Source organism: Acomys minous (genome assembly GCF_964271855.1).
Source record: "Acomys minous genome assembly, chromosome: 7".
In the NCBI taxonomy this organism is placed as follows: domain Eukaryota; kingdom Metazoa; phylum Chordata; class Mammalia; order Rodentia; family Muridae; genus Acomys; species Acomys minous.
In genome coordinates, this window is record NC_140488.1 from 1,584,765 (window position 1) to 1,714,473 (window position 129,709).

Genomic DNA, 129,709 nt, shown 5'->3' on the forward strand with positions numbered 1-129,709 from the left:
TTTCCAGGGAGACACCCCCTGGGATGTCAAGACAAAGAGACCGGGTTTCCTTGAGCCAATTCTTCCCATGTGGCCCACAACTCCCGTGGCAGTGCAGAGTGGTCCTTCTCTGAGTTCCCCTGGGTCCCTGTAAAGAGCACAGGGTAGCCCTTAAGCCCTCACCACAGGGCCAAAGGCGCTGTGCCCCTGAAATGCCAGCCTTGGCCTCAGTAGCCTTGTCCTGGCTCAAGTGCCAGTCCCAGCTGTCAATGTCTGCCTTTGTCCAGGCTAAAGCAGAGGAGGCGCTGACAAAGACAGCCCATGGAGAAGACCTTCTCCCCCGCATCCTGGCCTGAGAGAAGATTGTCCCCACCCAGGCCTACCCCCAAGACTCACAAAGCCGTGCCAGGTGCAGAGTGGTAGTGGGAAACCCAGCAGAGGATGATGCATGGGAGGGGCTGAGGCAGAGGGACCACAGGGGACAGTGCCAGAACTGAGCTTCAGACATAGGCTAGGAAGGTCTTCCCAGGATGGGCCCGGACCCTTATACCATAGAAAGTTAAGTGGCCTCCCATTCCTCCCTCCCTCCCATTTTCCCCTTACTCCCCTCCCCTATGACTGTGAATGAGGGGGACCTCTTCCCCTGAATAGGAGGATACAAGGGACGGGATAACAATTGAGATGTAATATGAATAAATTAATAAAATATATTTTAAAAAAAGAAAGTGAAGTGGCAGTAGCGGCTGGTTCTCTGCTGCTCTTGTAGGGCACCTCGGGCCAGCTAGCCTCAAGGCCACAATACTCAGTTTAGAGTCTTTGCTACTTCTTTTTTGTTTGTTTGTTGTTGTTGTTGTTTTGTTTTGTTTTTTGAGACAGGGTTTCTCTGTGTACCCTTGGCTGTCTTGGACTCACTGTGTAGACCAGGCTGGCCTCGAACTCACAGAGACCTGCCTGCCTCTGCCTCCCAAGTGCTGGGATTAAAGGCGTGCGCCACCACACCTGGCTGAGTCTTTGCTGCTTCCATAGTTCACAGTAGTAGCAAGCGCCAGGGTGAAGTTCCAGGTGGCCTTTGCCAAGCTGATTGGGTGGCTGTGGGGGCGGGGATTCAAACAGGCAACCTCTTTACATTAGACCCCGGTCCAGGCTGGCACCAGTTCTCTTATTTTAGGTCATAAGTCTTGATTCTTGCTCTCCTAGCTCCACTGCCAACCCCCTTAGGGGACACCATGCCTGTAGGTAACACACAGGTGTCACTGTGGTGTCAGAGCCCTATAGACTTTGGCTTCTCCCTGTCCTTAGCAGTCTTGAGGCAGTGTCCTTAGACACAGTGGTGCCTGCACATGGTGCCCAAATTAGCCTCAGCGCCTACCTACCTGGTAGACCACCAGTGATCTGAAGAGCAGCTTCTGTGCCAGGAACAGTCCAAGTGGAGCTCCAGTCTCCCACCCCACAATACAATTGTGCCCAGCTCAGCACATCCCAGCTGGCCCAGGTTGGGGGCCCGACCCATCCTGGCCTGCCCCTTTGCTGCCCCTTTGCCCAACAGCACAAGGTAGGCTCTTGATCTCCTTTGCTTGCTTCAGCAGGTGTGTGAGAGGTAACTGACTGGAGATGCTAAAAACAGGCCACTAGGCGGGCAGTTTCTAGCTTTACACAAAGTGCACACTGACCATCTGGAGAAAAAGAAAAGGCTCCTATCTAATGATATTAACACATTTTTTTTTGTCCTTCCAGTGACTCCAGAAGCAGCTTTGGTCATTTCCTCAAGGCAACAGATGGGGAAACCAAGGCCAGGGAAGTTTCACAGCTAGTAATCGTCCATCTGGCCATGTGATCTTGAACCATGAACCTTGGTAGGCATAGGGCAGGGTGGAAGTAGATGGCATTCCCCTGTTCTGTTGAGGAAACAGTAGTATAAGCATAAGATCGGTGGCAGGTGGGCAGCAAGGGCTGGGCTGTAAGGGTGCAAAGGTCAGAAAATCATGTTCACAGGTACTGAGCTCAAGAGCTTGAGCTTGTTTTCCCAGGGTTTCTCAAGAGCTTTGCATTTTGTCAAGTGCAAGTAGAGGGTCCTGGGATGGAGAATGCAGGGGATGGGGGTGGGGGTGGGGGGTGGAGGGGATGGGGGTGGGGGTGGGGGTGGAGGGTGCAGGGGTGCGGGGGGTGGGGCCTGGACCAGAGATGCTATAGCCATGGAAAGAAACAAATGCATTGCAGATGTGTTTGGTGGTGTGGACATAGGATCTTGAAAGCCCAGTACTGAATAGGTGTGGGGAGAATATGGGTGTTCTACCCTGGGGTGTCCTTTCTCTACAGGCTGGTCAGCAGTGAGAAACTGCGTGGAGATGAGGACGCAAGATGAAGGAGTGTATGAGCAGGGGAAAGTGGCTAATGAGGCTTGCCTTGGGGTGACTTGGGTGCTGGGTGTTGATGGTAGTTTAGAAAGTTTCAAGCCAGCCAGAGCTACATAGTGAAAGCCTATCCAAAAAAGAACAAAAAGGGCCGGGCGTGGCGGCACACAACTTTAATCCCAGCACATTGCTGTGAGTTCAAGGTCAGCCTGGTCTACAGAGAGAGTCCAGGACAGCCAAGGCTACACAGAGAGACCTTGTCTCGAAAAAAAACAAAAAAAAAAGAAAGAAAGAAAAAGAGAGAGAGAGAGAGAGAGAGAGAGAGAGAGAGAGAGAGAGAGAGAGGAAAGAAAGGGGGGAGGAAGAGAGGGAAGAGGAAGAGAGAGGAGAAAGAAGAAAACACAAACATCTTCAGTTCTGATTTAGGAATATCTTTCCTACCTCTTCACAGATGAAAACACATCTATGGACAAGCAGCCTCGTTGTCTGTAACTTCACATGTGAATGTCCTGGGCAGGCTTCTTCCATGCCTCCCTGCTCTCCAGCACACAAGAACAGATGTAGCTGGCAGCATCAGTGACATATACTGACTTCAGGAGCAAACATCTTACACAAAGGGAGCTATGCTGCTGCAATGCTGTGCATGGCTGGTGCCTCTTACTAGCACCCTTTCCAGATGTGTCACCCTGCCCTATACGATCAGCTGTATGCAACTCCTATTTATAGATAGGGAGGCAGCCTTTACTGGTCTGGTGTCATCTCCTGGCTGTGTGCCTGGGTTTCCAGATGCTGACTACGAACTCACTGGTCAAAAGAGATATGGACTTCCTGCCTCTCCCAGCCCCCACTGCCACTGTAGAGATGTGGTGTATTCAATACCACCAGTGCACTTGGCACTTTTTAAAATTGGGGCTGGAGAGATGGCTCAGAGAGGTTAAGAGCACTTCTGAGTTCAATTTCTAGCAACCACATGGTGGCTCATAACCATCTATAATGAGATGTGGTGCCCTCTTGTGGCTTGCAGGCAGAATACTGACACATAATAAATCGTTTTTTATTCTTAAAAAATATTTTATCACACACAGAGAAACCCTGCCTCAAAAAACAACAAGAAAATGATGTAACGGTTGTTTTTGCCTGCTCCACCTTTGTGCCTGGTGCTTGGAGAGGCCAGATGCCCTGGAAGTAGTTACAAACAGTTGTGAGCGGCCATGTAGGTCCTGGGAACAGAACCTAGGTCCTCTGCAAGAGCAGCCAGTGCTCTTAACTACTGAGTCATCTCTTTAGCCTCAATATTTAACACTCTCTTTCTGGAAACAGGGTCTCACTGCATAGCCCTGGTTGGTCTGGGACTCACTCTGTAGCCCAGGCTGTCCTCTAGCTCACAGAATTTCTCCTCTTTCTACTTCCTAAGTGCTGGGACTAAAGGTGTGTGCTACCATACCTGGCATGGTTGTAGTTATTAAATGATTTTAAATATGAATCTTAAAAGCTTGAGTTAACAGACAGGCAGTGGTGGTGCACACCTTTAATCCCAGCACTCGGGAGGCAGAGGTAGGTGGATCTCTGTGAGTCTGAGGCCAGCCTGGACTACAGAGTGACTCCAGGACAGCCAAGGCTAACACAAGGAAATCCTGCCTCGAAAGAAAAAACTTGAGTTAACAGAAAGATAAAGAAAATAATCCACAGGCGGATTGCTGTGAGTTCGAGGCCAGCCTGGTCTACAAAGCGAGTCCAGGACAGCCAAGGCTACATAGAAAAACCCTGTCTCGAAAAACCAAAAAAAAAAAAAAAAAAAAAAAAAAAAAAAAAAGAAAGAAAAAGAAAAAAAAGAAAGAAAGAAAGAAAGAAAGAAAAGAATCCACATCATAGAATCTAAAATACTATCTTATTGAGATTTATATTGCCTTTCTTGGACTACGAGTTTGTTTATTTGTTTGTTTGTTTGTTTGTTTGTTTCCACTTGCTTCTGCCTCCCAAGTGCCTGGCTGAACTTCTGATCCTAGTGCTTTCACTCCAAGTGCTGAGGTGACTGCTGTGTGCCACATCCTGTTTTTATGGTGTATGAGGACCAAACTAAGGTCTCTAGGCATGTTGGCAAGCATTCAATCACGTGAGTTGCATTCCCAGCCCACTGTTTTTGTGTTTTTCTTGAGACAGGATCCAAGTGTGTACCTCAGGCCAGTCTCAAAATTCATGACCCTTGATCCTTCTGCCTACCTCTTGAATACCAGGGTTACAAGTGAGTGCCACCAGGCATGGCTTCATCGCTGGCTTCCAGTTTTTTCTTTTAATTTCAGGCAGCACATGGGATGTATTACTGAACATGATTTGGTAGTGTATAGGACAGCATCACAGTGGAAACCCTCAGGAGTACAGGGCCCACCACTTGTCCAGGGTACCACTTTGACTGATTATATACTGGACACCATAGTCATCAGGGAGGAGCCACATCTCAGTGACCACTGTCTTCATATTGATCTGCCTTCAACTCAGGGATGCCCCAAATCTGTGAGATAGGGATCTGGGGGCTGGGCAGAGAACTCAGTGACGAGGACCAGGGCAGGTACTTGGGAGGGAGGAGCTTACTAACACTACTTACCTTCTTCTGGCAGCCAGACAGCTTGAAGGTGGCTTGCTTTGTACCTAGGTCCTCAACCCTGTGTTCCTTATTCTGAAGCAGGAGTCAGGTGGATCCAGGTGATGACTGGACCAGTGTGGACCCTGGCTTGTGTGACCTGGGACTTTCCTAAGGCACCGAGCATACCTGTGTGGACTCTAGTTTGGAGATAGCATTGAAATCAGAGACTTGAAGGACTGCCAGAACACTGTGTCCAAGCTCCCTCGGGACAACCCATACAGGCAGCAGGGAGTATTCACCCTTAGGAGCCTGCTGTTTTCAACTATTGCACACCAGGCCCCCGTGAGGAAAGGGACCTACCTGGACAGCTTAATTGTTCTTGCTCTCATGCATTGTGTGTGTGTGTTGTTGTTGTTGTTTTTGGGATCAAGACAGGTGTAACAGTTCTGGCTGACCTGGAACTCACTTTGTAGACCAGGCTGGCCACAAACTCAGAGTTCCACCTGCTTCTGCCTCACGAGTGCTGGAATTAAAAGTGTGTGCTGCCAGTGCCTGGCTTTTTTTTTTTTTTTTTTTTTGAGACAAAGTCTCTGTGTTAGCCTTGACTGTCCTAGACTCACTTTGTAGACCAGGCTGGCCTTGAACTCACAGCAATCCACCTGCCTCTGCCTCCCAAGTGCTGGCATTAAAGGCGTGTGCCACCATAGCCCAGCCTTAATTTCATTCTTTAGAAAAAAAAATATTTATTTCTAATGATGTGTATGTGGAGGAAAGTGCAGGTACCTGAGGAGGCCAGAAGGTGGCATCAGGTCCCTTGAAATTGGTGTTACAGGGCTGGGTGTGGTGGCCCACGCACGCCTGTAATCCCAGCACTCAGGGAGGCAGAGGCAGGTGGATCTCTGTGAGTTCAAGGCCAGCCTGGTCTACAGAGTGTGTCTAGGACAGCTAAGGCTACACAGAGAGACCCTGTCTCAAACAAACAAACAAACAAAGAAAAACCAAAGAGGGAAAAAGATGGGTTAAGAGCACAGACTGCTCTTCCAGAGGACCTGGGTTCAAATCTCAGCACCCACATGGCAGCTCACAACTGTCTACAAGTTCCAGGGTATGTGACACCCTCACACAGACATACTTGCAGACTAAACACATAAAATAAAATAAAAAGAAATTAGAGTTACAGGTAATTGTGAGCTGAATCTTTTTCTGCTTTTAACTGATTAGTCATCTCTCCAGCACCAAAGGTCATTCTTTTGCCCATTAACTGGTTTCCTTGAAACTATTTGTTAAAAGAACTGTCCTTTTCTAGTTTGTAGCCTACCACATATTGGGGAGGGTTTTTGTTTTTTGACTCCTTATTGTGTTCCAGCAGTTTTTCTGTTCATCTAATATTTCACTGTATTTGCAGGCGTGTATGTGTGTGTGTGTGTGTGTGTGTGTGTGTGTGTGTGTGTGTGTGTGTGTGTGTTTGGTTTTTCTTATTTTGGTTTGGTTTGGTTTTGTTTTGTTTTGAGACAGGGTTTCTCTGTGTAGCCTTGGCTGTCCTGGAACTCACTTTGTACACGAGGCTGGACTCAAACTGTAGGCTCAATTTTTTTTTACACAAATATATTTTATTACAAAACTTATTAACTGAGCATACGTCACTCATAACCCAACTAACCTAAACTATAGGAGAAAAGGATTAAAGAACACAATAACAAAACTGTAAGGACATCAGTTCTGTGGAACAATTCTCCTGGCGTTTTTTTCTGCTGGAACCTGGAGCAAAGAGAACCCGGAATCTCAGCAGGAGCCCAGAGCCCCAAAGCCTTCCCTCAAGTGGTTCTGTCTAGGAGCATCTTGAAGTGGAGCGATGAACAGCCAAAACTATCCCAAGTCTCCAAAGGCCCCTCTCTTGTTTCTGCCTCACTTATATATGTCCTCCCAGAGTCTGTTCACGGATCTTTTCAGCTGGCAACAATGAAGTTCCTGCATAAGGTGGTTTGCCTTCTAGTGGATTAACCTCACCTGTTCTCTCACAAGACCGTTCCAATCCCACACTTGGGATCATAACAAAAACAGGTTTATCTCTCCTTCATCGAACTCATGGTGATCCACCTGTCTCTGCCTCCTGAGTGCTGGGATTGAAGGTGTGAGGCACTGTGCTCAGCTACTTTGCAGTGTTTTGAAACTGTGAAATGTGAGTTTTCTGACTCTGTACTATTTTTCAGAATTCTTTTAGGTATTTGGAGGTGTCTCTTCAAATTCCATATGAAGTTAGTATTGATTGTTTAAAAACAGCTTGGTAACTGCACAGGCTGGTTTTGGTTTTTTGTTTTGTTTTTTGTTTTAAAAGATTTATTTATTTATTTATTATGTATACAGTGCTCTGCCTACATGCCAGAAGAGGGCACCAGATCTCATTATAGATGTTTGTGAGCCACCATGTAGGTGCAGGGAATTGAACTTAGGACCTCTGGAACAGCAGCCAGTGCTCCTAACCTCTGAGCCATCTCTCCAGCCCCACAGGCTGTTCTTTGTTTTTTTGTTTGTTTGTTTTTGTTTGTTTTTTTGAGACAGGGTCTCTCTCTGTGTTAGCCCTGGCTGTCCTGGATTCACGGTGTAGACCAGGCTGGCCTCAAAGTCACAGCAATCCACCTGCCTCTGTCTCCCAAGTGCAGAGATTAAAGGCCTGTGCCACCACCGCCCGGCTTATTTTTGTTTTTAAGGCAGGGTTTCTCTGTGTAGCTTTGGTAGGCTGGCCTCAAACTCAGAGATCAGCTGCCTGCTTCTGAATCCCTAGTCCTGGGATTAAAGGTGCCACTACCTCCCCACTTATCTTCCATTATTTTTTGTTGTTGTTGCTGTCGTTGTAGAAGGATATGACTTAAATAGCAAATTTAAACAATTAAAAAAATTAAAGTGTGGTACATGCCTTTTAATCTTGGGAGACAGAGGCAGGAGGATCTTTGTGAGTTCAAGTTCAGCCTGGTCTATCTACATACTAAGTTCCAGCACAGCCAGGGCTACATAGTGAGATCATGTCAATAATAATAATAATAATAATAATAATAATAATAATAATAATAATAATAATAATAATAATTTGTCACATTAATTAAATAAAAAAAAAAACTAAGCCAGAGTCCAGTGTGGTGGTGTGTCCCTGTACTTGGGAGGTGGAAGCAGGCACATCAGGAACTGGAGGTCAGCATGAGCTACACAGTGAGTTCAAGGCCAGTGTGGGTACCTCGGGAAGAAGATGTCATAAATGAAAACAGTGGTGAGAAGGAAAGACAGACACAGAAAGGAGCAATTCAGCTACAGTCCAGACTTTACTCAGGAAAAGACCTGAGGACGGTGGATTGCTACTGTAAGACCCAGAGAGCCTGCGCTCCTCTCTTTTTTTGTTGTTCTTGTTTTTGTTTTTTTGTTTTTGGAGACAGGGTTTCTCTGTGTAGCCTGGCTGTCCTGGACTCGGTTTGTAGACCAGGCTGGCCTCGAACTCACAGAGATCCGCCTGCCTCTGCCTCCCAAGTGCTGGGATTAGAGGTGTGCACCGCCATGGATGGCGCCTGCATTCCTTTTATGGGCTAGGTAGTTGTAGGGTAGAAAAGGAAAACGGAAAAGACTGAAAAGTTCCCTGTTTTTGCGTCATGGCCTGCTGTTGCTAGGAATAGCTAGGGGGCTGAGGTGAGGGCTGAGTTAAAGAATGTCAGGTGACTGATAACCATCTCTCATGGCTTTGACTGGGGGTGGTCCTTGGAACAGGGAGGACAAGGATCTAGAAAAACAAGTTACTTTAGTTTTGGGAATCAAATTACTTAGTTTGTGAAATTGTCATTGTTTAACCAAAATGGAGGCGCTTTAAAAATTATGTGGCGGCGCACGCCTTTAATCCCAGCACTCGGGAGGCAGAGGCAGGCGGATCACTGTTGAGTTCAAGGTCAGCCTGGTCTACAGAGTGAGTCCAGGACAGCCAGGGCTACACAGAGAGACCCTGTCTCTAAAAACCAAAACAAACAAACAAACAAACCAAACCCAAAATTATGTAGCCTTGGTTAGCACCTACCATGCAACCATGCAAGAGGCCAGCCTGCTGTACAAAGCCAGTCCAGGGCAGCCAAGGCTGTTATACAGAGAAACCCTGTCTTGAAAAAAAAATGCAGTAGCGTACAGAGGTGGAACACTGGGCCTCACACCTGTCAGTCAAGCATTCCAGCATCGAGCCACACCAGCCCTGACCAACTATTTGTAACAGTAAAAGTGGTCCTTTCATCTGGTTGAAGTCAATACACATAAGAGAACACAAACCCTTTCTAGAGGTCTTTTGGGGAGTGACCCTGGAGCCACCATGTGACTTTTCCTCACACCATAGAGCCAAAGCTCTGCCTTTCTTTGCTTTTGTGTGTTATTTGGCCTAATACGAATACAGAACTAAGAGATGGGCTATATTTAATGTGACGACAGAAGTTTTTTGTTGTTGTTTTGTTTCTTGAGACAGGGTCTCTCTGTGTAGCCCTGGCTGTCCTGGACTCGCTTTGTAGACCAGGCTGGCCTCAGACTCACATCAATCTGCCTGCTTCTGCCTCCTGAGTGCTGGGATTAAAGGCGTGCGCCACCATGCCCTCTCCTTAAAATAAATAAATAAATAAATAAATAAATAAATAAATAATATATATGATTTTTTGAGATTGGGTTTTTCTGTCCAGCCTTGGCTATTCTGGACTCACTCTGTAGAGCAGCTGGACTCAAACCCTCCCAAGTGCTAGTATCAAAGATGTGCACTGCCACACCTGGATATTTTTATTATTATTTTTAAGCATTATTTTAAGCATGCGGGTATGTGAATGGGAGTTCAGGTGCCCCAGGAGGCCAAAAGCAATGGACCTGGAGTTTGAACTGAGCCATTTGATGTGCTGATGGGGATCTATCTCAGATTTTTGGGAAGAATACCAAGTTTTCTAAACCATCTAGCCATCTCTCTAGCCCGTGGTTTGTTCTTTGAAATTATCAAATTACAATCACAAAGCAATGCATCTGAAGAACTTGATCATATTATAACTTTTTTTCTTGGCTTTTTGAGACAGGGTTTCTCTGTGTAGCCTTGGCTGTCCTGGACTCACTCTGTAGACCAGGCTGGCCTCGAACTCACAGCGACCCTCCTGCCTCTGCCTCCCGAGTGCTGGGGTTACAGGTGTGCGCCACTGCGCCCGGCCTATATTATAACTGATTTTACCCTTCCCATTCTGCCACCACAAGCCCCTGTCACCCAACACGCCACTCTCGCTTTTGGCCTTCTCCGCTTTCCTATTTGCTGGGAATGGAAGCCATGCTCTCAGTGAGCTACACTCCTAGTCTGCTTTTTTTAGCCTAGGATGTCCTTGAATTCCTGATCCTCTTGCCTCAACCTCTCAAGTTCAGGAATTACATGTATGAACTACCACACCCAAGAAGTTCAATCTTTTTTACATTCCACATTTTTGAGGACACAGAGCACTAGGGACCCAGGAATGTTAAGCATACAGGGGCCTATCCTCAATGGAGGAGATAAAATACCTGCCAGAAAGGTGGAAGTGGATATTATTAATGATCCTTTTGCTATCTGTGGAGGTAGACCTCACCCACCTTTTGCTGTAGAGGCAGACCTCACCCAAATTTCTCAGAATGTTTATCCCAGCCCCTCCTTCCCTATCTCCATCTTTATTGGGGGCTGGGGTGGGGGGGAATGTCACATGTTCCTTTTTTCCTCTTTCTCTCTCTCTTTTTTTTTAAAGACAGGGTTTCTCTGTGCAGCCATTGCTGTCCTGGAACTCACTTTGTAGACCTGGCTGGCCTCGAACTCACAGAGCTCCGCCTGCCTCTGCCTCCTGAGTGCTGGGATTACAGGTGTGCGCCATCAGCACTTGCTGTTTACACGTTCATTACAGCCTGCTGACTTCTACGCCATTTCAGCTGGAGACCACAGTAGAGTATAGGCCCTTTAGCTATAGAACCCACCCTCATGGTCACAAGGCATCCTAAGCAGTCACACCTTCAGCTTTATTGTGCATGTGGAATTAGATCGGTTTGTTTGTTTTTGTTTTGGGGTTTGTTTGTTTGTTTTGTTTTGGTGTTTCAAGACAGGGTTTCTCTGTGTAACCTTGACTGTCCTGGACTTACTTTGTAGTCCAGGCTACCCTCGAACTCACAGAGATCCACCTGCCTCTGCCTGCCGAGTGCTGGGATTAAAGGCATGCACCACCACCGCCTGGCTTTTTTGGTTTTTTAAACCTGGAAATGTCTGTTGCCTGGAAACTTTTCCCCAAAGTGTACTGTGTTTTAATTATGCTGACAATGAGCCGCCTGGCATCTATCAGATTCCCCAAAGCCTGCTCCAGGTTGATGAAGGTTATTTGACTTGAGGTTGTTGGTTTGTTTTGGAGAAATAACAGCAAGACTGAGGCCGTCACAAGTTTATTGCAAGCAATCAGACCTTTTAATACCCTTATAGGATCAGAATACAATCATGCTTGCTGGGGTCAATACAGTGATAGCTGCTAGAATCCGGGGATTAATGTTTAACACTAATTGTCCAACAAGGGTTCTACAAGCTTTGATGGCTTCTAGGGAACACAGAGAAGTGTGGGCAGCCTGATGCTCCACTACATGAGAGAGAGAGAGCGCCTTGGTTTCTCAGGAACAGAAAGGCACACAGGAGCCAGGAACTCTAACCTGAAAAATCTGACAAATGCCTCTCAAGTCAGCTAGGCAAGGCTTCCATGATTCCCCATATGGCATCCAAAAATTTCTAACAGGCTTCTTGTCCATAATGCCCTAAGATTTAAAAATAAGCCAGGCGTGGTGGCCCATGCCTTTAATCCCAGCACTCAGGAGGTAGAGGCAGGTGGATCACTGTGAGTTTGAGATCAGCCTGGTCTTCAGAGTGAGTCTAGGACAACCAAAATAACACAGAGAGACCCTGCCTCAGAAAAAGAAAAAAGAAAAAAGAGAATATCTGTATGAATTTTTTGAAAACCAATAATGTTATAAATGTTAACAAAATAACATGATTCTAAAGAATAAAAGATGGATGGATAATAAAAATGTAGCACACATACACACAAGCAACATGAAATCATTCAGCAGATTACATTTATCTATTTGGGGTGGATGTGTCTGAAAGAATTATTTTCAAAAGATTTATTTTGAGAGGCAATAGTACAGCATGGGGTAGTTTGCAGAATGGAAGCATTGGAGGAGGCCAAGGCAGGAAAGGGATGGGGGAAGTTATGTAATTTATATTTTAAGTCAAACCATCTCTAACTCCAGAGCTAGAGAGATTGTGCAGTGGCTACAGTGGCTTTTATTCTTAGAACCCACATCAAGTAGTCACCACTGCCTGTTACTCCGGCTCCAGGAAGCCTTTAATTTCAGCACTTGGGAAACAGAGGGAGGTGGATTGCTGTGAGTTTGAGGGCAGCCTGGTCTACAGAGGGAGTTCCAGGATGGCCAGAGCTATATAGAGAAACCCTGTCTCAAAAGGACAAAAAACAGAAAAAGAAAAAAAGAAAAGAAAAAAGAAAAGAAAAGAAAAGAGAACAACATAAGATTTGGATGAGAATCTCAGGAGAAAATATGTGAAAACTGAGCCAGAAGTGGTGGTGCACACCTTTAATCCCAGCACTCGGGAGGTAGAGGCAGGTAGAGTCCAGGACAGCCCAAGGCTACAAAGGGAAACCCTATATTGGGAAAAAAAAGAACATGAAAACTATTGTATTATTTTACATTAAAATCCCTATACACTAAGCAGAGAAATTTTGTAGAGAACATCGCCAATACAGAAAATCAAGCAAAACTCCAGGGCTGGAAATCAAGGTGAGTACATTATCTCATTTAGACACTAATAAATAAAAAATAATGACCATATCTTTCATTGTATTGTATATTTAATAAAGTGCTTTATAGCAAAATTATGGGGTGACGTAAACCTGCTGGAGATTTGGTCTTGTGCTTGTCTTGGTTCAGATTTGAACACTGTCTCTCTCTGTGATCAGAAGTGCTAAGGAGACTGTGGTCCAGAAAGCATAGCTGAGCTTTTCCCACCCCTTCTACCTCAATGGAGCTGGGAAATGTAAGCTTCTTTCATCACCTAATTTCCTTAAGGCCCCTCATCCTTAGCTTCCAGGTTCTCTCATGGTTTTCCTTCATCCTGGTCATTTATATCAAACTTCTTCTTTAGAGAGGAGACACAGTGCCACTTTGATCTTTGCCTTGCACTCTGCTTCATGGATCTTTTCATTGATTCTTAAAGTTGGCCGTACCAGCCGGGTGTGGTGGCGTGCACCTTTAATCCCAGCACTCGGGAGGCAGAGGCAGGTGGGTCATTGTGAGTTCAAGGCCAGCCTGGTCTACAGAGCGAGTCCAGGATAGCCAAGGCTTACACAGAGAAACCCTGTCTTTAAAAATAAAAAGTCAGTTATGTTGGAAATACATTTTTTTGTTTCACAATCCTAGGTGTGGGATGTGGGGCTGCTTCAGATTAACCTCAGCAGTGACCAGGATTTGTCTCATGCTCTAGCAGGGGCGTGATTTTGCCAGCTGAAGGTAGTTTCCATTTGGAATTCTGGGGAGTCTTCAGAGGGTATATAATGCTAGAGCTGGTTCCTGCTGCTGTTCTTGTTGGGTTCTGGTTGCAGGATTGTTGGTTGCTGGTGGAAATATTCTGACAATGAAGGTTGGACTTGCCCCAAGGAACTTGAAGTCCCTAATTAGCAGGAAGTAGTCTAAAGAGATCTATGGCGGGTGTGGTGGTCAGCACTCGGGAGGCAGAGGCAGGTGGATCATTGTGACTTCAAGACCAGCCTGGTCTACAAAGTGAGTCCAGGACAGCAAAGACTACACAGAGAAACCCTGTCTCAAGACAACAAAAACAGCAGCGTGGTGGCGCACACCTGTAATTCCAGCACTTGGGAGGCAGAGGCAGGAGGACCACTGTGAGTTTGAGGCCAGCCTGGTCTACAAAGTGAGTCCAGGACAGTCAAGGCTACACAGAGAAACACTGTTTCAAAACAAAACCATCAAAACAACAAAAGCAAAAACAAATAAAGAGCTCTATGTGCCATTCCCCTCTGTCCTTCTTTCTCTGCCTAGAGTAGGGGTGGTGTAGCAAGGTAGGAAAAAGAACCCAACAAAATAGACAAAAGTATGGTTACATTTCTTTTTTATTTATCATTAAAATTTATTTTATTGAATAAAATATTTTTGTCATTGCTAAACATTATTTTTATAAAATTAAAACACAATTAAATATACCTTTTCCCTCATTCCCTTTCCTTCTTCCCACATATCCTGTTGCTCTCTCTTAAATTCATAACCTCAAGGACTGGGGAGACAGCTTAGCAGTTTAGAGGACAGGATTCAATTGCCAGCAACCACGTGGCAGCTCACAGTGGTCTGTGACTCCAGTTCCAGGGGCTGGTACCCTCACACAGACGAATGTGTAGGCAAAACCAGTGCACAGGCTAGGTTCATACTCACAGCAGTCCTCAGGTTTCCGCGTGCCAAGATTACAGGCCTGGTTTAAGAAGGTGTAGTCCAGGGGCTGGAGAGATGGCTCAGAGGTTAAGAGCACTGCCTGCTCATCCAGAGGTCCTGAGTTCAATTCCCAGCAACCACATGGTGGCTCACAGCCATCTATAACGAGATCTAATGCCCTCTTCTGGTGTGCAGATGTACATGCAGGCAGAACACTGTATAATAAATAAATACATAAATCTAAAAATATAAAATTTAAAATAAGAATAAATGGATACATAAATCTAAAAAAGTAAAAAAAGAATGTGTAGTCTGGAGCCAGGCGTGGTGGCACACACCTGTAATCCCAGCACTTGGGAGGCAGAGGCAGGTGGATCGCTGTGAGTTCAAGGCCAGCCTGGTCTACAGACTGAATCCAGGGCAGCCAAGATAACAGAAAAAAACCTGTCTCAAAAAAACAAAACAAAAAGTATATATATATATTCTGCGAAAAGAATGAGGCAGCCTGGTGGCAGTGGTGCTTGCTTTACTCTCAGCACTGGGTAGACAGAAGCAGTCTAGTGTACAGTGCCTCTCAAGTGCTGGGATTAAAGGTGTGCACCACCACGCCAGGTGCTCTTTTTTTTTTTTTTTACCTTTTTAAAACAGTTTTTAAAAATTTTTATTTAAGGTCAGGTGGTGGTGGCACATGCCTTTAATCCCAGCACTTGAGAGGCAGAGGCAGGCAGATCTCTGTGAGTTCAAGGCTAGCGTGGTCTACAGAGCGAGTTCCAGGACAGCTAGAGCTGTTACACAGAGAAACCCTGTTTTTCCAAAGCCAAAAAAAATGTATTTAAATAATTTATTCAGATTACATCACAATTGTTATCCCATCACTTGTATCCTCCCATTCCTCCCTCCCTCCCACTTTCACCCTACTCCCCTCCCCTATGTCTGTGACTGAGGGGGACCTCCTCCCCCTGTATGTGCTCAGAGGGTATCAGGTCTCTTCTTGGTAGCCTGCTATCCTTCCTCTGAGTGCCACCAGGCCTCCCCATCAAGGGGATGTGGTCAGATATGGGGCACCAGAGTTCGTGTGAAAGTCAGTCCCCGCTCTCCACTCAGCTATTAAAAACAAAGAATTCCCAAACTTTGTGGACAAATGGAGTGAACTAGAAATGATCATAATGAGTGAGTTAACCAAGAAGCAGAAAGAGTCAAATGGTATATACTCACTTATATCTGGACACTAGCCCAAGCGTCATGTCCCATGAAAGTCTTCACTTACCAGGAAAGTGGGACAGAGGGGAGGACATCCTATTGGGACTCTAGGTGAGAGAAGCATGGGAGAATGGGGAAATAGAAGGATCCAGAGGGTCCTAGAAACACATTATTTTTTTTTAAGATATATTTATTTATTTTGTATACAGTGCCCTGCCTGCATGTACACCCGCAGGCCAGAAGAAGGCACCAGATCTCATTACAGATGGTTGTGAGCCACCATGTGGTTGCTGGGAATTGAACTCAGGCCCTTTGGATGAGCAGGCAGTGCTCTTAACCTCTGAGCCATCTCTCCAGCCCCATGGGGCATTATTGTTGCCATTATTTTGTAATGTTCAGGACACGTGCTTGCTACTGAGCCATCCATACTCTTGGTCCTTCACTCAGGGATTTTAAAGTTTTATATAAAAGGATACATATATCTTTCTTCTGAAACTTACTGTTTTCACTCCATGTTACATCTGTGACATCCAAGCTAATGTGTACAAATTCAGCTTGTTCATTTGTGTTGCTGTGTGGTATTTCAGTATGTGACTCTTACTGATATGTTTTTCTGTTCTGCTAATGGGTATTGATTTAGATAGCTCCTGGCTTTTGCTTGCCAGAAACAGAGTGACCTTAACCAGTGTATGTCAGTGTCACTAAATTCTCCAGCGGGAGCCTGGGAGTAGGCTCTTCACTTGTGAGTCTTGCTTCTTACAACAGAAAATATCTATTGTTTTCCAAAGGGCTTGCCCGAGTGTGCATGCTCCAGCTAGGGGTGTTCCTATGCTCCACATTAGTGTAAACAACTGCCACTGTTGGACTTTCAAATTCCTGCCAGTCACTGCTCACGCAAATCACTGTCACTTTAATTTGCATTTCCACAGACCCTCTTCTCTGCCCATGGTCAGAGGCACCAGGTGAGGCAGATACATGCGCATTTTCTTCCTTCCTTCCTTTCTTTCTTTCTTTTTTGGTTTTTCAAGACAGGGTTTCTCTGTATATCCTTGGCTGTCCTGGACTAACTTTGTAGACCAGGCTGGCCTCGAACTCACAGAGATCTGCCTGTCTCCTGAGTGCTGGGATTAAAGGCGTGCGCCACGACATGCGGCTCCATGTGCATCTTTCAGTGTGTGTATGTGTGTGCCTGTCCTGTAGACATGTGTTGGGGAATGCTGAGACAGGTGCTTGCTTTGCAGCCCTGACTGCCCCTCTCCCTCTTACATGCAGGAATTATACACATGCACTACCACACCCAGCTGCTGGCAGTGTCTTTCACCCTGCCTTCCTCCTTCCTCCCTTTCATCCTTTCCTCTTCCTTTGTTTCTCCCCTCCTCCTTCCACCTCCCCAACTCCCACAGCAGTTAGTCTTAGGCGTGAAGTCTGATATACAGCACAGGTTGACTTTGAACACATCCTCCTAATTCTTAAAAAGTTCTGGGATTACAGGTATATGTTACCATGCCTGGCTTCCAGCAGCTTCTTTTTTTTACATTTTTTAAAAATTTTACTTCAGTTTTATTTTTCCTAGCAGCTTTAAAAAATTATGTATAAAGTGTTCTGCCTGCATGTACACCTTCAGGCCAGAAGAGGGCGCTGGACCTTATTATACATGGTTGGGAACCACTATGTGATTGCTGGGAATTGAATTCAGGGCCTTTGGAAGAGCAGACAGGGCTCCTAACCTCTGAGCCATCTCTCCAGCCCTGTTTTTTTTTTGTTTTTGTTTTTGTTTAAAGAAACCAAAATTACAGAATTCCTCACTATAGAACACAGCAGTAGTACATATTACAACCAGGCATAGTGGCACCTTTAATCCTAGTACTTTGGAGGCAGAGGCAGGTGGATCTTTGTGAGTTTGAGGCCAGCAAAGCAAGTCTAGGACAGCCAGGGCTACATAGAGAAACCCTGTCCCAAAACAAACCAACAAACAAAACAAAAAACAAACAGAGGAGGTTGAACTGGGATACAAAGGCATAATTTTGTTTTGTTTTGTTTTGCTTTTTGAGACAGGATTTCTCTATGTAACAACTCTGACTGTCCTGGACTTGCTTTGTAGACCGGGCTGGCCTCGAACCCACAGAGATCTACCTGTCTTTGCCTCCCAAGTGCTGGGATTAAAAGCATGCACCACCACCACCTGGCAGAAAGGCATACTTTTAAATATGGGGGCTGGAGAGTCACTTAGGGAAAGCATAAGGCATACTGAAAGAGTTTCTCAAGAAAGAGTAGAAACTAGGGCAGGAGAGATGGCTTAGCAGTTAGGAACACTGGCTGCTCTTCCAAAGTTCTTAAGTTCAATTCCCAGCAACCACATGGTGGCTCACAATCATTTATAATGAGATCTGATGCCCTCTTCTGGCAGGCAGGGCACTGTATACATAACAATCAATAGATAAATCTTTTTAGAAAGGGATAGAGTAGAAACTTAAGTGTCTTAACACTAACCATATATACTATTTTGGTAACTGTTTGTTTGAGACAGGGTTTCTCTGTGTAGCCTTGGCTGTCCTGGACTCACTCTGTAGACCAGCCTGGCCTTGAAATCACAGTGATCTGCCTGCAAGCACATCTCTCTTTTTAAAATGTTGTTTTTGAGTGTTTTCCATGCATGCTTGTCTGTACACCATGTATGTGCCTAGTACTGTGGGAGGTCAGAAGAGGGCATCAGATAAGGATAGCTATGAAACACATTTAGAAAATTGCAGGCTTGGGCTGGAGAGATGGCTCAGTGTTTGGGAGCACTGACTGTTCTTCTGGAGGACCGGGGTTCAATTCCAAGCACCCACATGGTAACTCACAAGTGTTTGTAACTCCAAAATCAGACACCCATAGATGTACATGCAGGCAAAGCACCAATGTACATAAAAGAAAACTATAGGTTTTCAGATGGGAAATATTAATCATGCTGAAATTCGTTATCTTCTGGAGAGAGGCCCCACAAGAATTCCAAATGAGAGGTTCTTTCCTTTCCTGTGTCCCCATAATTTCCTTGCCTCCCCCTGCCACCCCCCCCCCCCAGTGTTTCTCTGTGTCACCCTAGCTGTCCTGGACTCACTTTGCTTTTTTGTTTTTGTTTGTTTTGTTTTGTGTTTTTTGTTTGTTTTTGTTTTTCAAGACAGGGTCTCTCTGTGTAGCCTTGGCTGTCCTAGAGCTCACTCTGTAGACCAGGCTGGCCTTGAACTCACAGCAATCCTCTTGCCGCTGCCTCCTGAGTGCTGGGATTACAGGCCTGTGGCACTGTGCCTGGCCTATTTTTCTATCTTAATATCAATCTATTATCTGTCTATCCATCTATACACATCCATTAATCACTTGTTTTGTGGTGGAATTCACACAAGTCTTTGAAGTATTCAGGTCAGCTATGTTTTATAAATAATGCACAACCATTACTTCTGTTGTTCCAGAACATTTTAATCACCTTCCTCCAAAAGAAACCTTGTATTCATTAAACAACCTCTCCCCATATCCATTTTCCCAAAGCCTCAGTCGTGACAACTGTTCATTTGTGTTTTTATGGATTTGTCTCTTCTGGATAGTTCATTTAAATGCAAAAAAATGGATTTTTGTGCCTGGCTTCTTTTTTTGAGACAGGGTCTCTCTGTGTAGCCTTGGAACTCACTTTGTAGACCAGGCTGGCCTTGAACTCACAGCGATCCGCCTGCCTCTGCCTCCTGAGTACTGGGATTACAGGTGTGCGCCACCACACACAGCTTGTGCCTGGCTTCTTTATGTCCATGCACGTTGTAGCTGCTTCACTGTCTTTTATGGTCAAATAATATTTTACTGTATGCATTTGTCCATCTGTTGCTGGGCACTCGGGCTGCTGTGGATATTGTACAGAATCTACAAATATACATGTATACCTGGGTTTCTGACTTGAGGGTAGGATGGCAGGCAGCATGGGAACTCAGGCTAGCTTTATGATAGCTGCCCACAGTATTTCTTCCCCATTCTTTACACAGAATCCAAGGCCATTCCCATCCTGCATATCACCTCAGTGTGTGTGTGTGTGTGTGTGTGTGTGTGTGTGTGTGTGTGTGTGTGTATCAACAGTTGTCCTGACTCCCTCTGTAGACCAGGCTGGCCTTGAACTCACAGAGGTCTGCCTGCCTCTGCCTCTGCCTCTGCTGGGATTACAGCCACTGCGCCTGGTTCCCTCAGTGGTGGCCTTTCCTTCCCTCTGCACGGGAACTAAATTCTTTCTCTGCACTGGACTCTTCACCCCTGGGCTGTTGCAGAAGCTGTTTCCTCTTCCTAGAAGGTCCAACTCAATAGAGAAATCAGTTCTTCCTTGTGGCTCTCAGTGCTCAGCTTACCTCCCTGGCAGCTCACGGGCTTTCTATAGCAGGGACTAGGCTGGGGTCTCTTCTCTTCAGAAAAGGAATCAAAGTCATTTGGCCTAAGAAGCAATGATCGGGAGCTCTACCTCGCTAAGGTTCAGTTGGTATAACCAGAGAACACTGACTTTGAGTGCCATGGGATTAACAGCTGACCAGTTTCTCACTTGAACCCATGTTTGGGGTCGGGTATCCTTTTTTTCCCCTTTGAGACAGGGTTTCTCTGTGTAGCCCTGGCTGTCCTGGACTCACTTTGTAGACCAGGCTGGCCTTGAACTCACAGTGATCCACCTGCTTCTGCCTCCCGAGTGCTGGGATTAAAGGCATGCGCCACCACCACCCGGCTTCTTTCTCTTTTTATTTTTATTTTTTGAGACAGACAGGATTTCTCTGTGTAGCCTTGGCTGTCCTGGACTCACTATGTAGTCCAGGCTGGCCTGGAACTCAGAGATCCACCTGCCTCTGCCTCCACAGTGCTGAGATTACAGGCGTGCCCCACCATGCCCGGCTAGGTCTCCTCTCTTTTTTTTTTTTCTCCCAACGAACATTGTGACCTCTTCCAAGAACTTTTTTTTTCTTTTTTTCTTTTTCTTTCTTTCTTTTTTTTTTCCAAGACAGGGTTTTTCTGTGTAGTCTTGGCTATTCTGGACTCACTTTGTAGACCAGGCTGGCCTCGAACTCACAGTGATCCGCCTGCCTGTGTGCCATCGCCCAGTGACAGGGCTTCTCTTGTAGTCCTGGCTGTCTTTGATTCACCTTGTAGACAAGTCTGGCCTTAAACTCACAAGAGGTTTGCCTGCCTCTGTCTCCCAAGTGCTGGGATTGCAGGTGTGTGTCACCACGCCCAGCCAAAACTTTTCTTTTTATGTCGGTCTCACTTTATAGCCCTGGCTGTCGTAGAACTCACTCTGTAGACCAGGCTGGCCTTGAGCCCATTAGAGGTCTGCCTGCCTCTGCCTCTTGAGTACGGGATTAAAAAATGTATGCCACCATGCCTGGCTTACTTCCCAGAACTTCTACCAGACAACACGTCCAGGAGGCAGGAACATGCTTTCCGGAGGTTTTTACTGAAAGGAGTGGGGGGGGGGGGCATCCCAGCCAGAGGCTGAGGGCCCAGGAAAGGCACACAGTGGCGGCGTGGGGGGGTCTCCCTCTCAGTGAGGGCTGGCTTAGCAGACACAGCACCTCCCATGACCCCTCTTTGGCACTGAGCTGGGAACATGGTGCCCTCACTCCTGCCTAGCTGGCAGAGGGCACCCCCAGTGGCAACTGGCAGTGTAGGCTGGTGAGGGGCCAGGTTTGGCACCAGAGGCTGGGTAGAGTGAAGAGACCACCCAGTCACCTCTTGTGCTGGCAGGGGGCTCATGTTGGCAATTCAGACAGCTATAAACTGGGAGTCAAATAAATTAGGTTGTAGAAGGTGGAGGAGTCGGAGGGCCAGGGCTACATTCTTCTCATGGCTCAGGAGAAACCTGCCGTTCTGGGGGTTAACATGGGGAAGGGCACACTTTGGGCCCTCTCTGATGCTGGGCCCCATTCGGCTGTTTCCATGGCAGGGAGGTGTCCTGTGGGACAGAGGGATTGGCTGGCCACTCACGGGAATGGCAACAAAGGGCTGAATCAAAAGAATGATGACGATTTGGGTTTCAGGAGGGATAGAACCCACAACCACCAGGCTTGCCACATTCTGGCTGCTTGCTTCCTACGGCTCGGCCATACTGGTGTCGGGTCAGGACTGGGGCCTTCCAAACCCCCCACCCCTCTCCAGAGAGAAGTAAAGGACACATTGCCCAGAACGGGGCAGAGTTCATGGAGCAGATCCCAGAGTGAAGGTTGGGGTGGGGGTGGGAAGCAGAGTGTCCTCATTCGTATCTACTTGCCCAAGAGTGGGGTCTTTAGGGAAGTCAGGCAATTGGCTAGGAGGCTTGGGAGGAGAAGGCATGCAGGGCAGTGAGGGGGGTGTCCTTCATGTGATCCGAGAGCCTAGAGAAGGGTGGGGGATGGGGACAAGGTGCCCAGTCAAATGGGGAATATTTGGGACTGAAGAGCTAAACTGGGGCTGCAGCCTCGCCAAGGATCTGGCGGAGTTCCTCAAGGCGCCCTTGCATCTTGGGGATGCCTGCCAACTGCTGCTCCAGGCGTTGCTTCTCCTCAGTCAGGCTCAGGCGCGTTGCAGAGTCCAGCTTCTCAAACTTCCAGCCTCCCTCCCCATCAAACTGCAGCAAGTGTGTGTGGTACTTCCTGAACAGGAGAGGGATGGGAGACTGTCACAGCTGCTTTTCCACTTCACGTGGCAGCCTCACCCACAATTCCAAGAACACCTACCACAGGGAGGGCCGGTGGGTGATGGACAGCAGTGCGATACCAGCATCTTTGGCTGCTTGGAAGATCTTGCCTTCCACATCAATGCTCACGGCACTAGTGCACTCATCAAGGAGGGCGTACTTGGGCCTTAGAGTGGGAGTGGGTAAAGAGGAAAGTTGTGAATTCTCTACCACTGTACAACTTCCAGCCCCTGGCCAACCACTTGTGACCCATGGGCCTGCTGCACTGGGAGAAGGGGTGAGGTTCCTCCACACAGCTGTCTTCCTCCTACAGGAATCACCCATTTTCCCTCTTATTGGGTCCAGATTACTGAAGGTTCTTGAAAGTCACTACAATGCTTACCTGTGGTAGAACATGCGTGCCATGCCAATCCTCTGCTTCTCCCCTCCAGAGAGGACATCCTTCCAGTCACACACAGCCTCCCAACCTGGCAGGAGTCAGGGGCTCAACTCAATTAAACAGGAACCCAGCGGGATGTGGGGTAGGGCCAGGGTTAAATGGGGCTGATGGAAAGCCAGGACATATTTGTTTTTTATTTTGGTTTTTGTTTGTTTGCTTGTTTGTTTGTTTTTTCGAGACAGGGTTTCTCCCTGTGTAGCCCTGGCTGTCCTGGACTAGCTCTGTAGACCAGGCTGGCCTCGAACTCACAGTGATCCGCCTGCCTCAGCCTCCACGTGTGCTAGCATGCCTGGCATCCATGACATATTTGACCTTAGCAGAACTTGTCTCCTTGCAGACTTCTGCTTGGTGTCTTCATCAGCCTGTAATACTAATAACTGAAAGACTTGGAATAAAAATTTTCTCCAAGCTGAGTGTGGGGGTGCACGCCTATAATCCCAGCACTTGGGAGGCAGAGGCAGGTGGATTGCTGTGAGTTTGAGGCCAGCCTGGTCTACAGAGTGAGTCCAGGACAGCCAGGGCTACACAGAGAAACCCTGTCTCAGAAAAACCAAAAAATAAAAAATAAAATTAAAAAAAAAGTTGAGGTGGGAAAGAATTTTGCCCTCGACAAAACATATGCTGCGGTTTGCCCCCAGAAGGCTTTGGAGAGACGGTTGTAGCCAAGAGGGTGAACCCTAATCCAGTGTGACTGGTACTTTTATAGAAAATAGAAATTGAAACAGAGACATGTACAGAGGTAAGATGACGTGAAGACACACAGTGAGAAGTTGGCTTGCTACCAGCTGAGCACAGCCCCTCTCACAGTTTCTGAAAGAGCTAGCCTTGCCACACCTAAATCTGTCTCCAGAATGCCAAAACCAAAGTTCTCTACTGAAGCCCATGAGTCCATGGTACTTAATCCTGGCAGTCCCAGGACACCTAATGTTGCCAATGAAGAACCCATCAACTCTGCCCTCAGCAGGCAGCAGGTGATGAGGACAAAGAGCCCCACTGATGGTTAGAGTGTTCTCCCCAGGACTGAGTAAGCATGTAAGGAAGGCGATTTGTCAGGAGTGTGTGACAGAAGTCATCTCCTATCAACCATCCTGTGTTTTTACATGACTAGAAGTTCCCTTAGGGCATGTAAAACACTTTAGTCTACCCTGTGAAGGGTAACCATGGTGCTAACTCTAGCCACTATCATACATGTAGTACCCATGGAAACTTCTGGGAAGACAGAAAGCAAGTATCCTTGGTCTCTGCCCTAACCACTTCCTCCATCCTACAGTCTGGGGATTAGATGTGTTAGCTACAGCAGTCGTATTGGCTCATAAGCTGACTTTAGGAATGGAAGCCATGCAAAGCATTGTAACTTTGTAAAAGAGCTTGTATCCTCAGAGCCTACAGTGAACATTTCTGCCTCCCAACTTTGGTCCCACCTTTTGGGATTTAAAGCACAGTAGGAAAAGTCTATAAGTGATTTGAACCACTATGGGGACTAGTATGCTACTGTTTCTCAGAGTAGAATTCAATCCTAAAAGGTGGCAATGGTTGGCCACAGGTACCAGCCATTCAGGGCAACCACAGGACACGAGAGGAGATGCCCCTCAATAACCTTTCTCTTTTCAAAACACTTTCTTTTGCTACCTGCCCCTCCTTCTCAAGGGCTGTTCTCAGAGTCGTCCATGACTCTGCTGTCCACTCACATTCCAAGCCTCTTTGCAAACTGAAACATGTACTTGGGGCTGGAGAGACGGCTTAGCAATTAAGAGCACTGGCTGCTCTTCCAGAGGTCCTGAGTTCAATTCCCAGAAGCCACATGGTGGCTCACAACTGTCTATAACTCCAAGGTCTGACACCCTTACAAAAACATGCACATGCAGGCAAAACACCAATGCACATAAAAAATAAAAAAAAAAAATAAGGGGGCTGGAGAGATGGCTCAGAGGTTTGGAGCACTGACTGCTCTTCCAGAGGTCCTGAGTTCAATTCCCAGCAACCACATGATAGCTCACAACTATCTACTTTGTGATCTGATGCCTTCTTCTGGCCTGCAGGTGTACATACAAGCAGAGCATTGTATACATAATAAATAAATCTTTAAAAAACAAAACAACAAAGAAACAAACAAAAAACCCCTAAATTGCTAGACATGGTGGCACATGCCTTTAAGGGAGGCAGAGGCACTTGGATCTCTGTGAATTCGAGGCCAGCCTGGTCTACAGACTGAGTCCAGGACAGCCAGAACTACACAGAGAGACCCTGTCTCGAAAAACCAAGGGGAAAAGAAAGAAAGAAAGAAAGAAAGAAAGAAAGAAAGAAAGAAAGAAAGAAAGAAAGAAAGAAAGAAAAGTGTTTGGCCATCTTACCCTACCCAGAAATGGCTCAGTTTGCTTAAATGCACAATTGATCTGTCAGAGAAGGGTCATTTTTAATTTATTTTTATTTTTTGGTTTTTTTGAGACAGGGTTTCTCTGTGTATCCTGGACTCACTTTGTAGACCAGGCTGGCCTCGAACTCACAGCGGATCTACCTGCCTCTGTCTCCCAAGTGCTGGGATTAAAGGCGTGAGCCACCACCGCCCAGCTCAAGAAAAGGGTCAGTTTGCTCAAATGTACAACTGATCTGTCAGTTAGTTACCTAAAGCCTCAGAGCTTTCAGTGTCTCACAAGGGCAGCCAATATCTCTCTATGCCATGCCCCAGTTGCAATCTGTCCCAGGTTCCATTTTTGACAATCTCTCTCTCTCTCTCTCTCTCTCTCTCTCTCTCTCTCTCTCTCTCTCTCTCTCTCTCTCTCTCTCTCCAGGTTTCTCTGTGTACCCTTGTCTGTCCTGGACTCATTTCGTAGAGCAGGCTGGCTTCGAATTCACAGTGATCTACCTGCCTCTGCTTCCTGAGCGCTGGGATTAAAGGTGTGAGCCACCACACCCAATGACAAAGGGTCTCTTAATGCTCCAAATGAAGAAAGTGTTCTGCTACAAGTCTCCTTTCCTGGCACCACAGAACCCTGTCTACACTTCCTTCCTGACAGGCACTTTAAATTCCTGGATGCTGAGGTAACTCCTGTCCCCTGGGATTGTGGGTGGAGGCCAGAGGTAGGGTAGCAACAGGTTCCCCATCAGAGTCTTGGGACAAAGGATGAGCGGTGTGTAACCCGTGCCCTGCCCCTACCTCCTTCCCGTTGCAGGATGTGGCGGAGATGCACGATGCCCAGGATGGCTTCCAGCTGCTGCTCTGAGCAGCCCTTCCTCCGCATGTCCTCTGCAGAGTCGGGGTAGATCACTTGGTCACGCAAGGAGCCCACGGACATGTAGGGCCTGTAGGAAAGCTGCATGTCCACTGGGGGCAAGGAAGCCCTGTCCCAACAATGCTCTGTGCCTTAGTAGGCCCCAGAGTGCTTTCCAACAGCTGACATACCACATGCAGGTGGTCTCCCAGCTAGAATGTCCATATACTCACGTATGTGCAAGGCCATAAGGAATATACCACACCATCTGTGGATCTAAGTGTAAGACCCCCATCCCCACCCACAAATCTGAAATGAAGAGGACTAGTTTGTGCTCCTGGCTATTGGGATCTGGGGTAACATCTTAGTTTCCTCTCCTGATATTCTTCCAATACACAGATGGGAAGAGGTGAGGAAGGCATAGTGAACGGGTTTACTCACCTCTGAGGGATGTAGAACATGCGGTGGGGTGGGGGTTTATAGAGTACACCACTGTACGTGGGCCAGAGTCCACCCAGGATTCGGAACAGTGAGCTCTTGCCGCAGCCATTAGGGCCTGTGATGAGCAGGTGCATACCTTCCTCCACCTGTGGAAGCATCGGGGCATAGCATCCAGAGCTTAAGGTTTTTTCCCCAGCCACTAGATTAATGTGGCCCCATTCTCAGTCTCATAAAGTCTTCTCCTGGGCTACATGAGATCCTGTCTCAAAGGAAAAAAAAAGAAAGAAAGAAAGAAAGAAAGAAAAGGAGGAAAGGAGGAAAGGAGGGAGGGAGGGAAGAAACGGGAAGGAAGGAATAAAGAAAAGCAAGGAATGCCAGGTCAAGGATATAAGGGAATGGACAAGAGTTGGTTCTGTCACCTAAGGCCTGGATAGCAGGAGCCCAACACAGGGACAAGAACTTTTTTGCTATGGTCAAACGAATGAGTGCATTCTAGGATAGTCCAAAGGAGTTCGATCCCTCCGAACTCTACTTTAGTGGGATCCAAGTGCAGTATCAAGAGGTTTTCTAGAACTGTGTAGGGAAGCAGGAGGAAATGGCACATGGATTTAATCTCAACATTTGGGAAGGCTAACAAGTTCTAGCAAGTTCCAGAACAGCCAGAGCTATACAATGAAACCTTGTTTATTTTATTCCCTTACACACACACACACACACACACACACACACACACACACACACACACACACACACACACACCCAAAGGAACTGTTGGTTAAAAAAAAAAGCCAGGTGTGGTGGTACACACCTGTAATCCCAGCATTCAGGAGTAGAGGCAGGCGGATCTCTGTGAGTTTAAGGCCAGCCTGCTCTACAAAGAGTTCCAAGACAGCCATAGGTGGGGCCATTACACAGAGAAAAATGAAAACAAAAGTTTTAGATAGCAAGGCTAACCCCTTCCCCCATGGTCTACTGTGCCCTCAGGTACCAGGGGTCACAGAAGATGGCCCCTCGGCTCAGCACAAAGGGCCTCCGGTGGCCTTTAGGCTGCAGAGTAGCTGAGCACTGGAGTTCTGGCAGCAATGGCAGGAAGGAGGGTTTAGTTCATTTAGTGCCACTGCTCACTAGGCAGAGACTGGGTCACAGAGGAGGCACAGCACCCTGCAACAGAGACAGCTTGCCCATCTCCAGCACCAAAATCCTTGGTTCCTTCCTTCTTTCCATGACGGTGTTTGCTTATCTGCAAGCGATAAGGGTTATTATTGCATAGGGCTCCCAGGAGGATCCAGGTTCTGGCTTTTGATTTACCTTAAGCAATGTGACAGGTTGACCTGTGCCCCCTGATTTTATCTGAAGTCCTATGTGTCAGAGTGGGACCTGTCATTGTACATGGAGTTAGCTAAATGAAGCCTCAGGCATACTGGAGGGGAGTGGGCCAAATCCTAAGAGGGAAGATTCGAATAGGTACACACGGATGTGTATGTGCATGAAGATAGAAGCAGCCAGACTGTGGTGGCACACACCTCTAATCCCAGCACTCAGGAGGCAGAGGCAGGGGGATCACTGTGAGTCCAAGGCCAGCCTGGTCTATAAAGCAAGTTCCAGGACAGCCAGGGCTACACAGAGAAACCCTGTCTAGAAAAACCAAACCAAACCAAACCAAACCAAACCAACCAACCAACCAACCAAACAAACAAACAAAAAAAAAAAAAGAAAAGAAAAGAAAAGAAAAAAACCCAAACCAAACCAAACAACAAAAAAGGAACCCTTCCTGCCCCTTGAAGCTGGCCTCCTAGCCTCCAGAATATGGAAGGACTCCATTTCCGGTGATAATGCTGCCCAGTCCAGGGAGGCTTGTCTAGAGCAGCATGAGACAATTGGCTCTGGAGAACAGGAGTGACAAGAAGTTTGAGGTTCCCTCAGGGCCTAGCCCTCTTCTAGCTGACTCCTTGGCAGTCTCACTCTCTACCTAGCTACAGTCTGTTCACCCAGGCCACCGAGTCTTTGCTTCCTATTGTTTCTTCCCAGGGACAGCCAGGAAGCTACCTACCAGGCCCATCAGAGATCACCCTATGATGCTGTGCTGTTTTAGGGAGGGGCAAGTTCAGGCTCAGCCAAGTCCTCAGCGGAGTCAGGAGCCTCATATTCCACCTCCTCTTGGCTCTTTCCAGCCTCCTCCCTTACTGGGACATGGCAGGCCAGGGCCTCTTTGTGTCCATCTATCTACATCCTATGCTTTGAGGGAAAGGTTTATAGGGCCTCCGCTCAGCCAATGAGGACCAACTTTTTGGTGGCCTTTATTGTACTCTAGATCACAGTCTAATTAGGGACTTTTTAATTTGTTTATTTATTTTCTTTTTTTCGAGACAGGTTTCCTCCCATTTTTGTTTGTTTGCTTGTTTTTCTTTTTCTTTCTTTCTTTTTTTTTTTATTTATTTTCGAGACAGGTTCTCTCTGTGTAGTCTTGGCTGTCCTGGAACACTCTTTGTAGACCAGGCCAGCCTCAAACTCACAGTGATCCACCTGCCTCTGCCTCCAATCACTGGGATTAAAGGCATGCACCACTACACCTGGCTGTTTGCTTGTTTTTCAAGACAGGGTTTTTCTGTGTAGAGCCTTGGCTGTCCTGGAGTCATTCTGTAGACCAGGCTGGCCTCGAACTCACAAAGATCCACCTGCCTCTGCCTCCCGGAGTGCTGGGATTAAAGGGTGCACCACCACCAAGCAATGGGTACTTAAGGGCAGGCCATTCTCTGATTTCTCTTTGGTTTCTAATATGCAGCCCAGAGTTCACAGAAGCCTGGTGGGATGAACAAATGATCAGACTAGGAGCACTTGGGTAACCCTTGAACAACCCTGGTAATTGATAGTCTCCCTTATCAGCACTTACACTATTGCTTTAGAACTCATGGTCAGAGATACACTGGTCTCTCAGCTTGACCTTGGCCTACGTGCCACGCAGACCTGGGAACAATGTCACTGCTAACACAGCTAAATGAGATGCCAAGGGCTAGGGTTCACCGATGTAGGTGGCCAGATAACCTGGGAAGTGTACCTGTCCCCAGCTACTTGGCCCAGACTGGTCAGCAGTTCAGGTTGGGCATGCTCTTCCACTTGACCTACCCTGATGTTGAGGCTGGCCACCACCACCTCTCCTGTGGGTGTGATGATGGGGATGTTCTCACAGATGATCCCCTGCTCCACATCCACCACCTGGCCTGCAGAGAGAAGGCATAGAAGAACAGGACCACAACAGTTTGCTGCTTTCCTGTGCCTTGGTGTTTACCCCTTGTTCCTTTGGCACAGGTTTAACCTATCTCAACAGCAGGCCCCTGGGTCCCCAAACAATATGGTGTGGTTCAGGGCTACATGGGAAAACAGAGGTCTTCCAACAAGCCGATAATCTCAGAGTCAAGCAGCATGCCCTAAACTGCCACCTTTTGGTCCTCTGGAAGCCAAGGCACTTAGTGTGTCCACTTGTCCTATGACAGCAACATTGTAAGATCAGCTTCAGTGCCTGGACTCCTCTGCTGAAGCATTCTGACTCCTTTGAACTGGAAGCTGGCTGGACTTTCTTTTGTGCTTGCACTTTGTTTTGACTTCTTTCTTTTGCGTCTTCTTGAAACAGGGCCTAATACCATAGCCATCACTCGTCGTAAATATGCAGCAAGCTTGCCTCAGCTTCCCAAAGGCTGGGATTACAGGTATTAGATACTTATGAATTTAAATATTTACTTATTTTAAAACATCTTATTTATTTACTTAAAGACAGAGTGCTGATCTTCAAACTACCATGCCTACTTTATGTGGTAGTAGGGATTGAACCAAGGGCCTTATGTAAGCTGGGCAAACACTAAGTAAGATATATCCCTAGCCATGTAAATCTTTTGTTCTTTTTTAAATTTTATTTTATGCGCATTGATGTTTTGCCTGCATGTATGTCTGTATGAAGGTGTTAGATATTGATGTTACAGACAGCTGTGAGCTGCCATGTGGTTGCTAGAAATTGAACCTGGGTCCTCTGGAAGAACAGTCAGTGCTCTTAACTGCTGAGCCATCTCCCTAGCCCCAGATCTTTTGTTTTTATTGCAGTGCTGGTTTATATGGGTGTGAAATATCAAGCATTGACATCCAGAACCCTCTCTCCCTTTCCTGGTAACCAAGAGCAACATATTTGGGAGGGTGTGTCAGCAGCTCAACTGGTAGTCAGTGTTTGGAGAACGCAGGCTGTTGGGTCAGTCCCCTCCTGAATGATCTAGCCTTTTTATTTTTATTTTCAAGACAATGTTTTTCTGTTTAGCCTTAGGGTCCAGGACTCACTCTGTAGACCAGGTTGGTCTTGAACTCAGAGGTCCACCCGCCTCTGCCTCCCTGAAGAGTGACCTAGTAGTAAATGACCTTTGGGGCAATGAGTCCTGGGGGCAATGAGTCCTGAGTGGATGCGACAGGGTACACAGGGGCGGCTTCTTCTTCTTCTTCTTCTTCTTCTTCTTCTTCTTCTTCTTCTTCTTCTTCTTCTTCTTCTTCTTCTTCTTCTTCTTCTTCTTCTTCTTTTTGAGACAGGGTTTCTCTGTGTAGCCTTGGCTGTTCTAGACTCACTTTGTAGACCAGGCTGACCTCGAACTCACAGAGATCCACCTGCCTCTGCCTCTCGAGTGCTGGGATTAAAGGCGTGCGCCACCACCGCCCAGCTCCACAGGGGCTTCTGTGTGTTGGGGTAGCATGGGAGGAGACAAATCAGTGGGTACGGAGGCAGAGGAAGCACTGTGAACAGAGACTACCTTACCTTGGATCTTCAGGGGACCCTCTATATGGACGCCAGACTGTATCATGGCCCCAGGCCCAGCCTGAGCTTCCTCTAGATCTCCTGTCCTCTTAAAACGACAGTGTTGGACATCTTCAAATACCTGGAACATCTCGTACACCCTGGCTGTGTAGCCAGCCAGCTCTGTCACCTATGAGGAGGGTGAGATGAGCTCAAGCACAGCCAGTTTGGGAGCGGGAGAGCAGGCAGGCTAGGAGATGCACTGGGGTTACCTCCTTGTAGGATGACATGATCCTCTCGGTGGCATCAGCAGCTGCTGTGAGGAGGTTTCGGGCTATGGTGAAGGCTTCTGTACGCTCACTAACCAGCTCCTCCTCCTTCATTTCCAAGGCTGCTTTCTTCATGGCTTCTGAGTCTGCAGGCCAAAGGTGAGGGTAAGAGAGACAGTGGAAAGTCACAGAGCCACTATGGAAAAGATGAGAATTGTATATACCAGCCAGACATGGTGGCGCACACCTGTAATCCCAGCACTCAGGAGGCAGAGGCAGGCGGATGGTTGTGAGTTCAAGGCCAGCCTGGTCTACAAAGTGAGTCCAGGACAGCCAGGGCCACACAGAGAAACCCTGTCTCCAAAAAAAGGATCGTGCATACAATGTTATAACAAACAGATGAGACATAGAGAGCATATAGAGTTCTCTACCTCACAGGAGGAAATAGGTAAAACTTGTCATTGCATTTGATTTCTTAGTTATAACACCAGAAAAACAAGCAACCAAAGAGACAGATCAACCTGAACTTCCAAATTAAATACTTCTGAGCACTGAGGGACATCATCAGTAAACAGCAACAGTAATGTAAAGACTGAGAAAGGCTGGGCGGTGGTGGCGCACACTCAGTACTCAGGAGGCAGAAGCAGAGGCAGAGGCAGGTGGATCATGGTATGTTCATGGCCAGCCTGGTCTACAAAGTGAGTCCAGGACAGCCAAGGCTGCACAGAGAAACCTTTTCTTGAAAAATCCAATCAAGAAACAAAACGTCTTTTCTTTATGAAATCTATCACTACATATAATGAATATATAGTTACAAAAGCAATTATAATAGGCCAGATGTGATGACACATGCATGTTTCAAACGAACATACAATGAAATATTAGTCAGCCATAAGAGGGAACGAAGGACTTGTTCATCTGCCAACATAGACGAACCTTGAAACAATTATTGTCAGTGAAAGAAGCCAGACAGCAAAGGTCACATACCATAAGATTCCATTTCTATGTGAATTCTGTAATAAACAAATCCATAGAGATAGAAGGGAGATTAGAGGGTGCCAGGGGTGGAGCGAAGAAGGATTAGGAGTGACTGATTAATTGAGCTGGAGTTTCCTTTAGAGGTAGTAAAAATGTCCTGGACTTGGATAGTGGTGATGGTTGCACAACTGTGAACACATTAAAAAAAAACGCCTGAGGTATATGTTTAAAATGACTGGACTGCCTGGTCTGTTAATCACATCTCTTTCAATACCATCTATTCAGAAAAGGATCTAGAGAGATAGCTCAGTGGTTAAAAGCACTTATTACCGTTGCAGAGGATCTGAAATTGATTCCCCAAACCCATGTCAAATGGATTCCAACTGCCTGTCACTCCCACTCCAGGGGGTTCAGTGCTTCTGACATCTTGAGGCATCTGCACTCACACAGACATACTTGAGCCCCACATACACATAATTAAAAGATCATGAGGCACCAGGCATCCAGTTTCATTTCTTGGCATAAGTAGCTCCTATCAAGCACAATGCCTCTACCTTCTTCTGTTGGGCACCATAGCATTCACTTCTGCTGAACAGCTGGATCTCTTCATCCAATATCCAGTGAGCTTTGTTTGAAAGCCCTGACCTTGGTGCCTTACTCAGAGAGACCCTGTCTTGGGAAACCAAAAAAAGAGTCACTCCTGTGTAAACTTGCTTTTCTAGTCACAGTTTACATCCCATGGTCATGCCCTTAAATCTTCTTAGTTTACAGTTTTAAGTTTTTTGACTTTGTGATTCACAGAAGAGCAAGGCTATTATTATTATCATTATACATATATATGTAGTAGTATACATACATATACACACATATGTATGTATTATATATATGTGTGTATATGTATGTATGTATTATACCATAGCATACATGTGGAGGTTAAATGATAACTTTGTGGAATTGCTTCTCTATTTCCACTGTTTTTGTTTTTGTTTATTGTTTTTTGGTTTTTTGGTTTTTCGAGACAGGGTTTCTCGGTGTTAGACTTGGCTGTCTTGGACTTGCTTTGTAGACCAGGCTGGCCTAAAACTCACAGTGATCCTCCTGCCTCTGCCTTCCGAGTGCTGCGATTAAAGGGGTGCACCACTACGCCCAGCCCTCTCTTTCCACTTATGTGGTCTCCAGAAATTAAACTCAGGCTGGGAAGTGGTGGGGCCTGGAAATGATGGTAGGGAACAGGAAGGAAGCCAGCTCTAAGGGCCCTTGGGTGCAGATGGGTAAAATAATGAGTGCCCACTGGGGAGTCATCAAAGGGCCAGGGCTGCTGGGCAGTGCTGTCACACAGCTTTAATCCCAGCACTCTGGAGGCAGAGGCAGGTGGATCTCTGTGAGTTTGAGGCCAGCCTGGCCTACAGAGTGAGTCCAGGACAGCCAAGGCTACACAGAGAAACCCTGTCTAGAAAACAAAAACAAACAAACAAACAAACAAAATGGCAGGGCAGGGCTCTGGGACAGAAGCTGAGGGAAGAGGTATCCAGGATATATGTGACCTTCAGGTGGATTAATGGCAGGGGTTGGTTGGGGAGGAAAAGGTACAAAGAATCAGCTCAGAAATTAGTAGGATAGGGAACAGGATGGATGGATATGCCTTTGGGGCCTGGCCCAGGAAATGGGGGAGGAGAAAGGAATGCACTAAAGGTGTGATAACCTGTCTAAATATCCCCCTTTCAAAGGCAGCTCCAGTAGGCAGCACGGACACTAGCCTTCTTTCCTACCATCCCTACAGCTTTTCCTTCGACAGGTTTTTGTGGCTAAGACATTCTGATAGCAGCTAGCACTTTCCAAAGGCAGAACCTCCTCTTAACCTTTGGAGTTAAGGCTAGGGAGGAGGAGCAATTCTACCTCTTTCCAGTCCTGAGGCTGCCATTACAGGCCAGCAAACAAAGCTTATCTGAAATCATCCCCAGTGGTTAAGTGGCTTCCTCTCTGGCTCTCCTTGAAGCACTAGGAATATCACTTGCCACATCTACATACACCCTTATCCACTTCACCATAAAAGGAAAGGAAGACAAATCACACAAAGAAGTGACATACTTGTGGAGGCAGTACTTGGGGGAGCAGTAAGGCCAAGCACATAAAGGCTTGGTGGTCAAGGTAGGCAGAAATAGTTAAATGCTTTAAAAAAAAATCAAGTTAGACACAACTGAAGGAAAAACAACAAGTAACCTGGAGAATTATTGAACAAAAAGAAAGACTGAGAAGCTGAAAAGCTTAAATATGGCTAAATGGTTAAGAGCAGTTGCTGGAGCCAGGCAGTGGTGGCACACACCTTTAATCCCAGCACTCGGGAGGCAGGGGCAGGCAGATCACTGTGAGTTTGAGGCCAGCCTGGTCTACAGAGTGAGTTCCAGCATAGCAAAGGCTATACTGAGAAACCTTGTCTTGAAAAACTAAAACAAACCAACCAACAAACAAAAAAAAACCAAAACCAAAACCAAACCAAACCAAAACCAACCAACCAAACAAACAAAAAAACAAAAGAAGGGGAGGAGGAAGAGGAGGAGGAGGAAGAAAGTATGGCCTTGTTGGAGGAGGTGTGGTAAGGGGGCTGGGGTGGGCTTTGAGGTTTTAAAACCCCACAACAGGCCAGTGTCTCTGGCTCTCTGCTTCCAACTTGTGGGTAAGATGTGAGTTCTGAGCTCCTGCTCCAGTGCCATAACTGCTTCCCTACTGCCATGTTCTCTTCCATGATGGTCATGGAATTTCATCCTCTGAAACTACAAGCAAGCCCCCAATTAAATGCTTTTTGTTTTATTTTGTTTTGTTTGTTTTTGAGACAAGATTAATCTGTGTAGCCCTGGCTGTCCTGGAACTCATTCTGTAGAGCAGGCTATCCTGGAACTCACAGAGACCCACAAGTGCTGGCATTAAAGGTGTGTGCCAGCATGCCTGACTAAATGGGTTTTAAAATAGGTTGCCTTGGTTATGGTGATTCTTCAAACCAATAGAAAAATAACTAAGATATTGTTCTTCCAGAGGACCTAGGTTCAGAGGTTACCATTGTAACCTCCAGTTCCAGGGATCCAATGTCCTCTTCTGGCTTTTGCAGGTAGCAGACATACACTTGGTACACAAACATACAGGGAGGCTAAACACCCATACACAGAAAAGAAAAAAGAAAAGCATGCATATTTGGAAAAAAAAGTCTGATGCAGGAGAAGCAAAACCCACAGCTAAACACATATTTCACTAAAGCTGAAGAATATCAAAGCAAAAGAAAATGATAAAGGTATTTAGAGAGAAAAATGTATAATACTAATAACCTGGTTTAAAAATGTTAACAGCTACGCAAGAAGTGAGAAGACAATCGAATCTTCTTAAATGACTGGAAGAAATTGCCTTTGTGGTAAATGTTTTTGTTTTTTGTTTTTTTGGTTTTTCGAGACAGGGTTTCTCTGTGTAGCCTTGGCTGTCATGGACTCGCTTTGTAGACCAGGCTGGCCTGGAACTCACAGTGATCCACCTGCCTCCACATCCGGCCTTGTGCTAAATTTTTATGCTTAACCTAAGTAGCTCAGGAATAAATGGGAAAGATATCTTCAGACAACAATTGAAAAAGACCCATGATACATTAGCTGAAAGAGTGTTTTAGCCAGGCACAGTGTAATCCCAGCACTGGGGATGCTGAGGCAGGAGAAAGGCAAGTTTAAGACTAGTCTGGGCTACAAAAAGAGACCACATTTCAAAGCAAAGCAAAGCAAAAGAAGAAAAAATAAACTTCGGAAATAAGTCTATTAGGAAGGATGGTTGAGGTATAGGAAGGGAGTAAGGAGCAGAGAAGTCAATATGCACACCGGTGAGCTTACACATCACATAAAGCCATAACTGAGAGTGGAAAGCACATGACAGTCAGCTGTGCTGGCACACACCAGTAATCCCTAGCACTTGGGAAATGGGCAGGAGGATCAATAATTCATAATCATCCTCAGTTACATACTGAGTTCAAGGTCAGCCTGAGCCATAAGAGACATTGTCTTAAACGTCAAAGCACACAAAACAAACAGAAAAAAAAAAACACCCCAAGAAAACTAAGGAAACTTAACTTCAGGCTGGGAAGTAATGACAGGTGTCATGAGGGTTGCTTCTCTAGGTAAACTATTCTAAGGCTTGGGAGGAGGGGAGCTATTGGTCAACCTAAGGAGGCTTTCAAGCACAATCATAAAAGTTGAATGAATAAACTGCAAACTAATAGAGGAACAAACAAAAATAGACAGCCGGACTATCGCCAAAGTTATTAGGTAGAGTAGCCCTGCCCCCCAAAGGCCTCTATCCTGTCGATTTGTTATTGTTTTTGTTTGGTTTTGTTTTTTTGAGTCAGGGTCTCTCTGTGTAGCCCTGGCTGTCCTAGACTCACTCTGTAGACCAGGCTGGCCTCGAACTCACAGAGACCCTCCTGCCTCTCTGCGTCCTGAGTGCTAGGGTTACAGGTGTGTGCCACTACCCCTGGCTATCCTGGCATTTTTGTTGTTGTTGTTGTTGTTGTTGTTGTTGTTGTTGTTGTTGTTATTTTCTCTTTTCTTTTGATATCCTGGAAATTTGTAAGAAGCATTGTTTGGAAGAAACCAAGGCTGGGGTCATGAAGAGGCTCACCCAAGCCACTTTTTATGCTTATCTCCAATTAAAGCTGGGCTGAAGACATGTGGGTAAAGGGTGCACACTTGTGGAGCAGTGTTATGTGGTATTCCTAGGTTGTGGTCCTGTGCTAGGCTTCTTGGCACCAAGGACTTTGAGATGCACATGTGGCAGCAAAGAGCTCTGAGGAATGCCAGACTTGGGATCATCACAAGGCCTCAGTGGACCCAGGCAGAAGGGGGAAGCAGGCTGGTTGACCCTGGACCCTAGCCCCTGCAGCCTTGGCTCTTACCTGACTCTGCATAGCCAGTGGCTGTGATGATGGGGACAGCTACCATGAGCAGGCCGGATGCACTCCACACATATTTCATGAGGAACTGTTCCAGCATGACATACCATAGGCGTTCCAGCAGGATGAGGTTGATCTGTGAAGCCAGGTCTTGATATGAGTGCTGTAGTAGTGCCAGCTCCACCTGCAAGACATTTGTGATGACTCCTGGGGGGTGACAGTGAGAATCCCCAAGTAGGGCCCATATACACGCTGTCTGTCTGATGGCCACAACAAGGCCAAGGGCTTGGGGACTGTATTTGTGGTGGGGCCAAGTTTCAAATAGGGGTGATAGTAAGGGACTGTCTGATGTTATAGGGCACCTCTTATCCTCTCTTTCAATTACTGCTGTGCTTGGGACACTCCCCACTCCCCTCTCCGTACTCTGCCTGGGCAGTTTCTGGATCCAGGCCCCTGAGGGCAGTTGCCTTTCATCTTCTGCTGACCCCATTTCTTTGGGCTCCCTCCTAGTGCCTTCCCACCCCCGACATCATGAGCAATAGCTCTTCTACCTTGACCTAAGCAAAGAGCAGCACAAGACAGCAAATGATAAAGTTCTTGGATTTACAAAACTCAGCCAACAATCTCAGTCTACTTAGGCCCCATTTCCTGCTACTTTCCCAGGCTCTTTTCTTTGAGAAACTTACACCTAATTTTCCCACGAAAACCAGGAGAATATGCTCTGAAGCTGGGTGGAAGCTGCAGTCAGACAGGCCTCAGAGGAGTCAAGAAGAGTCGGGAAGGACTCATGGCCAGGTGACCGGGACATTTTGGATTGCCCTGCCCCCCACCCCCTCGCCCAAACAGCATGACTCTGTTGAGTGCTTTCACTTTTTCCTCCCATTTTACTGCCACATACCTCACTGTGCATATTCTCATGTCTATTGGAGGACACAGAAGCAAAGAGAAACAAAGTGACCTGTCCAAGCTCATATTGCCTGGAGGGAGCAAGCAGTGTAGAAATGTGGACGGCATGGGCTGGGCTGTTGAGAGAAGCAGCTTTTTCTTCAGTTTGAGGCATTGTGGATAGAACCTAAGGCCTTGAGCAATGCTAGGTGAGCACTCTACCACTGAACTATATTCCCAGCCCTAGAGAGCCAGACTTCTGTTTTTTATTTTTTGAGACAGGGTCTCATTATATAGCCCTGGCTGGTTTGGAATTCTTTATGTAGACCAGGGCCAACCTCAGATTTGTGGCAAGTTTCCTGTTTCTGCTTCTCAAGTGCTGGGATTAAAGGTGTGCACCACCATGCTTGGCTTTTTTGTTGTTTTGAGACAGCCTCACTCTGTAGCCTAGGCTGGCTTGAACCCAGTGACCCTCCTGCCTCAGCCTGATAGCCAGATTCTTACAAATGAACATGATTTAGGACTTTGCTCTTTCAAGCCGGAGGTTGTGTACATGTGTGTATGTATACATGCATGTGCACTTTCTGAAATTCAAGTAAGAATATTATACCCTGCTGTTTGCCTGCCAGGCACCCAGTTAGTCCCTTTTGTCATAAAGTATTAACTTGAATCTAAGCCCATGTCCACAGTACAACAGCCAGTGGGACTGGTGGGACATGTGCCTATACAAGGGCAATCCATGTACCTGTGGTGGCCCACCACCCCATAAAGCTTTATAGACAAGGCTTAGACAAGCAGGCCGAGGGGGTACACAAGGTCCGTGGGCCCCAGCAAGTGAACTCTAGTGTTGAATGTGTTATTTCCTGAAGCTATCCCAGAGGACATGTTTTTAAACACAGGTGTTCCCTCTTTTGTACCCTCTGCCTAGGTCTGCTCATATAGCCCAGCTCTCCTCAAACTGAGCCTCTCATTCCTGAAGTGAGTGCACCACCTTGCAGCACTCTGGTAATCTAGGCTCGTGCCTCCAGCCGGTAGTAGTGCCAGCTAAAGCTGATGGTGTAGCTATGGGTATTGTGCCAAGTGCCTCACCCAAGGCCCCCAGCTGCTTGCCAAGGCCCTGCAGCCCAGCATTCAGGAGAAGAGAATGGGAGAGGGGTTACAGTGAGGGCAAGGCACTTTTCTTCCTAATCTGAAACCTGACCCGGACTAGCAATACCTCTTTTTGCAGAATATAGAGACAAATCCTTTCTAAACGTCAAAGACAAGCCAGACACAGACACAGACACAGACACAGACACAGAGACACACAGACACACAGACACACACACACACACACACATGCCTTCGTGCCTCGGTGAAATGGGTGCTTTTGTGGCCCTCCCCCGCTCCAAACACTGAGGAACCGAAACCAGTCGCCAGAACAAGGCCTGAGGCAGCTGCAACCACAGGGACAAGGAAGGGGAGGGGCTGCCACAGAATAAAGCTGGCATTGGACTAAAGTAGCCTTTCCTGGTGTCTGCTAGGCTTCCCTGGCCCCAGCCCACCTCATAGAGTGGCTGGGATCTGGGCGGAAGGGCCGGCTAAGGGCAGCCACACTGGGAGTGGGAGGGGTAAGGAGGAGGGTGGGAGAGGAAGCTTGTCAGGCCTCCATGACAGAGGCTGAGGCCAGGCATCCCTATCCCTGGGAGGGAGGGAGCTAGGCATGTTGCTTGCCAAGCCTGTCAGTCACTAGTCAGGCATGCCTGAGGCTCTGACAGCCTTGACCCTGAGCACTAACACCACAGCAGCCGCTGTGCTGAGCTCTGCTTGTTAACCTCTGCTTGGGCTGAGTCATGCCCATAATACCGGACAGCCCAGCCAGCCAGCTCTGCTGGACGCTGGCCTTCAAAGGGCCCAGAGATGCAAGAAAGGTTAGGTAGCAGGCTGTGTCCTACCATCCCCGCTCCCAGATGGTCGGGGAATCTAATTCCTCCCAGTTGGCTGCAGGAATGGTGGACTGCAAGTTTAGAGTGAACTAAACTAGTAGCATCTCAAATTGCTATAATTCAAAGCTCCAAGTCCAAGACAATTTTACCAAGGAAGCAGAAGTGGCCTGGAGGTTGCAGGCAGCCAGCACAGGGAAGTTCCCACCCAGTGGTGCTATTTCTCCATTTTTGCATCTTAAGACTCTGCATCTTAAGATGTAAGGCCTACCCCAAGCCTCATCCCAGTGCCTTTTCAGAACTTTAACATCAGCCTGGGTACACTTTGGGATCTCCCTACTGCTTATAGCTGGCTGCCACGCATCTCCGGGCCACCTCCTCTCCTGTATAAGAAGCATCTCACCCTGCCCCACCTCATGGCCCCCGTAGAAGGCAATTTCTTCTGAGTTGGCCACCACTCGAGAGTGCATATAGCGCAGTTCCCCCTTCCTCCGTGCCTCCTCAGCCACCAGCTCCCCAAACTTGGGAGAGAATGCTCGCAGCACATTGGCTGTGAGGAACACCACCAGGCCAGCGATGGCTGAGGGCCAGGCTGTGCCAGCTCCTCGGGATCGAGCAGCTCGAAGTAGAGTGTAGGAGGTCACAGCTACATCCAGAAGTGGCTTGGTCAGGTTGGAATAGAGGTGGGCTACAGAGGCAGCAAAGGCTACCACGTCCTCTGTCAGAGACTGATCAGGGTTTCGAAGCCGTCCATCCATGTTGCTTACTCGGTAGTAAGTCTGCCGGGAGAAGTAGAGGCTGTAGGCATGAGCTACTAGACGGCTTCGGAAAGACAGAGCCAGCTGGCCCTCTAGGTAGCGGATGGCACTGTTGATGAAAGTGGCAGGAAGAGCGATGAGGAGCCACTGTAGCAGTTGCCAGCTAAAGGCTCTCGGGTCCTTACGTACAATGCATCGGGCCAGTCTGCCGTCCAGGCGGGCAACATACACAGACAGGAAAGTTCGGCTTACCAGGGCAGCAGAATGCAGGGCCAGCAGCCCTGTTTCCCGGCACAAAATTCGGGGGAACAGCAGCCTCAGGAGCACCAGGAGCCGCTGCAGAAATACCCGGTTCATGCCAGCTTTGGCTGTGGTGGCCCCAGAGGCCTCTTGTGTGGGCTCCCCAGCTGGCACCTGAGGGCCTCTGGCAGGAGTCAGACATTGCCGTACTAGAGGGTAGATTTTGTGGACTCCATAGGCTGTGAGGGCCAGGACCACAGCTGTGCGCTTCAGCGTGGTCACCCGCGAGGGCCGTGGAGCGGAGAGCACCGGCATGTCACCTGGACTGGTGGGCAGGCTGAGGGCTGGAACTGCTGCCTGAGGCTGCAGTTGCAGGCAGAAGCTGGAAGGGCTGTTGCTCTGACCAAGGGCTCGCTGTTTAGACAACTGGAAACCTTGAAGTGGTCCCTGAGACTGTTGCTTTAGGCCCCCGGGGTGGTGCTGGGGCCCTTGGATCAGTTGGTTTAGAATTCTCCAGGGTCGTGGCCTCTTCAGGCAGCCTAGGAAACTGGCTTCCCTCTACTGATAGTCCCTTAGCCCCTGAGGTCAGTACCTCGAGAGTCTTAAGCAGAGAGGCAGTCTCTTCCCTTCCACCTCCCTCCTCTTACTGCTCCTCCCCCCCCCCCCCCGGTGACGCCCCTCCCCGGGGCACCAGGCGTGTTTGTCTGCTCCGCAGCCCGGCTGTAGCGACCGTGTATTCCCTCCCACCTACCCCTCCCCAGGGGGTGACGAGGAAGGAGGCGGAGTCCGGGCTAAGGGCGCCCCACCCCAGTCTCGCCCCACGGCTGGGCCCCGCCCCCTTTCCGACCACAGAGACGAGGAGGGATGACTGCGAAGGCTAGAGAAGCGGCCCTAGCCTTCCCGCCAGGGTTCCTCCAAGCTCCACCCCTGCGTGCCCGAAGTGTCAGAGGCGCGGCAGTCGGCGTCAGCCGCCAGCCTCCACTTCCTCTCGAGACCTTTGGCAACCAGCCCGAGGCCTGGAGGCGGGGCGGGAACCGGCAGTGGGCGGAGCTGTTGGGCGCTCCCGTGGGCTTGTAGGCGGGGCCCGATGCACGTTTCCGGTTTCCGGCCGCGAGCCAGGAGGCGGGTCTGAACGTTGGTGAGAGTTCGGTAGTTGCGGTGGGTCGTGCTGAAACTCGGTAAGCTGGGTCCGCGAGCATGGCTGGCTCTCAGATCACCGTAGTTCTCCCAGCCCCGTCATGTGGGACGAGGGCGAGCACCCCAGAAAGACTTGGGATTATGGGAAATGTCGGGATCCGGGCTGACTTGGGAGTTTAGGGTAGGGTCAGGCAGAGGGATGTTGGGATGGCCTGTGGAGCACAGCTCTAGGGGCGCGAGGGCGGGAACTTGTAGTGAAGTCCCACCCGGAAGAGCTGCCCAGGTAGGCCCAGCTCCTCGAAGGCGAGGTGGACTTGGGACGATGTGGCGAACTAGGGCTGCAGGGAGGTCTCCTATGCCTTCGGGCGAGACTTTCTGGTTCTGGAACTTTCTCTGGGTAAGGCCTTGAGGTGCTCTGTGGAGACCTGCATTGGCTTTTGGCCTGCATTCCTGCCCTCTAGGGGTCGCTCTTGTGGGCCTTTTGAGAGTACATTGAGGCCTTACACCCCCATGCATCAGCAGTGGGAAGGCCTGTTTAATTTTGAAAAAGCCGTCCTAGAAGCAGGCTGGAGACTTTTAGGTTTCTCCATCCCACCCGAGCGTTAAAGGGAGGAATGGGCCGCCTCCTTTGTGCAGAGGCTGAGGCAGTGCTGTTTGCAGAAGGTACAAGTCTGAATATTGCAGCGACTGAAAGACATGAAGCTCCTGCCGCAGAGGCTTCTGTTCTGGGAAGGGAGGCTCATGGGTGCTGAGAAGGCCCTCCTGTTCCCATACTGTTCTTATGAGGAATATGGTCTTAGTTAAGCAGGTCTAAGGAGTCTCCTGTACTTCCCTGGGGAAAGGAATCAGCCACAAAGGCACCTACCTGGAGCTGGTGACACACATGTTGGAGGGCCACAAGTATCCCTGTGGGGTTAAGCCCTGCTTTAGCCAGGCTTTCAAAAGCTCCGAAACACGAGTCTTGGGCTCTGTTGTGTAGAGTAGCAGCCCCAGCCTCTCCAGGGTCCCTGAATAGATGTCAGTGCCTAGCTCTCACGGTTCTTCTGCTCCCTTTGTGTACTGCCAGGAAACAAGCTCCCATCGCTGCTGGAACCCTCTAAGTCCCAGGATGAGTCTGCAGTGGACTGCAGTTGCCACCTTCCTCTACGCAGAGGTCTTTGCTGTGCTGCTCCTCTGCATTCCCTTCATCTCTCCCAAAAGGTATGGCTAGTGCAGCAACAGGGCAAGCATACGGGGAGGGGGCCTATTGAAGCCTGAATCTTATAGTTTCTGGGTACAGAATTGGACCCTGAAATTGGGGCTAGATGGAAACAAGTAAAATATGTCTGGAGTGAAGGTGGCAGGACCATAATTTTTTTTTTTTATCACCAGTCCTGAACACTATTTTGCTTTGTCACCACCTCAGTTGCTTTCCTTTGCACATTGCCTTCTGGTCTTTGCAAAAGAAGCTCTCCCTTCAGTTTTATAAAGACGATTCCTTGACCTATCCATGGGCCTTAGGGCAGTGGGGAGAGTTGTGTGGAAACTGGAATGCTTGCTCCACTGGTTCACATGGTTGCTTATTTGCTGACTTTTGTCCTCCTAACTAGCTCCTACCGACATTGCTTAGTAGTAGGCTCGTGAGCATTACTCAACCTGTGAAGGATGAAGCCATATTCCCTTTTAGCAAACAGGGTTTGCTAAAAGTTAATTAGATACTAGCTTTTAAATTATTTGTAGTACATCAACAATACTATTCTTACTTAAATTAGGATGTTATACAGTCACCATAGATAATAATACCTAAAGGATATTCTTGCCAGAACCCACATTGGCATTCAATTCACAGGAAAAACACAGACCAAAATCCTGGTGGAGCTGGGCTTGGTGGCTCACACCTTTTATCCCAGCACTTGGGAGGCAGAGGCAGGTGGATCTCTGTGAATTTGAGGCCAGTCTGGTCTACAGAGTGAGTTCCAGGACTGCTAGAGCTATACAGAGAAACTCTGTCTCAAAAACAAAAAACAAAACCCTGGTGGAACTGTAGTAGTCTTAGATGCTTTCTAGGACAAATAACATTTTTCCACTACTCAGGAGGTGAAGGCAAGATCAGGAGTTCAAGTCCTGACTTGGCTACATAGCAGATTTGAGGCTAGCCTGAGCTACATGAGATCCTGGCTGAGAAGAATGAGGGCTAGGGAGATGACTGTAAAAGTGTGACTATCTGAGTTTCATCTCTATCACACACGTAAAAGCTGAACATGATGACACACTTCTACAGTATTAGAGACAAAGATCAGGAGCTCCAGGTTCGGTGAGACCATTGGCGGGATAAAGTGGGGAGTGATTGGGGAGATGCCCACTTAAGGCACCCACACTCACGCACGTGCACCAACACAAGCGTGTATACACGTAACAGACAAAAACAGACAAAATTGAAAATAAGGGGAATGAAGTAGGGACTGATTAAGACCTATTTAAAGCACTAAATGCAAATTCAGAATCATGTCGGGTCATGTTTCTAATGAATCAACTATTGATTTTTAACTCTGCATCTCATGATGCAGATGATAAGGTCTCACTATGTAGGTTTGGGGTTTACAGAGATCCACCTGCCTCTGTCTCTCAAGTGATGAGATTAAAGGGTGTACACTACCATGATCAGCCTAGCTTGCTGATTTTTAACAGGATAGAGCTCCTTCTGAAGGCTTTTTTTTTCTCCCCTTGAGATAAGGTTTCTCTGTATAGCCCTTGCTATCCTGGAACTTGTTCTGTAGACCAGGCTGGCCTCAAACTCAGAGATCCACCTACCTCTACCTCCCAAGTGCTGGGATTAAAGGTATGCGCCACACCACTGCCCAGCTCTTTTTTTTAAAAAGGTTTACTTGTTTATGTATTTATGTATATGAGTGTTCTATTTCCAGGTATGTCTGCATGATAAAAGAGGGCGTCAGATCACATTATAGATGGTTGTGAGCCACCATGTGGTTCTTCAGAAATTTAACCACTGAGCCACCTCACTAGCCCCCTCTGAAGGCTCTTGAGAGACTCATCTTAAATATTTGTTCATAGAAATGATAGAGAATCTGGGTTCTTTTTTATAATCTGCGGTGATAGTAGTCTAGACATAGTAGAAAGACAAAGAGAAGCCAGGCATAGTTGTTGACTCAATTTTCTTAACCAAAATATTTTATTAACAACTTATTGACTGAGACTACGTCAATTATAACCTGATTAACCAAAACAGTAGGAAGTGAGGATTAATTGACACAACAACAAAACCTTAAGGATATCAGTCCCGAGGAATGATCCTCCGGTCGGGAGCTGCAGGATTTCTTCCACTGGAACCGGGGGTAATAAGACCTCAGAGCCTCAGCAGGAGCCAGAGCTCTAAAGCCTTCCCTCAAGCGGTTTTCTCTAGGAGCGTCTTGAAGGGCAGTGATGAACAGCCAAATCTATCCCAAGTCTCCAATCCCCCCACCACCAGTTCTGGGCTCATTTATATATCTCCTCCCAGAGTCTGTTCACGGGATCTTTTTCATCTGGTAGCAATTAAGCTCCTGCACGAGGTGGTTGCTCTTCTAGTGAATTAACATCACCTGTTCTCTCACGAGACCGTTCTGATCCCACACTTGGGCTCCTAAAGAACAGGCTTCTCTCCTTCACATAGTGGCACACTTTTTGTTGTTGTTGTTGTTATTTTTTGTTTTGTTTTTGTTTTTCGAGACAGGGTTTCTCTGTGTAGCCTTGGTTGTCCTAGACTTGCTTTGTGTGCCAGGCTGGCCTCGAACTCACAGAGATCCTCCTGCCTCTGCCTCCCTAGTGCTGGGATTACAGGCATGTGCCACTGTGCCTGGCTAGTGGCATACTTCTTTAATCCCAGCACTGGGAGGCAGAGGCAGAGGCAGGTAGGTCTCTGTGAGCTCAAGAATAGTGTGATCTACATAGTGAGTTCCAGGAAAGTCAGAGCTACATAGTAAGACCCTGTCTCAAAAATAAATAAAGAGTGGCTGGAGAGATGGCTCTGCAGTTAAGAGCACTGCTCTTCCAGTGGACCTGAATTCAATTCCCAGCAACCATATGGTGCCTTACAACCATCTATACCCTCTAATGCCCTCTTCTGGTGTGCAGGTGTAAATAGAGCACTAATAAACATTTTTTAAAAAGATAAAAAGAAAAGAATAACTATGTTTGCAGCAGGTGCTTCACCTACTACAAAGGGAAGTACAACGAAAAGTAAGTAACCCTTACTGGAAACTGCCAGTTTTAAGACTGATTTTCCAAACGTTCAAACGTTTTTGTTGCTGTTTTTCTCTTTTTTAATTTATGGCCGGGCTGTGGTGGCGCACGCCTTTAATTCCAGCACTCGGGAGGCAGAGGAAGGCGGATCGCTGTGAGTTCGAGGCCAGCCTGGTCTACAAAGCGAGTCCAGGACAGCCAAGGCTACACAGAGAAACCCTGTCTCGAAAAAAATCAAACCAAACCAAAGCAAAAATTTACTCAATATTCTGCCTGCAGGCCAGAAGAGGGCACCAGATCTCATTATAGATGGCTGTGAGCCACCATGTGGTTCCTGAGAATTGAACTCAGGACTTTTCAGAGAATAGCCAGTGCTCTTAATCTCTGAGCCATCTCTCCAGTCCCCAAACTTTTTTTTACTAAATCCTCTTGAACTTAATAAATAGGAGAAATATAAGCAATACCTGAGACTGATGTTGTACAGGCTCCTTGGCCACTACAGAAGAGCACCAAGCTGTCTTTCTGTTTTGCTCAGGGTTTGGATTACAGATGTGTTTTCTTCAGTGTCTGTCTTCATCTCCTTTACAGATGGCAGAAGATTTTCAAATCTCGACTGGTGGAGTTGGTAGTGACCTATGGCAACACCTTCTTCGTGGTTCTAATCGTCATACTTGTGCTGTTGGTCATTGGTGAGTGAGCTGCAGCAAGGGGTTGCTGCCTGACCAGACCTGTTCATGGCTTCTAAAGTCCTGTGCTGCACTGGATGAATAGAAAACAGACTTTCTCAGAGACAAACTGATTACATGTTCTTTTGTTCATCTGTTAAGGAAGTGCTATTAGTAGGGCCTTCATTTCAAGAGGTTCCTATAGCAGTCTATGTAGACTTACACTCAATAGCCTTTATATGCTCTTTGACCACCTGCATTTCCAGGGTACCCTAGTTATTTTAGAGCTGATGCTAAGAGAAGCTAATTGTGCACTGGGTGTGGTGGCACACACCTTTAATCCCAGCACTAGGGAGGCAGAGGCAGGTGGATCTCTGTGAGTTCGAGGCCAGCCTGGTCTACAAAGTGAGTCCGGGACAGCTAGGGCTGTTACACAAGAACCCGTGTCTTGGAAAAAAGGAGAAGGGGAGGGGCTCATTGGTCTGTGACCTTGGTCGAAATAGTGCTGCTCATCAGTCATGTAGGTAACAGTGAGGTCTTCTCCTTTGAAAGGGCGGCGACTTATTTTTTAAAAAAATTATTTTGTCTTTATCATTGTTATTGGTTTTTGAGACAGAGTCTCTCTCTGTGGTCCTGGATATCCTATAAGTTGCTCTGTAAACCAGGCTGGCCTTGAGTTTCCAGAGATCCATCTGCCTCTGCCTTCTAAGTGCTGAGATTGAAAGGGTGTGTTTGCCTGGCTTCTTTTTTGTTTTGTTTTAATTTTTTCTCATCTTAAAAGGACATGAGATGCCGTAGCGCACACCTTTAATCCCGGCACTCGGGAGGCAGAGGCAGGCGGATCTCTATGAGTTCAAGGCCAGCCTAGTCTACAAAGTAAGTCCAGGACAGCCAGGGCTGTTACAGAGAAACCCTGTCTCGAAAAACAAAAACAAAGGACATGAACATTTTTTTCCCTTTTATTTTGAGACAGTGTCTCACCCTGTAGTCTAGGCTGGCATTAAAGGTTTTTTATTTTTTTATTTTTTTGAGACAGGGTTTCTCTACACAGCGATGGCTGCCCTAAAACTCATTCTGTAGACTAGGCTGGCCTAGAACTCAGAGATCTACCTGCCTCTGCCTCCGGAAGTGCTGGGATTAAGGTGTGGGCCACCGCCGCCCTGCTCATTGTTAAACTCTTGATCCTCCTGGCTCAGTCACTTGACTACTAGGGTTATATATATGTGCAGAACGGCTGCTGATACAGGACTTCCAAGTTCAGAACTGAACAACCAAGTAAACAGCCTAGCTGGAAAGGGAGTTCTGTCTTCTCCTATAGTGTAAGGTAGAAAAGTAGGTGTTCGACAGTATGTCTTAGAGACAGAGCTGAGACCTCTCTGCATATGCATAGATGTAAGATCTTTGCAGGTCTTTGATCTGTATAGTTTTGTAACTCCAACATTAATATGCATATCCACAAGACCTTGGAAGAGAAATGAGTGGATCAGAGGGCAGGCTCAGGTCTTTGGCTTTCTTAAGTGGTATCACGATGGAGGGAGACAAGCACCAGGGCGGTATATGCATGTGAATCTTTGTGAGTTGGATGGCTTTGTTTGCTTTGTTTTTGTTGTTGTTGTTATTTTAGAGCTGATGCTAAGAGAAGCTAATTGTGCACTGGGTTTCTCTACATATCCCTGGCTGTCCTGGAACTCACTCTGTAGACCAGGCTGGCGTCAAACTCAGAGACCTGCCTGCCTCTGCCTCCCGAGTGCTGGGATTAAAGGTGTGTGCCACCACTGCCTGCTTGGATCTTTGTGTGTTTGAGTCCAGCCTGGTCTACATAGAAAGTTCCAGGATATCCAGGGCTATATAGAAAGACCCTGTCTCGGGTGGACCTGGGCCCAGGAGGGTCTGCTCAAACTATTGCACTAACCAAGGACAATACAAATAGTAAACATCAAACCCCTACTCAGATCTAGCCACGGGACAGGACATTCTCCACAGTTGTGTGGAGAGTGGGGACTGACTATGACATGAACTCTGGTGCCCCATATTTGACCACTTTCCCTTGGTGGGGAGGCCTGGTGGCACTCAGAGGATGGGTAAACAGGCTACCAAGATGAGACTTGATAGCCTATGACCATATAGTGGGGGAGGAGGTCACTCTCCGTCATAGACCTAGGGGAGGGGAATAGGGTGAAAGCGGGAGGGAGGGAGGAATGGGAGGATACAAGTGATGGGATAACGATTGAGATGTAATCTGATTAAATTAATAAAAAATTAAAAAGAAAGACCCTGTCTCAAAAGGGGGGTGGGCCGGGCCGGGCGTGGTGGCGCACGACTATAATCCCAGCACTCGGGAGACAGAGGCAGGTGGATCGCTGTGAGTTCGAGGCCAGCCTCGTCTACAAAGCGGGTCCAGGACAGCCAAGGCTACACAGAGAAACTCGGTCTCAAAAAACAAAAAACAAAACAAAACAAAAAAATCAAAAGGGGGGTGGGGTGGGGTGTTTTACATTGAGGTGGTAGTGAGCTCAGAGAGAGACAGGGAACCAATAAAGCTCTTGTCTGGGCTGTTGGGTGTTTGTTGTTTTGCTATAGTAAGCAAAAAAGAATGTTCTCCCACTTAGACTGTATTCTCTTGACTCTACTGTGAAACATCATATCCTGTTTTAAGAGGTGTGATATCCACTTAAGCGTAGAGTACTCCTTTCCTCAAGTTTCCAGCAGAAACAGCAGGGTAGAGTGGAGGTTAGTGCTGTAGTTAGTGCTGTACATAGCCCCATCCACTAGCTGCAGCATTGGACATTTCCCTTCAGGGTTTGATGGCGTTTGTTCAGGCAGAACTTCTCTGACCAGGCTAAATGTGGCCTATAGTTTCCCAGGCATAGCTGTTGGATGCCAGCTGCTCACATATTCTTGAAATGCTTTTAGCAAGACTCCAAGAGACAGCTTTTTCCACTTAGGGTCTGAGCAGTTTTTGGGATAGGAGCCTGTAGGGAGTATGCAGATCTTGCTTAGAGTTGAACTTCGTGAAATGTCAAGGTATAAGAGTTATTTTTTTAAAACTAGGTTTTTGTGCTTGTTTTTGAGTTGGGGTAGAGCCAAGAATTATGGAGACAAGACACATGTTGGGATTATTCCATTAGTCTTGCCCTGTCCCTTAACTAGAGCCACAAGTCTTTGATTTTGTAGTACAGCTTAGTGGGCCAGAGAGAATTATGTAGAAGCTACTAATTGACAAAAACTTGACTGTTTTTGGAGATCATAGATCTGAAGGTATCTGCTTGGGAATTCCAGCAATGAATATGACTCTGACAACTGGTGACTTCCTACTTTAATGTTATGAAGCAAAATCTAGGAGGCTAGGAAGATGGCTCAGTGGATAAAAGCAGTTGCTACGCAAGTGTGAGGACCTGATTTCAAATTCCCAGAACCCACATAAAAGCCAGATGCTGGATATGAGTCTTCAATCCCAGAACTTCTATAGGGCGATGGGAGATAGAAGAATCCCTGGAAGGTTGCAGGTCCTGTTTCATACAAGGAGGAAAGGCAAGGCCGGATTGGAGGCTGTCCTCTGGCTTCCACAGGTGTCCTGGGACACATTTGTATTTATATTCACACACGAATGCACATGTACACACTGTACCCGTAATTTAAAAGCACAATCTAGAGAAGGCTACACACTGTACAGATAGGGGTACTCGTTGATAACAATACTATGAAGATACTGGGTTTAACTCGCCAGAGCCCTTCCTCACTAGGGGAGACTAGGAGGGACACCAGAGCTTTCTGGGTTAAATAGAGGTAAAGAGGGGTATGTTTTACTCCTGTGGACTGAGGCCTGAGAGGAAGAGCTGGGCTCTGCTGCTGTCCTTGGATTGGTAATACATAATGTCTCTCATTCCCAATTTTCTCTTGGTTGTTTGCCAAGGCAGTCCTTGGAATGGTGGGATTTCTAAATACAAGTAACAACGTAAAGAAAACATTTTGAGCTTGTTTTTTGTTATTGTTGTTGTTTTGTTTTTTCAAGACAGGATCTCTCTGTGTTAAGCTTGGCTGTCCTGGACTCACTTTGTAGACCAGGCTGGCCTCGAACTCACAGAGATCCGCCTGCCTCTGCCTCCCTAGTGCTGGGATTAAAGACATACGCCACCACACCTGGCCCATAATGCATATTTTTTAAATACAAAAATTAAACACTTACCATCTCTTGTAGTACATATTGCACAGATAACTATCATGAATACTTGGTTATGTGTTGAAATATTTACTGCCTGGCATCTCATGCACACTTTGTGCGGGGGGGGGGGGGGGGGAGGATGTTGAGCTGGTTTCTCTGTAACAGTCCTGGCTGTCCTGGACTCACTTTATAGACCAGGCTGGCCTTGAATTTACAGAGATCCTCCTTCCTCTGCCTCCCAAGTGCTGGGATTAGAGGCCTGCACCACCATGCCTGCCTCATCCTTGCATTTTTTTGTTGTTGGTTTTTGTTAGTTTTGTTTTGATTTTTGAGGCAGGGTCTCTCTATGTAGCCTTAGCTGTCCGGGAATCACTCTGTAGACCAGGTTGTCCTCAAACTCACAGAAATCCGCCTGCCTCTGCCTCCCGAGTGCTGGCATTAAAGGTGTGCGCCACCACGCCCAGGCCTCATCCTTGAATTTTTATACAAATGATTCTGTGAGATGAATTCATAGAGGTAGAATTGCTGAACCTGAAGGTATAATTTTTTTTGTTTTTTAAAATTTTCTATCAGGTGTATTATATCAGTTTAAGATACTGGCAGCATTTAAGAGTGCTTGCTTCATGGCACAGATTTAATGCAAAGGTGCTATGAGGGCAGGCACATTGTTATAGTGCAAGATGAACTTGAAAACCAAGTAGTCTCACCCAGCATGGTGGCGCAAGCCTTTAATCCCAGCACTGGAGAGGCAGGCAGGCAGGCAGAGGCAGGTAGATGGCTGTGAGTTTGAGGCCAGCCTGGTCTACAAAGTGAGTCTAGGATAGCCAAGGCTATACAGAGAAACCCTGTCTCAAAAAACCACCTCCCCAAGGGGCTGGAGAGATGGCTCAGCGGTTAAGAGCACTGATTGCTCTTCCAGAGGCCATGAGTTCAATTCCCAGCAACCACATGGTGGCTCACAACCATCTATAATGTGATCTGATGCCCTTTTCAGCACTGTATACATAATAATAAATAAATATTAAAACAAAAACAAAAACAAAAAACCCACCTCCCCCCCAAAAAGAAAACCAAGTAGTCTCAAACCAGTAACTAACTACAAACTGAACAGTACCCAGACAATGATATCTTGCCTGTCTCATATGGAGGTATGTTAAAAGCCTTCTTCAGGTAGATTTTTTATTATTGTTTTGTTTGCTTTTCCAAAGGTCCTGAGTTCAATTCCCAGCAACCATATGGTGGCTCACAACCATCTATAATGAGATCTGTTGCCCTTTTCTGGCCTGCAGGTGTACATGCAGGCAGAGCACTGTATACATAATAAATAAATACATCTTTTTTTTAAAGTCCTTTTTGTTGTTGTTGGTGGTGGTGGTGAGAGATAGTGTCTTACTGTGTAGCCTTGGTTGACTTGGATCTTCCTACATAGGCCAGATTCGACTCAGCCTCACAGAGATCAGCCTGCCTCTGCCTCCCAAGTACTGGGATTAAAGGCAAGTGCCACCACTGCCCTTCTAAAAGTCTTTTTTTAAAAAAGATTTATTTATTTATTATTATGTATACAGTGCTCTGCCTGCATGTACATCTGCAGGCAGAGGGGGACATCAGATCACATTATAGATGGTTGTGAGCCACCATGTGGTTGCTGGGAATTGAACTCATGACCTCTGGAAGAGCAGACTGTGCTCTTAACCACTGAGCCATCTCTCCAGCCCCCCCTTCTAAAAGTCTTTATTGAGGTACGGGGTGGGAGTGATTCGTAGATATACTGAGGTTCCATTTCTGCATTACAGATAAAAGATTCTGAGGGCATATGTTATTAAATCAGAGCATTGCTTGCTTACTAAACAGGAGCCTCGTGGTAGGCTCTAGGGCATATAGAGGAGAAGGCTTTTGCTGTGAAGAAGATAGGAAACACAGATTGAAGATAATTTCAGTGACAAATACGTTGCAAAGCCGATAACGGTGATATGACCAATTGACTTTAAATCTGACAGCTGTGTATTTGCACATATGGATACCTTGCTGTAGGTGATTGTATTGAGAGATTTCTTTTTATAATTTTGCTGTTTGAAGTTTTGATAAGCATGAATTCCTCTTTTAAAAGCTTTAATTATAGTTTATTGAGGGATGGGGGACACATGCATATCATAGTGTGCATGCAGATGCCAGATGGCAACTAGTAAAAGAGTCCTGTCAAGCGTGATGGAAAGTACCCTTATCCACAGAATGTCTCCTCAGAACGAAGCTTTTAAGTAAGTAAAACATAATACTCATTGTAGCCCATGCCTCCTGACTAGGTCTTATGAGCATTCTACCAGCAGGACCCCTGACTTATGTCTATAGTGGCTTTCACTTAAGAGAAAACAACGAACTGAGGTTGGGAGCATCATACGGAACGGGATCTGTCCCCAGTGCTAACAATGCCTCAACTTTGGATATCATCTTGAAGTCTAGTGTAAGCTCATGATCTTAACTAGAGTAAGCTGAGGCTTAGCATATAAACAGTTAATGGGAGAAGGTCTTGGGAACGTTTGATAAAGCCTCCTGTAAAGACTAAGAAAGATGCATTTTAAGGAAAGCCGTCTGGCTCATCTTGCTACCTGTTTTACTTGTCAAAATGATACCTAAATGTTCATCTCTGCACTACCATAGATGCTGTACGTGAGATCCGGAAATATGATGATGTGACAGAAAAGGTGAACCTCCAGAACAATCCAGGTGCCATGGAGCACTTCCACATGAAGCTTTTCCGTGCTCAGAGGAATCTCTATATTGCTGGCTTTTCCTTGCTGCTGTCCTTGTGAGTAGGGAAGGGCCAGGGGCTTATGGGGGAAGCCTTGAGCTAGCCAACAGTATAGAGCTGTGAGTTTGGCCTTCTCCTGTGACTTCAACTCCTCCTCTCTTTGTCCTGGGCCCAAAGACCCTGTTTGTGTTTGATAAACTGCACAATTGCCCCTGATCTCCAGAGACAGCGTGGGGATTGGGAGTGGGTAGAACAAATTGCGGAAGACCTTATCTTTTTTTTTTTTTTTTTATACTGTTTTTCGAGACAGGGTTTCTCTGTGTAGCCTTGGCTGTCCTAGGCTCACTTTGTAGACCAGGCTGGCCTCAAACTCACAGTGATCCGCCTGCCTCTGTCTCTCTAAAATCCAGATGCCTTTGCTTTCCAAATGGTAAGATTATAGCTCTGTGCGACCATGTCTAGCAAAAGACCCAATCTTAGCACATTTTGTGGTAGGTCAAATGAATTACCATCATGTGCTTTGCTTGCTTGCAGTCTGAAATAAGTGGCAAAATTTCCCTCTGGGAAAGCATCTTTAGAGCCCATCTTACAAGGGACTAACTGGTCTGGGGCTCTTTGTATATGGGGCACTGAGTAGAGGGCAGAAGTAGCATGACTAATGGTTTGAAACTGACCTTGTTCTCAAGGCCCTCCCTACTGGAAATTTGTATTCAGAGTATGTTGTGATGATCTGTGGTACTTTGAGTATTTTTGTTCATTTCTTTAAGACTGCAAGGGTGGCTAACTTGGTAAGGTCAGACAAGTAGAAAATGCCTATTAGATGTCAGAGCCCTTTTTTCTGCCTCCAGTTTCACCCATGGGCTTTGTTTTTATTTGTTTTATTTGCTTTTCCGCTCCCTTTATTTTTTGGTTTTTCAAGACAGGGTTTCTCAGTGTAGTCCTGGCTGTCCTAGAACTCACTTTGTAGACCAGGCTGGCCTCTAACAGAGATGCGCCTGCCTCTGCCTCCCCAAGTACTGGGTTTAGAGGTGTGCACCACAATACCCTGCTCACCGTTAGACTTTCATCCAAGGGACTGGTAGCGAAGTAGACAGACATGCTCAGGCTAGGGCAGGTGTAGGTATTAGAAAGGTATCAATAGTAGGCTGGGAATATAGCTCAATAGTAAAGCATTTGCCTGCTAGATGCATTCCCTAGCATTGTCCAAACAGAACAAAAACAAACCTAAAATGTTGGTTGCTCTGTGGTTCAGGGCCAGATGTCTTAGTCTGTTTGTTGTGTGGTAATAAGAAATGTATTTCTCACTGTTCTAGAGTCTGGCATGTCAAGGCACGGACAGGCTTGGTGTCTAGTGAAGGCTGCTTTCTGTTTCTGAAATGGTACCTTGATGCGGCATTCTCTGGAGGGGAAGAACACTGTCCTCACATGGCAACAGTATAAAAAGTCCAAGCCAGTTGCCTGTGGCCCTTTATAAGACACTAATCTGTTTATGAGGACAGAGCCCCCAGAGCTTAATGATTTCCTAATAGGCTGTACCTCTTAGTATCACAATGGAGATTAAACTCAACACATGAATTTTGGAGGCTATTCAGACAGTGGTACCATGTGAGTGTGTGGATTCTCATATTAGTTTTTTGTTGTTGGTTTTTCAAGACAGGGTTTTTCTGTGTAGCGCTGGCTATCCTGGACACGCTCTGTAGACCGAGCTAGCCTCGAACTCAGAGCGCCGCCTGCTTCTGCCTCCCGAGTGCTGGGATTAAAGGCATGTGCCACCATACCCGGCCCTCATGTCAGGTTTGCAGATAGTAAGTTCCACTTGGTTTTGGGCCAAAAGACTCAAGCTTTAGTGTTTAAGGGAATTTTTTTACCTTCTTAATCACCTGGCATGTCGTACTTCACTGCCTATCCAGAAAACAGCCTGTCGGATGATCTTGGGTTTTCTGGATCCAAGTTGAGGAGAGTGAAATGTGAAGGCAAGTAAACCTTTGTATCTCTTGAGTGTTTTAGTGTACTGGCAACTCTTTTGTGCCTGATTCTTTCCTAGAGTTCCTATCTCTGGAAGTCCTGCCTCCCCTGTTCAGCTTTTGCTGTTTCCTGTTCAGCTCTTCATTAAACCAACCAAAAGGTGTTAGAGGGAGTGTTTATAAAATATGATGTGGCCATAGGAATAACAACACAAAGTGTGGCCTGTACTCAGACGACTGCAGGTACAGAAATCAGCATTTGAATAATGCAAAGACAATATTTACACAGTGTACAAAACATCACCCCAACAAGGCTCCACAAATACAAAGCACATTAGGCTCCAGTACTACCTTCTCTTTAAACTCGTTTCCTTTTTAAAAATAATTTATTTACTGTTATTTAATGTGCATTATTGTGAGGGTGTCAGACCCCTTAGAACTGGAGTTAGAGACAGGTGTGAGCTGCCGTATGGTCACTGGGAATTGAACCCATGTCCTTTGAAAGAACAGACAGTGCTCTTAACCACTGAACTGTGTCTCTCCAGCCCTTCTTTAAACTCTTAAGACATTTTAAAGATCATATATGTTGTGTTTTTCTTTTTTGGTTTTTCTTTTTTTCGAGACAGGGTTTCTCTGTGTAGCCCTGGCTGTCCTAGACTCACTCGGTAGACCAGGCTGGCCTCGAACTCACAGCGATCCACCTGCCTCTGCCTCCTGAGTGCTGGGATTAAAGGCGTGTGCTACCACGCCTGGCTTCTTTGTTTTTTTAATACCGGGTTTCTCTGTGTAGCTTTTGGCTATCCTGGACTTGCTTTGTGGACCAGGCTGTCTTCGAATTCACAGAGATTTGCCTGGTTCTGCCTCCCAACTACTGGATTACAGTTGTGTGCCACTGTGCCTGGCTTATATATGTTCTTTATGTGTGTATGCTTATTAAATATTTTTTTGAAACCAGGGCCTCTTGTGTACTAGGCACACATTCTACAACTGAGCTATATCCTTTGCTTTACCTAAAAAACTTCTTTTTAGATTTTTTATTTTATTTTATGTGTATGACTGTTTTGCCTGCATGTATGTGTATCACATGGGTGCCTCTGATTAGATACTCTGGTATTTGGGTTATGGATGGTTGTGAGACACTGTATAGGTGCTAGGGATTGTATTCATGTCCTCTGTAAGAGCAATAAGAACTCCTAACCACTCAGCCATCTCTCCAGATCCCTTTACTTTAAAATTTGAAACCAGCCTGGGCTGCTTTTCAGATTTATCATTCCTCTGTTTCAGCCTCCTGAGTAGCTGGGATTATTAGGTACATTAGGTACACCCTACTTGGCTTAAAGTAGTATGTTTGATCACCTTCTAGTTTAGCATCATCATATTTAGGAAATTGAGGAGATAATGCCGGGAGATGTTGACACATACCCTAGATATATAGACTTTTAAAAAATATAGTAGGGATGGGGCTAAGGGGTGTAGCTCAGTGGCAGAGTGCCTAGTGTGTGTGAGGCCCTAGGTGACATCCCTAATTTGTGTGTGTACACACACACACACACACACACACACACACACACACACACACTATGAAGAGTGAAAACCTGTTGTTAATTTTCATGGTTATGTCAAGTAAGGAGTTGGAGGACAGAATTAAACCCCCATATAAGGCCATATTAGAATGCTAAGTTTTGCTGGGCTGTTGTGGTGCACGCCTTTAATCCCAACACTTGCCAGGACAGGGTTTTTTTTTTTTCTGAGACAGGGTCTCTCTGTGTAGCCTTGGATGTCCTGGACTCACTTTGTAGACCAGGCTGGCCTCGAACTCAGAAAGATCCACCTGCCTTTGTCTCCCGAGTGCTGGGATTACAGGTGTGGGCCACCATGCCTTCCCTTGTTTTTTTGTTTTTTTGTTTTTTGCAACAGGGTTTCTCTCTGTGGCCTTGGCTGTCCTGGACTCCAACTCACAGATCCGCCTGCCTCTGGCTGGGTTTCGAGGCATGCACTACCACCCCTGGGTTTCGAGGCATGCACTACCACGCTTGGGTCTAGAGGCATGCACTACCACCCCTGGGTTTCGAGGCATGCACTACCACGCTTGGGTCTAGAGGCATGCACTACCACGGCTGGGTTTAGAGGCATGCACTACCATGGCTGGGTTTAGAGGCATGCACTACCACGGCTGGGTTTAGAGGCATGCACTACCACGGCTGGGTTTAGAGGCATGCACTACCACGGCTGGGTCTAGAGGCATGCACTACCACGGCTGGGTTTAGAGGCATGCACTACCACGGCTGGGTTTAGAGGCATGCACTACCACGGCTGGGTCTAGAGGCATGCACTACCACGGCTGGGTTTAGAGGCATGCACTACCACGGCTGGGTCTAGAGGCATGCACTACCACGGCTGGGTTTAGAGGCATGCACTACCGTGGCTGGCTTAGAATAGGAAGATTTGAGTTAGATCTGAAGTCATGTTCTAGAAATGTTTGTTTGCTTTTGATAAAGGTATAGTGAGCAGATAAGGCAAGGAATAGACACTAACAGAAATAGCAAGTAGATGAATGAATGACCTTTGAGCATCCCAACTGTCTAGATGGCCGCACTGGTCTACAAAGCGAGTCCAGAACAGCCAGGGCTGTTGCACAGAGAAACCCTGTCTCGGGGGAAAAAAAGCAGAACGGGTTGGTTTCGAGCTCACAAAGATCAGTCTGCCTGTGCCTCCCAATTCCTGTGATTAAAGGTTTGCACTACCATACCTGACTTTGTTTAATATGTTTGGGGTATCTTGTCTGCATATGTGTTTGTGCAGTACATGCATGTCTGGTTATAGACAGTTGTAAGCTATTGTGTGGGTGCTGGGAATTGAAACCAGGTCCTCTGGGAGAACAGGCAGTACTCTTAACAACTGAGCCCTCTCTCTAGCCCGATACCCTCTGTGGGCACCAGGCCTACACATGGGGAACATACATATAAGCAAGAAAAACACTCTTAAATAAATAAACTAATAAATTAACGAAACTGGGCATGGTAGCACAGGCCTTTAATCCCAGTACTCAGGAGACAGAAGCAAGTGGATCTCTGTGAGTTTGAGACTGGCCTGTTCTACACAGTGAGTCCAGGACAGCCAGGGCTACACAGAGAAACCCTGTCTCAGAAAAAAAAAATACCCAAACAAACAAAAAATGAAATTAATGAAAAGGAAAATACAAAAAAATAAAAGTCAGCGTATCTTTTTGGGGCCTGAATGCATTAATGGAGTACTCACCTAGTACACACAAGCCCTGGCCTGCAATCCCGAGAGCCCATCAAATGCTGTGCACACCTGGGACCTGAGCACTCAGACAGTGGAGGTAAATAGATCAGAGGTTCAGGTCATCCTAAGCTACATAGCAAATTTAGGGGCTAGTCTTGTAGTACAGGCCTTTGCTCTGGTGGCAGGAGGGGCTGAGAATTGAATGTCAAGGAATACCATACTATAAGCTTTAGAAATACTGTAGGTGTAGGCTGTTTTTCATTTAAATTTAACTTTTTGACTTTTGTACTAACATAAGAATATCTTAATTATTATTCAGTAAGGTTAATTTTTTTCTTTTTCTTTTTCTTTCTTTCTTTTCTTTTTCTTTTTTTTTTTTTTTTTTTTTTTTTAGATTTTTCAAGACAGGGTTTCTCTGTGTAGCCTTGGCTGTCCTAAAATTCACTCTGTAGACCAGGCTGGCCTTGAACTCACAGTGCTTTGCCTGCCTCTGCCTCTTGAGTGCTGGGATTAAAGGTGTGTGCCACCATGCCAGGCGAATTTTGCAGTTCTAATGTACAGTTTTATTTTCGGTTTCAACTGTGTATTTACTATAGGTAAAATTTCTATTATAATCTCATCAGGGCCCTGTCACATGTGGTGTGGTGTTCAACAACTGTTAATGTATGAATGGTGAGTAAAGTCCTCACCTTTGGGCACATAGTTCTATTTTGTTTTGTTTTTTCCTTGTGCAGAGGATGAAACCCAAGGACGTGTGCAGTCTACACAGGTGATTTAACAAATGCTTACTTCTTTCCCTTTGACCTTTGACAAGCATATAAGGCGAGACAAATGGCTGATTTAAGTTATTGCTCGGGTTGCTTAATCAGCCACACGTGTCTTTTCCATGAGCTACATGCCAGCTACCTTGCTCTGCCTGTAGCACCCTCCTGTGGCTCCATCTAGTCATCATGTGGGTCTTGTGCTACATCTTGTAAAAAGATGGAGCAATTCCAAGGATCAGTGTAGGCTTGCCAGTTGCTCACATCTATTTAACTGTTTGTGGACTTTTGTTGGAAATACATCCATGTCGATGGTCTAAGGGTCAGATTCTATGATAAAGGCTGGAACCTTTAAGCAACTTTAATCTTTATATATTGAGACAATTTCATTTTGTTGCCTAAGCTTACCTCAACTTCTTAGTCTCTCAGACAATCTTCTTGTCTTAGCCTCCTGAGTAGCTGGGACTGTAAGTATATCCATTCCACTCAGCTGGAAGAAGTTACTTCCTTCTTTTCGGTTTTTGGGTGGGGTGGGGTATAGACGGGATCTCACTGTATTCTAGACTGCCCTTGAATTCACTATAGTCCTCTCCTGTCAGCCTGCCCTAATATAGCTATTTTTTTTTAAAGACAGGGTTTCTCTTTGTCCTGGAACTTGCTCTGTAGACCAGAGTGGCCTTGAACTCAGAGAGAGTTGTCTGCTTCTGCCTCCCGAGTGCTGGGATTACAGGCGAGCATCACCACCACCCATCTAGAATTGCTGTTTCTGTGTGCTCTTACAGAAATATTTGTTCTTATACCATGTATCTATAAAACTCTTAGGTGTTACCCAGAAACATTTATAACCATCCTTTTAATTTTTTAATTATAGAATTATTCTACTCGGTCACAAACAGGTATAAACAAGAGTCTTAGTTCTTCAAACTGGAGTAGAAATGGCAGACTGGGAGGATGGGAAGATAGTTCAATGGATGAAAATCCTTTATTTTCAAGCATGAGGTCCCGAGTTGAAATCATCAGCAGTTATATAAAAAGCATAAATGTTACATGGATAGAGTGATAGAGCAGGACATTAGATATTGTCCCTTGGCCTTCACTAGTGTGCATAAGCACAGTTTTACACACACACACACACACACACACACACACACACACACACACACAGAGAGAGAGAGAGAGAGAGAGAGAGAGAGAGAGAAAGTGAATATTGAGTGGGAAAAGGCAAACCCAGAAATTTCAGGCTAAGGATATGTTTAGAGTTAGGCCCTAGCATATGCAAGGCCCTTGACATAATTTTTTTATTTTGTTTTTCTGAGACAGGGTTTCTCTGTGTAGCCCTGGCTGTCCTGGACTCACTTTGTAGGCCAGGCTGGCCTCAAACTCACAGAGCTCTGCCTGCCTCTGTCTCCCGAGTGCTGGGATTAAAGGTGTGCACCACCATGCCTGGCTGACATAAATTAAAAAAAAAACATAAATAACTAGAGAAATGTCAGCTCCCTTGTGGTGTTATTCCAGAAGTAGTTACAGGTAACGTTCATTCATTTCTTCATTTATATATTTATGTGAGCTAAGAGTCTTGCTGTATAGCACAGCAGGCTAGCTTCAGACTGCCAGTAGTCTTTCTACATTCTTTTAGAAGTATGCTCTTGAGTCTGCCAACAAATGCTGTTGGTTGGCCCTAATAATAAATGAATAGGCTAATACCTTTGATACCTTGTTTCTGTTTTACATATCTTTTTGTATATAAGCCCCTGTAAACTTAGGTACTTTTTACAAAAGAGACAAGCTTTTACTATGTAGCCCTGGCTGGACCTCTGTGTAGACCAGGGTGTCTGTAAACTCATAGAGATTTACCTGCTTCTGCTTCGTAAATGCTGGGCTGAAAAGTGGATACTAGCCTGGCGTGGTGACGCACGCCTGTAATCCCAGCACTCAGGGAGACAGAGGCAGGAGGCTCTCTGTGAGTTCGAGGCCAGCCTGGTCTACAGAGTGAGTCCAGGATATCCAGGGCTACTCAGAGAAACCCTGTCTGGAAAAAAAAAAAAGAAAAGAAAAGTGGATACTATCCCTTTGTTGTGTTTGAGACAGGGCTTCATGTTCACCATCCTGCATACATAAGAGCTAGCCATGATGGTGTATATCTATATAATCCCAGGACTTAGGAGCCTGACAAAGGGTGCTGAACATGAGGCCCTGTCTCAAACACAACAAAAGGATAGGATCCGCTTTTCAGCCTGGCATTAGGGCAAAGAGGTGGTCATGTTCTGTGGAAGCATAGCTGGACAGTAGACACCTTCACAGAAGAATGAGAGGTCAGGGGGCTGTGTTCCCATACCCTGGCTTCTCTCCCAGCAGTTGTGGACTTTAAATAACCAGCCTTCCTCTTTCATCCCCGCGTCTTCTCATTTGTTAAACAAGGGCTTATTTAGGACATTGACCAACTGCATAATGTGGTGTGTGTGTGTGTGTGTGTGTGTGTGTGTGTGTGTGTGTGTGTGTGTGTGTGTGTGTGTGTTCTAGCTAAAGGCTTTTGTAAATAGAGGATGCTCAGGAGAGACTGCCATACCCAGAGTCCATGCCTGACTTGGTTCAGGTTCCAGAGTCCTTGCGGTGATGGAAGCTGCTGGGACTCTGTGAGTGAGTTTAGCTCACATTCAGCTACAGATCACACAGCAGAATGCTTTTTTCTAGCTTTTGGTAGGCAGGTGTTGGCACAGTCTGTGACCTAAACTCCACTTCCTTGTTTGTATTAGTCTTCTTGTAAGAAGTTAATGACTGCTATCTTACTACCTTCCATATATTTGAAAATCAGGAAGTAAAACAGTAGCACATGGTTATTAGAGGAATATAAATAAGCCTTTTAAAATAAGCTCTTCTCAACTGCACTTAGCCTATGTTTCACCCAAATGAGTCTTTAAGTGAACAGAAATAGGTTGTACAAGCACTTTGTGTGTGTGGTGTATGTGCAGGGATACTTGGAGATGGGGAGGCCAGAGGAAGACATCAAGTGTCTGGCCCTGTCATTTTCCACATTATTTTCTTTTGGGGATCGGTCTCTCACTGAGCCTGAAACTAGGCTGAACTCCTCTCCTTTCTCTGTCCTGTACGGTACTAGGATTACAGGTGCCTACAGCCATGGCCTACTTTGTACTTGAACTCAGGTCCTCTTGCTTACACAGCAAGTACTCTCACCCACCCAGCCGCCACTCTAGCCCTGGCTATACTTAGACTTTTTTTTTTCTTTGAGACAGGATCGTACAGTGAAGCCCAGGTTGGCCTCAAATTCACAAAAAGTCACCTGCCTCTGCCTCTCCAGTACTGGGATTAAAGACGTGTGCCACCACGCCAGCCCTAGTATATTTTTCTAGACCATTCTGTACATAACATTATTACTCATTAAGCATTCTTTAGACAAGGCAAATAATAAAACTTTACACTTATGCAAGGAATAAATTGACATTAGGAGTAGTTTAGAAGCCTCTCCAGCTCCCAGAGCTGTCACCTGAAGCATCCACCTCATTTTTAAAAAACAGGATCAGGCTTTACCTGCTTATTTCAGGGTGGCGAAGGCAGGAGGATCATAGCATGTGCCATGTCAGCCAGAGCTATATAGGGTTAGAAGTTGCTTCCTTCAATGCAACTCAACATCCCTACTTGTACATTGCAGGAAGATGTATATTTGGACAACATTTTACCTTCGCATTGATGGTTATTTCTCAGGGGCAAAGGACATGGCTTAGTGTACAAGGATTGCCTGTTGTGCCCAAGACTCTGGGTTTCATGACTAAAACCACAAGGAATTTGTTTTTTGTGGTTTTCGTTTTTGTTTGGTTTTGGTTTTTTGAGACAGGGTTTCTCTGTGTAGCTCTGGCTGTCCTGGAATTCCCTCTATAGACTAGGCTGGCTTCCAATTCAGAGATTCTCCTGCCTCTGCCTCCTAAGTGATACACTTAAAGGCATGCACTACCACCAGGGCGTTGTGGTGTACACTTTTAGTCCCAGCACTCAGGGAGACACATAGGAGGATCTCTGTGAGTTTGAGGCCAGCCTGGTCTACACAGAGAAGCCCTGCCTGGAAAAACAGAAAACAAACAAAAGGGCACACATTACCACCTTCATCTAGCTTTGAACTTGAACTTTCGGACTAGCTTATTGTGAATGCTCTTTCTTTTCTTTTTTTTTATTAATATATTTTATTAATTTATTCATATTACATCTCAATGGTTATCCCATCCCTTCTATCCTCCCATTCCTCCCTCCCTCCCGCTTTCCCCTTACTCCCCTCCCCTATGACTGTGACTGAGGGGGACCTCCTCCCCCTGTATATGCTCATAGGGTATCAAGTCTCTTCTTGGTAGCCTGCTGTCCTTTCTCTGAGTGCCACCAGGCCTCCCCATCCAGGGGACCTGGTCAAATATGGGGCACCAGAGTTCATGTGAAAGTCAGACCCCACTCTCCACTCAACTGTGGAGAATGTCCTGTCCATCGGCTAGATCTGGGTAGGGACTCAAAGTTTACTGCATGTATTGTCCTTGGCTGGTGCTGTAGTTTGAGCAGGACCCCTGGGGCCTGCTCTTTCTTTCTTTTCTTTTTTTTTTCTTTTTACAGATTTAATTATTTATACAATGTTCTCATTATAGATGGTTGTGAGCCACCATATAGTTGCTGGAAATTGAACTGAGGATCTCTGGAAGAGCAGCCAGTGCTCTTAACCCTTGACTCATCTCTCTAGCCCCATGAATGCCTTTTTGGTTTTTGTTTTGTTTTGTTTTGAGGCAGGGTTTCACTGTGGAGCCCTGGATGTCCTGGACTTACTTTGTAGACCAGGCTGGCTTCAAACTCACAGAGATCTGCCTGCCTCTGTCTCCCCAGGGCTGGGATTAAAGGTGTGCGCCACTATGCCCGGCTCCATGAATGCCTTTTCAAGACAGCTCATCTATCTCTCTAGGATCATGTGTCTAATGGTTTCCAACTGGCAGACATAAAGCTCTATTTTTTTTAAATTTTGTTATGTTTTGTTTTTCGAGACAGGGTTTCTCTGTGCAGCCATGGCTATTCTGGATTCACTTTGTAGACTAGGCTGGCCTCAAACTCTCAGTGATCCACTTGCCTCTGCCTCCCAAGTACTGGGACTAAAGGCATGCGCCACCACGCCCGGCTAAAGCCCTATTTTTTAATATAAACAGTGAAAAATATCTCTCAGTTGTCATTTTTCCTATGCTGTATCGAATCTGACTTCGTTTGGGCTTCCTGGTCCTGTTTGGGGATATCTGTGTTACAGGAGAATCTGGAAGTGGAAAAGTCATCATGAAAAAAGCTGATGTCCTGAACCAAAGCAGGAGTTGGGAAGGGTGGTATGGCAGGCACTGACAGCTGAGATGTCCTGTTCTGAGCATACTGAACATGAGGACCTGGTTGCTGGCTAGAAAGCAACCTCTGGCTAGGTGGTGGTAGCACACGCCTTTGATCCCAATACTTGGGAGGCAGAGGCAAGTAGATCTCTGAGTTCAAGGCCTGTCTAGTCTACAGAGCTAGTTCCAAGATAGCCAGGGCTATTCCACAGAGAAATCCTGTCTTGAAAAAAAAAACAAAACCCAGAGGCGGGGGGGGGGGGACGGGGGACGGGGACGACTCTGTGGATAGCTTCATTAGGGATAGCTTCTAAGGGAGCAGGCCTTATATAAAGGTAGCATATTTGGTGGCAACCAAGGGTGGGGGATGGATGTGGGCTCTGTGACTGGGAGGACACGGCAGGCAGGCTGGATTAGGCACAGATAGGACTGAGTGGATTCTAGAAAAAGGAAGAGGCATGGGAGCTGCAAAAGACTGGGAAGCTGGAGTCCTAGGAGAATGGTATGGTTTCTACTAGTCCAAAGTCAGAATATGTGGGCTTAGCCTGCTTCTGCCACCTTTACATAAGACTTGGGCCGCTTTCCTACCTTTTGTGTTTCTTTTCCTGTGATGTACTATACTTGAAAACAACTCCTTTAACTGTCTCTGAACCTAGGAACTGAGGGCACACTGTCTGCCTGAACCCATTTTTGTCAATTTTAATAGAAAACACATAATTGTACACTTGCCGTTGTCGCTATCTTAAGTAATATTAACAAACTTTCATATTCTTCCCCAGTATCCTCCAGAACTCTCCTTCAAATCTTAAAGTGTGCCATGACACAGCCTGTGGGTCTTCCCCTTTTGTAAGCCCTCTTTCTTTACCCTTAAGACCACTACTACAGCAGAGCCACTGTTACCCATTGGTGTCCAGTGGCAGTGGCCTCTCCTACTGTTCTACCGCTAGCCTTGTTCTATCTAGTTTGCCTACTGTGCCTTGGACAAGGGATCTTTCTGTCATAGATCCTTGATGCTGTGATCCCAGGAGTTCTGCTGTACTCTGTCATGAGTCCGCTGTGTAGGTCTCTTTGGAGAGCATTGAGTGTTAACCCCTTTTCTTTTTCTATTTTTCTGTTTTGTTTTGTTGTTTTGTTTTTTTCGAGACAGGTCTCTCTGTGTATCCTTGACTATCCTGGACTCACTTTGTAGCACAGACTGGCCTTGAACTCACTGTGATCCGCTTGCCTCTGCCTCCCTTGTGCTGGGATTAAAGGTGTGCGCCACCACACCCAGTCTCTCGGCCTTATTTTACTGACTGCTGGTGCTTGAGGTTGAGAGGTCTGGGGCAATGGAAGCCCTGGTACTACCACTTTCTATCACCTGGGCATGTGCTGGTTATGGTTCCTTGCCAAAGTAGCTATGCCATCTTTTCTTCTAATAGCTGAGGCATATTCACAGGGAGTCTCAAGGCCATGGCCACACTGTAGGACTTTGCTAGACTGTGACAGTATGAAGTCAGCAGGTGGCACTGTGACACCAAGGTCCTACTTGGCATGGGGCAGAAACAGAAGAGGTTGTGTATACAACTTATGTTTGTAGGGGTGGCTTTTCAGCTGAGCCTGTTCTGGGCCACATCATGGGACCTTTCAGTTGGGATTTACTCCTTCTCCCACTTCTTGTTCATGTTTTTCTTCCTTTATCCTCACTGAGGCAGATAGGTGAAAAGTGCCTGTGGGGGGAGGGGGAGAGGGAGGGAGGGAAGGGGAGAAGGAGAGAGGGAGGATGGATTCAGTTTCTCCTGCCTTCTCTTGTTTACTCAGCCTTTTATAAAATCATGATAGCTCTGATTAGCATCCAAGAACATTTTACCAAGAACGACAAATTGAGTTCAGGTATGTGTCTGCCAAGGACACATCTGTATTCTGTTAAGTGGTGTTCTCTGGGTTTCATGTCTGTGCTTAGATTCAGTTGATCTGAACCCTGAGCTGTTATGTCAGTGACTACCTTTAGGAACTTTCTTTGGCTCTTAGGTTTTAAGCTATGCTTTGTTTTGTTTTCTGTTTGTTTGGTTTGGTTTTGGTGTTTTGAGACAGGCTTTCTCTGTGTAGCCTTTCTTAAACTCACCCTGTAGAGCAGACTGTAGAGCAAGTGAATAGGTGTGGACAGTATATCTGGGTAACAATCTTAAGGCGATGAAACAAAGAACAATGCATGATACATAACACAGCAGTAATAGAGGCCATGAAGCTGATGTGGTTTTGGACCAGAGTATGGCAGTTCTGAAGTTTGTCCCTGTTTACCATGTGCCACACTCAATTCTAGGGACATGGCAAATGCCATTGAGAACAGTGGAGAGAGTACCTGAGAGATAACTATCAAGTGGGGTCGGGATGGGTAGCTCAGTGTAAGAGGGCAGTAAAATGTTCCAGAAGGCTGGCTCCTTGGGCTGGCAAATGCTGGCCAGCCCACGAAGGAAGGGCCTAATTTGTCTTGCCAAGGTCCTAAGGTTTGGGGTGGAGGCCAGAGCTTGGGTCTCTCCCCAGCTTGAGGTAGTGAATCGAATTTCCCATGTGGCTTTTCAGCTGCCACTTCGGCCAGAAGCCCAGCCTGCTCCCTGATACAGAGTCTGAGCCAGCATCTTCCTGCTTCTGTCTTTTGCCTCTTCTGTTGTTAGATATGGTGGGGGAATTCTATGTTAGCTTATTGCGCCCCCACCCACATGTCAGGCTGCCAGGTAGACATGGGTTTAGCAAGAAAAAAGGCCAGGCTTGGACCTGACAAACAGCCTCAGATGTGCCCCTTCACCTTTGAGGGAGTGTTCCCTGTCCCAGGAATGGAATTAGGTCACCTGGAAGCTTTCTTTTCATTGTACCTAGTCTGGGGAAGGGAGTAGAGGCGACATGTATGGGGCCAGCCTAAAGGTGTTTGTAGCCTGATCGGGCAACCAGATGACTGAATATCCTGAGAAAGGAAATACAAGAGTCTGTAGTGTATGGGGGGGACTGCTGTGGGAGCACTAGAGGACCCCTCCCCCCAGACAGCAAAGGCTTTCAGTGGGGAGGTGATGGTTGAGCTGGTGTCTAATGTGTCGAACTAGGCATATTCGAGGGATGGTGAGGGCTTGGCCTTATTCCTACACAGCAGCTCAACCAGAGGAGCAACCAGTCAGATTTGTCAGGTCTGGGGTGGATGGGAACTTTGTACAGATGCCAGTAGGGAGGAAGCACCAGGCACTGACTGTGAGATGATTAGGGATTATTGTCTCTAGAACTGAAAAGGAAAGCACTGATAGTGTCTTGAGGTAAGGGGCAAGGGGAACAGAGTCTAAGACAGCTTCCATACTTGTCCCTCCCTACAGCAGGGACACACTTGGTAGCTTCTGATGGAGTAAGGGAAGACCCATCTTGACAGGCTGTGGTTGGAGAGTTTATTTGGAGTTGAGTTATGACTCTGATGGCAGATAAACCCTTTAGGGGATAAAGTTAGCTCAAAGAAAATATAGAGTACAGAGTTGACAGATGAGGAAGACCTCTTAAAGCTGACCCGTCAGGAGCAGCATATGTTAGAGTGCCCATCCTCTGGAGTGGTTGAAGGATGAAGCAGTTAGGGGCTAGGGCAGGGACAGTGGGAAGGAGAGAGGACAGCTTCAGTGGAAATGGCAAGAAAGTTGATGAGGGAAAGTTATGGGCATGAGATAGAACATACGAGGGAAAATGACCCACAGTCAGCCTTGGGTGGGCTAGAGGTATAGCTCCAGCACAGTGTGTGTGTGTTGGAGTAGAATTAAAGTGTTTGCCCTTAGAGGCCAACTAGGGTGCCCTGGAAAGGATGTGGGAAACTTGTCCATGACAGTTGGCCAGAGGAAGGAAAATCAAGGCCAGTTGATTCTCTAGTTAATGGCTGAAAACCAAAGGCCAGAATTATGAGCAGACACTCTCCAGGGTCTTGTGCTTGGGTTTTGTAGATGCTGCATTCTGTGGGTATCCTGGACTATCTAGGAAACCCTGATTTGCAATATCTGAGGAAGGCCTAGGTTAACACTGAAGAGAGTTGTACTAAGTCTGTCATTCTTGACAGCACTACCTTTCTGGTTGTGTCAATCATCTACCAGCTGGCTTCCTTCCCTTGGTAACTGGGGTGACAGCTGTGGACACTCCCTAGCACCCATTTGCCTGGCCAGCTGGAGGTGGCAACCCTTGGTTTTACTCATCTTTGCTAGGACCCAGCAGTGCCCATGGGCCCCATCTCTACCACCAGGTGGCACACATGCCCCTCCCCTCATTTTTTAGCTATAGGGAGGGCCCTCTTAAATTTGACAGGAACCTGTTTAGGAACCTCTAAGCTTCTGTGCTGGGAGTTGGGGCTAGTCACACTTGCCTTTCTTTCTGGTTCTCTGTGATTTCTGGCCACTGAGAGTCAGGCCCATGACTTCTTGCTGGCTGCTTGGGTGCTTGGTAGCTTCTTCTACTTTCAGGGCCCCAGCCCAGTTGGGGGCAGGCTGGTGGGCAGCTTGGGGCTGAGGCAGGGAAACCTGAGCTCTAGGCCACGAGGTCTGGGCCGCTAATTTTAGAGAGCACATGTCACTGGAAACTTTCCTCTCATGCCAGGAATCAACAGCCTGGTTCTCCTCATGCCACCAGGGACCCCTGGGAGCTTCTCCCCAAAGCAGGACCCATAGAGCCCCTCTGTTCCACATGTGCTTTTCCAAAAAGCTAGAGCCCTGCAGAGCCTGGGCTGAGCTTGAGAAGAGAGCGCACCTGCTCTGTGCTGCCCAGGCTAGAGGTGGGGATGACAAGGGCCTGCCCATGCCTGGTGGGTCAGAGAGGCCATCCCTGGAGCAGGCCACCAAGGCTGCTGCTACTCTTCTGAGCAAGCACTTTTGTTGAAGTGCCTGGAGCAGGCGTCAGGCATGTTTTCTTCCTTTCCTCCTAGGCCTCTGCATGCACTTTGCCTGACTCCAAGTCCTGTGGCTAGATTTTCTGAGGCATGTAGGAAAATACTCCCCTTTCTTGGCTGCCTGAGCAGTGCCTTTCTCGAGGCTCCAGCAAGTCCTTCTCTCGTCTCTCTGCCCATCCTGCTACCTGTTTACTTTTCCAGCTGTTTGAGACAGGCAACCGGTACTTGAGCCTTGATTCTTTCTCTGCCCCAACTAGTGGAAGGCAGCCGCAGTTTAAGTGCTGTTATATAACAGATGCATTGTGCCAGCTGGTTATAAGATGTGTTTGGGAAGGGGATTTCGAGGAAGAGAGATTTTTTTCCCCTACTCCTGTTGGGACCTGGAAGCTGAGAGAGTATGTATCCCAATGTAGGTTTTGGGGTCTAGTAGATGGGAGGTGGGATTATAGCTATGCACATTTCTGGCGCTTAGACATATTTCTTTACCTTAGACACTTGTTTCACCCTGCTGAACTAGACACAGTGCTTCACCTTACTGAACTTCAGTTTTCTGTCAAATGAGAGTAGCGGTAGTGACTACCCCGTGAAGTAGCTCTGAGGAATTCACTTGGCATGTTGGACGTACCTGAATTTAGTGTCTGACATTGTTCTCCTAGGGAGGCAAGCCTGGCCTCGCAGGGAGGCAAACAGTGCTGAGGCTTGTCTAGCACATCTAGGCCCTTGCCTGGAAAGTGCTGCTGTTTCCAGACCAAGGCTGCGTCTGGCTGTGCTCCTGCTTCTGATCCCTCCCAGAGATACTTCCCAGAGCCTGATGTGGCTGTTTGGGGAGGTGGCAGAGGCTGGTTCCTTGGGCCCCACTTTGAGTTGCCAGGTCCAGGCTGGAGGCAGGCTGAGCAGGTAGCAGCCAAGAAGAGTTCCTGCCAGGCCCTTTGCTCTTGTGCTTCTCACTTCTCCCTTCTTTTTGTAAACAATTGTAGCCTGCTTAGACGCCTGGTGACTCTCATCTCCCAGCAGGCCACACTGCTGGCCTCCAATGAAGCCTTTAAAAAGCAGGCAGAAAGTGCCAGCGAGGCGGCCAAGAAATACATGGAGGAAAATGACCAGCTAAAGAAGGTGAGTCTGCCTTCACAACCGGAGTGGGATGCCCAGGACCACATTTCTAAGGGTCCCCAATAGTTACTATTAGGCTAAGACTGTGTGAGAACGCTGTTGCGTGACAAATGAGTTTTTGTGGGGAGAGTATGCCTGTTGGAAGGATCCAGGGTGAGTCTGATGCCTTCTCTTAGCTTGTGAGGACATGGTAGAAAAAGAGGATATTGGCACTGTTGTGTGTCCGTATCTGGTTCCACTGGCAGTCTTCTCTGATGAGAATGAGTCTTCTGGGAGCAGAGGGTGTGCTGGGACTCTCAGCCTTGCAAAGAAGACCCTAATTCTTCAGAAGTTAGCTGTGAGCTGCAACCCTTCAGGAACATGGAGCTGATGGATCCCTTGGTACTAGGGAAGAAGCAGAGGCCAGTTTGTTGGCCTCTCAGAGGAGGTAGAGTGTAAGCCAAGCTGGGGAGGAGAGGGATGGTTTCGAGATTGGTGGGGTGCAGCTGGATAGGAACAAATTTTAGGGTCTTTGCTACAGTGAGCTGCAAGAGTCAGGGAAGAGAAGGAGTAGGAGTGGTTTGTTAGGTTATCAGGACAGAGAGCTCCAGGTGACAGCAAGTTGACTCACTTGTTAGATGGGCAAACACACAGCCACTCAACTTTACTGGTGGGAAGGTAAGTCTGGGGGCTGGCGCAGGCAGAGTGAGCTTGCAGCCCATGTGGCCTTTCTCCTTTGCTCAACAGCTAGCCACATTCTGGTCTGTGCCGGGGAGCTCTTATTGGCTGAGTTCTGATTTGGCACTTCCAAAAGGGCAAGTAATTGCGGAAGTAGCTTGAGAAATCAGAGTTCTTTGGAGTGGACTTGTCTGGAACTTCATCTTCACTCCCTTCTGACTAACCCAGGTGCTTGGCCCTTTCCCTAGGGAGCCGCTGAGGACGGGGGCAAGTTGGATGTTGAGAGTGCTGAGGTGAAGTTAGAGGAGAACAAGAGCCTGAAGAATGACCTGAAGAACCTAAAGGATGAGCTGGCCAGCACCAAGAAAAGTGAGGGTTGCCTTTCTGTTGCACCCAGATGCTCCCCTGCGCATTGCTGCACCCTTGTATCAAGTATTAATAGCACACTTCATGGGAAATCAAGAGTTGGGTAGAAACAAACACTTAGCAATTGGAACCTTCACTAGCAAATGTGACCAAATGAGTTCACTGATAGAACATCTTAGTGATTCGAGTAAGACCTTGGAGAAGTCCTAACAGCTGCTGTGCATGCTTTAGCACTGCCCACTAGGAGTTTCCTGTCAAGACAGGCAGGCAGGGGGAACCCAGACATGCCTTGGAGTTCAGAACAAAAGAATCAGGAAGAAGAATTTGTGTAATTCATCTTCCCTTTCTCCCTTCTTTTCCCCTCATCATGCCTAGATTAAGTCCAGACTCATTCAGCACGGTAGGCATTGGCCACTGATACTCTGTATGGTATCACTGCCAGCCATTCTGGGGGTCCTCTGTCTCGATGCTGATATTTTTTGTTCATTGCCTCTCACTGCCATTTAAAAGGTCACCCTTTCTGAGAACCATTAATGCCCCTCCATTGAAGGGACTGAGGGGGCTGGTGCTCTGGGTTTTTGTTCCATCTTGCTGTTGGTTCTTTTAATTTCTTCCTGTGTTCATTTGTATTGTTGCTAGAACTTGAGAAAGCTGAAAACGAGGCTCTGGCCATGCAGAAACAGTCCGAGGGCCTTACCAAGGAGTATGACCGCCTTCTGGAAGAGCATGCCAAGCTGCAGGTCAGTGCTTCCCTATCTGTAGGTGCAGGTTAGAGTTCGGGTCCTCCAGCACAGTTCTTATGGGTACTGAGGACCCAGCTGCCTGAACCCTTCATATAGGGGGTGTGGTATGGCACTAGATGATGAGCTAGAGCCTACTAAGGGCAGCCTTTGTCAGTAGATTGGCTCTCTCGCCTCTGAGCCTTTCCCACCTAAGTCTAGTCTCAAGCCCCTAAAGAGGAAGTATTTAACATTCTAGGCCATCCCAGCTGTGGTGTGGAGTTTCACTAGTATACATGGGAAAGCTGAATGTGGTAGCCACACCTGAAATGCCAGTGCTTTAAGAAGCTGAGGCTGGAGAATTGAAAAAATTGCAGGTCAGCCTAGGCTGCATACTGAGACCCTGCTTCTGTCCACCTCTCCTGTGGGATGGGGGCCAGGCTTTGACAAAGTAGAAAGTGAGGAGAAAGCTTCGAAGGGCACCCCACCTGCTAAGCACTAGTTGTTGATCTTAGCTTTCAGGCTAGCCTCACAGATGGAGCTGGAAGCTCAGGTAGTCAGGAAGATGAGTGAAAGGAGCCAAGTAAATACCTCTGCATCTGTATGGTTTACATCAGGTAGTGGGTAGGAGGAAGAGCCAGCGCTACAGGGAGTGCCTAGATCCTCACTCAGAATATACCAGGCTATCTGAACAGGATTTGGGGCTTGGGGTCCAATTTGTCCATGCACAGATCCACACATGTATATGGACACCAGGGGATAACCTCGGGCATCACTCCTCAAGAGCTATCCATTTTGTTTGATGAGACAGAATCTCTCATTTGCCTGGAGCTTATAAAGGAGACTAAGCTGACTACCCTTAGGGATCTAGCTACATACGGCTTTTTGTGTGGTCTAGGGATTGAACTCAGGTCCTTATGCTTTTATGGCAAATGCTATCTCTTGTCCCCTAAGGAACTGAGTTTTAAGAGCACAAACCAGAAGGTACACAGAGGTGAAAAGGCCCTAAATTAGGACTGAAAGGCTAGCCTGCTGTGTGCTTCGAGAAGGTCTTCGTTCTGCTCTCAGTGCAGTACAAGAGAGCTACAGTGGGTGCCTCCAACTGCTACCCCACCCCAATGGGGCTCACCAGTCATCTCTGGCATTAGGTCTAGGGTCTTCCCTAGTGGATGGGATAGGTTGGCACACCCACCCTGGCAGGTTTTGGGTGTTCTTGAGGACAGGGCACCTTGCTTACCTGGGTGCTTGTTATCAAAAGGAGAGAGGGGGCTGGGTGTGGTGGCGCATGCCTTTAATCCCAGCGCTCGGGAGGAGGATCTCTATGAGTTCAAGGACAGTCAGGGCTGTTATACAGAGAAACTCTGTTAAAAAGAGGGGGGTGGGAGGGAGAGGGAGGGAGGAACCAAGTACTTGGGAGCATGGTACTAGAGGCGCCTCGACCCTGCTAACTTACTTGTTTGGGATTTCTTTCCTTTTCCAGGCCTCAGTACAAGGTCCCTCGGACAAGAAGGAGGAGTAAAAGCTCATCCCCCCCACCCCCCACCCCCCGCCTGCAGCTGGCTTTACCCGACCTGTGCTCACTGCTTCCTGGGAGCTCAGGCTGCCCCTCTGGTACTTGGGTATATTCCCTTCTACATCCCTACATTTCTGTCACAGCTTATAGATCATCATTTTGGCCCCTTTACACATACAGCCATCATTAAGAGTAATTTTGTCACTGTCCTGCCTGGCCAGGATACTTTCCACTCCTAGAAGTGGCAGAAGAACACTGGTGGCCTGGCCTGCAGTTGAATCCCATTTGTTTTGCCATGTGCCCTAAAGGAGGCTGTGAAGCAGGTCAACTGTTTTATGCTGGGGTCAATAAAGGTTGTTACGTTACAAGGTGTTTGTGTCTAACTGAGGCTTTGGGGTTGATTGTGCTGCTCCTCAGGTTGAAGGGTGCCCAGAAAGGCTGCAGATGCTGAGTGTGGCACTCACCTTTCCTTGAGCTTGTTCTTAGTCCCTGAAGACAAACCTCATGCTTGCCCTCAAAGCTCTCTTCCCTTCCCAGCCCTTCCCTGTCTTGTTCCCCTTCAGCCAGGACAACTCTGCTTTATGGCTCTTGGGGAGTGTCTGTCTTGTCAGTCTCCCTGGGAGTTGGCAACTGTCTGGGAAGCCCGGTAAACCAGCAGGACTTCCTGGTGCCTTCTCTGGTTCCTATTCATCACATTCAGGACAGATAGAATGTGGCAGAGTGCCACCAGTCACTCCCTGCCCAACCCCCTCCTGAAGGTTTACAGCATGACCTCTGACTAATGCTGACTGGGAGAGGAGACTGTCCTTGGCAGTGACCTAGCGCCTGCTAGCACAGAACAAGGCAGTGGGGAGGGGTTGCAAAGCAATTGAGAAAGGACTGCATAGTGCTTGGATCTTTGCTGCCCACCAGCCCTGAAGATTATTGCATGTGGCCCCACCTCTGCACTGGCTTGCTTGGCTGGTGGGTCTGTGCCCTCCCTGTTTGCATCCTTAGAGCAAGATCAGCCTACAGCTAGGCTGCTCTCCAGCAGAGCACAAGAAAGGGCCTGTCCCCGATCAGGTGCTTGTTACCCCCAGACTCCCCTCCCCCTTTTCGTCAGCTTTCCCTTGCTGGGTGTGTGCTGTGCCTACTGTCTGTGAAGACTGGGTGGAGGATTGTGGGAGCAGGTTAGAGGTGTCTCTTAGAATTGGAGTACCTCCTGAAAATGGTCATACTGGCTACATGGGTGACAGCTAACTATGTTCCTACTCCTGTCTGACCTGTCTGGGACTAGGCCAAGCAGCTGCCTTCTCAAGTATCCTGTCACTCTTCCTTACCATCGAAGCATGGTTGTGCTGTGAGGAGTTCATCCCTTTCGCAGCAGTCTAGAGGTGGTGCCTCTGGGGGCAGGAGCAGTCAGGTAACACCCTCTGGTTGCTATGCCAAGGCTTAGGACTGACTAGTTCACTTTTCCAGGAAGTGTTCTGCACTACTTGGGCCTCCCTGAGCTTGCTTGTCTGTGCTTTGGATGGTTAAAGTCCAGATCACTTCTGCCTTTCTACTCAGACCCTGGTCAGGATCCTCTCCGGCCCAGCTTCTGGGGCATTCGTCTGGTGGTTTGCCATTCCATTTTCTCACTTTACTTGGACTTTTTTATCTCAGTTTCTTAAACCTTTGTACAGGAGCAGCCTTCCTGCCTTAATAGGCCCCATCTGTTGTTGTTGCACCCAGTTTAGGGCACAGGTCTGTGAAGTTGGTTGGCTTTCTGTGAAGTCACCATTTTCTGTCTCTCGAGTTATGACAGGTTGCTGGGAAGACCTCTGGCCTGAAGAGGCAGTGAGTGTAGACCAGAGCTCCCATCCTGAATGGAGAGTGCCTGAGGCTGTGAGCTCCTACTCATGGGTGGAGTTAGTTGAAAGAAGGGGTGGTGTGAGGCCTGGGGAATGTTCTGGTGAATTTAGGAAGATCTTTTGCAGCTAAAGATAACAGGCTGAGATTGAGGGAGTGGCACTTTGGGCAAGAGCAGGGCTCTGTGAAGGAAGACAGAGACTGCAGAAGAATGCTGAGAAGAGGGTAGGGAGGCCAGAGTCTGCCCAGGTGATGGCTGCTTCCTGCTCTGCATGGAACAGAACTAGGGCTGTCTGGTCACCATCCCTCCTCTGGCGCCATATACTCATCAGAGGCTGCCCTCTCTTGTTTTTGCACTAGGTCCCACCCTTCCAAGACCTCTGTCACTTTTATATTGTGGTAAAGCATAAATTTATATACTTGTAACACATAAAACATCTTTACTATTTTCAAGTACATAGTTTAATGGCATTTAAGCACTTGCACATGTGGAACTTGACACCCCGTCCAGATAAGCGCTTATCTTCCCCATACTGCCGCTGTCCCCATTACACCGTGATTCCTTACCTCCAGCCCCTGGTCTGGGCTTAAGCCTCATTGTTCTATTCAATCTCTATCTGCTCTAGGAGTTTCCTGTGAGTAGAATCATATAGTGTTCTTTTGGAAGTGGCTCATCTCACCAATAGTGCCCTCCAGGGCCATCCATGCAGCATACATCTCAATTTCTTTCTTTTTTTTTTTTTTTTTTCCAGTCGAAGTAAGACTGCATTCTGTGGACAAACCATTCTTTAATTCCTTCATGTACATTAGGGTCTTTCCCTCCCTCCTTCCCTCTGTTGGGCATTGAACCTAGGGTCTTCTTGCACATGCTGGGTAACTGTTCTACTTCTGAACTGTAACTCCTGTTCTTTATGTGTTTTGAGACAGTATTGATAGGTTGGCCAGCAAGACTCTAATTTTCTATTCCCTTGCTTTAGTCCACCCCCACAAATAGGGGGATTGCCACTCAGTTGACCCCACCCCTGTGCCTTTGGCAACCCTGGAATTAAACCCAGGGTCTTATATATTCAAAGTCCGTGCTCTGTCATAGGTCATATCTTAGCTGCTAGGCAGGCCTTGAACTCACTGTACCACAAACAACTTTGATTTTTTTGTTTTTGTTTTTTCGAGACAGGGTTTCTCTGTGTAGCCTTGGCTGTACTAGACTCACTTTGTAGAACCAGGCTGGCCTCGAACTCACAGCAGTCCACCTGCCTCTGCCTCCCAAGTGCTGGGATTAAAGGTGTATGACACCACAGCCTGGTTTGCAACCTTGAAATTTTATTCCTTTTGCTTCAGTCACTGGAGTGGCTGGTTTGACAGGCCTTTGATACCTAACCCAGCTGACTTTTACATGTTACCCAAGACCACTCTTGTCTGAGTCTCCATTATTTCTTCGCCATACAGTGAACTCTATCTCCATCATCTTTGACCTTGAAGACCAGCCAGTGCCCAGGATGCTAGCAGTTCTTTGCTGAGTCTCTCTTTGTACCCACTTAGACTCCACCCCCATCCCTTCCAAACACAGAACTCATGTGACAACTTCAGAAGTTTTAGCTCCAGGCCAGACTTTCGAACGGCAAAGTCGTATGTCCATTTGCCAACCAGAGATCTCTACTTGGATGACATTTCCCAGATGACATGCTCAAAGCCAACTCCCAATTGTCCGCATCACAGGACCTGGCAGTACCATTCTTCCTGTGGCTCAAGCCAAATCTGTGGAGTTTGTCTTGACTTCTCAATCCTGCATCATGTAACCATTCACCCCAATCCAAAGAACCTTTTCCACAAGTCTAGATGTTGGTGCCTGGCCCTGGATCATTGCCCCACCTTCACCTCTTAGCACCTGTGATCCTGGGGTGCCCTTTACTTTTAGATCCTGGAAAACCCCTTGCTCAGGAGCACACGTCCATCTGCCTGAGTTCAAGGCATGTAGCCATGAGCCACCATGCCATGGCTGTACCTTGTGCTGCATTTGTTTCTGTTGAACTTCCTGTCACCCCATGCTCTTCACCCTAGGGGATTAAGGCTTCATGCTTGCTCTCCTTCCTTGCTCTATATCCAGCTTCTGATACAGTACTAAGTGCAGAATCCCTCAGAATGGGCACAAGGCAAAGCTAGAGCTGGAGAAAGGTTCTCACACCTGCTCTCCCACCCCATTCCTCTTCCAGAGAAGCAGAAACAGAAGCCAACTTTGGAAAATGAAGTGTTTTTATTGCTATGTTTGCAGTGGCTTTTTTAGCACAGTAAGAATGTCCCCGAAGGCCTGCACCCTTCCCCTGCCCCACCTCCCTGGCTGAGTCTGTGAAGGAAGACTTTTGAGGGGCTCCTTGGCTGTCTCAGGCTTGATGGGACACAGGGATGGGTTGAAGCTGCTACACGGAAGACTTGAGATGTAAAAAGTACATCAGCATGGAAGTGGGAGCTGTGCCCAGGATCCCTTCCCTGGGCTGTGTCCATGGGCGATCCCTGCAATCATGCCCAGCCCAGGGAGCAGGGTGTGGGCAAGCCTGAGCATGCCAGGTAAGCAGACCCAGATCCTGGGACAATGCTATAACATAGCTTTCCACCCCACAGACTTAGAGGCAAAGGGACAGCGTGGGATACTCTCGAGGCCCCCACTTTCCTACTCCAGTCTGGCTGGAGAGTACATGGAACATCCATACAACAGACTCACATACTCAACAGCCTGAAGCTTTTGTTTTGCCTATGAAAATTAAGTCTATAAATTCACACTCCTTGGCTAAGGTCAGAGAAGGCAGGGATGCTAAGGAAAGGAATGGTAAGGTGGGGATGGATGGGGGCTTTTTAGAAATATACAAGCAGAAGTCTCACTCTCAGGTTTTCTTTTTTCTTATAAAATGTGCAAAATACAAGCCTCCTTTGCCCAGAGGCTGTTTACTTCTGGTATTTCACCTTCGCTAAGAGATCTACATGTCGGCTACACACACACACACAGACACACACACACACACACACGAGACAGACACAGAGAGAGAGAGACAGAGAGAGAGAGACAGAGAGAGAGAGACAGAGAGAGAGAGACAGAGAGGCACTCAGACCCAAGCTCATACAATTAACATTGGTGGCAATTGGCGCAGGAACACAAGGTTCCATTGCTGACTGGCTCTCTAGCTTCTAGAATAGGGGTGAGAAGAGGGGTCTAATTCCACGGAAACATTTGCCTTGGTTCCACTGTCCTCCTCTTGTCTCCCCTCCTGTCCCACCATATTCTTTCCCTCCTCTCCTGATTTCCCAAGCTGCCACTGTTTCTAAGGTGAAGGTGTGTTACAGAGCAGAGTTTGGGAGGCAGGCAGGTGGGCTTGGCAAGGCTAGGAGATGGGTCCTGGGCACCGGGAGAAAGGACAGGAGGTGGGGCTTGGAAGCAATGCAAGTACCAGCGTGGTTGTGGGGTGGGGAGGAGAGGCATCTATTTTTGGTGGGTTGTGATATTTTTGGTGTTTTATTAAAAATGGAAAAAGTTATTTTTGTTAGCACTCGTGGTGCTTCTCCCCCTCCCCCCAGGCAGACCCCCAAACTGTCAAGGAAAGGCAAGCCCCCCTGGAGGGATGGGTGGGGGCTAAAGCAGGGGCTGCTATGGCTACCAAAGGATGAGCTGGTGATATGAGCCGAGGGTGCCTGTCACATGACACTCTCCACCACGACGACCTTGCTGCTCTCGGACACCGGCGTCAGGGTGGTCAGGCCCCTGACATCTGCATCCTGAGCTCTGTACTCCAAGTGGTGGAGGCCCCAGATGGGCTGGGTCAGGTGCTGCCAGCGCTGTAGGAGAGGAGGGCGTGCTGAACCTCCCATTGGGTCATGTGCTCTACCCCACGGCAAGTGCTTCTTTCTGCCTCTCTCTAGCTCCTACTGTCTGCCACCGAGGCAGGCTCTGCTTCCCTTAGGCACCCTGCCGGACCCTGTTCCCTGCAGTGGGAAGCGGTGGTGGTGGGGTGAGTGTTCCTTGTGTGGTGCCAGGGGCGTGCTGCGAGGTGGGTCTCCCGCTTCCCCGGCTGCCACACTGGGGGGGGGGGCATACTGGGTTAGCTTCACCTTCCTTCCATCTACCGCCGCCCCCTACAACCTGAGGTGGCCAGGGTTGTGAGAGATGGCTTGCTCCTTCGAGGGAAGAGTTGACCTTACCTCTGCCACGGTTCCTTTTGCCCTGAGGAGGCAGACCAGGAGGTGGAGGGGCACACACAGCATAGAAGAGAGTGCAAAGGCCCAGCCCATGGCTTCACCCCACCATGGGTACACGTAGGTGTTATTGTAGACCAGCGGTTCGTAGTATACAACATTGAAGATGAAGATGCCCTGTGGACACAGATTCCTGCAGTCATTGCTTCCCCACTACACCACAGCACACCACTTGCCCAGCTTCCTCAGCCTTACCATGCAGACCAGTGGGGTGAAGAAGGACCAGCACCATTTCATCCAGGGGCAAGGTCGGTACCCAATCATACAGGCAATGTCATCCATGAAGCGATCAGCTCCTGGATGAGGGTGAGGTGGACAGGAAGGCTAGAATTGGACACCACTCACCTCCATTCCACTGTGTAAATTCTAGCCCAGCCCTTCATCTTGACGTACCGTAAACCCAAGCCACCACCACACACTCCCAAAAGGCTTGCCAAAGCAGGGTAGTGCCACTGGCTGAGTAGTAGTCAAACAGCTGGAAGACGTACATCCCGCCCTGAGGAACAGAGTCAAGTCAGGGAAGATGATACGCCATGGCTGGAGACTAACAGTAGCCCACCTTAACCCCACTCACATCGGTCACCATGGAGAGATCGATGACAAAGCAGAGGACACAGCAGAGGGCCACGGAGATCTCCCTTTGGAAACGGAAGTAGTAGGAGGCCGGGAGGAGATCCAGGAGCCCGGTGATGAAGCCCTCCACACCTACAAACTGTGTCCAGGGCAGCTCAGGCCCAGGTCCCCCATGTTCCCATGCATCTCTTGCCCAATGTGCCAAGTCCCCCAACTACCAGCCCCTACCCCATTCTTGCCCTAGAGCTCCTGCAAACCTGGCTGTCCAGACCGAGCAGCAGCAGCATGAAGAAGAACAAGGCAGCCCAGAGAGGAGCCACAGGCATCAGTGTGACAGCCCGTGGATAGGCAATGAAGGCTAGGCCGGGCCCTGCGTGCAAAGATACAGGGTGAGACTGGTCCTCAGCACCATCCTGAGTACCCTGATGCTCAAGGTCACACTCATCTCCCAGATAATAAAATAATAAAAATCTGGGGACTATTTGTGCCTCAGCATGGCTAGGCCCATTGAAGTCCTACAGACATCTCACACCAGGGTCCTTGGCGGCCCCACCCCGTATTAGCGGGGCTCCTGATTCACACTACTTGCCCTGGGCTCCAGCAGCCACAGCAGTTGCTGGTTACCTCAAGGTGACACAGCAGGGGCCAAAGGAATATCTCCTTTTCTATCTGTGGCACTCGACAACCATGAGGACACATCCTGCAGCCCTAGGGGTGGGTGGCAGGGGCTTGTCTCAGTTGCATAGAAGCATCTAAACAGCTAGCTGAACCCGTCTGTCATGTTTCGGAATGTTTTTATGTGTGCCCTACATCAGGGCAGTTCTGCTGCTCTGGAGGAGGGTTGAGGTCAGGCAGCTCACCTGATTCTGCCACCTTGGAGATGTGCACACCCTGCTCTGTGGCCATGAAACCCAGGATGGAGAAGACCACGAAGCCAGCAAAGAAGCTGGTCCCGCTGTTGATGAGTGCCAGGATGATAGCATCCCTGGGGGTGGAGGGGCAGGATATTTTGGGTTTAAGCAGCTCCACTGCTCCAGGGAAGGGTAAGGCAGGACCAGGCAGGGCAGGGGCAGGCAGGGCAGGGGCGGGTGCCTACTTGTAGCAGTTGTTGTTGAAGCGATTGTAGCTGCCTAAGGCGGTGAGGGCCCCCAGGCCGATGGCGTAAGAGAAGAAAATCTGGGTCCCGGCATCTATCCATACCTGGAAGGGGTGAGCCAAGAAAAGTCACAAGGGACCCTGCTCAACAGGCTGAGTCTCCCAATCCTGTTGCCTAAATCTGCCTTTCCTCACCTGAGGGGACCCCAGCTTTGACCAGTCAGGCTTGAGATAGTAGATGATGCCGTCCAGGGCTCCAGGCAGCAGCACCCCTCGCACCAGCAGCACAACGAGGACCACGTAGGGGAATGTAGCAGTGAAGTACACGATCTGGGGGGCCAGGGTGCTCAGAGAGGTTCTGGATCCCTGCTCCCCCTTAAGAGGCCTCCTGCCTAAGCTTGGGGACTGGCTCCCAGTGCTACTGTGAGCTGATAACATGGGCCACAGTCTCCCCAAATTGTAGTCATGTTCAGAATTTGTTAGGAAAGCCAGGAGCCCTCACTCTATTCCTGAGTGAGGGACTACCCCCAGGGAAGCTACGGGCTAGGTGGGGGCCCAGGCAGCCTCATAGCAGGCACTAGTTAGCTGTAGAAGGAGGGGAGAAACAGGGCCATGGCATTCCAAAGTGAGGGTCCCTAGGTGTGTCTACTGTCTAATGAAGGAAACCAGGTCATGGGGAGTGAGGCAATGTGAAGTCTCCTGAGGGGCATCTTCTGGGTATGTCCATGTGGGGGCACCCCTATATGGGGGCGGGAAGGTATGTCTGAAGAGTATGGGCAAGAAGAATCTGTGGCACTGTTACAGAGGATTATAATAAGCACATATTCCTCAGAGCCCTGTGGTCCCAAGCTCCAGGTCATCCTTGGTGGGCTCCTTAGCAGCTAAGGATTCTATCTAGCTGGGCAAGAGAAAGAAAAGCCGGGTTGGGTTTGCAGCTTGCTATTAGTGGTAAAGAGAAAGGGGAGGAAGGAGACAGCCAGCACTTGAGGACCCTGCTGTGAATGAATCGTGATGCACTGGAGTTTGGCCCTCCAGGGACTTGACCGTGTCCCACGGCTTAGCAGTTTTAGTGTGTTGGTTCATTTATCTCTGTAATCTGAGAGGGAACCTCTGAGGAGGGGGTATATGGAGTCTTCCTGGGGGGCTGAGGATCACAGAGCTGAGGAGAGCCCCCATAGATCAGGTCCACCAAGAGTTACAAAATCGACTTAGGCATCTAGGAAGGAGTAGGGAGAAACAGAGGGAGAAGCAGTGGGAGAGAGAGAAGCGGAAAGGGCCAAGATGGGGTGGTGAACACAGGGAACAGGAGCTACTGCCTGCACCTTTCACTCTCAGGGCTGAAGGTTACTGTCCCTGGACTCGAAGATTGTCATTGTGTCCCTTGCAGACATGCACACCTCCCATGCAATCAATGCTGCCCCACCCAGCCAGCTCCCAGCTATACCTTTCCTGTTGACTTGACCCCCTTCCACACACAGAAGTAGACCAGCACCCAGCAGGCCAGCAGGCACAGGGTCACCTCCCAGTTGAGGGCCCCTGGCACCTCCAGCCCTGCAGAGAGCCTCAAGACTTTGTTCCTAGGGTAGAGAAGAAAGGAAGGCACCTGAGGGTCATGTCAGTAGACAGCACAGTGACTGAGATTTGCTTTGGAGTTGCCAGGTCCTCCCTCATCTCAGGCGTGGTCCAGGCCCCACCATCAGGTATCTGGAGGACTACCCCAGGTCATCGCCTTCACCCCAACCTTTGACAAATATGCACTTTCAGTTCCATAATGAGGTCAACAAGGCAGGACAATGGCAAACGTCATGTAGCTGCAGGAGCAATGTCTATTCAAGCCCCGGGATTGGGGTAGGCACTCTTGGAGAATGGGGACAGACATAGCCCAGGAATGCTTGTTTTTGCATCCTTGGGCATGTGCACTCAGGACTTGACCACATATGGAGATCCCAAGGGATGAGATAGGATGGGCTTGGCCCAGAGGCACCTGACTCACTCCCAGAACTCGATGACAGGGGACCGACGGTCAGCAAGCTGGTCACATGTGAGGTTGGCTAGGCTGGCATTGGCACAGTCTTCATGGCGAAAGATCTCCACACAGTCAGGAGTGTTCCAGGTATGGCCACACGTGGCCCAGGGCAAAGTGGTGGTGAAGGACTTGACCAAGTAATAGAAGCCCCAGGCCAGCACCATGATGTAGTAGGTGTTACAATAGAAGACAATCACCATGGATGCATAGCCCAGACCTGAGGATGAGGGAGAAACATCCTTTTCTTCTGGGCTCCTTTGTGGCCATTTCCTACCTCCCCCCATTATCTCCCCTTCCAGACTTGGCACTGACTCCTGCTCGGCTCCTGACAGCTTGCTCCATGTATGGCTCGTCTCTCCCTGTATCTTCTCTCTCTCTCCATCCTGCCAGAGGCTTCTAAGCCTAGCTCTAGCCTGCCTTTCCTGTCTGTCTCCCACTAAACACTTGCCGTTCCTCCAGGACTCTCTGCTCCAGCTCCTCCACCCTGGCCAGAGCTAAAGCCAATTGTCCTCTCCTACCTTATGTGGCTACTACATCCTGTTGATGGCCCAGCTTCAAATGCTTGCCCCTTCCCAGGTCCCACTCCCTGCCATCGTGCAGTCACAAAGGCAAGCCCCCACCCCATGTCACCCTGTAGCCTCTACTCCACAGCACCTAGGAGAGCTTCCCAGCAACCTGAGGACGTACGAGAAGTACTCGCTCCTTCAGTGGGCAACCTTGGCAAATTGTTTCACTCCTGTGTACCCAATTTCAAGGACAGTAGTAGGACCTCTGCAGTGAGTGAAGTGTGTCCAACAGGTCCTGTCCCTAAGCCTGGCTGTCTCTGCTCCATCCTTTCCCCTTTACACAAGCCTGCCACCCCACCCTAGTTCCTGACTCTTCAAGTTAACTGTCATCTTGTGTCCTGCAGATTTTCTCGTAGGCTCAAGAGGGCATTATCCAAGTTCAGTGCTCAGGACAAGATAAGATATCTTGAAGTGACTCACAGCCATGCTCTGTTCCCCGGCCCTCTCATCCAATAAGTGGAAAGAGGAGAACAGAGTTTGGCCCAGGGTGGCTCACCTTTGAATAGGGGACAGATGTTCCAGACATTGATGCTGCCGGCCTTCATGAACTGGCCCAGTGAGATTTCCAGGAAGAAAATGGGGATTCCTCCAACCAGGGCAATCAGGACATAGGGGATAAGGAACACACCTGGGGGCGGAAGCATGGAGTGGGCTCAGGGTGCCTCTTAATGACCCCCTGGAGCAGGAGGGGCTTAACCCAAACCCATCCGCCAAGCTGTCCTGAAGTGCTAGGAGGTCCAGGCGGAGCCCCAGCTCCAGCCTGCACCCCAGTCCCATGACTTCCCAGTGAGTGAATCAGTGCAGGGGTGGCCACTGACTCAGAGGCTCAAGGTGAACAATCCCAAGAGATGAGCTCTAGGTCTGTTGAGAAGAGGCAAACAGCAGCGCTTACCCAGTGTCCCCTGTACCACAGGGAACCCTTGGCTCAGACACAGCTGAACCTGTGGACACCAGGGTGACCTAAGAGGCATCAAAACCACACAAGCTTGTGCATGCAGGCCATCTCTTATGTCACAGTTCTTTTTGGCAGGCATCAGAACCGGAAGGAAAGGCTAGGGCGTGTTCATGTGTGCTAGGCTGGGTGCTCAGGCTTTGGGGCTTGTCCAAAGACAGTGAGTGAGCCCAACTACCCCCTACTTCGTAATCATGAGGGTCCCAGGAGGAAGCTGGGCCGGTGGCACTTCTCTGCTTATGGGGTGTATTTGGCGTAGGACAAAGGGAGACAAGTCAAGGAAAGGGGTTGAGGCAGGATTCCAGTAATTACATGGGGTGGTGCAAAGGAAGGGGGAACTGAGTAGCTCCAGCTCTGACCTACTCCCCCTTACTGCTCTCTAGGACCCCTACCTGCCCCCATCAGGCCTCTCAGCTACTCAGTGACAGAGTTAATTGCAGTTTGCTGGGCTCCTGCTCCCAGCATCTTTCCTGTGTGTGTGACCTTGAGCAGAGGCCTCCCCTCTGGGTGGGACTCAGTTTCCCACCTATCACCCAGCTTCTTCAGCTCTCCAGCAATCCAGTGCTGCTTTGCAGTCCCAGGACAGACTAGTACCCACTATTGTTGCTAAGCTGGGCTTCGGCAACTGGGCATGAGATGTGCATGCAGCATGTCTAGTGGTGGCGCCAGGCAGGCCAGGCCGCAGACTTCCCAAGGCTGGCTCAAGCACCCAGTGTTCCAAGCCTGGGCCAGAGGGGAGGGGAGAGGAGAGAGGGGAGAAGAGGGAGGGGAATGGAGAGAGTGGGGGAGGGACAGAGTGGCCCATTGTGTGTGTGTATGTGTGTATGTGTGTGTGTGTGTGTGTTCCTGTGTGCACACGTGGGGGGGGGCACACAATGTGTTACTTGTGTGCCTGACCCATGGGGGCAGCCAGGGCTCCTCACCTCCTGGAGCCCCCTCCACTGGGGGCAGGCCTTCGCTTCCCACCTCAGTGGCCAATCACTCCCAGTCTCGGCTGGGCTGGAAGTCTGGGAGGCAGCCCCTCAGTTTCATCAGGAAGCGCTCCTTGATTGCCTCCCCCCCACACTGCCAGGCACATGACCGGTGAGGGGGGTGGAGGCCGCTGTGCTGGGTCACCAAACAGCTTGGCTGGTGAGGGGGCACCATGTCCCCCACGCGCTATGGGCGGGCCTTCCCAACCTCTGGACTTTGCCCCGCTGCTCTGGTGGGCCTGTGGTAGGCTGGGGGTGGGAACTGACCACTGATGAGAAGCCGGGGTGCTCAGGGGCGGGCGAACTCACCTCCACCGTTCTTATAGCACAGGTAGGGGAAGCGCCACACGTTACCGAGGCCCACGGCGAAGCCCACGCACGACATGATGAAGTCCATCTGGCGTGTCCAAGTCTCTCGCGGCGGCACGGCAAGGGGGCCGCCGGGCGCCCCCAGGCCCGCGGGGCCATCGCCCTTGGCTGGGGCGCCGTCGGGCCCGGGCACGATAAGAGGACCCTTCTTCTCGTCGCCAGACACGCTGTAGATACCGTTCTCGGCGCTCTTCTTCGCCATGGCCCCTGGGGCCGCGAGGCCGGGCCGGGGGTCGCGGCGCCTCGAGGGTGGTGGGCGGGCAAGGGGCTCCGGTGGCACCTGGAAAGAGGGCCCCGAAAGCGCGGGCCCGCCCGGGGGCCTCGGGGGCGGCCGGGCCGGGGGATCGGGGCGGCGGGCGGGCGGGCGGGGTGCGGGACGGCGGGGGCGGCGCAGTCAGAAGCAGTCCACGAAGCACTTGAAAGTGAGCCTGAAGAATCTCATGTGTGTCGGGGGCCCGGGAGCGCGCGGGCGGCGGCGGAGCCTGGCCGGGCGGCGGCGGCTCCGGAGACTCCTGCCCGCGGCTCGGGCGGCGGCTGCTGCAGCGACGACTCCTTGCCCGGCCGGAGGCTCACCCTAGCGCGGCACGGGTGGCATCGGACGCCCACTGTCTACAAGCAGCGGCCGGAGCAAGGGGCCTGCGGCCCGCACCCCCCACCCACCCCCGGCCCAGCCCAGCCCCGAGCGGCTGTCCTGTTCGCCCGCGGCTCTGCCGGCACTATAGCGGCTCCGGTGGCCCCGGGCGCGCCTCGCCCCTCCTTCCCGGCGGCGGCGGCTACAGCCGCTCTCCGGGCCGCGACGGACTCCAAGACTCGCCACCGCACTCCAACAGTCCCTCTCTTTCCCGGCGCGACCAGCTGCTGCTTAAGAACCGACTCCCGGTGATGTCACTGTCGCCCCACCCCCACGACCCGGCTGGTTCCCCCTCCCCCTCCTCCCTTCATCCCGCCCTCCCAGTCACTCCGCCTACCTCCTCCTCCTCCTCCGGAGACGCCGCTCCGGTAGGGAGCAGGATGGCTACTACCTAGGGCGCTGGCCAGCACCTCCTTTTTAGTGGGCCGAGCTGCCATTCGTTCCAGGATCACTTGGTCCGGGTCAGGTGAAAGTCCCCTCAGGTTTTTCTGATCCAACAGGAAAACGGAGTCTCTGGCTGACTTCCAGACATCCTTAGTCCTTCTCCCTAACATCCTTCATCCTTCTCGCCACTCTTTCTAGCCTGGAGTCTCCCAAAAGGTCCGTCCTTACGTTTCATCTCCACTTCCAATTAGAACCATGGGAGAGTTGGGTGGGTACCCAGGTGCAAAGTTTCTTGGTCCCTGCTCCAAAGTAAGTTCGATCGCCTCCTGAAGGGCTGGCCTGGAGATGGGATTTCTCCGTCCAGGGACTCTGTGGAAGCACTGAGCTGTCTCCTCAAGATATTTAGGCCTCCCCAAAGATACAGCCTGGAGGCTGAGGATCAAGGGGTCAGTTCTGGGTGTGACCAATTTCTGTTTGTCTCCAGAGTGGGCATAGGGTAGCTTGCTTGGTCGAGAATCAAAGTTAGAATTTGTCACCAAGGTAGGGAAGGGGACTCCATGATAACTCAGGTTAGCCCATCTTTTGCCTGTTGTGTGAGTGGCTAGGGCGTGTGACCTATGGATACTGGGGTAAAAGTAGGGTAAGTCTGCCCCCTGGTGCCTGGTGGATGTACAGACCCTCCCCCCCCAAGCTGAGCACCTGCCTGCCTGCTCTGCTCCTCAGGGACCTCCAGGCCTCTCCATCAGCAGCTGAGCAGCTTCTTGGGAATTTTCCAAGGCCAAGACCAGCCTGGGGTGGACTAGGAAGGTAAGGAAGGCATGCTCATTTCAATCCCAAGGTCTCTGATCTGATCAGACACCAAAGTCCCCAGATGGCTCATCCCATCATGCTAAGCCTGCAGCCGTCAGGCAGCTTTAGAAAGAAAAGCAGTTCCAGTCAGAGCCAGATTGAGCTTGATAGGTGAGGGAGGAGGGAGGGGCAGCATCTCCACCCAGGCTGCTGGCAGGAGCTGCATGCCGTGCTCTGGGCGTGTGTGTGTGTGTGTGTGTGTGTGTGTGTGTGTGTGTGTGTGTGTGTAAAATGTGCCTGTGTGCCTGTGTTGTGGTACAGTCTCCTTGCTCCCAGCCTGGTACCAAAGTCCGCCTGGAGAAACAAAGGCCATAGCACACATATCTTGGAAGAGCTGGAGCCACCAAGGATCAAAGAAAGGGCACATTTAAGACTGGAAAGAAGCAGTGCACTCGGGAGACAGAGGCAGGCGGATCGCTGTGAGTTGAAGGCCAGCCTGGTCTACAAAGTGAGTCCAGGACAGCCAAGGATACACAGAGAAACCCTGTCTCGAAAAACCAAAGGGAGGGGGCGGAAGAAAAGAGGATCGCAAGGAATGGGCAGAGAGGCCCCATTGCAGTAGAAGGACAGAGTGTGGCTGTGAGAACTGCAAAGGGAGAGGCGCTGTTGCAACATTGATCTGAATGAGGTGTAGGCCAGTACTAGAAAACTCAGACTATGGAAGTGAGAGCAGAGTGAGAATTGAAGATCCTGTTTGTCCAGGGAGCAGGAATGGGAGGGAAAGAACATAGTGGCCTGAGAAACAAAGGGACACTTTGAGGAGATGGCCTCTGCTGTGTGTGGGAGGTCCAGAATTCAAAGAGGAGAGCAAACCAGACAGTGTGCTGGAAGCCTCTGTGCCTGAGGTCTGTGATTCAGCCCAGATGCCTGCGGAAGCGCATGCACTGATGGAGACAGTTCGTGTGTCTAGGTCCAGTTCCTAGGAGGTGCAAAGGACTAAGGGGGAACAAAGGCATTAGACTTTCTAATCCTGGGTAGGCTTCTGCTGGGGCGTATGAATGAGTGCAAGTTGCTAGGGAGGAGCATGGTGAACTCCCCAGGATCTCAGCTGATAGCCACAGGCTTTTCCCGACTAGCACTGTCATTCAGAGCCCTGATGTTCCCCTTAAAAAGGCATTGAACTGTGCCGAGAGCCCCTAGGAGCTGGGGTAGAAGCTGAGAGCAGGCTGAGGTAGAGGCAGCGAATTGGGAGAGGACTGGCACAGGGTCCTTGGTGGTGGTGGAGGCTGGCAAGCAAGGCTAAGGTTGGACCCAGTGCCTGTCATGGACTGGGAGAAGGCTGGCACCCCTACAGTGATTCTGTAAGGAGCTAGGCAGTTGAGGGCAGGGTGGTGCACTTTCTTCTTCTGGAGGTCCAGCGTGATGAGCTTTGGAATTAGAATGAGCTGGACACAAAGGGAAATCTGGGGTCTACCTAGTAAGACTTTATATTGGCAGCTCTTGAGCCAGCAGGCAAGGGGGACAAATGGGGCTGGGGTGTAGAGAGATTTGAATCCAGCGACAGGGCTACTCTGGCTAGAATACAAACATGCCAGTAGCACAAACCTTTAATTTCTCTGGCTGGAATACAGACAAAACCTTAGTATACACCTTTAATCCCAAATAATGAACGTAAAGTTAGTTGGTAGAAGGAAACACCAATGTTTGAAACCGATGTCTAATTTACAAGCAAAGTGATGAATCAAAGAAAGATCTGACAGAACAGGATATGTGAGAGTGAGGGCTTGGGGTTGGGAGCCAGGGGGCTGGAGAGATGGCTTAGGTCCTGAGTTCAATTCGCAGCAACCACATGGTGGCTCACAGCCATCTATAATGTGATCTGGTGCCCTCTCCTGGCCTGCAGGTGTATATGCAGGCAGAGCACTGTATACATAATAAATAAATAAATCTTTAAAAATGTGTTATGGGTATCCGTGCATGTTCATGTGTACTGGTGTGTAAGTGGGTACATGTGTATATGTATGCATCTAAGTATAAAATAAAATAAAAAAGAATAAGATATGTCGAACTCTCACAAGAACAGAGAGGAAGGAGAGGTGACTGAAAAGGGAGCAGAGACAGAGACAGAGACAGACAGAGACACAGAAACAGAGAGACAGAGACAGAGATGATTGAGAGAGGAAGGAAGAGGAGGCATTTTTACTGGGACAGTTGTACAGAGACAGGTTGCAGAGAGAGGGAACAAGCTAGACACAGGTGAAGACAGAATGAGCCAGAGGATTAGAGCAGCTTGCTAGAGTTAGTTTGAGTCCAAGCAGAGCAATTCAGACAGAAGCTGGGAGGAGCCAGTTTGATTCATTCAGCTTGGAGAGGAGTTTGAGCCAGAACAGCTGAGTTGAACCAGCCAGCCAGAGCTTATTCAGCAGAAAGTGTCGGAAGCTGAAAACATTCTAGGCCTAGGTTAGATTGTATGGAGGCTAGAAGCTTCCAGGACTAGCTAGGCCAAGTTAGCACAAGCAGGCAGTAAAGCCTCTGAGAAAACATTTGAAGCAGGGAAAAAAAGATACTTTACCACTGGGGTCAAGGTTCATGGAGCTGGGGTGAAGCAGCACAAGTTCTTCCCCCAGCACAGTCTGCTGTGTTTATCATGTGCTCTTCCACACAAACAATCTGAAAGGTTTGAGGTTTTACATTTTGACATGAACTTTTTAGATTAGACCACATTTTGTTATTAAGACTTCCTTTTCATTTTTTGGAGGGGTGGCGGTGACATGGTGAATACTAGCTGGCCTTGAACTTGAATAGATCCTGTTTCATGAACCTCCTGAGTGCTGAGATTACAACTGTGAGCCACCACATTCAGGTTTAGAGAAATCTTTTTCCACTGTCTTGAGATAAGACCTTTTAGTCCAGGCTGCTGTCTTTGTCATATAGTGAGGCAGAGTACCATGGCAAGGGAGGGTGGCAGAGCAAAGCTCTCAACCCATTTTGTCCAGAAAGACACAAGAAGAGGTCCCCAATATCCTATTCAAAGATAATCCCAGTGACCTAACTTCTTGTCACTAAGCCCTACCTTTTAAGGGTTCCATTTCTCCCCATAGCATCATAGGATTGGGAGCAAGCCTTTAATACATGGCCTTTGAGGGACAGTTAACACAGACTGTAACAGACAGGAACACAGATTGGAACAGATGGGAGTAGCTAGGTGATTGATTATGTGGCATCCTTTTTTGTTTGTTTGTGTTTTTTGAGACAGGGTGTCTCTGTGTTTCCCTGGCTGTCCTGGACTTGCTTTTGTAGACCAGGGTGGCCTTGAACTCACAATGATCCACCTGCCTCTGCCTCCCTGAGTGCTGAGATTAAAGGCATGCACCACCACGGCTGGCTCACCCTTGCATTTTTTTCTTGTTACTTTGTTTTGCTTTTTGTTTTTTGAGACAGGGTCTCTCTGTGTAGCCTTGGTGGTCCTGGACTCGCTTTATAAACCAGGCTGGCCTTGAACTCACAGCAATCTGATCCACTTGCCTTTGCCTCCCCAGTGCTGGGATTAAAGGCCTGCGCCACCACACTCGGTCTGATATTTTTTTAAAAAATAATTTATTTATACAGTACCTGCCTGCATGTGCACCTGCAGGCCAGAAGAGGGCACCAGATCCCATTACAGATAGTTGTGAGCCACCACGTGGTTGCTGGGAATTGAAATCAACACCTTTGGAAGAGCAGCCAGGGCTCTTAACCTCTGAGCCATCTTTCCAGCCCTATCTATTTGTTAATAATGGCTTTATTTCAGTTTGGACTTCAGAATATTTACTTCATACTTTTTTTCTCTTGTTACTTTTATTTTCTGTTGTTGTTGCTGCTGTTTTGAGACAGGGTCTTACTGTGTAGCCTTGGATGTCCTGGAACTCACTATATAAAGCAGACTGGCCTCTAATTCACAGAGATCGACCTGTCCCTGTTTCCCCAGCACTGAGATTAAAGAGCCACCACCTCTGGCTCTCACTTGTTATTGTGAAACACCGTTTTAGTCTGGAATTTGCCATGTAGACCAGGCTGGTCTCAAACTTGAATTGATTCTATCCTGCTTCCCAAGTGCTAGGACTGCAGGTGTTGTAGTTTCTATTTTTGTTTATAACTTAATAGTTCCTTAATGTGTTGCTTACATTTCCTGTGTGTGACCCTTGGAGGATCTTTCAATTGACTTCTGTGGCCCCCTGTCCTAGTGACTTTTCTGGGTGCTGTGACAAAATACAACCTCAAGACGGAAGAGTTTCTTTGGGTTCAGGGTCCATCGAGGCGGAGAAATCACGGCAGCAGGATCATGAGGCAGCTGGCCGCATGGCACGCACAGGCAGGATTCAGAGGGGAGTGAGCCGCTGGGGCTCGGCTTGCTTTCTCTGTTTTTCCTTTATTTTTCCTCTGCTTTAGTCTGGGATCCCAGCCAATGGAATATTGGTGCTTAGAGTTAGGGCGAGTCTTCCAACATCAATTAAGTTAATCTACATAATCCCTCTTAAGCATGCCCAGAAGCTTGTTGTTGTTGTTGTTATTGTTTTTCTGTAGTTCTAGATCCTGTCAAGTTGACAATCAATGTTACATATCAAGGGCTCTTTTAAGTTTTATTATTTTATATGTATGGGTGTTTTGCCTGCATGTATGTCTGTGCACTACTTGCATGCCCGAGGCCAGAAGAGGATGTCCAGTACCCTGGGACTGGAGTTGCAGATAGTGGAGAGACAACATCTGCCCTTCTAAAAAATTGCTTCTTGGCACTGTAGGGTTCATTCATGCTAGGCATGCGCACTACCAATTTTCTTTTTCCAATCCACTTCTGTACCCCCTTGACACCTCCTTCTTCACTTGTGGGAGTGTACATGCCTCTCTGAGCACTGTCTTGCTTTCTGGCTGCATCCCTAGCTTATGTCGTTCCTGCTGAGGATTTTGAATGAGCCATTTCTCCAAGAAGTCATTCATTGAAAATGCTCATTGCTATGGACGAGTGTCTCTGGCCTTCTCAGCACACAGAGCAAGGAGACTCAAAAGTAACTACTCTGTCCACTATAAATAGACAGGTATTGGTGTCTGCATAAAGCTAAATAGGAATTCAAATGAATGTCTCTGACTCTAGTCCATTACCATATGGTAATGGATGATTCTAGCCTCTTCCCTTCACTTCCCTAAGAGCAAACAGTCTGGCTTCCATCTTTGGCCACCAGGTGGGTAATTGTTTAACCGCCCTATCAAGATCTGGTTGTCTTACATTGCTAACTCCCACCGTCCCACTGCACCTCATCCGCCTTTAGGATTTTTTAAAGACTATGTAGACCAGGCTAGCCTCAAACTCTTAAAGATCTGCCTGCCTCTGTTTCCTGCATGTCTGAATTAAAGGTGTGTGCCACCGTGCCTGTATTTACAAGTGTGTGTGTGTGTGTGTGTCCGCGTGTGTGCACACATGTGTATGTGCATGCAGAGGCCACAAGTTAATTATGGATGTCTTTCTCTATTTCCCTCTTCACCTTATTTATTTATTTACAGTTCTTAATTACATTCTTAATTATATTAACTTACTTTTTTTTTTTTGGTTTTTCAAAACAGGGTTTTTCTGTGTAGCCCTGGTTGTCCTGGACTCACTATGTAGACCCCAGGCTGGCCTCAAACTCACAGAGTGCTAGGATTAAAGGCCTGCGCCACCACGGCTGGTGAACATATTTACTTATTTATTGTATGTCTATGTATGCCATGTTGAATAAGTGGAGGTCAGAGAAAATTTTTTCAGAATTGATTTTCTCTCTCCCATGTATGGATGAAAGCCAGATGATTGCGTGGTGACACCCCCCCCCCCAGACAGGGTCTCTCTGTGTAGCCTTGCCTGCCTTGGACTCAGTTTGTAGACCAGGCTGGCCTCGAACTCGCAGTGATCCGCCTGCCTCTGCCTCCTGAGTGTTGGGATTACAGGCGCCCAGCCTATTTATTTTAATTTTTTAGAAGTTTTTTTTTTTTTTTGAGACAACTTCTCTGTTTAACAGAGACACGGCTGTCCTGGACTTGCTCTATAGACCAGGCTGGCCTCAAACTCACAGAGATCCTCCTGCCTATGCCTCTTGAGTGTAGAATTCATTTTAATTAAAATATGATTATATCAGTGCTCAATGTCCTTAGTCATCAGAAAAATGCAAATCAAAACAACTCTGAGATTCCATCTTACACCCGTCAGAATGGCTAAGATCAAAAACTCAAGTGACAGCACATGCTGGCAAGGATGTGGAGAAAGAGGAACACTCCTTCGTTGCTGGTGGGAATGCAAACTTGTACAACCATTTAGAAATCTATCTGGTCCTTTCTCAGAAACTTGGGAATAGTGCTACCTCAAGACCCAGCTATACCACTCCTGGACATACGAAAGTTGCTCCACCATACGACAAGGACATTTGCTCAACTATGTTCATAACAGCCTTATTCGTAATAGCCATAATTTGGAAACAACCTAGATGTCCCTCAGTCGAAGAATGGATACAGAAATTGTGGTATATTCACACAGTGGAATACTACTCAGCTATTAAAAACAAGGACATCCTGAAATTTGCAGGCAAATGGATGGAACTAGAAATGATCATCCTGAGTGAGTTAACCCAGACCCAGAAAGACACACATGGTATGTACTCACTTATAACTGGATATTAGTCCAATATGGATGTCCTCTGAGCATCTTCACTCAGCAGGGGGTGGGGATTGGGGCAGATGCTGGGAACTGCTATTGGGACTCCAGGTGAGAGAGGTATGGGAGAATGGAGAGATAGAAGGACCCAGAGGGTCCAGGAACCCTACAAGATGACCATCAGGCTTGGTGGATCTGGACCTGGAGGGCCCTGCACAAACTGCTGTACCAACCAAGGACCGTGCATACAGTCAACCTAGACCTCCTATTCAGATCTAGCAATGGACAGCTCATTCTCCACAGTTGTGTGGAGAGCAGGCACTGACTCTGACATGAACTCTGGTGCTCCTATTTGATCACTTCCCCTTGGTGGGGAGGCTTGGTGGCACTCAGGGGAAGGGGAAGCAGGCTACCCAGATGAGACCTGATAGGCTGTGGTCATATGGTGGGGGAGGAGGTCGTCTTCTGTCAGAGGTCTAGGGGAGGGGAACAGGGAGGAAGAGGGAGGGAGGGTGGGAATGGGAAGATACAAGTGAGGGGTTAACAATTGGGATGTAATCTGAATAAGTTATTTAAATAAAAAAATGTGCCAGGCATGGTGGCACACACCTTTAATCCCAGCACTCGGGAGGCAGAGGTAGGTGGATCTCTGTGAGTTTGAGGCCAGCCTGGTCTACAGAGTGAATCCAGGATGGCCAGGGCTACACAGAGAAATCTTGTCTCGAAAAACAAAAACCAACCAAACAAACAAAAAACAACAAAAAAAAAATGTAAAAAAAAATATGATTATATCACTTCCTCCCCCTTTCCTTTCTTCCCTCCAGCCTCTACCTAATTTGCATTGCTGGAGATGGAACCCAGCGCCCTGTGCTCAGCCTGCACTTAATCTTATAGACCCTACTTTTGTCTAGAGTGACTTAAATCAATACTTTCCCCTGCTTCAAATATATACACACATGTGTGATACAGCTAAGATCCTTTTCTCACAGTCTGCACTCTATATTGTGACTCATCTACTGCCTAGAAGATCAGCAGGCTTGTAGATACTGTGCAGACTCTCCTGCTGAATGTCAGCCCTCTACCATGCACAATAGTTTTACTGGTCTCAAAATCCCCTGTGCTTCCCCTAGTAAAACACTGTTCCTCCTCACTCCCTGATGACTGCTGATTTATTTTATGCCTTGATTTGCCGTTTTTTGGCATGTTCTATAAATGGAGTCTATTGTAGGTGGTTTGTTCCCCCTGGCTCATTTCACTTTGCAGGATGTTGTTTGTTTGTTTGTGGGTGAGGGCAAGGTGTCAAGTATTCTAGGCTGGTCTCAGATTTGCTGTGTACCTGAGAATTATCTTGGACTCCTGATCTTCCTGCTTGCTTCCAGTCTTCACTAATTATGAGTAAAGCTGCTGGGTTTTATGTAGACATAAGCTTTCAAGTCTGTGAGGTGGCCCACGCCTTTAATTCCAGGATTCAGGAGACAAAGGCGGGTGGATGTGAGTTCGAGGCCAGCCTGGTCTACAAAAAGAGTTCCAGGGCAGTCACGGCTACACAGAGAAAACCTGTCGTCTTGAAAAACAAAACAAGCCAGGCATGGTGGCGCACACCTGTAATCCCAGCACTCTGAAGACAGAGATAGGTGGATCTCTGTGAGTTCAAGGACAGCCTGCTCTACAGAATGATTCCAGGACAGCCAAAGCTACAGAGAGAGACCGTGCCTTGAAAAATCATAACAGCAAAATTGCCAAGTCAGGTATAGTAGCACCAAACAAGGTAAAATTGACAACGGGGGGGGGGGGGGGGGGAGATGGGGGGGGAACAAAAACAAAAAACCCTTCCAAAGTGTCTGTTACAGTTTTCATTCCCACCAGCAGTGATGACTGTCCCATTGTCCCTGTCAGCATTAGCTGTTATCAGTGTTCTGAGTTTTGTCCATTTTAAGATGTGCCTAAGAACATCCTACAATTGGATGATAAGATATGGTGGTAAACAGCTTTTTAAGTGCACACTTGCCTGTTACATTTCTTTAGAGCTTTGGCATGTTTTTAAAAATTGGATTGTTCATTTTCTTATTCAAGTTCTGTGTACTTTGGGGTTTTTCTTTCTTTCTTTCTTTCTTTTTTTTCAAGACAAGGTTTCTCTGTATAACAGCCCTGGCTGTCCTGGAACTCCTGCTGTAGACCAGGCTGGCCTCAAACTCACAGAGATCCACCTGTCTCTGTCTCCCAAGTGTGGGGGTACTTAGGATAATGTTGGGCAAATCTGAGAATATTTGGGGGCAGGGTCAATATATTAAAAATGTATTGTAGCCGGACATGGTGGCACACGCCTGTAATCCCAGCATTTAGGAGGCAGAGGCAGGTGGATCGCTGTGAGTTTGAGGCCAGCCTGGTCTACAAAGTGAGTCCAGGACAGCCAAGGCTAACACAGAGAGACCTTGTCTCGAAAAACAAAACAAACAAACAAACAAAAAATGTATTGTATTTCTCTTTTTCCTGAGATAGAGTCTGTGTAGCTTTGACTATCCCGGACTTGCTTTGTAGAGCAGGCTGGCCTTGAACTCACAGCGATCCACCTGCCTCTGCCTCCCAAGTGCTGGGATTAAAGGCGTGCACCACCACCACCCGGCTAGGATGCCATTTTTATAGGGAGTCATTTAGCCAAGGCTGCCATGGAACTCTAGCCTCCACTACTCAAGTGTTGGGATTACAGGAATACAACATCATACCCAACTTGTGATGTCATTTCTGTAGAAGGGGGTCTCAGTATATTGCTTTGGCTGTCATTGAAATCCTGGGCTGAAATGATTCATGTCTTTGGCCTCAGATAGCCAGGACTACAGGCCACTTGGACCTGCATGTGATCTTTTTCCCATGGGGCTGGACACATCCAAATTGCTTTAAGATGCCTGAGAGTGAAACTCAGTTGGTAGAGTTCTAGCTTAACACATATAAAGTTCTGAGTTCCGACTCCAACACTGCATAAGAAGGGGCCTGGTGATACAGGGCTATAATACTAGCCCTTGGAGGATCAGAAGTTCAAGGTCATCTTCATCTGTATAGTGAGTTTGAATCCAGCTTGAAATGCATGACACCCTGTCTCAAAAATAAACAAAACCTCCATGTCTTAGTTAATGTCATTATTGCTGCGACAAAACACCATGACCAAAGTAAGTTGAAGAGGAAGTGGCTTACATTTCCACAGCGCTGTCCATCACTGAAGGAAGTCAGGACAGGAACCCACACAGGGCAGGAACCTGGAGGCAGGAGCTGATGCAGAGGCCATGGAGGAGTGCTGCTTACTTAAGGTTTGCTCCCCCATGGCTTGCTCAGCCTGTTTTCTTATGGAACCCAGGACCACCAGCCCAGGGATGGCCCCACCCACAATGCACTGGGCCTTCCTCCATCAGTCACTAATTAAGAAAATGCTCTACAGCAGGATCTTATGGAGGTATTTTCTCAACGGAGGTTCCTTCCTTTCAGAAAACTCTAGCTCATGTCAAGTTGACATCAAACTAGCCAGCACACCCCACACAAAAAAAGAAAAATTGGAACCCACAAAGACACAAAATCATATCATGTGCAGATACTGTGCACGTCCCTGAGCAGGAACCAAGCCTCCAGTTGGCATTTGCTGCTCACCGGGAGTTTCAGCCTTCTTATCTTGCTCAGTGTGAACAGTTTCCAGCCACTCAGAAACAAGTGTATGTGACACATTTGTGAAATATAATATTTTACTTCTTTGATTTTCATGACTTCCGGGGCTGTGGAAATCTGTTGTGCCCCTTCAGCTCCCCCCCCTTTCATGACACCTGGGCAGGTGGACAGGGTTGGATCCAGGCTCAGTTAACCAGGAGAGGCAACTGGAAAAGGTCAGGGGCAGGAGCTTAAAAACATTAGAGTCAACAAGATACCTTCAGCCTCTGTGACTTGGCAGAGGCCTTGTGACACACACTTGTCTGGATGTGTTCCAATGACAGTCAATAGACCATCCTTGCAGAAAGGACACAGCTGTGATAGGGCAGGACGGGGTGAGCATGGTGTGGAGGAAACCTCTAATTGTTGTGTGAAGATGGACCTCAGTATTTCCTGTGTGCTTCCCCTGGGCTGGGTTTGTTCCTTTGGGCAAGAAGACCTGGCAAGGTGATTTGCAGTGGCAGGTGTCCTGAAGAGGGGACAGAGTCATGACCTAGAAAACCGGCAGGCAGAGGCAAAGGATGCCTGTCTGAGGAGGCAGAGTGCCAGACTAATTAATGGAGGGGGGGGGGCTGAACTGAGTAGACATCTGGGCGAAGATGGTCAGCGCATGCAAAGGCCAGGGGGCAGGTGGAGAGGAGGCTGAAAAAGGGAAGCGAGTTGGACAAGGTAGGAAAGAGTCATCAGACCCTGCAAAGACATCTAGGCTGCCCGGGAGTGGCATATGTGCCTCTAGGGGCCGTATGACCTCAGTGAAGGGAATGCTGTGGTGCAAAAGAGGAGGGCGAGGAGGTAAGGATGGAAGCAGAGGGGGCCAGCTAGTGGAGACAGGTGTGCTGGCATTAAGGTTTCGTGGGCTGCTTGGGACTAGGAAATGAGGCTACTGTATAGCAAATGGCCTGATAATCTGTGGACAACATATTAAAACAGAGCAGGGAAGGCAGATGGCCAGGCCCATGTATGGCAACGTTTCTGCACGAAGTCACCGGTGGTGCAAAGGCCCTGGGCCACCCACTGGGCTACCAGGGCACTCGAGCACCCAATAGTCTGCAAGGGTACTAAGGAGCCAGACAGTGGTGGCCAGAACCCTGGAATTGCCTTACAAGGCGCCCTGCAGTGCTGCGGCCACAGCCACCGCGTGCTCGGCTGCCCGAGGCTGGCGGTGGCGCGCGCGGAGGGGGCGGGGCTGGCGGGGCGCGGGCGGGGGGCTCGGCGCCTCTACAGCTACTGCGCTAGGAGACGTTGCGGCAGCGGCGGTGGCAGCAACGGCAGCGGCTGCAGGTCCGCACCACCTGCCTGCCGCTCTGGGCTAGGGGCAGGCAGGCGAACGGGGCGGGCGGGCCCGGGCTTACAGGGTCCAGTCCAAGCGCCACCTTAGCGCAGCAGCACCCCCTCCCCGCCCCCAGCACACACCTGTGACGCCTGGCGTGCCCCCTGCCCGCACTAGCGCAGCCCACGCAGCTCTGGACGCAGGCGGCCTAGGTTGAGGAGTCCCCCCACTCCGAGGCGCCAGGGGCCAGGCAGCGGTTACGTGGCTGCGTGGGTGGCCGCAGTCGTGACAGGTGGCTGTGAGCAGGGTCGCAGGTGCATTCGAGAGGGTTGGTGGTTTAGGTGGCGTGTGCTTGAGCCTGTGCCACGGCGGAAGGTCTGGTGGGGGAGGGGCAAGGTTCTTATGGTTGGAATGGGCCTAGATGAGCCAGGATGGGAGTGTAGAGAGCCTTCTGGAAAATAGCCGGCAGTACTGGATCGATGTGTGGAAACAGAAAGGGGTGTCATAGTGTTGGTGGCCAACACTACGTGTGCTCCGGATGCTGGTGTGCAGGAGCACAGGCTGGCAGCAGCATACCTGGGTGGGAGGCCCTGCATGCAATGGCCTGCCTCAGTTGGGAGTGTGGCCCTGGCTATAGGAAAGGAGTGACCATAGGGCTGGGGAGTGGATGACTCCAGCTTGAGTTGGGGGATGATCTGACTTGGTGGGCAAGGGAGCTGCTCGGTGCTAAGGGGCCTCGTTCCACCTCCCACCCTCCAACCCCATTTCCCCCCCCCCCCCCCCAGACATGCTGCTGCTCAAGAAACAGACGGAGGACATCAGCAGTGTCTATGAGATCCGGGAGAAGCTGGGCTCGTGAGTGTGCATGCCGGGCTGTGGGAGTGAATGCTTGCATATGTGAGGCATGTGCACATGTGAGCAAATGTGTGAGGGAGCTTGTGAGTAGTGTGTGTGGTATGAGTGTGAACAAGGGGGTGGATTGTGAGGTATGTTGGTGTCTGTGTAGGAGGTGGTGTGTGAATGTTGGTGAATGTGCCAGTGCGGTAAATGTGTGTGAGACGCTGTGGGGATGTGTGTGCACACTTGTGGGCGTGTGTTAGGGTGGGGGGTATGGCCTGAGCATCTCCGTTTCTGCTTTTCCTGCTCCTCTCACTGGCACCTCCTCCCTCCCTTCTTGCCTCCGACCATATGGCTCTGTGGCAGGGGTGCCTTCTCCGAGGTGATGCTGGCCCAGGAAAGGGGCTCTGCTCATCTTGTGGCCCTCAAGTGCATCCCCAAGAAAGCACTCCGGGGCAAGGAGGCCCTGGTGGAGAATGAGATCGCAGTACTGCGCAGGTGCGTCAGCTTTCCCCTTGGGCTGGGAAGACCTGTGGCTGGGTCCTCTGGACTCATCAGGCCTGGTTGCCAATCTAGGGGTGGGGGTGGGGGCTTAGGCGGCTCTTTCCCTTTCAGTCTGCATGTCTCCATGGCAACATTAGAGGCACCTTATCCATCTGTGCTTTATAAATGGCCTACAGAAGTGTGTTCTAGGAAGGCCTGGGCTAGTGGGGGCAGGGGTTGGTAGGGAGTGGGAGCCCAGGTGAGGGAAGAGAAGAAGGGGAGGGCTCAGGACAGAGCTCCCCCAGGTGAAGAGGCTTCAGTGGTCCACAAGGAGCCTTTTCTGTCTGTTTCAGGATCAGCCACCCCAACATTGTGGCTCTGGAGGACGTTCATGAGAGCCCTTCCCACCTCTACTTGGCCATGGAGCTGTGAGGAGGGCTGCGGGAGGGCTGGGCAGAAGGGGTCTAATGCCCAAGTCTGTCCCTGGGTCAGTTGACCTCCTGCCTCATTCCTTCCGCCTCCAGGGTGACAGGTGGTGAGCTGTTTGACCGCATCATGGAGCGGGGCTCCTACACAGAGAAGGATGCCAGCCACCTTGTAGGGCAGGTCCTTGGTGCTGTCTCCTACCTTCATAGCCTGGGCATTGTGCACCGGGACCTCAAGGTGCCTGGCTGTGTCCTCCACCCTATCCCACCTATCTCTGACTTTGAGTGTCATTTTCCCCCAGCATTCACTTCAGTCTGGGTCTGGGGAAATTAAGGGTGCTGCGGCCCACCCTGTCCTAATGCTCAAGCCGTTCTGGAACTCAGAGGCCCTTTCACTGGCCCCATGTGTCCACAGCCTGAGAACCTCCTCTATGCCACACCCTTTGAGGACTCCAAGATCATGGTCTCTGACTTTGGCCTGTCCAAAATACAAGCTGGCAACATGCTAGGCACAGCCTGTGGGACCCCAGGATATGTGGGTAAGAGGGAAGTGCTCTAAGGTGCACTGTGGTGGGGAGGGAGCTGGTGACCCTGGGGATGCCAAGGCTCTCTGACCTGGGGCAACTGCTGCCAGGGGCAGTCTGTTCTTGGGGCTGAATAGGTACACCAGGTGGCCCTCAAGGGCATGACATATGTGCGTGCCTGTGCAGACATGTCTGTCTGTCTGTCTGCCTCTGGCCGCCAGCCCCAGAGCTCCTGGAGCAGAAACCCTACGGGAAGGCTGTAGATGTGTGGGCCCTGGGTGTCATCTCCTACATCCTGTGAGTGACCGCTGCGACGGCTCAACTCCTACCTGCCTGCCCCTGCTGGGTTGGGGAGGGGTGGACACCTGGGTGATTCATCTGTGGGTGCCAGGCTGTGTGGGTACCCCCCCTTCTACGACGAGAGCGACCCTGAACTCTTCAGCCAGATTCTGAGGGCCAGCTACGAGTTTGACTCTCCCTTTTGGGATGACATCTCAGAATCAGGTGAGTTCAAGGCTGGCCCTGTCCTGGGGAGTGAGAAAGGACACCGGGGACAGGGCAGACTGACCTTTCCCTCTGCTCCAGCCAAAGACTTCATTCGGCACCTTCTGGAGCGTGATCCCCAGAAGAGGTTCACCTGCCAACAGGCCTTACAGCATCTTTGGTGAGTGGGATGCCTGGCAGGTGGGGTAGGGGCAGGAGCAAGACCTGTGCTGACTCTCAACCTTTCTCTAGGATCTCTGGGGATGCGGCTTTAGATAAGGACATCCTGGGCTCTGTCAGTGAGCAGATCCAGAAGAATTTTGCCAGGACCCACTGGAAGGTGAGCTCGGAGAAAGAGATTGGCATGCTCCTGTTTCAGGGTGTGGCCATTGGTGTCTTGATGCCGGTCTTAGAATTGGTCTTGGTGCTGGGCCCAGCTTGGCCTGACCCCATTCTCTTCCCACAGCGTGCATTCAATGCCACATCTTTCTTGCGTCACATCCGTAAGCTGGGACAGAGCCCAGAGGGTGAGGAGACCTCCAGACAGGGTATGACCCGACACAGCCACCCGGGCCTTGGGACTAGCCAGTCCCCCAAATGGTAACAACCAGGTGTGTGGACCCTGCACTCTCTGGGAACTGGCTTCTTAGGGAGCCTAGAGGGTGGCAATGAACTAAGTGGGGTCTAGAGGGTTAAGGGCAGAGAGTGTCAGCAAAGGAGAAGCTGGGCAGAAGGTGTACTGCAGGCATCATTCTTATGCTAGTGGGATGACTCCTGCACTCCCTTTGAAAGGAAAGCCAAAGCTTGAGTAAGATGCTGGGAAGGACCCAGGAAGGCTGAGCGCCTCTTGAACCTGTTTTCCTCTGCTTCTTTCCCCTCCTCTTCACCCCAGGTGGATGCCAAAGAAGGCCAAGTTGACTGACTCCCAGATTTCCTTCCCTCTGGCCCTTTCGGTCTCCTTCCTGCCTCTTGTCTGCTGGGCTGGCCTCTGTTGGAAAGTCTGAGACTGTGGGTGTGGTGCATGGCACTGGGGTAGGGGCTTCCCCAGTATGTCCCCTCCCCATGGTGCTGCCACCCTCTATAGAAACCGAGGAGGTGTTCACAAGTGGATTTGGGGGCCATCCTTCCTGCATCTTGCACGCACACATGCATCGCATGGCTGTCCTGTGCTTTGCTGACTGTGGGTGGTCCTGCTCGTGTTGTATGTGGCCCTTCAATTCCTCTTCCTCTCAACCAATAAAGAAAAACAGAGCAATGCCTTGGTGCTGAACTGGGTGTGGGATGAGCGTGGGGCTGCGGGTCACCTCAAGGAAGGACATGAGGGACCTGCACTGGGTCCTGTGCTCTGCCTCTTGGACCTCTCCTTGCTGGGATCATGGCACAGGCACTGTGGATGGTTTGAGGACTTCAAGATTCTGTCCCTCAGAACACCACCAGCAAGAGGCTGCCTGATTATCCTGAATCTGAGAGAAAATGGATGCCAGCAAGTTCTACTGGGGGGCCAGCAGGGGGCGATGGCAGGAGGCACAGTTCAGCAGCTGTCTGGATGCCCTGGGCTGGAAAGGGATACTTCCCTCCATGGGTAGTTCTGGTGTGAGGAGCTGCGGGCTGTGCTCTGGTTCTGGTGGCCCTAGCCCCACTTACCACCAGCAGGCCAGGACTCCAGAAGCCTGTTTTGCTGGGCCAGGTCAGGGCTAGGTCTCAGCCAGAGATCGGAAGAGGCTCTGTTTCCTTGTCTTTCTTGCTTTAGCTTCCAGTACGTGAGGTGGATGACAAAGCTGACTGGGATGTGTGTGTGTGTGTGTGTGTGTGTGTGTGTGTGTGTGTGTGTGTGTGTGTGTGTGTGTGTGAGGGTTTCTGGGGCAGAGGCTACTCTGGGTTTCAGGATTGGAGCCAGGAGGTCTGGAAGTGAGTGGACAGCTTCCTCCTCTGTCCTCCTGGTTACCCCAGGCCATCCTGTGCTTCAGGCTTTGGGCCATGTATCCGTGACATGCTTGCCCAGTGTCCTGCTGTTACCCCCATGGGGTCACTGGAGGGAAACTTTGGACATCCGGTACCATAAATGGGCCTCAGCAGCTTGCTTTCCTCACCTCCAGTGACCTGTCCTGGAGCCTCATTGCCTTTGGTCACCTTTGCCAGTCTCTTTTGGCTGTCCCATGCATCTCATCTTTTTCCTCAGTCATGTAGGACACCTCTCCTTTCTTATTTGGTTACTTCAGTACTGACTGAACGTGTGCTCTGCAAAGAGAGGCTCTTAGTGGGTGAAGGTTTTTAAAAAATTAATTCATTAATTCACTTTACAACTCAACCAGAGCCCCCCTCCTCCTGGTCCTACCTTCCCACCCACTTCCCCTTTCCCTCTCTCCCCTTCTCCTCAGAAAAGGGGAGCCCCCCCATTCTAACTCACCCCAGCCCATCAGGACTGAGCGCATCCTCTTCCACTAGGCTGGGCAAGGCAGCCCAGCCAGGGAGAAGTGATCAAAAAGCAGGCAACAGAGTCCATGTCAGAGACAGTCCCTGTTCTAATTGCTAGGGGACCTTCATGAAGACCAAGCTGCCCATCAGCTACATATACGGAGGGACCTAGGTCTAGTCCATGCAGGCTCTTTGGTTGGTGGTTCAGTTTCTGTAAGCCCAAAGTGGGTGTTTTTATGGAGATGATGTGCACAGGAAAAGCATTCTTGTAGCTACTCTAGCAGAACTGAGCATTAGTATCCCAGCCAGCCTCCCAGAAAGAATCAGCACTCAGTCCAGACCACCAGCTCTTCCAGACCATAAGGCCAGATCACTTCTGCCAGGCTTGACAGAGTGGCCTTGACACAGGGTGCAGTATGCCCTCATCACCAGCAGAGGGTGCTACAGACATGTTTAGACAGCTAAGAGCCACTTCATATTCTTTTAGTACCTGAGGCAGAGGCTCAAATCCGTATATTGCCTGCCAGCCCCACCCCACCCCCAATCCTGTCCTACATAAATCTGAACTAGGGAGAGAGGTCCATCCTGCTCAATTTGGAGTGGACTGCCAGGGACACCCCTGAGTCAAACAGAGGCAGCATGTCCTTTATCCTTCCCAGATCTTCCCATTGGAGGAGGGCAGTTTGAGAGAGCAGTGCTTTCAGTCACCTCTGCCTGTTTCTGGAAGAAAGGAGCACTGAGACAGTATTGCAGGCTCAGGCACTGAACTTGTACAACAGAGGACGGAGCCACACCAAACCCTGGAAGGGGAGCAAGGATGCCATGATGTATTCTCCAGAGGCAGCATTCTTGTCCAGTTTTGGGCGAGAGCTGGGCTTGAGTTGTCTGTAAAAGCCAGATGCTGTGAATCAGAAGCCAAGCCCAGTGTCTCAGGAGCAGGCAGGAAATGTGGGTGTCACAAGAGAACATTGCCACACCAGATCTTGGCCAAACAGGACTCACACTGTGTCTTGGAGCAAAAGTGATCGGCAGAGGTTTCAGAGAAGCTCAGAGTGTAGGGACATCCTGGTGACGATAAGAGCTGGTTCTGTTGTTGCTGTTCTGAGGCTAGTGTCCTGTAGTAGACCTGACGAGCCTCACTCACACTTGCTACCTTCTGATCCTAAGGCTTCTGCTTCCTGAGTGCTGGAATTCCAGCTGTGCAATGTGGTGCTTGGGCATCAACTCGGGATTTAGCACTCTACCCATGGAACCTCATCCCCAGCCTGAGATAGGATCCCTTTAGGAGTTGGGTGGATGGCCTTGGCAACAGATGTGGAGAGTCACCTGGGATGGCTTGGAGGGAGGTAATTAGGTCACTTTTGGATATGTTGAGTTCAGTATGCCTGAGGAATCCTAAGTAGAGAAAAAGCAACTCACTCTTTTTTCTTCCTTTTTCTTTTTTTTTTTTCTTTTTCATTCTTTCTTTTCTTTTTCTTTTTCTTTTTTTTTTGAGACAGGGTTTCTCTGTGTAGCCTTGGCTGTCCTGGACTCACTCTGTAGACCAGTCTGGCTTTGAACTCACAGCGATCCACCTGCCTCTGCCTCCCGACCGCACATCACTCTTTATCCTTCTCTTAACAAATATGTATCTAGTTTTATAGCTGAGATTGATGGAAGGCTTCTCTCTTGTAAGAAGAAGGAAGCTGATGACTCTTTATTGGGCACTTACCTTATGCCAGACTTTGGAAACCTTAATGGGCATTCACTTAAAGCTCACCTGTGAGCCCAGCTCAGTGGCACACGCCTTTAATCCCAGCACTCAGGAGGCAGAGGCAGGTGGATCTCTGTGAGTTCGAGGCCAGCCTGGTCTACAGAGTGAGTCCAGGACAGACAAGGGTACACAGAGAAACCCTGTCTTGAAAAAACAAACCAAACCAAACCAACAAAACAAAACAAAACACAAAAACAAAAAAGAAACCTCACCAGTGAACAAGGTGCTGCTGTCATTACCCTCACCCTGACTATCAGTGTGGGCAAACTGAGGCGTAGAAAAGCTGAGTAACTGAGCAAAGCCCGCACAGCCTGTGGCATGGTGGGGATCTAAAACCCTGCTCTTTCATCCCAAATCATCCTGCCCGCTTCTGTGTGAGAAAGAGGGCTTGCCTGGGACATAGGGATTGGGTAACTGTGGAAAAGGAGCGTTCTCTCCAGCCCCTTCTTATCAGAGTTCCCAAGGGGAGAGCTAGATCTCATGTTTGCCTTGAAAGGATCTTGTGTACCTGTTAACCATCCTTGGTGATTTCATTTAATGTCCTGTTAAACAGACATCAGGGAGCCGGGCGTGGTGGCGCACGCCTGTAATCCCAGCACTCGGGAGGCAGAGGCAGGCGGATCTCTGTGAGTTCGAGGCCTGCCAGGTCTATAGAATGAGTTCCGGGACAGCCAGGGCTGTTACACGGAGAAACCTTGTCTTGAAAAACCCAACCCAACCCAACCCAACCCAAACCAAACCAAACAAAAAACAACAAAAACCAACCAACCAACCAACCAACAAACAAACAAAATACCCCCAAACACAAAAACTCACCCTCAGATTGCCTCCCTCCCTGTCCAAGGAGATTTTGACAGCTCTGCTTCCCTAGGGAACTGCATCTTACTTTAAATGATCCTCTGAGCAGAGGCCCAAGTGTTTTTTGACAGATTCTCCTTGCAGAACATTAAAATATTTTTAAAAGTTAATGTATGTGTCTGAGTGTTTAGCAGCATGCGTGTCTGTACAGCATGTGTAGGCCTGGTGCTCTCAGAGGCCCAGGGGTCCCTTGCAACTAGAATTGCAGCCAGGGTTAGCCACCATGTGGGCACTGAGAACTGAACTCATGTCTTCCTGGAAGAACAACTGCAGCCAGTGCTCTTTTTTGTTTGTTTGTTTGTTTGGCTTTGGTTTTTTTCCCAGACAGGGTTTCTCTCTGTAGCTTTGGCTGGCCTAGACTCACTTTGTGGACCAGGCTGTCCTCAAACCCGCAGCGATCCACCTGCCTCTGCCTCCACATGTCATGAGCCACCACGCCCATCACAGCCAGTGCTCTTAACCACTGAGCAATCTGTCCAGACTGTTCTTGTAGTATTTTGGTTTGCTGCTTTATGTACTTTTCAGTTCTACATTTTAGGTTGGTCCAATACTTTATTTAAAATGTAGTACTAGGAAGAGGCGTGGTGGCGCAGGCCTGTAATCCCAGCACTCAGGAGGCAGAGGCAGGCAGCTTACTGTGAGTTGGAGGCCAGTCTGGTCTACAAGCAATTCAAAGACATCCAAGGCTACATGGAGAAACTGTCTTGAAAGAAAATAACCAAAAAAAAAATGTGCTACTAGAGTTGGCTTTGCTTTAAAATCCATGTTGTCAATATTAATATAGCAACTACTGCATTTTGTTAATGTTTTCCTACTAGTTAAAATGTTTTTTCCTTCCAAGATTAAAATTTTTTATTGGGCTGGAGAGATGGCTTAGCAATTAAGAGGACTTAACTTCTTCTGTAGAGGACACAGACTCAATTCCTAGCACCCACAGCTGATTGGTAACTATCAGTAACACCTGTTCCAGAGCACGCAGCACCCTCTTCTGGTCTCCCATACATACATAAAGACAAACTACTCATACACATAAATTAAAACAAATCTTTTTTTTTTTAAAAGCTGAGTGTGGTGGCACAGGTTTGTAATTCTAGCCTCTGGGAGGCAGAGGCTGACATCTCTGAGACTTCAGGGCCAGCCTGGTCTACATAGAAGTTCTAGCTAACCAGGTCTATACATTGAGACCCTGTCTGAAAATAAAAATTATTTATTGAGATAGAATTCACTCAAACAGTACAAAATTCACCTTATTTATTTGTTTTTCTAGAAAGGGTTTCTCTGTGTAGCCCTGGCTAGCCTGAACTCACTTTGTAGACCAGGCTGGCCTCGAACTTACAGTGATCTACCTGCCTCTGCCTCCCAAGTGCTAGGATTAAAGGCGTGTGCCACCATGCCCAGCCCAAAATTCACCTTTTAAAGTGTAGTTTTTGGCTAGGCACGGTGGCATAGGCCTGTAACCCTAGCACTCAGCCTGGGATCCATGAGATACTGCTTCTTGTTCAGCCCCAATATCATGTACAGTTCAGTGAGTTTCACAACCATCACCACTGTCTAATTACTACAAAAGGAAACCTTGAACTCATTAGCAGTCACTCATCTCATGTGTGTGTGTGTGTGTGTGTGTGTGTGTGTGTGTGTGTGTGTGTGTGTGTGTGTATTTGAGGCAGGGCCTTATTTCAGACATACTCACCTTGGACTTCTGAGCCTCTACTTGTTCATTTTTTGAGTCATTTGCCTTTTTGTTAATGAGTTCTTTATATTTTCTAGTTAGTAGATCTGCAGTTTGTAAGTCTTTTCTCCTTTTCTTTGGGCTGTCTTTTCACTCTTTGATGCACAATGTTTTAAACTTGTGATAAACTCCTAAGTTTTCTTTGGTTTCCTGTGCTTGCAATGTATGTTGTCTAACTTTTCCTGGGGGAAATATGAACAAATGTCTGTTCATCTCAGATGAGGCACTGATGACAGTCCAAAGAATTGATTCTACCAACTGGAGCTCAATGAATCGCCGAGTTTACTGGTGTTCCTTACAGGAGCACAGGTGAAGGGTTCCTTACAGGAGCATGGGTGACTCAAAGGCAGCTGTATCTTTGCAAAGCCCATCCCAGCGTGGATGATGGATGAGTCATGAAAACTACATCCCTGGAGCTTCCTGCACAATTTGCTGGCAGCTCAGCTTACAGTTGTTTACTGCTTTTTTAACCTTAGGGGAAGAATCTTGTAAATGTTTGAGCTCTCAAAAGCCTTAGAAATTCCCTTATTTTCCCAAACCTAGTAAAGTTACCTGAGCCTCCTCCTGTCTCCAGGAGGGAATAGCTCAGTTTGGAGGACATAGCTCTACAATAGGGTCACATGGAAAGAACATTCTTAACACCAGTTGGTCAATTCTGGAAAAAAAAAAAAGGCAACAGGTTTTGACAGAGATGTCATTGAATCTTCACGTGCTCTGTAGATCGGGATGGACTGAACGGGTTCATTCCCAAGTCATGTATGGAAATTCCAATTTTCATTAGAATTCTGATTCTAATACTTTGAAATTGGGTAATTAATGAAGTCACCAGGATGGGCCCCGATCTGATAATGTTAGAAGAAACACCAGAGAGCTCACTTGCTGCCTTCCTCCACAGCACGTACTGAAGAGCTGCCAGGTGAGGACACAGCGAGAAGCGGACTGGCAACGAGTCATACACTTGTTCTTGCCAACCCCTGAACTAGTTGGAAGATTCGAGCTCAAGACGATAGGAAGGGAGAGCTGTTATAGTAAAGTAACTTAGAGTTATGAGGTCACAGCTGACGCCAGGGAATCTGACCGGTGTTCACATATATACAGAAATAAGAACAAAAGAAAAATCTTTGGAAAAAAACAGGAAATGCATTTTAGAGAATGGTTTTATGCAGTGTTGGGAATGAAACTCAGAGCTTTGTGCTTGCTGGACAAGCACTCTAACAACTGGCCTACATCTGTGCCTTAAACCTTTATTTTTAAAAGTCAGGTATAGACTTTTTGGTTGATAATATTGTATGCTTGTTTGCATTGTGAATATATCATCCCACTGCCTTCTGACATACATTGTCTCTGACCAGAAGTAAGCTGTTAGATTGTCTTTGTGGGTATTTTTTCCTTTGCTACTTTTCAAAAATTTAAAAAAGATTTATTACGTACACTTTTTTGCCTGCACCTATACCTGCTTGCCAGAAGAGGGCACCAGATCTCATTATAGATGGTTGGGAGCCACCATGTGGTTGCTGGGAATTGAATTCAGGATTTTTGGAAGAGCAGGCAGTGCTCTTAATCACTGAGTCATCTCTCCAGCCCTGCGTTTTCAACTTGTATAGCTTTATCTTTAAACACGGACAGTGAAGTATCTATGAGTGGCTGTCTTTGTGTTTCCTATGATTGGAATAGAGTTTAATTTTGTTTCCCTCAAAGGTTTATGTGATGAAGGACTTGGACTCCAGGGTGATAGGACTGGAAGGAGGTGGAACCTTTAAGTGGCGGAGACCTTAGGTCATTTGGGAAGTAGTTCTGTGTGATCCCTTGAGTTCTAAGATGGGCTGCTATAAAATGAGAAAGGCTAGCCCACAATCCCTGTTTCTGTCTTGAGATGTGATAGTTACTTGTTCCTGGGAGCACTTGTGCTATTGCTATCATCTATGCTCTGAGCTGATAGAGCTAAATGGTGGCCCCTGCCTAAGACTCTTCCTCCTCCCTCTCCCCGCCTCCTCTTTCTTCTTTTGGTTTTTCAAGACAGGGTCTCTCTGTGTAGCCCTGGCTATCCTGGACTCACTTTGTAGACCAGGCTGGCCTCGAACTCACAGTGATCTACCTGCCTCTGCCTCCTGAGTGCTGGGATTAAAGGCATGCGCTACCACTGCACCCGGCCTAAGAATCTTTATGCTCTTTCTACTTGAAGTTTCTAAAACTGTCACCTAAACCCACCTCTTTTTCTCATTATTAACCTGTGTGAGCTATGTCTTTATGTCTTTACAATAAAACACTGACTGATACTCAGCTTTTCTTAGTATGATTTATTGAATTTCTTCCATCTGATTATTTTTCATAAACCTTTGAAAGTATTTAATGTTTGTTTTTTCCAAATATTTATTCTGCCTGTGTAGTGTAGCTATTTCCTCCTAATAGAAGCACCCCATGCAAGAGGACTGAGGCAGCTTAGAAAGCTCAGGAAGGTCATACAACTTAGCAGGCACAGGAAGCTCTTAACACAAAATTCACAGGGGTCCTTCCCAAGATTATATAAGCAGTAAGAAATTTCTTTTATTTTTCCAAAAGACTTGTTTTTTTCAAGAGAAGGTTTTTCTGTAAAATAGCCCTGGCTGTCCTGGAACTCACTTTGTAGACCAGGCTGGCCTTGAACTCACAGAGAATCACCAACCTCTGCCTCCTAAATGCTGGGATTACAGGCATGCGCCACTACTCAGGCAAATTTATTTGTTATTTGTACTTTATGTATATGTGTGTGGGCCTGAGTATCTGTACGTGCATGTAGGTACCCTTGGAAGCCAGAAGTTACAGGAGCTTGTGACTTGCCTGATGTGGGCACTGGGAACTTAAGCCAAGTCCACTGCCATCTCTCTAACCTCAGTGGCAAACAGTGTCTGAGGAGAGACTCACCAGTAGGCCAAGCAGCCTGCAAGTTGTTTAAAGAGCTCTCAAGCTCTTGTTAGTAAACCTTCGCTAATACCCCCAATAAACTCACTGATAGAGTTGGTATGTTTATTTTTATCTCCCCCAGGAAAAGTCATCAACAGCTTTTTTCTCTTTCTCATTCTTTATATTTCCAATTACATCCTTTGGATGCTTAATGCTGTCGTCTTATGTATGTTATGCTTTCTACTTATTGCAGTGTTTCTGTTTCTTCATTTCTCTCTTGACTTCTGCATTAATAGAGATGCTTCCTTTGTCATTCATGTTTTCCTCTTCTTTTTTTTTTAAAGATTTATTGATTATGTATATAGTGTTTCACTTGTACATATGCCTGCACACCAGAAGAGGGCACCAGATCACATTATAGATGGTTGTGAGCCACCATGTGGTTGCTGGGAATTGAACTCAGGACCTTTGGAAGAGCAGCCAGTGCTCTTAACCACTGAGCCATCTCTCCAGCCCATGTTTTCCTCTTCTATTCTGGAATTAGTGTACTCTGTATTCTTTGTAGAAGTTGTCCTAGAAAACTAGTGTGTGGTCCACTGCAGAAGTAGTTGGGAAGTCATCACCACTCTAAACAAAGCTAAAGCAGCTGAAAAACAAAGCACTCCTCCAAATCCATCAGTCATTCTCACCAGGTTGGAAATGGTCAGGCACACAGAATAAGCCGCTCAGTACAACTGAAGACCTTCTCCACAGAAATTGCCGACTGCAGAGGCTCAGATTGGAGAAGTCAGACAATTAAAATTTGCGGCATTGCATGCTCTTGGGAATCTTCTCTTGTTTGTTTGTTTGTTTGTTTGTTTCGAGACAGGGTCTCTCTGTGTAACAGCCCTGGCTGTCCTGGACTCACTCTGTAGACCAGGCTGGCCTCGAACTCACAGAGACCCGCCTGCCTCTGCCTCCTGAGTGCTGGGACTGAAGGTGTGCGCCACCACAGCCCAGCTTGGGAACTTTCTCTTTATAAGCCTAGTAAGGCTCACACAAAGAACTACCTCAAGCTTCTGGCTGGGGAAGAGAGCGGAGGGAAGGGATCTGAGAAGCTGCCACAGCACTGGAGACTGTTAGTGTTTCTTTCCCCCTGGTAATCAGGGGGCGACATTTTCTGTTCATTCAACTTTGGCCCAAATCTAAGGTCAAGATAAGCATGTGTACTCATTTGTTTCTGGGGGAGTAGTTTGCTGCTCTCACAAATCAGTTTAGTGGCGTAGAGCAGCACTTTGCCTGTAATTCTGGCACTTGGGAGGCAAGAGGATCAGAAATTCCAAGGTACCCTCAGCCTCACGATGAATTCAGTGAGTCTAAAGCCAGATTTGTCCCTGGCAGAAAGAAGGGGTAGTCGTAGGGAGAAAAACCTCATAGTTTTATACGCTAACAGGCATGGGAGGCTGCATTCCTGTAGAGGCTCCTGGCTTCTGGTCCTAGGCTGTGCCCCAGGCAGTTTGGAGCTAGAAGGTCCTCACTTTTTTTTTTTCCTTAGAGCCTTTCTCTTAGTTTCTTACAAGCTCAGCCATTTGGACACAGGGTTTTAAATTTAAGCGCCATTTCAGGGCTTTTGGACCTGGAGTGCTACCTGAACATCTTCCTGTTCCTAAGCCCATTGCTGCAGTCGGGCATAGTCCCTCAAGTGCTACTGCTGGTAAGTGGAGCCCAGGCGGAGGGGAGACAGTTTCCGTTCATTTTAGACGTCCTCCTGAATGGTCTTCCGGGATCCCAGGCCCTTCTTCTTCCTGTCTTTTCTCCTCTTGGTAATGAAGTGTCCAACTGTGTCTCACTACACACTACCCGTTCAGTGCTGCCTCGCAGGCCCAGAGTGAAGGGGCCAAGCAGGCCTGGCCTGGAACTGAAATGTGAGCCAAAATCAATCTTCTCTCTCTATAAGCATATGGCCTCAGGTATTCCTTGTGCTGACTGGAAACACAATTAAAACAACCAAGCCTCCATTGCATTCCCCCTATACATGCTGCCCTGCCCTGCTGCTGTGTCTCTAAGCTCTGACAACAGTTTCTGAGGCCTGCCGCTGTAGTGTGAGTGGAGCCCCACCTGAAACTTTGGGGACCCAGGGATGTAGGCTCTCGCTAACATTTCAGATGGCCGAGTGAACACCCCACTTCAGCTTTCATTCCACATTGTGGGGTACAAACAGGCCATCCATTTTCCTAGTCACCCTCAGCATACTATCAGGCCACTCTGACTCATGGCTTGGGGGGGGGTCACAGGCAACATGACTGGTGTGGGGGATCTCATTGTGGCACACGCACTGTACTGCACTCCCCTTCATGCCCAGCTCATTGTTCTATCCGTGAAGCGTGTGCTAGAATAGAAGTGCAAATGGGCTGTCAGGGACCTGGTTGCCAACAGGCATAGTACACCAATAGGAACCATGGCTGGGGGAAGGGCAGCCTTCCGTTCCTCTCCTTCCTTCCCTCTCCTTCCCTCCCCCCAGGAGCCCAAGAAGCAACAACGTCTCTGTTCAGTATTCTAAATAAACTGTTTATTAGGAGGAACAATTAAAGAAAGCAATTATGATGTGGATTACAAAAACAAATAAGCACAACCTTTTCCAGGTTCAAAGACAAGAAGGTCCTGCCGCCGCAAGTACTGCCAGTCCCAGGCAGAGTATGTGAGTGGGCTAGTGAGCGTGTGAACACACAAACATACACACACACACACACACACACACACACACACACACTGTCTACAACGGGGTGTGGATTGCAATGAATGACCATGTGTGTGTCTGCAGCTTGGCCTCTTCCCTGCCCCCCAAACCAACAGTGGCTGTGTAAGACGCACAGCAGCAAAATTGAGGCCTTCATCCTTCCCTCCCTCCCCCTCAGCTCTCAGTCTGAGACCCCATCTCCTCCGGTGGCAGTTTGACCACCCTCAGTCACAAAGAGTCTCAGTGATCCTGTCAAGACATCTGGGGGAGGAGGAAAGAAACAGTCAGGGCACCAGATGTGTGGCTGGGATCCCACCCATTGACTTCCAGGCCCATGTCCTCCCATGTGACACTGCCCAGCAAAAAGCCACCCAGAGAGGCTGTCCCTGTGGATGCCGAGAGCAGCCATTGTGTCTCCAGGTCCACACCTCAGTGCTCCAAGAGGTCTATGCCCTAGTCAGAGTAGCAAGTAGGAGACCACAGCAGTGAAGGTAGTGAGTGAGGCCTTTCCCCACAGGTGGCTGTTTGGGGATAGGGAAGGAACTGAGAGCAGGTCCCTGTGGCAGAGTGTGACATGCTCTTCCTGAAAAGGAAACTGCAAGAAGGGCCAGGGCCCAGGCAGCGGGCTGCGGCAATCTGGAATGGTCTCTTGGATAAGATGTCTCACTCCCACCCCAAAAGAATAAAGTAACAGTCGCAGAAGAGGCAGGTTCTGGAGCATGGTCCCGCCCTAAAGCGGTGCGGGTCAGACCCGTAGCCACGGGCCCACCCATAGGCACGTGTAATAGAATCTGGGGCTGGCCCCAAGTGGGTAGGGCAGGTTTCTGCTCTGTTCCTGCCTTGCTCCACCGCCCCCATGTGAGGTATTGAGCTTTCCCTCCCCCCTCCCCTTTCCTTGCTTATGGCTGGACCCCATCCCTGCTAATACAAGGGATCATAGGTAGGGACCCGCCCAGCATTCCCATAGAGCTTTATGTGGAGTCGAGCTCAAAGACCCCATCGCTGGTAGGGGTGGTAAAGAAGGAGGGTGGGTCTGAGACAGTGGACCCTGGCCCCCCACTGCCCCGCCCCCCAGAGCGCTTCTCCTCCAGGCGCAGAGTGCGCTCGAAGTCCAGCAGCTGCCCCATGAAGTTGAAGTTGGGCGAGATGTTAGACTTCTTCCGCTTGACCAAGTCGTAGGCGTCGTTGAGTGAGAGCTGAAGCTTCTGCATGAGGTAGGCCACGGTGACAGTGACAGAGCGGCTGACCCCTGCCAGGCAGTGCACGAGCACCCCGCAGTTCTGGGACAAGGCCTCATCTAGGTAGAACAGGACAGAAAGGGCCCCCCACAAGGGTCAGCATGAGTGAGGCCAAAGCTAAGTGAATTTCTGGGGGTATCATCGCGGTCTCCCCACCCTGCCGAGAGACCACATCTGTGAAGTTTCGCGGCTGGTGGGGAGAGAGGCCGGGTGGGTGGGTGGGGTACAGGGAGGACTCACCAATGAAGGTAATGGCTTCCGGAAAGAACTGGGACAGATTCTGGCTCCAGTGATCAGAGATGGGGATCTGCTTGTAGTGGAAGTCACCATTCTTCTCAAAGAGATTAGGAAGGTTGGGGGTGACATTGAGGATATAGCGGATGCCAAGCTTGGCCAGGCTCTCCAAGTTGGCCGAATCTCGGGCACTGCCTAGGTAGAGGTTGGGCAGGATCTGGACCGGGAAGGGTGGTATCAGCCCACTTGGAGGGGGTGTGGTGCTCTCGGAACCTGGGCCACAGCTTACGGAGTCGCGCTCAGCCTCAGATTCTGCATCAGAGGCTTCGGAGGTCAAGCACAGGCCAACTAGCCCCACCACAGGCATTGGCCCTGAGGCCAGGCTTAAGCCAGGACGACCGCTGAAGCTGGTTTCACACAGGTGTGGACACTCGGCCTGGAATTTGCTGAAGCCACCTGTCAGGAAAAAGGGCGATCGCTGCTAATACAGCCTTCTGGGCAGTCAGGTACCCCTGGCTGAGACTGTAGCGCTGAACCTGCACAGCCCAGGAGGAAGTGGGTGTTGCAGACATTACCAAAGGGAACGCACAAGGCCGCTATACTGGAGCGCTACATGTGGTGTGGTGTCCTGTGGACACGCTTCCACCCTCAGCACTTGTGGCTGTTTCTCTGGATGCTAAGTGCCTGATGCAGCCACTGGCCCATCTCAGCATCTTGTGAGCCACATTGTTTCACGGCAATTCTCCCCATTTCCCAGACTTATAAATAGGCTTGAAAGGATGAAGGACCTGCTCCAAGGTCATGCTCTGCTCTGCCTTCCCAAAAGCTGTCTGGCAGGTTATTGAGAGAGTCTTAGCTATATTTCAGACAAAGTAAGACTGAGTTTGCTGAAGGATAAAGTAATTATGAACCCCCCCCCCCCGGAAGGCAAGACCTATTCTCCTGACCTGAGGCCACTCCAGGCCTGTACCCTCTTTCAGCTCACCGCCCCTCACATACCCTGTAGGTAGTACGCTGGGTATCCTTCTTCCCGCAGCTTCAGGAGCAGGATGCCCAGTACCGAATCAGCATCCCACTCCTCGGCTTCGGCCCCGGCCCCGGCTCCGGCTTCGGCCCCCGCTCCGGCTCCGGCTTCGGCTCCGGCTCCGGCTCCGGCTCCGGCTTCAGCCCCGGCCCCAGCCGCGGCCCCGGCCCCGGCTGCGGCTCCGGCCTCAGCCTCGGCCTCTCCGCGCTGGCACCCGGTATTACCCTGGTCGTACAGGACCACAGGAGCAGGTGGGGGAGGCTGCAGCGGTGGCCCAGGCAGGAGCGACCGCGCAGACAAGCTCCCTCTTTGCAGGCGGCGCAGCATCAGCGTGGGCAGGGCCACGCTCAGCGCCCCGCAGATGCGCGCCGACTCGTACAGCTCCCGGCTGCGGCAGTCCAGCAGCAGAAGCTGTGTACGCGGGGGCGACAGCTCCTGGTGCAGCCACAGGCACGAACGACCCAGACTCTCCATGGTCGCACCGTTCTGCACTTCTGCACGTCGGGCTGTGGAGAGAGGCAAGGAGCGGAGTGAGGGCAAGTTTGTCTCTACTCCCGCAGCGTGGACCAGGCTACTGAGACGGGAAGTCAGCCCCTGTCTTGAGGGCAGGCGCCCAGTGTCCCCGCAGGGACATTCCTCTACCGCCTGCTACTCTCCTCGCGCTCCACCCACAGTGAGAACACTAAGGAAGGCGCCCCCAGGAAAAAGACCCGAGGCTGCTGCCACTAGGGCGCTGCTCCCTACCCCGCTTAGATGGAGTTTGCGTGAGACATACCCCCAGAAGAAGGTAACTGGGTGTCTAGCGGCCTCTTGAATGAAGACTTTTTCTGAGGTGCTAGGAGGACTAAAACCAGTTCCCTCCGCACCCTTTTCCTGACTTTCTGACTTGCTCCGATCTCCATCACTCCCGAAGTTGGACTTCGGATGTGTGGAGAAGTTGCGTTCAAGTCCTGGATCCCCTCTATGGCCGGGAGACCCAGATAACGAGAGGGTCACCGAGGTGATGGGCCTCGGTGAGTCCGGTAAGAGCTGACTCGGCCCCACTCCTCCCCACCCCAGGAGAGAACAAAAGGAGAGACCTGGAGCGAGATCCAGAGGCAGGCAGCTGCGCGTGGACGTCCTGACCACAGCTAGTGCCACGGCAGGACGCAGGTATCGTCCCTGGAGAAGGAGTCCCCAAGCTCAGCGCTCAGAGAAGGCGGAGTAGGCTCGCACGTGGAAGCCAAGCCTCGCGCCACTCGTGCGCTGGCCTCTTCCTGGCAGCGGGATCCAGCTTCCACCTTGGAAGCCTCTGGCTCCGGGCCGACTTAGTAGCTGCTCAGAGGGGCGGGGCGGGGCGGGGCGGGGCGGGGCGGGGCGGGGCGGTGGGACGGCGGAGCGGACTCAGGGGGCAGGAGAGCCAACCAGCGCGAGCGACCAGCCTGGTGGGAGTTGCAAGCCGCGGGCTGAGCCAGAGCTTCTACCCAGGCGGGACAGGGTCGGGGCAGAGGCCAAGGGCAGGTCGGGGGCCCAGCAGGGGACATGTTGCAGTAGCCCCTGCTCGGCGCCAGTCTGGTCCCTGGAGGCAGGAAGAGGGGTGGAGGCAAAAGCCCAGAGCCCCAGAACCAGAAACTGTCTCAAACAACTCATTCGAACTATCAGCCCTTGTCTGGAAGTAGATGGCCCCCATCTGTATAATGGGCTAATCAGAACCATCTAATTTGTGTTACTGTGAGATGCCACTGAAATGAGGCAGCTCCTGGGCGCCCTATTTCCACCTGGGCTTCATTTGTACAGGCGCGGCTAAAGGTACGCAGGAATTCTGAGCACCCAACTCTAAAGTGGGGCACTGTGCTCCCTGACACCTCCCCATAGCCTCCTCCCACATGGATGGGTTCCTGTGGAGGGAAGTCGCCTTCCCTGTAATCTGTCTCCATCCCCATGCGCCGGCCATTGCTAAAGAAGTCACTGTCCCAGTTTCTGAAACTTCAGCTTGTCCCCCTCCCTGCCCCACGCCAAAGCACCATTCAGTCCACAAAGGCTGGTGGCCTCCAACCAGCCCACCAGGCCAGTGACGGCAAGGAAAGACACACCAGGGCTCTCCTTGCCTGGATCTTTCAGTCCAGCAGAACAATAAGCAAAGATACTGGACAAGATATCGGGGTGATAAGTGCTGACAATAAAAGGAGAGGCAGGGGAGGCCTCTAAAAAAGCCCCATCTGGCCATATGTCCTTTCTCTGCTAAAAGCCCAAGAAAAGCAAATAACAGTGTTAAAGGAAAACACACAACAGATAAGATAAAGCTCGCACCAAATAATCAAAGGGTTAAGACCCCCACAGATAAATAGGAAAGGAACTCAAGGACTGCACACTCTGCTTGAAGGAAGGAATGTGATGGGGTAAGAATATTGGGGGAAAGGTTGAAGCTCAGGCGTGGAAGGAAAGCCAATTAAAAAAAAAAAGGAAATACTTCTCAGTCACTACATTAGTAGAATGTTCTCAGAATGAGAACACCCAGTGTTGGCAAGGTGGCTGTGAAACAGGGGTGTTGCTCTCATCCTAGGGGAGATTTTGTTTCGGCAGCACCTTTTTGGAAATGGATGTAATGGTATGCACCAAGAACCAGGCCAGAAAGCTGGATGGGAGCGGTGGTGCACACACCTTTGATGCCAGCACTCAGGGGGCAGAGGTGGCGGATCTCTGTGAGTTTGAGGCCTGCCTGGTCTACAGTGCAAGTTCCAGGACAGCCAGAGCTACACAAAGAAGCCCTGAATTGAAAAACCAAACCAAAACAACAGCAAAAACCCCAAACAAAAACAACAAAAAAGAACCAGACAAGAAAACCCCGCATTTATGGGCTACTTTCTGGGACTTGAGCTTAAGGAATGAAAGACAAGAAAGCAGACTGGTGTATTCAGAATGCGTACTGCAAAGCATTTTTCTCAGGAGTGAAAATGCAAAGCCTCCTGACAGAGCAACATTTAGCACCACTGCATACCATCTATGCCTGTGAAAAGACTCCTCTCATGAGGCCAAATTAAGATGAGATATTGAAGTGATGAGGGGGAAGAAGTCAGCCCTACAGACTCAGACTATTTCAGAGGGCTCTCCAGTTTTTCCCCTTTCTCCACCACTTTAGTGGAGCACCAGGCTCAAACTACTGAGCCCTGCTTTTAGGATGAGTTCTAATGTTGATATTCAAGGGTTCTGGGCAAATGGGGCTCTGTGGTCCTCTCTGCTGGCTGCTCATGCCCAGCCCTATGTTCTGTTGGTCTCATAGGCAAGCCTGGAGGCTTCTTTCTCTTTCTGTGTCCTCAAAGAGGCAGTCCTGTGGCACAGCTCCATTTCTTTCTTTCTGGACCTCTGCCTTCTCCTCCTTACATACTAGTTCCACAATGTCAGAAGTGGGTATCTGGTGCTGTCTATCCATGGATCTCTAGATTGAACCCTTCCTCCATATTCCACCATGCCTGTAGGTAAGGCTTTGCTTGGGTAGGGCAGAGGTTGAAGACAGCACGGGGCAGGAGTTCTGCAAGGTCTCATACTTGTAAGTAGGGCTGGCGGGGGCTTGATTATGTCCTAGATGGGGGAGTGGCGGCATGAGGCCGTGGATGCAGCCAGCCAGAGAGACAGTATTCCACCCTCTCAGTCCTGGAGGTTGTGTGCTTGGAGACGGGATCTCCAACCAGAGGGAAATATTGGTACTCCCATTAGTCTAGGTGTGCTCTCAGGAGTAGGCTTTCTGGAGGAAGTGATAGGAACTGCCCTGGGGGTGAGCATGGGAGGGACTCACCCTGCAATGGTGAAGGAAAGGGAAGGCTAAGCGGCAACAGCCAGCCCACTCCTGCCCACACCCGAAGAGTACTTCCCCTACGTCTAGTTCCAGACCCCTGCTGGCAAGGCCCCAACCCTAGCATAAGATAGGGAAAGGATGCGCGACGCTCAGTCTCCAAAGTCACTGCTCAGTGCTCTTTGCCTGCCGCGCTGCAGTGCTAGCAAACAGGACAAATAGGAACCTGTTGCCACCCCCAAACCTCCTCCCCCGCACTGCAGGCTTCGGTGAAGCCAAGCCCCCCCCCCTCGCCCGCTCCCCCCACAGGCCCCCATGGCAGCGTCTGTTTGTGCGCTGGCCCCTCCCCTCGCCCGCTTCTCCCGGGGCGGTCAGGATTTGGGGAGGCCGTCACACTGGGGGCCTCTCCAGGCCCCCTTTGGCGGGTGGAGTAAGGCAGTGCATTCGCGACTCGCCGCAGGGTGGGCGCTGAGCCCACTGTGGCCCACCCTGGGAGTCCCAGGGCCTCAGACTGGCCCGGCCAACGCCCCCCACAGGCCCAGCGCCTGCCGCAGGCGCTTTCGGGTTCCCTGAGATGCCTAAGAGTGGCACAGCCCCCAGCCAAACGCACGATTCCCGCCCGGCCCAGTGGCAGAATTTCTGCTGTCGCCGCTGGGTCACATGTTCTGGAGCGCAACTCCCAGAGACAGCATTTCTATCAAATCCAGTGTCTTTCCCACAAAACCTACTTTCCACTGGGAATGGCTTTATGCTTTTCCTGATCGGGCTCCTCGTGGGACTGGGAGTTCCTCCGAGGCAGGAACGGGTGTGTGCCGGGTCCCAAGCTGGCCCCAGCCCCCCAGTGAGGACACACACGCGCTAGGTGCTTGCAGAAGCACCATTAACACCGAAGAGATGAATGAATGAAACCAATTGTTGCCTGCGGGAGCCCAGGAGGGTGCTGCTCAAGGTTTTTCCTTCTACTGAGCACACACTCCTCCCAGACACGCACAAACACACGTGCACACACAGCACTGCTCACAGCATACACGCAGGCTGGGACACAAACAGTGCATGCTGACTCCAGTCCTCAGGGAAGCAACTCACGGTGGTGCGCAGGACCCCTTTGGTCCCAGGCAGGCCTCCTCCATTTCAGTGACTGCCTCTCTCTGTTTTTCCGTCCCCACGGCCCCTTGCCTCCACATCTAAGTACGGTACCTTGGGCCTCAAGTGCCTTCTTTATTTCTTAGAGAAGAAAAGGTCAAGTCAGTTCCTGGGGAAGCTCAAGGTCTTTTTAGGGAGGCACCTGGAGGGGTGTCCCAAGCTAGTGAGCCACTGCCTGGCAGGGATGGCACCAAATGCTGCAGCCTTTAGAAGAGCCTGTGTGCCAAGTGTTGGGGGTGGTGGTGGGAGGGACTCAGAGACGTGGAGGGGTTGCTGATGGGGGTGGAGCAGGATGCTGGAGAGCTAGCAATCCAGCAGGTGTTTCTGTATGCAGGGATGTTGGGGATGCTGGTGCTGTAGTTCTGGGGACTGGGGAGTGTCGGCCGCTGGGGTGTGCATTTGTGTTATATAGTGGGTGGATTACAGTGTCTCTGGACTGTGGGGATGTGGGTGGGTATTTGTAATGGGCATATGTTAAGTTTGTGATGGTAGGGGCATACTGTGTGTGCGAGAGGGGGAGGGAGGGTGGAGAGAGAGAGAGAGAGAGAGAGAGAGAGAGAGAGAGAGAGAGAGAGAGAGAGAGAGAGACAGAGAGAGACAGAGAGAGACAGAGACAGAGAGCGCTATTTTAGTGCAGACATCGCAGGATATATTGGCACTGTGTCAGCACCTGGGTGTGTACTGGGGCGTGGCAGGGCCTGGGATGGTGTTGGTCTGAGTTGGGAACAGTGGTGAGTGGTGGGTTATGTACAGTACAGGAACCTGTGTACTCACGACTGCGAAACTGGTGGAAATGGCAGGGGACACTGAAGGAGCACAGGCGGGGTGGCAGGGCTGTGTAGTGATAGGACCTGATCCTGGCATGCCTGGGGGGCATTTGGGATGCGTTTGGCAGGACTTCGGGGGTCCAAGGTGGAGGAACACACTTGGGGGTAGGCGGCCAGGAGGGATGGGGGTGGGGATGGGGGTCAGGGCTTCCTGTGTTCTGCTCACCTTTGCTAGCCTGAGCTTGATCCCTGCTCTGTGCGTCGCGGCCGGGAAGTGTCCGTAGCTCAGGCAGTGAGAAGCGGCCCTGCTACAAGCAAAGGACACCAGAGCTCCGGGCGCCGCCTCTCCTGGAGCTTAGGGGCCGCCGCTACCGCTGCGGCTGAGGGAAACTCCAAATCCCGCCTCCACCGCCGCCTCCGCCACAGCCACAGCCGCCTCCTCCCCCCCCTGTGGCGGTCTTCCCCGCCCCCATGCCCAGGAGGGGCACTGTCGCCAGCAGCGACCCGGGAGGGACGGGGAGGGGCGGAGGCCTGCTCAGGATCTCCTTCTGCCTCCCACCCCCACCCGCCTTCCACCCACCTGCAAGCTCCTGGCGTCCTTGACTTCTGCTTGATAGATGATGTGCCCTGCGGTCCCATGTCCCCCCCAAAGAACTGTTACTTATCCCTGTATCCCGAACTTGGGCGCCAGAGTATGTGGGGGAGGTTAGACCTCGTCTGCCTTTGGGTTGGGCAGCGGTAGCACAGCAGTCTACATTGGCATCCCTGTTTCAAGCAGACCCTAAGGAGCCCATCAGGGACAGGACTTATAGCTTGACCCAGGACCACCTCCAGTCTCCACAATGGAGTGGGTGTAATAAGGTCTGACTGACAGTGTTGCCAGGTGCCCCTACCCCATGTCCCCTGTCACTGTCTTCTCTCTTTCTTATGTGTCAGATTTTGTCTAATAAGAAGAACGTGAGCTTCAGTGCCTGGAAAAGGGTGGAGCTAGGACGTTGGAGGAGGGAGGAGCCTGTGGGGACAAGGATGTTGGCACTAGGTCCCATTTACTACGCTTTGCATTACAGGTCCCAAGACTTCTCAATCAGAAGTTTATTTTATCCTCATATCAGCTCTGTGGAAGTCAAGGGAGGCTTGTTACAGCTCTCATGTCACAGCTGGATTAGCCAAGGCAGTTGTTGGGAAAGGGGTGCCCAGTAATATGGTGAAGCTATACTGGTCTCAAGTTGACTGAGTCAGAAGTCTAGAGCCACAGTTGAACAGTTGTACAGGATCCCAGCTGGTTCCAGGTCTCAATTTCAGCTTGGGGGTGGGGGTGGGGGGAGGACTCAGAAGAAGGGAGGGTCTGTTCTTTCCAGGGCTCCAAAGCAAGTCATGGGTGAGCTCAGAAGTTCATACTGGGGAGATGCTAAGAACCAGGCTTTGGTCAGGCACTGCCAAGGGCTGGCTTCTCTGCTCGTGAGGAGCAGAATCTAGTGAGGCCAGGCAGGCTGGGATGCCAGCAGCTCTATGGATGGGGGCAGCCAAGGGAGGCCTGGCTGCTGGGCTGTCAGCTTGTGTCTGCAGCAGTGCAGAATTCCCCTGAGTCATTCCCCCTGCAGAAGAGGGAAGGTGGCAGCTTGGCCTCCAGCAACCAATTCTCCCATCTCTGGGATTTGGTTTCTCGGACTGTACTTTTGGGAAGGGAAGCAAGATCCTGTAATGTCCAGGTGAGTTTTACAGCAATATCAGACACTGGTGTGTGAGCCAGAGCAGAGTGTGAGTTCTATAGCCTGGCACAACCACCATGCTCTTGGGCCTTGGTTGCCACTCTTCACCTCAGCTTCAGCAAAGGTCAGCTTCTTCTAGGCAGAGGCCAGCGTTCTCACCCTCTCCCTGGCCCGGAGGGGCACCAGATTGGCTTTCAGCTTGCTTTCTAGACCATTTCACTCTACTCTAGGTTCTTGCCCTTCAGCACGAGCCCATGGCTCAGGACTTGATCCTGTTGCAACTGCTAAAAGGGTAGCACACAGGTTAGCTCTTGCTTCCTTCCCTCTTCTGGATCCAGGTCCAGTTGCCAGTCCCGACTGTGTCTTATTCCAAGGTTACGGGACCTTTCTTTAGGAACCAAAAGAAGCCAAGAGATGTGCTCTACCATAAGGGACTCTTCTCCTTTTATCTGTCAACACAGGAAAATACACAAGGCAAGAAAGACGAGGACAGCCATTCCACACTCCTGTTTACAGAGGACATGGGCAGCTTTGCATGTGGCCTGGACACTCATCTCATGAACTGACTCAGATGCGTTTCTAGACAAGTTTGAAGCAATCTTCTGCATCCACATGTCAGTGACTCAGGGCTGAGAGGCTGGGGGAGGCATATCGACATTGACTCTGCTGGCCCATCCTTGCAGAGCACCCACCCAGGCCTTCCACAATGGTCGCTGCTCTCCAGGCAACAAAAGTCACTCTTTGCTGGAAGACAAAGAAAGCCAGGCTGATCTGAAGACCTGAATTCTGGGAACCTGAAAGGCCCAGGCCTGCTCGGCTTCTTTATCTCTAGGACATTTGCTTGGGTAGCAGGGCCCAGCCTGTGCTCTGTTGTCGCTGGGAATAAAATGTAAAAGATTTTCGACAGACACTGGAGTGAAGGTTCCTATGACTGAACTGGGGACACAGCTGGCCCCCATCTCTGCAGCAGTCAGGTGACATGTTTAGGTCCTGATGGTTCTTGACAAACCCCTGGGTAAGATGACTGTTCAGCTCTATCCCTTGCCCTCTCTATGCCACCTCCTCTGAGTTAATTCCTGAAAGACCAAGGCATTTAACACTAGCACAGGGCCACCAGCATGTCATGTCTTGCTTTTTTTTGTTTTTTGTTTTTTGTTTTTTGAGACAGGGTTTCTCTGTGTAGGTTTGGCTGTCCTGGACTCATTTTGTAAACCAGGTTGACCTCAAAGTCACAGCGACCTGCCTGCCTCTGCTTCCCGAGTACTGGGATTAAAGGCCTGCGCCACCACCACCTAGCTCATGTTTTGCTTTTTTTTTTTTTTTTAGAAGATTTATTTATTATTATGTATACAGCGCTCTGCCTGCATGTACACCTGCAGGCACCAGATCTTACTATAGATGCCTGTGAGCCACTATGTGGTTGCTGGGAATTGAACTCATGACCTCTGGAAGAGCAGTCTTAACCGCTGGGCCATCTCTCCAGCCCCATCATGTCTTTCTTTTCCCTTCTGTTCATTGGGGACATTCTTTCCAGACTTCAGCATGGTGGAAGAGCTAGGATGACAGCTTTTCCTTGGGATAGAGAAGTCTTTAGCCTGGCAGTGTCACCCAGGACTGGGCCAGCTCTGCCATGCCAAGATATAGTGATCCTTTGATGAAGACCACCCGTAACTGTTAAGGCACACTTTTTTTTGTCCTAATTCTGGGCCACTCTCCAAGTTAGTGAAACTGTGGGAGAGACATGGGGAAGTAATGGTTGCTGAAGCCTCAGCTTTGGTGTAGGGTTCCGAAGCTGGGCAAAGAGGAAGGCTGTTGTCTGCCCCAGCTCCTCTCAGCTTTGCACAGCCCCTTCTGTGCCTTGTGGCATTGTGATGTGAGTGCTGTGCCCAGGCTGAAGGCTTCTCGCATGGAGACCCTATTAGCATCTTGGAGCACTGTTTGGAAGCACATGTGTTTGTGTGTGTGTGCATGTGCACATGCATGCACGTGCGTGTGTATGTGCACGCGCGCACACACACATGCACACACCCCTACCTGCAGCTTTTATTTATGAGGAACCACTGAATCATACAGACAAGAATGCCTGTGGCTGAAGCCATCTGCTATCACAGGTGCCCCAGAGTGCCATGGCACCAGCTATGAGTAAACAGCCCAGCCCGTTCCTTGGCCCCCATTCTTGGCCGGCAGTGCTTCAGTTGAGCATCTTCTAGCTGCATCTTGCTACCATGTACAAATGCTTTCAGAAGCACATCAGCGAGCCATTTAGAAGAAGATCAGGGCCACACTTAGATATGTTCAACAAAATGGTCCTTGGTGACAGCTTCACAATCTGCAGTTGCAGGTGAGATCTAAAGCAGGCTACCCAGGCAGTAGAGTCCCAGGGCCTCAGAGGTACTAGTTCTAAGCAGGGACAAGAGAGTGAGAGAACAGGAGGGAGACGGTGGGATAGAGAGAGTTAGTCTGCTGGGTGATTGATTTCTGGGGCAGGACCTCAGGAGCCAGTAACCTGGTTTTAACTGCCCTCTGGCAGTTGCTATGCTCCCACCCCTGGTTTTGTCCTCTAGAGAAGCATCGTGTGTGTGTGTGTGTGTGTGTGTGTGTGTGTGTGTGTGTGTGTGTGTGTGTGTGTTTGTGTGTGTGTGTTTGTGTGTGTGTGTGTGTGTGTGTGTGTGTGTGTGTGTGTGTGTGTATGTGTGTGTGTGTGTAAGAACTGGGCTACACAGACAAGTGCCAGCTCCCCTGCTTTAGATAGCTCCTCCCATTGCTTTCTGGCCACGCCTCTGGATGGCCTTCCTGCCTCCTGCTTGGAACAAGCCTTGCTGGTTAGGACTGCTCACCTCAAGAAACAAGATAATATATGTGAAACAGAAGCCATGGGCAGCCGAGATCAGGGCTCCTCGCAACCTTTCCCTGCCTCAGATGTCTGTGGTGGGGGGAAGGTGCCTCTTGGAGAGGCTGTGTGGGCCCTATGTAGCATTTAGAACCTCAACTATCTTGTCTGTTGGCTCCTCTAGTGGCCCCCTTCTCCTGCTATTCCTCTTCCCCAGAACTGTAGAGCCCAGGGTGCCTTTGGCTTCCTCCTTAGCCTCAAGCGCTGCTGTCCTGCCCAGCCTGAGACTTTCTCAAGTCCCTGTGATGATCTGTGCTGTGTCTGGGGGCAGAGGCTGGCCTTCAGGTACCAGAAATGACCTTTTAAGCAAAGATTCAATGTTGGCTGAGCAAAGTGGCTTCCAGGAGGAAGACTTGGTTAGGCCTGTCATCTTGTCCTGACTCTGGCCTGATTGTTTTTTGAAGCCTTACAGCCTCTATCTTAGCTTTCCTTGATGCTGAGACATGTCGGGAGGAGTCTCCTTAGGTGTAGGAAGCCCTTCTCCACAAGGCTTTTGGGTAATGAGCAGCTGGGTGCAGTGTGTGAGGGTCTCATTCAAGTCATGGTAGTGACAAGGTGCTCGTGCTCTCATCTAGTGCTCCTAGATGCTCCTGGGGCACAGGAAGGGAAAGATGCAGGCAGTTCCACTGCCATCACCCAAGAGCCAGAGCCAAATTGACATCCTTTACCAGTTGGGTCTCAGCCTGTACAGTGGGACATGACCTCTGAACTTGGTAACTAGGGTTGCTCTTTCCCACTGGCTTGGGAGTGACCTGAGGTCTTAATGCATCCTGCAAGGCATCATCCAGCCATCAGGATAGAGAAGTCAGCTCCCTCAGCTTCAGGCTACAAAGAACAAAATGCTGATCAGGGAAGAGAGCGGGGCCATCTCAGCAGGCAGAGCCTCAGGCTGAGGATGAACCTAGGCTGGTGCCCTCACTACCCCTCCCCATATTCTGGCCACGAGGAAGGCTCAGGGTATTTCTGCCAACTCTGTGGGGATTTTTCCATCTAACTTTATCAAGCAGCTATTCCCCCTCAGTACCTACTTCCCACATTAGTAACTGATTGGCGTTCTGAGAGAGCCCGACAAGGAGGACACAGATGCCACGACACGTGGTCTGCTTGTCCTGAGGTTAGGCCCTGGGCAGTGAGAAGGAGGGAGGAGCAGTGAAGTGTCAGAGGGACAAGTGTTGACTAACCCCTGCCTGAGAAATGCTGAGGGCGG

General features: G+C 49.1%; 5 protein-coding genes across 10 annotated transcripts; 2 read left to right on the forward strand and 3 right to left on the reverse strand.

The window, feature by feature from the left end:
* Positions 1 to 19,225: 19,225 nt before the first annotated feature.
* Positions 19,226 to 41,740, reverse strand: ABCD1 (ATP binding cassette subfamily D member 1). Its single transcript, XM_084788915.1, has 10 exons — positions 40,510 to 41,740; positions 37,293 to 37,473; positions 31,400 to 31,542; positions 31,149 to 31,317; positions 29,486 to 29,580; positions 26,363 to 26,508; positions 25,867 to 26,012; positions 22,656 to 22,740; positions 22,314 to 22,439; positions 19,226 to 22,229 (listed from the first exon to the last, which is right to left on the reverse strand). Exons 1-10 carry the CDS (start codon positions 41,407 to 41,409, stop codon positions 22,037 to 22,039), a joined length of 2,184 nt encoding a protein of 727 aa, XP_084645041.1. The 5' UTR covers positions 41,410 to 41,740; the 3' UTR covers positions 19,226 to 22,036.
* Positions 41,741 to 42,115: 375 nt separating this feature from the next.
* On the forward strand, positions 42,116 to 74,953 carry BCAP31 (B cell receptor associated protein 31). The gene is made up of 8 exons (XM_084790391.1): positions 42,116 to 42,272; positions 43,298 to 43,431; positions 47,038 to 47,138; positions 53,932 to 54,079; positions 71,198 to 71,333; positions 72,236 to 72,356; positions 72,993 to 73,093; positions 74,553 to 74,953. Exons 2-8 carry the CDS (start codon positions 43,340 to 43,342, stop codon positions 74,589 to 74,591), a joined length of 738 nt encoding a protein of 245 aa, XP_084646517.1. The 5' UTR covers positions 42,116 to 42,272; positions 43,298 to 43,339; the 3' UTR covers positions 74,592 to 74,953.
* A 3,694-nt stretch (positions 74,954 to 78,647) lies between these two features.
* SLC6A8 (solute carrier family 6 member 8) lies at positions 78,648 to 88,063 on the reverse strand. The gene is made up of 13 exons (XM_084789797.1): positions 87,147 to 88,063; positions 85,411 to 85,542; positions 84,316 to 84,565; positions 83,767 to 83,899; positions 82,518 to 82,652; positions 82,324 to 82,427; positions 82,088 to 82,212; positions 81,485 to 81,597; positions 81,229 to 81,366; positions 81,048 to 81,150; positions 80,850 to 80,950; positions 80,601 to 80,771; positions 78,648 to 80,237 (listed from the first exon to the last, which is right to left on the reverse strand). The coding sequence occupies exons 1-13, from the start codon at positions 87,406 to 87,408 to the stop codon at positions 80,097 to 80,099; spliced, it is 1,908 nt and encodes a 635-aa protein (XP_084645923.1). The 5' UTR covers positions 87,409 to 88,063; the 3' UTR covers positions 78,648 to 80,096.
* Positions 88,064 to 95,493: 7,430 nt separating this feature from the next.
* Positions 95,494 to 104,632, forward strand: PNCK (pregnancy up-regulated nonubiquitous CaM kinase). 6 transcript variants are annotated; one of them, XM_084789800.1, is made up of 13 exons: positions 95,494 to 95,662; positions 97,131 to 97,413; positions 101,411 to 101,480; positions 101,829 to 101,960; positions 102,299 to 102,373; positions 102,470 to 102,608; positions 102,786 to 102,909; positions 103,116 to 103,191; positions 103,286 to 103,398; positions 103,480 to 103,558; positions 103,630 to 103,717; positions 103,844 to 103,988; positions 104,270 to 104,632. In XM_084789800.1, the coding sequence occupies exons 3-12, from the start codon at positions 101,413 to 101,415 to the stop codon at positions 103,979 to 103,981; spliced, it is 1,032 nt and encodes a 343-aa protein (XP_084645926.1). In that variant the 5' UTR covers positions 95,494 to 95,662; positions 97,131 to 97,413; positions 101,411 to 101,412; the 3' UTR covers positions 103,982 to 103,988; positions 104,270 to 104,632. The 6 variants fall into 6 exon arrangements, with proteins under 6 accessions (XP_084645926.1, XP_084645924.1, XP_084645929.1 ...); XM_084789798.1 differs by lacking the exons at positions 95,494 to 95,662; positions 97,131 to 97,413 and adding an exon at positions 100,063 to 100,147; XM_084789803.1 differs by lacking the exons at positions 95,494 to 95,662; positions 97,131 to 97,413 and adding an exon at positions 100,559 to 100,636.
* A 10,906-nt stretch (positions 104,633 to 115,538) lies between these two features.
* DUSP9 (dual specificity phosphatase 9) lies at positions 115,539 to 119,518 on the reverse strand. The gene is made up of 4 exons (XM_084789078.1): positions 119,304 to 119,518; positions 118,200 to 118,730; positions 117,207 to 117,656; positions 115,539 to 117,025 (listed from the first exon to the last, which is right to left on the reverse strand). Exons 2-4 carry the CDS (start codon positions 118,696 to 118,698, stop codon positions 116,700 to 116,702), a joined length of 1,275 nt encoding a protein of 424 aa, XP_084645204.1. The 5' UTR covers positions 118,699 to 118,730; positions 119,304 to 119,518; the 3' UTR covers positions 115,539 to 116,699.
* Between the last annotated feature and the right edge of the window lie 10,191 nt (positions 119,519 to 129,709).

What these genes read in the sequence shown, in the direction of transcription:
- ABCD1 (XM_084788915.1), bottom strand. Translation starts at nt 41,409, where the DNA reads ATGCCGGTGCTCTCCGCTCCACGGCCCTCGCGGGTGACCACGCTGAAG. An exon ending in TGGCCAGCCTCAACATCAGG is followed by an intron (nt 26,509 to 29,485) that starts GTAGGTCAAGTG and finishes ATGCTTCCACAG; the next exon opens with GTGGAGGAAGGTATGCACCT. An exon ending in GCACGCATGTTCTACCACAG is followed by an intron (nt 22,440 to 22,655) that starts GTAAGCATTGTA and finishes TCCCACTCTAAG; the next exon opens with GCCCAAGTACGCCCTCCTTG.
- BCAP31 (XM_084790391.1), top strand. Translation starts at nt 43,340, where the DNA reads ATGAGTCTGCAGTGGACTGCAGTTGCCACCTTCCTCTACGCAGAGGTC. An exon ending in ACTTGTGCTGTTGGTCATTG is followed by an intron (nt 47,139 to 53,931) that starts GTGAGTGAGCTG and finishes GCACTACCATAG; the next exon opens with ATGCTGTACGTGAGATCCGG. An exon ending in AAGAGCATGCCAAGCTGCAG is followed by an intron (nt 73,094 to 74,552) that starts GTCAGTGCTTCC and finishes TTCCTTTTCCAG; the next exon opens with GCCTCAGTACAAGGTCCCTC.
- SLC6A8 (XM_084789797.1), bottom strand. Translation starts at nt 87,408, where the DNA reads ATGGCGAAGAAGAGCGCCGAGAACGGTATCTACAGCGTGTCTGGCGAC. An exon ending in CAAAGCTGGGGTCCCCTCAG is followed by an intron (nt 82,428 to 82,517) that starts GTGAGGAAAGGC and finishes CACCCCTTCCAG; the next exon opens with GTATGGATAGATGCCGGGAC. An exon ending in TCACCCCACTGGTCTGCATG is followed by an intron (nt 80,772 to 80,849) that starts GTAAGGCTGAGG and finishes CTGTGTCCACAG; the next exon opens with GGCATCTTCATCTTCAATGT.
- PNCK (XM_084789798.1), top strand. Translation starts at nt 100,099, where the DNA reads ATGACCTCAGTGAAGGGAATGCTGTGGTGCAAAAGAGGAGGGCGAGGA. An exon ending in CTCTACTTGGCCATGGAGCT is followed by an intron (nt 102,374 to 102,469) that starts GTGAGGAGGGCT and finishes TTCCGCCTCCAG; the next exon opens with GGTGACAGGTGGTGAGCTGT. An exon ending in TTGTGCACCGGGACCTCAAG is followed by an intron (nt 102,609 to 102,785) that starts GTGCCTGGCTGT and finishes ATGTGTCCACAG; the next exon opens with CCTGAGAACCTCCTCTATGC.
- DUSP9 (XM_084789078.1), bottom strand. Translation starts at nt 118,698, where the DNA reads ATGGAGAGTCTGGGTCGTTCGTGCCTGTGGCTGCACCAGGAGCTGTCG. An exon ending in CCCAGCGTACTACCTACAGG is followed by an intron (nt 117,657 to 118,199) that starts GTATGTGAGGGG and finishes TTTTCCTGACAG; the next exon opens with GTGGCTTCAGCAAATTCCAG. An exon ending in GGAAGCCATTACCTTCATTG is followed by an intron (nt 117,026 to 117,206) that starts GTGAGTCCTCCC and finishes TGTTCTACCTAG; the next exon opens with ATGAGGCCTTGTCCCAGAAC.